The following is a 109979-nucleotide window of genomic DNA, read 5'->3' on the forward strand; positions in this document are numbered from 1 at the left end:
GCTGGGATTAAAGGCGTGCGCCACCACCACCCAGCCTGAGACCAAATTCTCTTAAGTCTTTGTCCTCAATAATGACTGAATGCTGGGGTCAGTGTTGATGCATGCCTTTAATCCCAGCTCTCTGTCAGTTCGAGGCCAGCCTGGTCTACAGAGTGAGTTCCAGGACAGCCAGGGCTCCACAAAGAAACCCTGTCTTAAAAACCAACAATATAATAATAATGGCGGCTGTGAGTGGGGCCAGGACAAGCAGTGAAGTTTTCAAATGGATGGTATTGCCCAGGACGGTCTAGTATCTGGCAGGCTGTCCTTGTCACCTAACCTCTATCTCAGACATCCTGTGAAGTCTTGGGGACAGACAGCCCTGGACCTCAATTAAGCTGAAGGCAGGACATGAATTTCTTAATCTCTAATGACTTTAATTTTTTGAAGATTTAATTATTTTGTGTGTCTCTGTGTGAGCTTATTTGTGCTGTGTGCAGGCAGGTGCTGGGGAGGCCAGAGGAGGTGCTGGAGACTCTGGATGGAGTTACAGGTACCTGTGAGATGTGATGCTAGTGCTGGACCGAACCCGTGTCCTCAGCTGGATCAGCAAGTGTACCGGACAGCTGAGCTGTCTTTTGTTGTTGTTTTTCCAGACAGGGTCTCTCTGTGTAGCTCTGGCTGTCCTGGAACTCACTCTGTAGACCAGGCTGGCCTAGAACTCACAGAGGTCCACCTGCCTCTGCCTCTCCAGTGCTGGGATTAAAGGTGTGCGCCACCACCGCCTGGCCAGCTCTCTTTTTCTAAGACCTGGTCTTACTATTATCTCTGACTGCCCTTGGACTTTTAGCAATCCTCCTGCCTCAGCCTCCTGAGTGCTGGGATTACAGGGTGCTACTATTGTGCCCACCTCTAGGGGCTCTCAACCTGTGTCCTTTTATTTTGAGACTGTCTCTGTGACTCCTCAGTTTCGGTGACGGATACCTGCTGCAGTGCCCAGGTTTTGGGTTGTTTTACGGCAGGATCTCATGTAGCCCACACTGTACAGCCAAGACTACGCTTACAGCCAAGGCTAGCTTTGAACTCCTGATTCTCCTGCCTCCACCTCCTAAATTCTGGAATTATAGGCATAAGACACTCGCTTTGTAGACCAGGCTAGCCTCAAACTCACAGAAATCCAACTGCATCTTCCGAGCACCAAAGATTCCCAACCTGAAGGACTTTCTAGTGAAGGTCCAACCCACACCCTCCACCTGGAAGCAGAAACTCAGGCAAAGACCTGCCAAGGTGGGAGTGGGTGAGCGTGGAGAGCAAGAGTCAAAGGTCATTTGGCAGAGGGTTTCCCTGGCAAGCAGAAAGCCCTGAATTAGGTCCCCAGCAGGGCATGGTGGCACACACCTGTAGTCCCAGCATTCAGGGAGTGAAAACCAAATGATTAGAAGTTCAAGGTCAACAGGGTGTGGTGCTGCCTGCTTTTAATCCCAGCGCTCGGAGGGCAGAGGCAGGTAGATCTCTGAGTTCAAGACCAGCCTGGTCTACATTGTAAGTGCCAGGACAGCCATGACTATGTAGAGAGACCTTGTCTCAAAACAAAACAACAAAAAGTTCAAGGTTATTCTTGACTCTATAGTAAGTTGGAGGCCAACCTGGGCTACATGAGACCCTGACTTTGAAGGAGCACCAACCACAGAAGGGGACTGTGGCAGGTTTTTTAACTATTCCACTTTATGTATTATTTGTGTATACGATATGGAAGGGAAAACCTTTGTCAAGACAACTCAGTTTGGGGAGTTGGTTCTTTCCTTCCCCCTTGACACAGGTTCTGGGATCAAACTCCCATCATTGGGCTAATACAGCTGAAACCAGTAACTGCCAGCTAAAAGGGCATGCTGAGTCTGTCTTGTCATCCCAGATTCAGGAGGCTGAGGCAGGAGGTTAATGCAAGTTTGAGGCCAGCCTGGGCTACATAGTAAGTGCCTATAACACACACACAGCCAAGTATACTGGTGCACTCCTCTAACCTCAGAACTTGGAAAGTGGAAGCAGGAGGATTAGAAATTCAAAGCTATCCTCAGCTGCATAGGGAATTCGAGGCCAGCCTGGAGAGGCTGTATCAAAACAACAAAAAACCGTGCAGCTAGAGAGGGCCGAAGACAGGGCAGGAAACGAACGAGACGCATAAGTGGGAAGCCACGGCTGGATGCCTTAGTCCCCGCTCCCTCTCCCGCAGTAGCTGTCACACTCACAGCTAAGGCCACCACGGACTTTTATTTGAGGCTGGGCATGGGGAAGCAGCGTGCGCTCCAGATGCGCTCGGGAGCGCGGGGGGGGGGGGGGGGGGGGGGGCTCCAGCTGGTGGGCGGGGCTCCAGAGAGGCGGGTTCTCATTGGCCAGAAGCCAGAGGACAAAGCCCACTGATTGGACTTCCGGGGGGCGGGGCTCCAGATGCCAACCGCTGGCCGGTGAGCCTGGCGCGGCGCCTACTTCTGTGCCGGGATCATGTCGTCGATGGCCTGGCCCTTTTCCAGCTTCTTCTCCATCTCCACCATAAGCTTCACGCCATCCACCACCAGCTGCACCTGTTCCACCTCGGACGAGCCCAGCCGATCGGCGTTGGAGATGTCGAACACGGCGCCCACGGCAGCCGTGTCCACGCCACCTGCGCGGGAGCGGAGGCCACGGAGGCATGAGCAGGGAGCAGAGGTGCCGGGACGCCCCTGTGCCCCACTGCAAACGCCTCGGGAATTCGCGGTGCACAGGTCACCGGCTCTCAATACTGGGAACCACATGCCTGGATTTTATGGTGAGGTCCTCGCTCGACCATCCAACATGAAATTATAGTACAGGCCGGAGAAATGGCTGAGTAGGTAAAGATGCTTGCTGATAAGACTGACGACATGTGTTCAATTCCCAGGACCCACATGGTGGAAGGAGAGAGCTGAAGCTGTTCTCTGACCTCCGCACAAGTGTGTGAAATGGGACTCTCCTCTCTCACACAGATAAATGAATTTAATTTTTAAAATATGCCGGGCGTGGCAGTACACGCCTTTAATCTCAGCACTGGGGAGGCAGAGGCAGGAGGATCTCTGTGAGTTCAAGATCAGCCTAGTCTACAGAGTGAGTTCTGGGACATAGACTATGACTTGGAGAGTTTGAGGCCAGCCTGGTCTACAAAGCAAGTTTCCGACCAACCACAGCTCCACAGTGACTGTCTCCGTGTGGGGGGTGGGGGACCCGCCGTGGGAGAACATGATGGTTAACAGTGGCTGCCTGTGGTCCAATTGGCCTCACTCCATTTACTGATTGAGAATCAGAGGCGCCACGGAAGGGTCAGGGAGGTATGTAAAATGCACATCAAACAGCTTTGACCCCGGAACTTGCAGGGGTGCCCCTCCCCAGATGCGGCCCATACCTGTGCCGCGCTTTTGCAGACGCAGGCGGGTGAGAATCTCTTCGAATTTGGCATGCTTGCTGAGGTTCGCCAGCTTCACGTGCACGCCTCCGCGCAGCCCGGTGCCCAGGTTGGAGGGGCAGGTGAGCACGTAGCCCAGGTGCTCGTTCCACATGAAGGGGTGACCAGCCTTCTTGAAGATTTCCTCAATCTGGGGGTGGGAGGAAGGGAGCATTGGGGGTTGGGCTCCAAACGCAGCCTGCCCGGGGGTTTCTGAGGGACAGGTGTTAGGATGTAGGTGGGGGTGGGGTTCCCAAGTGGTGGGAGTGGAGAACCAACCCGGAGGAGTTCTGGAGAGAGGCGCAGGGCAAAGATGGGGGTAGGCTTCAGACCCTGGGTGTGGGGATGGGGCTTAGATTGGGCCCTGGGTGGGGGGTGCGGGGCTTCGAAAAAGGGTGAGGTGCGTTCTGAACGGTGGGGCTCAGGCTAGGGCTTAAGAAAGTTGGCAGGATGAGTTAGGGGTGTCTGAGTGTGGGGAAGGGTTGGGGCCTTCTTGGGGAGATGGGTAGGGTGGAATCAGAAAGAGCAGAGCTTGGTCTCTGTGTGTGTGCGCGTGCGTGTGTGCATGCGTGTATGTGTGCATGTGTGTGCGTGCGTGTGTGTATGTGTCTGTGTGTATGTAGCTAAGAGGTGGAGATTGGAAAGTGGGTGGGGAAAAGCCTGTTGATACACGTGGAAGGAGAGGAAGGAGTCTTGGGAACTGGGCATGGTGGTTTGGAAGGGCGAGGCTGGGTCTAGGAAGGGGCGTGACTCTACAAAGTGGGTGTGGCGGTCAGGATGTAGTCCCAGGTCCCCGAGGAGCGGCAGACACCCACCTTCTGCAGGCCCACGCAGAAGCGGCGGAAGACCTCCTTCATGTTGCCCCCCTTCTCCATGGAGATGACGCGGAGGTGGTCCTCCTCGTTCACCCACACCAGGAAGCTTTTGTTATCGTTGTGCCTGAGAAGGGGCAACCCGAGCCCCAGAAGTTAGCAGGAGTTCCATGGCCCCCGGAAAGTAAATGCATTCCTTCATTTACTGTGTCCAACACAGTCCCTTCCTTTGGGCACTGGGGGACATGAATGAGGTGCACCTGGTTCCCAGTCACACGTCTGCAAAACTTCAGTCTTAGCTTGACTCCTCGCCTTCCGGGCACTGACCGGGTATCTTGGCACCCAGAAGGATGAGGCGGGAAGATCTGGTGTATGAGGCCAGGCTGGGCAACAGAGTGAGTGCAAAGCCAGCAGAGGATATGGTGGCAATGTACCTCCTGTGACCACAAGGTCATATCGACAACGTTTATCCGTTCAGATCCTAAGCTTCGCATGCCAGGATTCTGAGATTTCAACATCTTCAGGGTTTTTTTTAATTATTATTAACGTAACAATTTGAATTAGTATCACTTTTTATTCAGAAGGAGGGTGTTGGTGTGTAGCCAGGCTGCCCTTGAATTGGTAATCCTCCTGCCTCAGTCTCTGCAGTGTGATGATTACAGGCATGCATCACCAAGCCTTGTATTATTATTATTATTATTATTATTATTATTATTATTATTATACTTTCATATATGTATTTTGTTGTACAGTGGATTTTTGTAAAGATGGTCTTTTTTGACCAGAATGGTTCCTGCCATCAAGTGATCCTCCTGCCTCAGGCCACTAGAATAGCTGTTGCTACAGATATGTATGGTCATACACCTAGTAACAGAGCTGGGATTTGAACTGAGGGAGTGGTTCAAGTACAAATGTTTTATTCTGTTTTATTTGCCATACTGAGGATTAAATCTGGGCCTATACATGCCAGTCAAGTGCTCTACCACTGAGCCACACCCCAGCCCCTCACTGGGGGATTCTAGGCAGGTGCTCTACCACTGAGCCACACCCCAGCCCCTCACTGGGGGAGTCTAGGCAGGGGCTCTACCACTGAGCCACACCCCCAGCCCCTCACTGGGGGATTCTAGGCAGGGGCTCTACCACTGAGCCACACCCCAGCCCCTCACTGGGGGATTCTAGGCAGGGGCTCTACCACTGAGCCACACCCCCAGCCCCTCACTGGGGGATTCTAGGCAGGGGCTCTACCACTGAGCCACACACCAACCACTCCAACTCTCTTTTCAAATTTTTATTTTGGTTTGGTTTTTCAAGACAGGGTTTCTCTGTGTAGCTCTGGCTGTCCTGGAACTCGCTCTGCAGACCAGGCTGGCCTCGAACTCACAGAGATCCATCTGCCTCTGCCTCCCGAGTGCTGGGATTAAAGGCGTGCGCCACCACTGCTTCTTTTTTTTTTTTTTTTTTTTTTTTTTTTTTTGGTTTTTCGAGGCAGGGTTTCTCTGTGTAGCTTTGCGCCTTTCCTGGAACTCACTTGGTAGCCCAGGCTGGCCTCGAACTCACAGAGATCCGCCTGGCTCTGCCTCCCGAGTGCTGGGGTTAAAGGCATGCGCCACCACCGCCCGGCTTCTTTTCAATTTTTATTTTGAGGCCCAGTCTGGCTTCAAACTCACTGTAGTCTGGCTGGCCCTGAGCTGGGAACCTCCTGCCTAGGCCTCCCCAGTGGCTGGAATGAGAGGCCTATGCCACTAGGCCTGGCTGATGTAAGCTCCTCACTGCGCTTCTTTGGTCCAAGTTTTCTGAACCACGACACCTGACCAGGGCTAGGCAGGGTTGGAAGGCAAGGTCATGGGCTCATTTGATGGAGAAGGGCCGGGGGCTGGAAAGAAGCTGGAGGGGCCAGAAGAGGGACTCACCAGATGCCACGGGCGTCAGGCCAGTCTCGGGCCATGCCTGAGGCCAACAGCAGAGGGGACACAGGCTTGTCAAACAGGAAGTGGTCATCGATGAGCTGCTGCTGTTCTTGCTCTGTCATGCTCTTCAGAGGGTAGTACTTGCCTTTGAATTCGCCTGTCAGGCTGTTAAGAGCTGAGGGGCGGGCCACAGGAGAGCAATCAACATCCTGTCTCGCCTCAGCTGGGGTACCAAGGACCCCACATCGCTGCCCTTGACACCCTGGGCCTGGACGTCAAAGGGGTCTCCAAACCACCTACACGCCACGTCTAAACCCAAAGACATGTCCTGTTCCAAGAATTCATGGACACCCCCTTATGCCCATGTCCCCAAGGACATAAAGCAGACCCTCCCACCCAGTCTACCTGCAAGAGAGTGTGATTCCTAGACCTGGCTTTTATGGTTCTTGTTTCTGAGACTAAGCCTCATCATGTAGCCTAAACTGACCTCAAACTCCCTATGCATGGCTTAATCACAGAGGGCTTAAGAATGGCCACTAAAGGGATGTAAGGCAGAGGCAGGAGGAGCTCTGTGAGTTCGAGGCCAGCCTGATCTACATAGTGAGTTCCAGGACTCTGTAGAGAGACCCTACCTCAGGGGAAAAAAAAAGCCATTGTAGAATTTACACCTTGTGCCAGCTGAGGGCACACACGTGTAATCCTAGCATTTGAGAGGCTGAGGCAGGAGGATCACTAGTTGGAGGCCAGCCAGGGCTACACTGGAAATCTCCGTCTCAATTAAACAAGAGAAAGAGAAATTTACAGTGACTACTATAAACATTTGTTTTGTTTTGTTTTGTTTTGTTTTGCTTTGTTTTTTTGAGACAGGGTTCCTCTATGTAACAGCCCTGGCTGTCCTGGATCTCGCTCGGTAGATCAGGCTGGCCTTGAACTTACAGAGATCCTCCTGCCTCTGCCTCCCAGAGTACTGGGATCAAAGGTGTGTGCCACCACCACCTGGCCTGCCCTGACTTTTTTCTTTCTTTCTTTTCTTTTTGTTTTTGTTGTTGTTGTTGCTTATTTGTTTTTCGAGACAGGGTTTCTCTGTAGCTTTGGAGCCTGTCCTGGATCTCGCTCTGTAGACCAGGCTGGCCTCGAACTCACAGAGATCCGCCTGGCTCTGCCTCCCAAGTGCTGGGATTAAAGGCGTGCACCACCACTGCCCAGCGATTTCTTGTTTTTGAGGCAGAGTCTCACTATGAATCCAAGCTGGCCTTCAATTCACATTGATCCTCCTGCCTCAGTAGGGTGCCAAGCCCAGGCCAACTAACAGGAGCAACCCTCTGTAGGTTCTCCGCCACACTTGCCAGATTCCTGGTTTTGTCGCCTCACCCATTTTGAGAAACCTCAGCTGCAACATGTTTACTGAATTAATGAATCAACAAGTCAATGAGTGAATGAGTGATGCGTGAACAATGAATATGAAGACTCCGGGGTAGCTGAGTGCAGGACTTCCCAGGCCGCCTCAGTGTGAGATGCCCCCAAACCCGGAGCACAGGTAATGCAGCCAGCCTCCTAGTGACAAAGCCAGCTTCAGCGGAACCGGAACCGGAACTGGAACCGGGTGCAGCTGCTGGGGACCTCACCTTCCACGGAGAGCTTCTCCACCGCGCGGCGCTCTCCGCGGGAGCAGTGCGGGGGCAGCGTGTAGCCCTTGATGCTGCGGCCAGTGCGCACGCGGCTGCTCAGCACGTAGTTGGGGTCCAGGTCGTCTCCGCCCTGGGGAGCGATGGGATGTCAGGGAAGGCAGACCTGGCCAGCCCAGGTCTCCCCAAGAACCTCGTGGGTGGGGCTCTCACTCCAGGTGCTCTGTGAGTCCCACTGTAATCCTTCCAGGGTATCCCCCGTCCTCCCGGGTGTTCCCCATGTCCTCCGGGATCTCCCCACTTCCTCCTGGGTCTGCCCTAGATCTTCTAGGGTCTCCCCAGGCCCCCTTGGACCTCCCGTAGACTCTTCCAGGTCCCCAAGTTGGCACTGAGCTCCTTCCTGCGCCCCACCCAGCCTCACTGCCCACCACCCCCACCTACCCTCAGGATGCTGGGGTCCCATTTCCTGGGGGGTGTGCTTATCTCTCCGGCCCTCCCTCTGTCTGTATTTGTCTCCCCACCTCTGTGCCTGCCCCGCTTCTTGGGGGTCACTGACCTTGAGGTTCTCGTGGTTGAGGTCGGTCTTATGCTTGTCCGTGGGTTTGTAGCCGCCATGGCGGTCCTGGATGATGGGGTCAAACAGGTCCTTGAAGACCGTGTAGGACTCCTCATCACCGGCCACACAGCCCACCGTCATGATGAAGGGGTGACCTGAGGGGTGGGGTGAGGTCAGCGCCGGAAGCTTAGGCATGTGACGGATGTAGGTGTCCAATATGGGAAGAAGAGCCATCTCAGGGTCCAGGTAAATGGAACCAAAGATGTTAGTGCTCCTTGGAGTCCCCGAATCATATAGTATCTCAGCCCAAAATGGTGAAAAGCTCAAACAATTCACCTCCACAAAGGATCCAGGTAAGAGGTTTGAATGACCCACTCATGGATGGGAACTGCAGAGCGGTGGGAGAGCACCTGCCTAGAGTCCCCCAGTGAGGGGCTGGGGTGTGGCTCAGTGGTAGAGCCCCTGCCCAGAATCTCCCAGAGAGGAGCTGGAGGTGTGACTCAGTGGTAGAGCCCCTGCTCAGAATCCCCCAGTGAGGGGCTGGTGGTGTGGCTCAGTGGTAGAATAGTTACCTACCACCGGGAGAGGCAGGAGTCTGCCCCGTGGCCTCCAGCCCTCTGGTCTGTCCGTCCCAATATAGGCTCACCTGGGTTGTCCACCCCAGTCTGGATGACATCGTCCAGAGTGAAGCCAGAAGGGGTCTCCTTGTCTCGAAGCTTGTTGTAGAGGTCAGGGGTCAGCACCTTGGCCATGTGGTTGTTGTGCTTGCTGAGGTCAGGGTACTCTTCCTCGGGTTTGTAGTTCAGCTTGAACTTGTTGTGAGTGTTACCGAACGGCATGGTGGTGGCTTGTGGGACCCTGTGCAGGCGGAGGGGATGGTGAGCTCAGACTCAAGGACCCAGCTGCTGGGGGCTTGAGGTCAGTCAGACCGTGGGCTTGAAACGGGAGGAGTCCTCTCTCTGAGAACCCCAGCCTAAGTTGGCCTGATGTGGCCACATTCTGGCTGTGTGACCTTGCTAGGGACCCAGTCTCTCTAGCTGGGAAAGAGGGTGAAACCCTTTGTCCCAAGCCAGAGAAGTATGGTGATAAAAAAAATATTTTAGAATCTGGGGGCTGGGGCTCAGTTGGCAGAGTGCATGCCCAGCGTGAACAGGACCCTGGGTTTGGTTCCCAGCAAAACCGGATATGGAGGCTCATGCTTGTAATCCCAACACTTAGAGGATCAGAAGTTCAAGGTCATCCTCAGCTACATAGAGAGTTGGAGGCCAGCCCCAGCTACATGGGGCTGTCTTAACTCAGACTGAATAGAGGTCTTGGCTGGTCTTGGATGGCCCATGCCTGTAATTCCAAGACCCTGAAGCTGAGGCAGGAGAATTGCAGTGAATTCAAGGCCAGCCTGGCCTACAGAGTGAGACCCTGCCTTTCAATAAATAAAAATACATAAATAAAATGGATAAAAAGAGCAAGGGATCTGGAATCTGATGGCCTGGGTTTGCATCTCAGCTCTTCTTACGACAAGCTGCGTGGCTTTGAGCAACTTGTTTGAGTCTCTGTTTCCTTATCTATAAAGTGGAGACTGTGACAGTGCTCACCTCTTTGGAGGGATTTGAGGACAGGTAAAGCACCTGAGCCAGTGGCTGGCATATGACACACATTATCCTATTCAGTTATTGTTCTGGGGTCTGTGACAGTTTTAATGAGAACAGCTCCCACATGCTCGCGTTTGAATGTTTGGTACCCAGTTGGTGGAACTGTTTGGGAAGGATTGGGAGGTGTGGCCTTGGGGGGGAGGTGTGTCAGTGGGGGTGGCTCTCTTTGCCTCCTGGTTGTGGATAAAGATGTACACTCTCAGCAACTGCTCTCGCACCGTGCCTGCCTGCCTGCCTGCCGCTAAGCTCTCTGCCGTGATGGTCATGGACTCTAACCCTCTGGTACTGTGAGCCCCAAATTAATGCTTTCGTTTTTAAGTTGCCTTGACTGCGGTGTTTTGTCACAGAAATTGAAAGCCAATGCCAACAAGCTGTGAGGCCCCAAGTAGAGATTATATGTGTACCCCTGAGAGAAGGCATAAAGGCTCCGTTGAGATTCCCAATCCAAATCAGTCCAGGTGAGGGCACAGGACAGGTCCAGGACGGATCACCCACCTCTCTGAGTCCCTCTGCCTCTGGGTGTCTACAGGTCCCCTGCTCCAAATCCACATTCCTAAATCACTGCTGTGTGGCCCCAGGCTAGTGACTGAACCTCTCTGACATCTGTATCCTGGGGACCGAGGCTTTCCCATGGGACTGGCAGATCTCTGAGGTGGAGTGACGGCTGGTAGGATCTGGCATCTGGCATGAAACCACAGCTGGGACTCTAGCAGCTACTATTATGTGTTCATTTGTAGGTGGGGTCATGCCTGTGCACGGCTGTGCACGTTCCAACGGTGACTAAAAGGTGACCTCAGGTGCCGTCAACTTTGTCTTTTTGGTTTTGTTTGTTTATTTGCTTTGAGGCAGGGTCTCTCATGGGCCTGGAGCTAGGCTGGCTGACCATCGAGACCCAGAGATCCATCTGTCCCATGTTACCAGCAATGGGATTACAGATATTCTCTGCCACAGCGAGCTTTGTAGCTTTTTTTTTTTTTTTTTTTTTTTGGTTTTTCGAGACAGGGCTTCTCTGTGTGGCCCTGGCTGTCCTGGAACTCACGCTGCAGACCAGGCTGACCTTGAACCCAGAGATCCACCTGCCTCTGCCTCCCTAGTGCTGGGATTAAAGGTGTGCACCGCCACTGCCTGGCTCTGCTCTGTTTGTTTTTTGTTTAGAGTTGTGGATTCTGGCGTTTGAACTAGGTCCTGCTGCTGGAAAAACAAACTGTATGCTGCCGGGGAGCCCTCTGTCCAGACTTATCACTTTTATTGCAGTTGTTATTATTTTATTGCCTTTCTGTTACTAGACCCCTGCAGGTCTGACAACGGGGGACATCCATGCCTCAGATCAGGGCTGGAAGGCAACGGGAAAGGCCGACCAAGTTGAGCGAGGGGGTGGGGCAGGACAGAGACCCAAAGCCCTTGAAGCTGCAGCCTGGTGGCTATTTTTAGATGCTCCCCATCCCCCACCGCACCTGCCCCTCCGCTCGCGCCGGCTCGCCTTGCACTAAGTCAGCATAGAGACAGGTGGGCTGGGGTGGCCAGGACACAGGGCCAGGCCCCGGGGATCAAGGACACCCTGGGCTTCCAGACCAGACTGCTCCCTTCAGAAGGTGTCCCCCCCCCGGGGTGTCATGGACACCCCAGGAGACACTGAGGCCAGAGATAGAAGTCGAGCCCCCTTGGATCCCCCAACACAACCCATCACAGACTCCCTAAGATCACAAGGTAAACTGAGTTATGGAGTCCCACCCTCAAGAGCCCAGAGACAGCCAGACAAAGGGACTCAGGAGAGCCAGGGGACTGTAAGACAGTTCATCACAAGACACTGACAATTTGAGTTTGATCGCCACATGGGGTGGAAGGAGAGACCCTCTGACCTCTGTCACATGGGCATTGTGGCCTGGTCCCCCACCCCACACACAAAATAAACGTCATGATTCTTAAAACTTAACAACCAAAGAGAGAGCGTCAGGGACAATGAGGCCCAAGGTCACAGGGACGAAACACAGACCCACAGGGTGACAGAGGTGACAGGTGTCATGGAGACACCCGCCTCCTTCGCGGATAAATTCTGCTCAGCGCTGGTCCCAGTCCGCCCTGCCTCGCAAGCGGGGACACTTGGCAGCTGCTGAGACCTCAGTGGGGACATGTGTCCCCACAACTTGTGCTGCAGAATTCACAAGCAGAACACTGCAGGGTGAGCGGACCCTTGGGCTCCCCCTCCCCCACCCCCGTGGCTCCCCGCAGGCCCTACCTGGCTGGGCGGCTTGGGAGAGGCTGTCTCTGTCCTGGAGGGAATGCTGACCCGGGGGCAGAGCCCGCAGCCCCTGGGTTATATAGAGGGGCCGTCGGGGTGTGGTTGGCCAGGAGGGGCTGTCCCCAGGGGGGAGCCCCCCGAGGGCAGCTGAGCTTTCAGCTCATTGCCCGGGCACCGTGCCCACCCCCAACCCAGGCGTGCTGTGTGCCCGGCCCCATGGCCTTGTATGGGCTGCCCCAGGGGCTGGCCTGCTCCCTGGTTCCCAGACCAAGTGCTGAGTCGAGCTGGCCGGGGACAGCTGGCCCCCCGCCGGGAACATGGAGCAGTAATACTCTGGAGTGTCCCAGGCACGTAGGAGCCCTGGCCCCCCTGAGCCTGTCGTAGCCTCAGGCCCCACGCAGCTGTGACGGCAACCAGCACCCTCCCCTGGGCCTCACTGCTTGCTGAGAACCAGCAGCTGGGAGAACCATTCCAGTCTGGTTTTGTGTTTTTGAAACAGGGTCTTACTCTGTAGCCAAGGCTAGCCTGGAACCCACTATATAGTCCAGGCTGGCCTCAGACTTGTGACAATCCTCCTGCCTCAGTCTCCCAAGTAGGATCACATGCCTGACTTCACTTTCATATTTATTTATTTTGGCTTTTTTGAGACAGGCTCTTACTATGTGGCTTTGAACTCATGGCAAAGCCCCTCCCTGCCTCAACCTCCCAAGTTGCTGGGATTCCAGCCGTGTGCCATCTTTTGTAGTTATAGGTTCAGAACCCGGGACCTCATGCACGCCAGGCAGGTGCTGTTTCCCGGAGCCACATCTCTATCCTGCAGCACCTGGGGGGGAGTTTTGCAGGGAGAGCCAAGGGCCCCCAGACCCTGGGGAGGTCACAGGCCTGTGGCCACCCAGCTGCAGAGATGGCAATGACCGCGGCCGAAGTTCTAGAACCAGGTGCAGTTTCACCCCAGGAGCCTCGGCACTGGCCGCTCCCAGCATTGTGGAACTGACAAGGAAAGAAGCCACCAGAAAACCTACTCAAGGGGAGGCGAGCCTGGGCCTAGGGCAAGTGGTGGTCACCCTCGGCCTGCCCCCTGCCCTGGATCCACTGGGGACAGGGTTATTTTTAGAGCGAGCTTCTCCGGCGTGTCTATGGAGCCCAAGACCCGGGCACTGGGATGGGGGGGCTCAGGCAGCAGGTGTTGGGGGGGCCACCACGTGTCCGGGTTAATTATAACCAGGCATCTCGGGTGTCCCCAGGCCTTGCCTCCATACATGGGCAGCTTAGACCCCTGGTGGCTGCTCCCATCCCCAGGGAAAGGTAGGCTGGGTGGTCCCAGAGCTGTGCAGGGCAGACTGGAGCAGGACATGGTATGACAGGAGCCTTTTGTACCTCAGCTGTGACCAAGGAGGGGACATATGGAAGTGAGGCCAGCCAGGAGGAAGCTTCCTCCTCTGCCTGGAAGGCACCGGGATTGCAGGGACTTCTTCAGGATTGCCTCAGGCTCCTCTGGATTCCTGCTGGGGTATCTAACTAGGCTTCACTCCACTCTCCCCCATTTCTGCCCAGACTGGCAAGGGGTAGCCTGTTCTAGGGGGCAGAGAAGGGAAGAAATGCTTTTAAAATGTACTTGAGGTTCAGCCTCTGGCCCTGGCACCCCGTGTTCCTTGCCGGCACGGTCAGATGGGCAAAGACCTCCTCCAGGGTCGTAGAAGGTGATGGCCAGAGAACCAACAGGAACTAGGTTTCAAGAGTTCGAGGCCAGCCTGGTCTATAGAGCAAGTTCCAGGACAGCCTGGGCTACAACACAGAGAAACCCTGTCTCAACAAAAACACACCAAACCCCCCAAACAAAAACAAGTTTATTGGATACTTTCTGGGAAAACAAAGGGTGTTCTCTGACCCTTCCTGGCGGGTACAGACAGGTCAATACGCCTTTGAAGGGTAGCAGATCACAGCACTATTTCAGACAGGGTAAATCAAGGCAGGCCTCTGAGGAGGGGATGTGACATCTGATGTGGAGAGAGCCAGCTGCATAGGGAGGGAGCTGAGGGAAGAGCAGGTGCCAAGGTCCTGAGGTAGGAGCATTGAGGGTAGACAGGAACAGACACCGTTGGGGAAGGGACCGCTGGGAATAGTTTCTGCTGTATCCGCATCTGATGGGAGCCACTGAAGGTTATAGGCAGGGAGAGGCGGGCTGCAACCATGCCATGCACTCCGGTTCCTGAGAGACCCCTCATGGGTGAGGGGGAGAGACACCATGGAAGTCGGAGGACAATTCCTGGGAGTCCGTTCCTTCCTTCCATTCTGTGGATTCCAGGAACTGAACTCAGGTTGTTGGGCTTGGCTGCAAGTAAGCGCCCTTACCACCGAGCCATCTTGCCAGCCCCTCGGCATTCTTTTTTGGCTACACGTAGATTTTCTACGCCTTGGGTGGGGGTGGGGGATCCTGTGGTTCTATGTCACTTGTCTTTTGAGATGCATGCCTAATATACGGGAACTCAGTTTCCCAGAATGACTTGCAGTCACGGGCTAATCATGTGACCTGGGATGAGCCAGTCAAAGGTGGGCTCTTCCTGCAAGGAGGTCAACTATGGGGAGGAGGCTAGTGTGGGTGCTGATGCTCTGTTAAGTACTGCTCTGAGTACTTACACAGTAACTCAGTCTCTCACCGGTGAGGCTCAGAGAGGTCAAGCAACCAGCCCAAGGGCAAACAGCTAGGAAGGGGTAGAGCTGCTGATCAGAGGGGCACAGGGCGGCAGAGAGGGTGCAGAGTTTTAGTGAAAATGACGTCCTGGCCTCTCGGCATCCTCAGGCTGTGTCCTCAGGCCCTCGTCCTTCAGGACTGGTCATGTCTGCCCCCTGCCTGTGTCACGCTGCTGCCCCCCTTCTAGGGTGTGAGAGTTAGTGGGTGGAACTGAGATCGGTCAGGAGCCCCAAGTCTTGAGAAGGTTGGGGCCCAGGCTGTCCTGGACCCCACAGAGACCTTCCTGCCTCAGTTTCCAGAGTGATACCACCATAGGCAGAAGCCACCAGGCTGTATTTTGTTCCTTAGCAGTTTTGAGGTCTTACAACCATGTAGCCCAGGCTAGCTTGGAACTCCTAGACACTCGTCCTAGCTCAGTATCCCAGTTGCTGGGATTAGAGGCATGAACGGCCTCCTCGATTGAGGTCTTGGCAAACGTTTTGCCTCAGTTTCTTCATCTTCACGTGGGCCTGGCCAGGGAGCCTACCTCGGGGTATGGATGACTGTGTGGCTTAAGGATGTCTTGAGGCCTTGGCTGTGTGACCTTGAGAAGGCGCTCGACCTCTCTGTGCCTCATCGTCATCGTCTTCACAATGGAGAGTGGACGGCAGTAACTTGCACGGAGGATTTGGTACAGGCCCCACTTGGCGTGTGCAGCCTGCTGGGACCGAGGCCAGCCTAACCACGGTGCCTCCCTGGGTTTGCTCCTAATCTTTATCTCCTGTAATCCTCGGAGGCTGCGTGTGTGCAGATAAGGAACCGGTCACGTGAGGAGAAGGCGGCCAGATTAGGATGTGGACACAGATCTACCCAGCCCAACTCACGGAATCAGGTCTCTCCTTCCACCAGATGGGCCCCAGGGATCGGACTCAGGCTGTCAGGCTTGGCAGCAAGCCCCTTTAGCCACGGAGGCTTCTCACCCACCCCATCCAAAGACCTTTGGAGGAACTGCTTACAACAGATTCCAGAAAGTAGGTTCCCTCTCTGGATCTGGTTCTGTAGACCAGGTACCGGCGGCCAGAGATGGTGTGTGTGTGTGTGTGTGTGTGTGTGTGTGTGTGTGTGTGTGTGTGTGTGTGTGTGTGACACAGCCAGCAAACGACACAGCTGGGGTCTGCATCTGCTTCAGGATGAGCCTGTGGCAGATCCATTGTTAGTGTCCGAAGACCAAAGACCAAAACGAACGACGGGGTGGAGCCCTCTTCAGTCCTGGGCCCTAGAAATAACCAGAAACGTTACAACATGAGTTTGAATTTATGTCCAGGCTTCAATCCACACCCAGGCTCCAAGGAGGTTGCCCTGCGCTGGGGTATTTACAGTTTCAATGTGGCAGATGCCTGTCCCCCGGTGTGACGACCCGGAGTGTGCAAGGGTGAAGACTCTGGGGCCCCCGAGGCTGCGAGCCCCGGGAGCGGGTGTGTGTGTGCGCGTGTGTGTCGCAGAGGACTTGCTGGGGAAGGACACCTCGGCCTGGGCTCCCGAGGATGCGCGCGCCGCGGGCTGCTCCGTGGACCCGCAGCACCCTCTTGCGGCCTCCTTGCGCACTGCAGGGACTTTTCTTGACGGTTCTAACCCGGTTAGATCAACCAGTCACCCTGCAAATATTTCTTGTGCATCTACGTCATGCTGCGATGCAGTCTTGGCCTTGAGAAAAGCAAAAGAAAGACAAGGCACTACTTGTAGAATATTATAGACCCAAGAGCCAACATTAAGGGATTCTTAGATGCTGGGCCCTGAGAAGCACAGTGTGGGGGGCATGGGTCTGCACTCCCAACTCTTCAAGAGATTGAGGCAGGAGGACTGTGAATTTGAGCTCAGCTGAGCTTTATAGGGAGACACTGTCCCCCCAAAGTAAAACAAAGATAACTTAGGATATAGTGGCTGTAATTCCAGCACTAAGGGAACCAAGGCAGGAGGATGGCCGTGACTGTGAGGCCAGACTGGAATACACAGTGAGATCTTGTCTCAAATTTTAATAAAATTAAAAATTTCCGCCGGGCGGTGGTGGCGCACGCCTTTAATCCCAGCACTCGGGAGGCAGAGCCAGGCGGATCTCTGTGAGTTCGAGGCCAGCCTGGTCTCCAAAGCGAGTTCCAGGAAAGGCGCAAAACTACACAGAGAAACCCTGTCTTGAAAAACCAAAAAAAAAAAAAAAAAAAAAAATTAAAAATTTCCAGGCGGTGGTGGCACACGCCTATAATCCCAGCACTCAGGAGGCAGAGGCTGGCGGATCTCTGAGTTCAAGTTCTGGTCTACAGAGTGAGTTCCAGGACAGCCAGGGCTACACAGAGGAACTCTGTCGCCAAAAACCAAGATAAATAAATGAATTTAATATTTTTATTTTTTAAAATATATGAAAAATGGCTGAATGGTGTCTTCCCTAGTGTTCACATGGCTCTGGGTACCACCTCCAGCGATGCACACGCACTACCGTTCATGTGAACCAATTCAATCCTTGAAGCCTTTTTTTTTTTTCTTCGAGACAGGGTTTCCCTGTGTAGCTTTAGAGTCTGTCCTGGAGCTTGCTCTGTAGACCAGGCTGACCTCACAGCGATCCGCCTGCCTCTGCCTCCGGAGTGCTGGAATTAAAGGCGTGCGCCACCACTGCCCCAATCCTTGAAGCCTTTTAGAAAGCTCTTATTTGGGGGCTAGAGAGGGGGCTCAGTGCTTAAGAACGCTGGCAGCTCTTCCAGAGGACCAGGGTTTAATTCCCAGCACCCACATCAGTTGTGAGCAGTCTGTTCCCGGGGATCTGACACCTTCACACCAATGCACATAAAGTAAATTTAAATAAATCATAAAATATCAACTCTTATTGTGTGTATGTCTACACAAAGGCACACGTGTGGGGTGCACATACTCCATACACGCGGAGCTCAGAGAACCAGTTGCGGGAGTCATTTCTCTCTCTGCTCCATGTGGGTCTTGGAGCTGAACACCAGGTTGTCAAGCATGGCAGAGTAAGGGCCTTTGCCAAGTTCTGAGGTTGTAATTATTAAAACAATGTTTTGGGAGATTTTTATCTTCATCGGATGTTTTACCTGCACGTCTGTGCGTCACGTGCATGCTGTGTCTGTGGAGGCCCTGGAAGCGGGTGCTGGATCACCTGGGACTGGAGGTACAGATGGCTTTGAGCCGTCATGTGGGTGCTGGAAATCGAGCCCGGATCCTCCGCAAGAGCAGCCTGTGCTCTTACCTGCTGAGGCATCTCTCCAGTCCTTCATAAAAAATATAAATTACACTTTTACGGATTTATTTCGTATGCACGCATGTGGAAATCAGAGGATAACTTGTGGGAATCGGTCTCCTTCCACCCTGTGGGTCCCAGAGATCGAACTCAGGCCCTCAGGCTTGGTGGCAAGCGCCTTTGCCGCCTGAGCCCGCTCGCGGACCCGAAAGAAAGTTTTGGGAAGTTCTCAGACTGCGGGTTTCTCCGTGTGCGGCGGCCGGGGGCGTGGCCTGCGCACCTGCGTGGGCGTGGCCTGGCCCCGCCCCCGCCCTCCCGAGGAGCCGCCGGGACCGGCTGCGGCGCAGCAGGAGCCGCGGTGTTTCCGCGCAGCGAGGCGGTGCGGACAGGCAGCCGCCAGGTGGGTACGGGGGGGATCGGCGGCGACGGCTGCGGGGTCCCCGAGGGGGCCGCGGGCCTGGCGTCGGGGACGAGCCTGGGGGTCCCCGCGGGCCGCGCCCCGCCCTAGCCGGCTAGGAAAACATCTGTGGGCGGGGCGGGGCCTTGTGACGCGGAGTCGGGTGCGGGGTCTCCGCGGCCGCGGGAGGGGCTGGCCGGGCTGTCAGAGGGTCACCGGCTGCAGCCTAGGAGTGCCAGACACGCATGGTAAGGGACCCTCCGCGGCGTGTGCAAAAGAGAGGGTGTCAGGCAGGGCGCACTGGGGAAACTGAGGCAGGAGGCGCAGAGTTGGAGGCCAGCCTGGGCTACGTAGTGAGACTCTTTCTCAAGCGAGAGCGACAAGGAGGACAGATTGTGGGTACCCGTGTCAAAGAGAGAAAGAAAAAGACAAGGAAAGAAGGCCAGCGAGATGGCTCAGTGGGTCAAGGTGCTTGCTGCCAAGCCTGACTTTTTAAGTTTGATCCCCAGGATCCACAAGGTGGAGGAGAGAACTGACTTCCTCAAAGTTGCGGGTTGAACTCTGACCTTCCGTGCACGTCCGCACACAATGAATATATAAAGGAAAAGACCAGGCATCATGATGCTCGCCTTTAATCCCAACACTCGGGGGACAAACAGGTGCATCTCTGAGCTTGAGGCCAGCCTGGTCTACAGAGCGAGTTCCAGGGCAGCCAGGGCCACACAGAGAAACCCTGAATGTCCATACACATATATAATTTTTGTTGTTTTTCGGGACAGGGTTTCTCTGTGTATCACTGCCTGTCCTGGATCTCGCTCTGTAGACCAGGCTGGCCTCGAACTCCCAGAGATCCACCTGCCTCTGTCTCCCAAGTGCAAGCGGGGATTAAAGGCGTGCGCCACCACCACCTGCCCAGTTTATATATAATTTTTTAATAAGGAAGAGAGTCAGACTGTGGGTACAAGTGTAAAAGGGAGATGAGCTACCATGTCACCCTATAATGGGGACAGACTGAGTGAATGTGGGTGACCCTGATTGTGTGTGTGTGTTAGGTGTGGGCTGGACACACTACTTAGCATGTGTGCAGGGAGATGCCGGGTCTATGGTCAGCTCTGTACTTGTGGCTGATGGATGTGTGTGGCCATGTGTGTCAGGGAGTGGAATCTCTTACGGGCTTGGATCTAGGTGTTGTGCAGCGGTGGGGATGGAGTGTGTGGAATTGTGTCGGTTACATGGGTGATATGTGATGGTCATTGACTGGCTGTTGACACTCTGGTTGTGTGTCCCTGGTATGGAGGGGTGTGTGTGTGTGTGTGTGCATGCTGCATGCCTGCTGTATGGACTGGCAGCAGTGTGCAGCTCACTTGTGTGTGTGTGCATGGGGGGTCGGAATGGCTGAGATGTTCCTGTGTGGGGTGATGGCATGGAAGGCTGGCTGTGCCATGCTGTGCCATGGTTATCATTGGGCCGGCTCTGCACTTGTGCTGAGGCTCTGTCTGTGGGGCTCCTGGGAGTGCCGGGGACAGCCTGAGTGACAGATGGCTGTGGCTAAGCCGTGGCTGTCCCTGTGGTTGCTGATGTGGGTATCTGGCTGTGGTGTGGGGGCGGCTGCATCTGGGGCTTTGGACTCAGTTGGATTGGAGATTGTGCTATGGGGTGGGAAGGTGACATTGGACATGCTGGGGGCCATAGAGACTGACTACTCATGTGGCTTGTGAGGTTGCGCCTACCTGGGTTCTACACACACCCTGCACTTTGTGTGTTTGTTTTGTTCTTTTGAGGCAGGGTTTCTTTGTGTAGCCTTGGCTATCCTAGAGCTAGCTCCATAGACCAGGCTGGCCTTGAACCCACAGAATTGGGATTTTGACTTAAAATGCTTGAAAAACGGCACTCACCAAGTAGAAACTGTATTTCAGAGTTCGTAGTTTGGTCTCTTTCTGGGCAAGAATCCTGCAACATGACCCGCTTGTGAATCTGGGATGTAGAAAAGGCTGTTTTAGGTGGAAGCCCCAAGGTCATCAGAGGAAACTGGGGCGGGGACGCACTGTGCATCAGAGGATTATCTCTTTTAAAATTATATATATTAATCCAGGTGGTGGTGGTGCACAACTTTACTCCCAGCACTCGGGAGGCAGATCTCGGCGAGTTCGAGGCCAGCCTGGTCTACAGAGTGAGATCCAGGACAGCAGGGATTGGGGCATACCTGTCATCTTAGCAGTTGTGGTGTGAACCGAAAAAAAAAGGGGAGGGGGGAACTAGGCAGAGGCAGGCGGATCTCTGTGAGCTCGAGGCCAGCCTGGGCCAGAGAGTGAGTTCCAGGAAAGGCACAAAGCTACACAGAGAAACCCTGTCTAGGCTACATAGTGATTTAAAAAAAAAAAAAAAAAAGATTTGCCGGGGCGGTGGTGGTGCACACCTTTAATCCCAGCACTCGGGAGGCAGAGCCAGGAGGATCTCTGTGAGTTCGAGGCCAGCCTGGGCTACCAAGTGAGTTCCAGGACAGGCGCAAAGCTACACAGAGAAACCCTGTCTCGAAAAACCAAAAAAAAAAAAAAAAAAGATTTATTTATTATATGTACAGTCTTCTGGCATGTATGCATGCCACCAAATCTCATTATAGATGGTTGTGAGCCACCATGTCGTTGCTGGGAATAGAATTCAGGACTTCTGAATTAAGAGGGATAAGCCAGTGCTCTAACCCTCTGAGCTACCTCTCCAGCCCCTGCATAGTGATTTTGAGGCCAGTTTGAGCTGCATGAGACCCTGTGTAAAAACAGAGCCCGGCCGGGCGGTGGTGGCGCACGCCTTTAATCCCAGCACTCGGGAGGCAGAGGCAGGCGGATCTCTGTGAGTTCGAGGCCAGCCTGGGCTACCAAGTGAGTTCCAGGAAAGGCACAAAGCTACACAGAGAAACCTTGTCTTGAAAAACCAAAAAAAAAAAAAAAAAAAAAAAAAAAAAAAACAAACCAAAAAAACAGAGCCCTGGAACGGTGCTGTCTGCCTGTAGCCAGCACTTGAGAGCTGGAGGCAGGAAGCTTTAGCCATGGATGGCTTTGAACTCCTGATCTGCCTCTGGAGAGCTCAGATCTCAGTCTGCAACACATGCCCATGCCTCAACGTTTTTTTTGTTTTTGTTTTTTTTTTTCCTTTTTGTACAAGGGATGGAGCCCAGGGCCTTGGCCATGCTTGGCCACCCCTTACCAGCATTCACCTTTTCTCTTAAGATTTATTTTATGTACATGAGTGTTTGTCTGCAGGCATGTATGTGGACCATGTGTGTGCAATGCCCAGAAGAGGACGAGATCCTCTGGAACTGGAGGTGTGGTTGGGAGCCACCATATGGTCCTCTGTAAGAGCAACAAAGGCTCCTAACCACTGGGCCATCTCTCCAGCCCCTAGATTTTCTTTTTAAAAGCAGAGTTCATAGCTTACTCAACCATGATCCTCCTGCCTCAGGCTCCAGTGCCAGCATTACAGGTATATGCTACCCCACCGGGCTCTGAGCTGTGTTTTGAAAAGGAGAAAGTGCAGTGCGTTTTGTGTTTCTAAGATGAGAAATAAGTACATCGTGCTGTCTTTTCTGTTGTTGTTTCTTTTATTGTGTTGTGTTTCTAATGAGGTAGTACACGTATGCGTGTTTGTTTAGAGAGGGTGCGGGGGTGTGTGAAACAAGGGAGTTGCAGTGTGTTGAGCCGTGTCTGAGATGGGATTCTGTCTGCCATCGTCTTCAAGAAGGGCCTGGGCTGGGGCACGGTTGATAAGAGTGCCTACCTAGCATGCCCACCCTGGGTGTGCATGGCATGTCCAGGACCCGGGTTCATCCCCAGGACCCCATACACGGAGTGTGGTGATGCGTGTTGTTTAAGGCCATCCTCAACCATATAGCAAGGTCAAGGCCAGTCTGGAGACGGAAGACCCAACTTCAAAAAAGTTTATAAAAGGCTAGGTGTGGTGGCACATCCCTCTAATCGTCTCACTCTGGAGGCAGAGACAGGTGGATTGCTGTGAGTTCTAGACTAGCCTGGGCTACGTAGTGAGACCCTGTCTGAAAAAGAGTAAATAAAAAGGGATGGAGAGAGAGTTGTATGTGTGTTTCCCGAGGCGTGCTTGAGTAGTGTGTGTCTACGAGATTCACCGTCTATGCCTCTGACTCTGTTACGCACGTGTATAAACACACAAAACCCTATGTGGGGGACCCTCACCCCTTACCAGCTTCGGATGTTCACACGTATCACACGGCCACTGCCCTCCGTGAGCCATGGCTGTCCTTAGGTGTGTCTCATCAAAACCCTAGACTGTTGGAGCTTGGCTGCGGTGGTCGGGACCCCTGGTCCCGGTCCCTCCAGGTCTTGCCAAGAGGAGCCAACTTTCAGTCCCTCTCAGACATTCCCCACCCCACCCCGCCTCCAGGCCCTATGCTCTACTTCTCTGCTTTCAGGGTTCCATCCCTCACCCCCCCCCCCCAGTGGCCTGACTGGTTCCTGACAAAAACACCCTAAGAATGAGCTCACCGGGAGCCTGCCGCCTCCACACGCCCCGCCTCCCAGCCTGGCAGAGGTGGCGCCTCCGGTCCCAGGGCGCTTAGCAGGCTGGGAGCTCTGAGCTAGGGTGTCTGGGGACCTGGGTGGGGGGGCCGGCCAGGTGAGCCGAGTGCAGCGGGGTGGAGGGGGCCCTGGAGCCAGCTGTTTGTCCTCGTAGCTAACTCCGCACAGTTTAGAGTGGCCCTCGGGGTAGAGCCCTGGGTTTTACAAAGGTAGAGGAGCACGCTCCCGGAGGAAGGCTGCCTGGGATGGACCGGGCTCGGGCAGGGAGCGAGCCAGGATGGGTGGGCAGGGGGATGGCTGGACCGAAGAGAAGCTGTGAGTCCCAGAGGGTGACTCCCTCAACCTCACTGCCCCCCAGGAACAGCCATGTCTGTGCAGGTGGCAGCCCCGGGAAGCACAGGGCTGGGCCCAGAGCGCCTGAACCCCGAGGAGCTGGTGCGGCAGACCCGACAGGTGGTCCAGGGGCTGGAGGCCCTGCGGGCTGAGCACTACAGTCTCGCTGGGCACCTGGCGGAGGCCCTGGCCGGGCCGGGTCCCGTGGCTGGAGCGGAGCTGCTGGAAGAGAAGCAACAGGTGGTGAGCCACTCGCTGGAGGCCATCGAGCTGGGGCTGGGCGAGGCCCAGGTATGTGGGACCAGGAGGGGCGTGGGCCTGAGCGGGAGAAAGCCCAGGGATGCGGGGCGTGTGTGTGTGTGTGTGTGTGTGTGTGTGTGTGTGTGTGTGTGCGTGTGTGTGCGTGTGTGTGTGTGTGTGTGCGTGCGTGTGTGTGTGTGTGTGTGTGTGTGTGTGATCAGGCCTGGTGGGGGAGACCCAGGAAAAGGACCAGGGATGCAGGATGTGTGTGTGTGTGTGTGTGTGTGTGTGTGTGTGCGTGCGTGTGTGTGTGTGTGTGTGTGTGTGATCAGGCCTGGTGGGGGAGACCCAGGAAAAGGACCAGAGATGCAGGATGTGTGTGTGTGTGTGTGTGTGTGTGTGTGTGTGTGTGTGAGATCAGGCCTGGTGGGGGAGACCCAGGAGAAGGACCAGGGATGCGGTGTGTGTGTGTGTGTGTGTGTGTGTGTGTGTGTGTGTGTGAGATCAGGCCTGGTGGGGGAGACCCAGGAAAAGGACCAGGGATGCAGGATGTGTGTGTGTGTGTGTGTGTGTGTGTGTATGTGTGTGTGTGTGTGTGTGTGATCAGGCCTGGTGGGGGCGGCCCAGGAGAAGGACCAGGGATGAGGGGTGTGTGTGTGTGTGTGTGTGTGTGTGTGTGTGTGTGTGTGTGATCAGGCCTGGTGGGGGAGGCCCGGGGATGAGGGGATCATAATACAGGGGAGGAGGTGTAGGTAGTAGGAGGTCTGAAGGAACCAGGCCTGGAAGGAGGGACTGCAGGGCAGAGAGATTCCCTAGGAAGCATCAGGGATGAGATTTTATGTGTGCCAGATGTGGTCCTCCTATAGAACTCGGTCCTGGAGGGAGTTTGGGGTTTTCATTATGAATGGACCCCTGGGTTTTGCTCATGGTAGGCAGGGGCTCTACCACTGAGCCACACCCCAGCCCCTCACTGGGGGATTCTAGGCAGGGCCTTTACTACTGAGCCACACCCCTGTTACTTACAGGTGGATTTTAGGCAGGTGCTGGGTTAAACAGATGGAATAGTAACTAACCGTATGCATATTTTGGGTGAAATCAGGGGTTGCTGGAAAACTCTTTTTATCAGAGCCACACTGTGGGTTACCTTCAGAGTCTGGGGGAACCTGTGTAGACTGGGTGTATCTGGCCTGATGTAAAGCCTGGGCTGGGGCTGGGCTGTCCTCCTCATGGTCCCGATGCCTCCCAGGTGCTGCTGGCCCTGTCCGCACATGTGGGTGTGCTAGAGGCCGAGAAGCAGAGGCTGCGGGCGCAGGCGCGGAGGCTAGCCCAAGAGAACACGTGGCTTCGAGAGGAGCTGGAGGAGACACAGAGGCGACTGCGGGCCAGTGAGGAGGCTGTGGCCCAGCTGGAGGAGGAGAAGAGCCACCTCGAGTTCCTGGGTCAGCTGCGGCAGTATGATCCACCCGAGGAGAGCCAGGTACCGGCGGCAGGATGAGGAGGGGGTACACAGTCCTTCACAGAGCCCCCGATACCCTCAGGCCTTCCTAGTACCCCATAACCCTCCAAGCACCTGTGGGATCCCCAAAGCCCCCTCAATGCTCCCTCAAGCTCCTGGGTCTTCTTCCCCAGCCCACTGAAACCTCTCAGGCTGACCCACAGCTCTTCAAACTCAGAGCTAGTGTAGCCGAGGCTGGAGGATTCTGTGAGTTTGAGGTCAGCCTGGGCTACATAATGAGATGCTTATAAACAAAACCAGTCCTGAAGCCTGGCATGGTGGCCCATGCCTTTTAATCCCAGCACTCTGGAGTCAGAGGCAGGCGCATCTCTGTGAGTTCAAGGCCAGCCTGGGCTACAGAGTGAGCGAGCCCCTGCCCTAGATGACAGAGAGCTACCCAGGGAGGCCTGAATTAGCTTCAGGGCACTGACACTTGCCTTTCCGGGAATTACTCTTTCCTGTTCCCCACAGAGGCCCGAGTCCCCCCCTCGCCGAGACAGCCTGGCTTCTCTGTTCCCCAGTGAAGAGGAGGAAAGGAAAGGTGGGTGTGTGGGAGCCCTGGGCATGGTATCAGAGGGTAGTCACACAAGACTACAGGCTAAGCCTGGGGCGGGAGGCTTGACCGGAGGCACGCCAAGGCCTCTGAGCAGGGCACAGGGCACGGGGAGGGGAGGGCAGGGTCCGGAAGATGAAGCAGGTGGCCCTGGTTAGCAGGGAGGTTAGAAGCTGGAAGTTAGGCAGCCTGTGACCAAGGCAGGCTCGGTTCTGGCACATCCCACTGGCCGGTTAGATTCCTACAATCCCCGTGTCCAACAACAGCACAAGGCCCTAGTGCCAGAGGTGGCTGTGGGGTGTAGGCTGTGGGGTGCAGGCTGTGGGGTGCAGGCTGTGGGGTGCAGGCTGTGGGGTGCAGGCTGCGGAACTCCACACCACCTCCCCCAGGTCCCGAGGCAGCTGGAGCTGCAGCAGCACAACAGGGTGGTTATGAGATCCCAGCTCGCCTGCGGACCCTGCACAACCTGGTGATCCAGTACGCCGGCCAGGGCCGCTACGAGGTAGCGGTGCCCCTATGTCGCCAGGCCTTGGAGGACCTGGAGCGGAGTTCGGGCCACTGCCATCCTGACGTGGCCACTATGCTTAACATCCTGGCACTGGTATACAGGTGAGGGTTGTGGCTGATTGGAGGGGCCCCGTCTGTGGTAGTGGGGTACCCTGGCGATCCTCTGGCCAGATAAGGCACCTGGGTGGGAACAGAATGGGAGCAAGGGACAACGGAAGGAACAGAGATCTGGGGAGGTGGTGAGACCCAGAGCATGGGGCACCAGGGTGGGCAAGGGACAGGAGACCCGATGCTTGACAGATTTGCCTGTGTGGGAAGACAAGGGGTCCCCTGAAAGATACCAGTCATTCCTGGCTAGTCCAGCCTGTGACCCCGACTTAAACCAGCCTTCTATCCCTTCTCTGCAGGGACCAGAACAAGTACAAGGAGGCCACGGACCTTCTTCACGACGCCCTACAAATCCGGGAGCAGACACTGGGTCCTGAACATCCTGCAGTGAGCAGCCATGCATGCCGGGAGGGCGGGCTTGGGGGATGTTTCGTGGCCTTCTTCCTCTGCCCACTCTCCCCCTGCAGGTGGCTGCTACCCTCAACAACCTGGCTGTCCTCTATGGGAAACGTGGCCGTTACCGGGAGGCAGAGCCCCTATGCCAACGTGCCCTGGAGATCCGTGAGAAGGTGCTGCACCCACCCTTTGCCTTGTCTGGTACCACGAGCCATAATCCTGGTGTACCTTGCGTTTGGTGGCAGGTCCTCCCACTTGAGCCGGGAGCGCCCAATCTCATGATCCACCACCCTGATGAGTTTACAGTGCAATCCTGACTTTGACCTCCTGACCCACTTCATACCCCTAAGCTGATGACCTCTGGCCTTGCTGATTCCCACCCGCCATGTTAAATTCCACTTTGTTACTACATTCCCAACCTGCGACCCTGATGTGACTGTGGCATCTCATGGGCCACCCTATGTGACAGATGGTTTGTGTGCACCCCAGGTCCTGGGTGCCGACCACCCTGATGTGGCCAAGCAGCTCAACAACCTGGCCTTGCTCTGCCAGAACCAGGGCAAGTTCCAGGATGTGGAACGGCACTATGCGCGGGCCCTGAGCATCTACGAGGCCCTGGGGGGGCCACATGACACCAACGTAGCCAAGACCAAGAACAACCTGGTGAGGCACGGGTGGGTCCTGTCCTGGGGCACTGTGGGTAGGGGGACCTCAGGCCCCTGCAGTCCTTCAGTACAGAAAACCAGGAGCAAGCTCCAGTTTACAGTAGCATGTCAGGCTTTATTGTCACAGCAAGTGCCCCTGACATTTGAGGCACTGAGGTAGGAGTCCGGGGTACAAGGTGGAGCTCGGGCAGGGCAGGGGCTCGGGCAGCCTGGTTTTCTGGGATGGTGGGTCTGCACTGTAGTCAGCTAAGGCAGGATGCTGGGGCAGGCGGGCGGGTCTGAGAAGTTCCCAGGCCTAAGCAAGATGCCCACGCCCTGCCCCTGCCCTCCCCGCAGGCCTCGGCCTACCTGAAACAGAACAAGTACCAGCAGGCAGAGGAGTTGTACAAGGAGATCCTCAGCCAGGAGGCTCTGCCCGCCCCACTTGGTGAGCCCACCCCTCCTTCCTCCTGCCCCCCTGTGTGTGGCGTCCGTCAGCCCACCTCCGTGTCCCCTCTGTTCCACAGGAGCCCCCCACGCAGGCACAGCGGGTGACGCACAGCAGCAGGTAAGCAGGCTCCACCTGGGGTCCCCGTAGGGCCCGGCCTGGGTGGGCCCTACTGTGTCCCCACAGGTCCCTGTGCCCTCCCCAGGTCCTGCGTAGGAGCAGCTCCTTCTCCAAGTTCCGGGAGTCCATCCGGAGGGGCAGTGAGAAGCTGGTCTCCCGCCTCCGAGGGGAGGGCACGGCAGGGGCTGCCGGGTGAGTGCTGGGCGAGGTCAGCAGCCTGTCAGCCTTCCTGGTGCCTCCCTCCATGACGGCAGTCAGAGCGGGGCAGGCTGCAGCCCTGCCTCACTCCCTCCCGTCCTCCTCTGAAGGATGAAAAGGGCCGTGTCACTCAGCATGCTCAACATGGACGGTCCAAGGGCTGCCAGGACGCAGGTGAGGGGCCAGTGCGGAGCAGGGAGCTGCTGGCGGGCTCAGCAACACGGGGAAGGTGGGCCTTCCTCCTGGGGACTCAAGATGGGGGTGAGTGGGCGGGTAGGAGATGGCATGGCCCCAGTGTCAACTGGGGAAGGACTCCAACCACTCCTGTGCCTGCCCCCAGCTCTCAACGCGGCACCTGAGCGAGGCCCCCCGGACCCTCAGCGCCAGCACCCAGGACTTGAGCCCGCGCTAAGTGGACTGGCTGCAGTGGCCGCCGCTGCTCAGGATCGGGGAAGGGGGGTGGGTGGCTATCGGGCACCCTGCCTGGGTGGCACCTGTGGATCGGGATCCTGCCGTCCCCTCCCTGCAATTAAAGGCTGTACACTGGACTGGGTGTTCGCCTGAGGGTCCGGGGACCTTCCAGCACCCCCTGGGGAGCCCCAGGTGTCACCGCAGTCCTGTGTTCAGAGCTGCTGTGCGATCTGCTCGATGCGCTGTAGCGTCTCCTCCGACTGCAGCTGCTCCAGACTGAGCAGTGACAGGCCCAGCTGATCTTCCTGGGGGGCGGGGTAAAGGCAGGGTGTCACATTGACCCTGAGTGTCCGGAGACTGGAGTGCATGGCCAAACTAGGGGAAGGGCGCCAGGGCTGTCTCTTCAGTGCCCCCGGGCTGTCCACTCTCCCTTACTTCCTGGACTTGGGGACCCTGGGTGACTAGGAAAAGTGTGCGCCGGGAAGGAGGGAGAAGGGGCGGGGCCAAGGGCTTACCTGGTGGAAGGGCTGTGCCATCTGCCGCAGGAAGTACTTGGCAACCTGCACACCCTCGTCCACCGTCAGGTTGAGGTTGGAGTCCGTCAGGTGCTCCTGGATCCATCGAGGCAGCTTGCCACGCTTGTCGGCCCGAGCGAACCGCTGTGAGGAGGGAGGGGAGCACAGCAAACCCCAGGTTGGAAGCCAGGCTGCCCACCACCCCTCCCTGTGAGGAGGTGGGACTGGCTGGGGGGGCCCCCGAGGCCCTGAACCCCACCTTGTCGGCGAAGACCATGAGCCCATAGTCTGTCTTGCCCCTGATGGCACGGCCCACACACTGGGCTGCATGGCGCATAGCGTCAAAGGTGAGAAAGTCATTCTCACGGATCTGGAACTGGTCCCGCAGGTACTCTAGCCGGGCCTGGGGGTGAGGGAGGATCTAAGGTAGAGGAGAGCCAGCCCTTCCCTTACAGCCCCCCCTCCCGACACCACTGCTTCCCCACTCACCTTGAGAATCCGGCTCTGGGTGTAGACATAGGGGACGCCAAACATGATCACAGCCCGCCCGTAGTGGTGCACTGGGGCAGGACAGCAGGGTTACATTCTGGGCCGGTGCCAGGGTGTGTGCTTAGGGTTGCCCCAGGGTACGGAAAGAAGACGGGGTCCCTCTGCATGCCCATGGTCCCCAAGGGAGCAGCCACAGTAGGGTGGGTGGGCCTCTGGGCTAATAGCCAGGTCCACTCACCAAAGTCAATCCCTTCTGACACTTTGCCCCGAGCCACTGAGAGCAGAATGGCCCCCCGGCCGTTCTCGCATGCCTAGGGAGATGGAAGCAGGCAGGCACTCCTCAGCCCTTTCCCGCTCTGCTGGCAGCTGGCATCCCCTGCCTGTCCCAGGCACCCACCTCTTGGTACTTCTCCAGGGCCACACTGGTCTCCGCCCCGTCCTGGGTCTCAATGAAGAGCAGCTTGTTCCTCTGGATGTTCTCAAGGATGCCCTGGGGATGACAGGGGTTCGGACAATGGGCCACACAGGCCCAACACTCCTGTTTCAGCCCCACTGCTGTGACCTCCCATGGAGGTCCTTCTCTGGACCCCAGCTGTCCAGTCTCTTTGGCGGTCCAAAGTGGGAAGCTGATCACCACCCAGGAAGGTGGGCATGGGGCCCAAAGGGGCCAGTGCAGGTGGAGGGCCTGACTGTAATCCAGGCAGGACCAACCAGGGGTTATCCTGAGTTCAAACCTGTCACTGCAATGATAAGGAACTGAGACACAAGTCAGGCCACCCACCGGGACAAGACAAGGGGCCCAGAGGCACCAGCCAGGGTTACTTGGGCAGCTCAGTGAGCAGAGATCTTTACAATGGACACCTCACCGAGTTCAGAAGATGAGTCCCATGTGCCTCATAGACACAGCCAAGACCCTGCCGGCCCAAGCCCTCAGGCCGGCAGATCTCCTTTTTTTTCAGTACTAGGGATCAACTGTGACAACGGCCTGTACGTGTTACACACATGCTCTACCACTTAACTAAACCTACAGCCCCTCACTGGGGAAGTCCACACTAGGTACCTGTCTGAGCCACACCCAGTCTTCGGTGCCTGTTTGAACCTAGGCCTGAGAGCTGGGCTCACTGCAGTCACAAGACTGAAGGGCACCAGAACCCCCACGGCCTCATCCACACATACGAGAGCTCCTGGAGCGGGAGTTCTGGTCCGGCCTAACTCCCGGAACCTGATGTTCACAGCACCGCCCCTGCCCCCTCCCCTCCCGGCACCAGGCCTACTTGCTGGGGAGCAGCGCAGCCCATGCAGAGGGGGGTCCCCTCTGGTGGAGGGAGGCACTGAGGAGCCTGCAGGCTGCTGGTGGGGGTGGGGCAGGGTGCTATTGGCGCCACTGTCCTGTCCTGTGATGCGTGCGACCAGTGGAAACATGGGGCGTGGAGCCCCAACAGGAAGAGCAGAGAAGAGGGGCGTACCTGCTCATACCAGGAGGCCACAGTGCTTTCCATGTACTGGTAGCTGGTGAAGAAGGCCACAATACCGTCGGGGACCACAGCAGACATCTCCAGCAGGAGGTTGCCATAGTTGCGGATTACAGCTAGGGAGAGGGGGTTAGAGACTGGATCCCCCCCTGGCACCCACTGAGGCTCCTTACCCTTACCCATACCGACACCAATTCACCCTCCCAAGCCCATCAGAGGGCTGCCCGCCCCCCCAGGTTCATCGTGGCCACATGACACGTCATAGCACAAGAAACACGCAGAAGTGGCTGTGTCTCTCCAGACGACACTCAGAAGCCAGCGCCCCGTGTCCCAAGGGCCCTGTGCTTTGTACTGAGGCTCAGTGATATGCCTGGTGGCAAGCTCCCAGAGTGAAGAGACCCAGGGCAGTCCAACCTGCAGTGGCCCGCTGAGGGTGGGAGGGAGGCCCGTGTTAGCCACAGAGGCAGGGGGCCTGTTATGGCGCAGGCCCTCACCCACCTGAGACCCACCCCAAGCAGGCCCACAGGTGACTCACCAATGTCTTCCCTGGTCTCAAATTTGGAGCTGATGGCCACCTGGTCATTACCACGGCCAATGATCTGGAAGAGTCGGCGTGAAGGTAGTGTGACACACTTTATAGCTGAACGCCCCCTTTTTGAGATGGTGTCTCATGTAGCCCAGGCTGGCCTTTCGACGAGGAGCCTCACTGAGGCTATCCATCCTCGCAAGCCCATGAGAAGGCTGTTCCCCAACTTCTGAAGTTCTGTGTAGCCAAGGTGTTCCTGAACAACTCCTGGTCCTTCTGCCCACATCCCAAGATCACAGGCCTGCCTCACCATACCGGGCATGCACTGCCGGGCACGGAACCCAAGGCCTGCTGTGTGCTAGGTAAGCACCGGACCAGATAAGGCCCGAGCTCAGGAAAGCCTTGTGTGGACAGCCCTAGGCCTATGCTTAGGCAAATGCCTGGTGCTCAGCCATGAGCCACCAGCCGCCAGTCACATAACGACAAGCCCCAGGGAAGGGACCACTGTGCTCCTAAGCAAGGCTACACTCCAGCCTTAGGTAGTACAGGTCACCTGCAGCACACACCTATTAGCAACCCTCCCCGGTCCACCATGCCAGTCTCCAGCTCTAAGAACAACCGTCTAACGCCTGCTGGTGAGAGTGGAGGCCTGCACCTGCACACAGGCCCAGCCTCTGGCACCCACCAGCCTCTACAAAGTTCCTGCTCCACAAGCACAAAGTCAGGCTATAAAGCCTGCATAAGGTTTAAAGTGTTTCTGATTTTCGTGCCAGGCACCATCCCCAGCCACAGTTAGCTGCCTGTGGCTGTGGGGTGAACATGGTCAGGAACCTGCTGGGCTCTAAACTCCAAAGCAGAGCCAGGGGCTGAGAGGACACAGCTCTGCCCAAAGCTTCAGAAGGAGGCTCACTGCCCAAGCCACGGCTGGGTGACAAATGGCAACCCACCCTGACCAAGATGGCGGCCGAGCAGCAGCCCTGCCCTGCACCGGTACACACTCTGCGTGGTGTCCCTAAGCACGACGCCCTCCCATGCAGGCGTCATCTGGTGGCTTGCTGCACCCACCAGGCCTGAGCCTCAGCTGAGCGGCTGGCTGCCCACACAGAAGCCAGGAGGCGGGGGGCCCACCTGTCTCACCCACTCACCATTGGGCAGAGGCAGACTCGGGCTAGCGTCATGGTGAAGGTTGCCATTGTGACAGGGTGGAAGTCCAGGATCTTGGGGTAGATGTCCAGTGGGGACAGTGTCTGCAACAGAGACAGCAAGGAAGCCTTCAGCAGGACGGGGCAGGGACCGGGACCCCCATGGAGCGACAGCACAGTGTCCTCACCCCAGAGGTGATGATGACAGACTGGAAGCGTTCAAACACAGGCTTGATGGCCAGGGAGGCGTCCATACAGCTGTAGGACAACACAGAGGTCACACAGGGCAGGGCGGGGTCAAGGCCGTCCCACCCACACAGCATTGCCATCTCACCTGAAATGCAGGATGGGGTTGGCGATGGTGGGGGTCCTGTCATCAAAGGGCTCGATGATAATGGTGAAGCCTGGTGGAGGAGGCAGCTGGTGAGTCTCATGGTCACAACATGGCCCGTGTGTCACCCCAGACGCTCACCATCCAAGTGAGACCCAGGCACCAGGGTGCACAACCGCCCCAACCTGCCCTCTTCTCTGCAGGGCTAGTGCATGACTGGACTGTGCGAATGCTCAGGACTTCACTGCATGGTCCTGCAGGGGGGCCAGGCCTGCCCTTCCCCAGGCAGCTGCCCACACGCAGCCGGGGAGATGCTGTGGCACCTCACGTTGGCTGGTGTCTCCACTCCTCCCATAACCCACAAGTGTGCCCATGGACTGTGCACAGCCACTCCTGCTCCCGGATGCGGTGCCAGCTCCACCCCAGGGCCCCCCGGGAGGCTGGGGCACCTGATCCCCGCAGCATGGCCACACTTCCAGTATCACCTTCTAGGGGGCTAGGAGCAAAGATCATTCCAGAAAGGCTGTGACTCCTGTGTGTGTGTGTGTGTGTGTGTGACTGGGGTGGGGGGTGAGGCTGCCTTAGATCCTGCTGTTTCCACAGGGCCAGGTGTGCGTGTGTGTGTGTGTGTGTGTGTGTGTGTGTGTGCGTGTGTGTGTATGTGTATGTGTGTGTGTGTGTGTGCGTGTGTGTGTGTGTGACTGGGGTGGGGGGTGAGGCTGCCTTAGATCCCGTTGTTTCCGGCCCGGCCTGGCTCATTTGTTGACTGAACAAATACATTCACAGATTGTTTCACTTGGCAAGAAACGATCAGGTCCTGTGCTCAGCCTTGTGCCGAGGACTCAGCAGTGACCAACACAGCCTTGGTCCCATCCACAAGGGCTCCCCTTGCACTGGGGGAAGACAACTATCCAGAGTCCCAGAGACCCAGCTGGGACAGAGGACGGGGCAGGCCCAGCACGGAGTGGGGGTGCTTTCTGAGAGCAGCAGGGGATGGGGGCGCAGGGAGGGAGGTTCAGGCCAGAATGTGATGGACGGTAGGTGGGGAGCGAGAACAAGGAAGGCCAACGGGCTGGGCAAGGGCTGACCGCAGAAGGAAGCAGGCAGCTGCCAGTAGCCCTGGGGTGGGGCTGGCGGTGGCGGCGGGGTATCCTCCTGCCGGCGGGGTATCCTCCTGCCGAGGCTGAGCCACTGCAGGGTGCCAGCTGACCTGGTTTCCTGACTACGGTAGTAATCCCCAGGGATAAGCTTAGAAACTCAGTGTAAAGCTTGCGGGGGGGTGGGGGGGTGGGGTGGGGGGGTGGGTGGGGGAGCACAGACCAAGCAAAAGCCTCCAGAATGTCTCCCTCTGCATCAGCCTACATCCCTCTCCCTCAAGGCCTTCATGCCCAGCACCATGCTCCTACACCCTGGCCTCTTCCTCCCAAGGCTCTCCCCAGCCCCCTTTCCTGTCCCCACAGTCTATGGCCCTCTCTCTCCCTGCTAGACGAACCGTGAAAGCAATAATCTCACTAAGTACATCCCTCGCTCAGAACCTGCCATGGCTCCCCAGTGCCCTCAGTCACACACGAGGACTCCTCACCCAGCCCAGGGTGAGCAGACCCCATAGCATCCCTCGGGTCAGTGTCACCCCACTGCCCACTCCATTCTCCGCTCTGCAGCCACATGGAACCTCTGGACACATGAATCTGAACAGGGGGCTCGCTTACTCAGGAACACTGTACAGCTCCCAGGGTCCTCGAAATAGCTCAGACTCCCAGAGTCTTGCATGCCCAAACCTCCTGCTAATACCCCGCCCGACTTGGCTGGGCCCCCAAGTCCTGCTGTCAGGCCCCAGTGGAGGCAAGAGAGCTTACCCTTGGCGTAAGTGCTGACGAGAGTGGCGAAGTTAGCGAGGAGCGTGAGCGGGGAGAAGTCGGCCAGGTCAGCAATCTCCAAGGTATGCAGCAGGGAGCGGAGCCGCTCAGCACAGAACCTGAGAAGCCATGGGGGTCGGGAGAGGGAAGCAACAATGGACTCTTGGCCACGTGTTTCCCTGGGTACCTGGCCATGTCTGTGGTCAGCCTGTCCCCACACTGTGCAAGACACCCAGAGGTACCACTCCAGGATGGTACGAGCCCTACCACACGGCACACAGACTCACCGCCTGTATGTAAACTCTTGTGACACAAGACCCATGGCCAACAGTCACCTGCCTCTGCCCTGCCACACTCCCCCTAAGCCAGTGTCATAGACCCCAGTGCTCAAAGAAGAGCAGCCGCAGACAGTTTCCCAGGTTCACGGAGGCTGTGTCACCTGCACGCCCCCTACACACACACACACACACACACACACACACACACACACACACACACACACGGCTGAGGAAGCACATGTAGTCCCGCAGCACTCGCAGCCAACCGACCTCAGGGTCCCATGGGCTCCCCCACATCCAGCTCTGACCTGACCCCCTTATCACCAGCGACAGTCTGGACCTGTGGTCCCACTGCGGGCCGCACCTGAGGGGTTTGCGTTGGATGCACACACGTTGGGCCAGGCCGCTCAGGAAGGCGGGTGGACTCTCCTGCACCACATGCTGCACACGCAGCCGCCACTTGACGTACTCCAGCAGTCGCCGCAGGAAGCCCAGGAAGTGCTCAGCAGTGCGGATGGAGCCTGGTACAGCCTCTGCAGGGAGACCGAGTCAGCCGGGACAGGAAGGGCTATGAGGGGCGGAGGTGGGTGGGACGTGGCTCACCCTGCAGTATTTCGTCGGGCAGCACAGGGTTGGCCAGGTGGGCATCTGTCTCCCGCGCTGCACTGGCCTCCCGCAGCCCCTCCACCAGACGCCGGTACTCATCCCGCAGCCGCTGCTCATCCGTCTCCTTGATCCTGACGGGGACACGGGATAGGAGCTGGAATGGAGCAGGTATCCAGGGCCACTGAGGCCGACCCAGCACAGGGAGCAGAGTGGGCACCTGAGCACGGTCTTCTGCAGGGTGTCTAAGTTGCTCTGGCAGCGGTCCAGAGTCCTGCGGGTGAGGTTGACACTCATGGAGTCAATGCAGACATTGTCTAGGGAGGAAAGTGGAGAGAGCTGGGCTCAGCCGGGCTTCGGGGGGAGCGGGGGCAGAGGGCTGTCTGCACACCCTGGCACCCTCCTCACCGATGTTGTGGGCTTCATCGAAGACCACCACAGCCTTGCGGGCCAGCTCTTTGGACACCAGGTCCGCGATCTTGGGGTCCAGGAGGTAGTGGTAGCTGTAAACCACCACGTTGGCATGCAGGATCTGGGCACACAGAGGGAAAGGTTGTCCGGGGCCCTGCTAACCCTGCCACACCACTCCATAAATGTGACACAAAGACAGACACAGCAGATGGACGGAAAGACAGACAGGATCGGCCCTCAGTGGGGACCACAGACAGACAGGACATAAATAGAGGTCACAGGCTGGAGACAGACGGCCTAGACACCAGGTCAACAAAGATGCAGGCAGACAGACGGGCTGACAGACGGGTGGGCACAGTGGCTCATGCCTACAACCCCCACAGCTGGGAACCTGAGGTAAGGTTATTCCAAGTTTGAGGCCAGCCTGGGCTACAAATGAGATCCTGCCTCAGGAGAAAACAAAACAACTCTTCACCGAGTAGCGGGCCAGGAAGTAGGGGCACCAGCCCTGCCGCTGCCCCAGGGCCTTCAGGTCGTCCAGGTTGTAGATGCCCGCAGCGAGGGGCACCTGGCGTCCATGGGTGTCAAACTCCTGGGGCAAGGGCAGAGGATGGCAGGGTCAGGGAGAGCTGCTGTCCAGAGCGTCTCTGCCCTCCCCGGCCCGGGCCCTTCCCTGCACCTCATAGAAGCGGCAGTGAGGCAGGCTGGCATCCTGCTGGAACTGTGCCCGCACGTACGAGGCTGTGAGGCTGTGGCACTTGCCATCCACGTCCTTCCCAAAGCGCAGTGGTGTCACCTGAGGGTTCAGGGGACAGCTTACAACAGAGACCGCAGACAGTGCATGCCAACAGGGATGTCAGAGTGGGAGCACAGCTAAGACTCAAAACTGTCACTAGAGCTGGGCATGGCAGCGTGTGCCTGTAATCCCAGTTACTCAGGCAGCTGAAGCAGGACTGCACACCCAGGCCAGTCTGGGCAACTTACCAAGGGCCTACCTCACAATAAAATGTGGAAAGGAGCTGGGGGTATGTCTCAAGGGTAGGCAGAGTGCTTGCTAGCACACACAAAGCCCTAGGGGCAATCCATATCATAGTAAAACCAAATAAACAGAGGACCAGCTGGATGGCTCAGTGCCCGATAATCTGAGTGCACTCCCTGGGATCCACACAGCAGAAGAGAACAGACTCCCACAAGTTGTCTTTTCACCCATACATATGCACTGGGACACACGCCCCTACTTCCCAGCATGCACCCACATGCACACGCACACACGCAAGCACACACAAATAATTTATACACACAAATAATATATAAATGTTTAAAAAATAAAAACCTAAGCTCTCTAAAAACAAAGCCAGACAGGTCTGGAGAGATGGCTCAGTGTCCTGATGAATTCAGGTCCTGAGTTCAATTCCCAGCAACCACATGGTGGCTCACAACCATCTACAGTGGGATCTGATGCCATCTTCTAGCATAAAGGTGTACATGCAGATAGAGCACTCATACATAATATAAATAAATAAATCTTAAAAAAAAAAAAAAAAAATTGCCGGGCAGTGGTGGCTGCCTTTAATCCCAGCACTTGGGAGGCAGAGCCAGGCAGATCTCTGAGTTCGAGGCCAGACTGGTCTACAGAGCGAGATCCAGGACAGGCACCAAAACTACAGAGAAACCCTGTCTCAAAAAACTTAAAAAAAAAAAAAATCAAGCCGGACAGTGGTGACACACGCCTTTAATCCCAGCACTCAGGAGGCAGAGGCAGGGGGATCTGAGTTTGGGGCCTGTAGCTCAAGTTTTCCTGTGTCCCGCCCGGTCCTGCAGCCACTCAGACCCGAGCAAACACACAGAGGCATGTGTTATTTTCAAACTATATGGCTGAATGGCTCATTGCTAGCTAGCTCTTACATCTTAAATTAACCCACTTCTACAAATCTATACTTTCCCACGTGGCTTGTGGCTTACTGGTACTTTACATCCTGCTTCTCCTGGTGGAGCAGCATCTTCTCAGCTCTGTCTTTCTCCTTCCTCTCTCTCTCTCTCTCTAGTTGGAATGTCCTGCCTGACCTTACTCTGCCTCACCATTGGCCCAACAGCTTTATTTATCAACCAATCAGAGCAACACACATTCACAGCATACAGAATGACGTTCCACAGCAAGGGCCAGCCTGGTCTACAGAGTGAGTCTACAAGTGAGAGCCCACGAAAGACAGAGAAACCCTGTCTTCACTGAATAGCCCTTGGCTCGGCTGTGTTTTGGGTTCTGGATGTCTGTGGGCTTTGGAATACCTGCATACATATAATGGATACCATCAGCTAGGACCCAAGGCTGCCATAAAGTTAACTTACGTTTCATGTATACAAAGATCCCAATACTCCGAGTAAGCTACCATTTAGACTTTGACCTACCCCACAAGGTCAAATGTGAAATCTGAGGCACCACCCTAGCACTCAGGTAGTTTCTGATCTTGGATGAGCCAGGATCTAACAACTGAAAAAGGAGTTTCATTGGCGGTCACTTCGTACTGGCCAAGGCTTTTCTCTGGGCCTTTAGTGGGTAGCCCAAGGCTGGGGAGGCCGGGTCTCACCTCGGGATGAATGCACAGGTTCTTTCTCGAGCTCAGAGCCAGTCCCAAGAACGGCAGCTTCTCGCTCTCCTGCTGCTCATAGAAGCTGAGCAGCTTGCGAAGCTCTTCTATGACCTGCTTAGACGATGGGAACATTGGGTGGGGACCTCACGACAAGCATAAGCTCCTGCCCACAGACCAGTGAAGGCAGCAACTGGGGACCACCGAGGCCAGGGGAGGGGACAGAGGGCAGGGTCCATCTGCACTGCCCACCTTCTCAATCTCTGGCACTGTCCGTGAGCAGTAGATAAGTTTGGTCACCTCCAGTGGAAAAGCCTGTGGGTGACAATCAGCTCAGCCCCATCCAGCCCCTCCCCGCTTCCCAGTCCAGGCACTCAGGACGGTCACTCACCCTCTGGTAGGCCACGATCAGGGCCAGCAGAGACACTGTCTTCCCGGTGCCTGAGGGCATCTCCAGGACTCCATGACCCTGAAAGTTGGGCACACACAGGCTCTCAGAACCTCAGGGACATAAACTCTGGGGACCCTCGCTGATACGCCACTATCTGGGAACACAACACACACAATGGTGGAACTGCCATCAAGGCCCCCAGAACAACTGGCTTCATTTCCGATTCTCCTTTTTGCTGGAGTTTTTTTTATTTTTCATTCTTAATTTTAGCCCCAAGGATATTGCTATGCAGCCTTGGCTAGTCTAGTACTTGCTATGTACCTCCAGCTGGCTTCGAACTCTTGGCAATCCTCCTGCCTCCATCTCCTGAGTACTAGGGTTACAGGCTGAGCCCTATTTCTGTGTCCTTGCTGAGCAGCAGAAGGAAAGAACCTTTACCTCTCTGCATCACATCTGGGTCACAGCATCCTTGCTTCTATGTGGCTCTATAACCTTACTTGAAGCAAGATTGTGAGGGCTGCCGGGTAGTGATAGTGCACGCCTTTAATCCCAGCACTCAGGAGCAGAGGCAGGTGGATCTCTGAGTTCGAGACCAGCCTGGTTTACAGAGTGAGCTCCAGGACAGCCAGGGATACACAGAGAAACTGTGTCTTGAAAAGAACGAAACAAAACAAAAAGATTGAAAGGACCAATAGAATTGTGGGCTGTTGAGACGGCTCAGCAGGTAAAGGCACTGTGGCCATGCCTGATGCCCGAGTTCAATCCCCAGGACCTACATGGAAGAACCAACTGCCTCTCAGAAGTTGTCCTCTGACCTCCACATGCACACACATGTATACACACACTCTAAATAAATATAGTTAAATTTTTTTTAAAGTTCATGTTCAGGGCTGTCAAGGTGGCTAAGCATGTAAAAGTGGTCGCCACCAAGCCTAACAGCCTGAGTCTGAACCCCAGAACCCACATAAAAATGGAGACAACCAAGTCTACACAGCTGTCCTCTGACCTCCACAACTGAACTCCTTCCCTCCACTACTGTGACTGTAAACACGCCAAATAGCCTCTGCGTGTCAACACCAGTCAGCTCATCAAAGGCTCTCACCCAAGCTACCCAGGAACCCAAGGCAGGAGGATTGCTAAGATCAGTGTCAGCCTGGGTAATTTAGTGACGTCCTATCTCACACAAAAAGGAAAGAGGGCTGGGATGTAGCTCGAGGTGCAGGTACTTTGCCCAGCATGTTAGTTGAATTCCTAGCACGCACACACACAAAACAAACTCCCCCGCGCCACCAAAAAAGTCAGCCTGAGTTGGAAACTGCTGCCTTTCATGTGTGGACTGGCACAGTCCTCACTACAACCTAGAAAGGCTGTCACTAACTCGATCTTAAAGAACATTAATTTGTGTGTGTGTGTGTGTGTGTGTGTGTGTGTGTATGTGTATGTATGCTATGTGCATACAGTGCCTGCAGAATCAGGAAGAGATCCCCTGGAGCTGAAGTCACAGCTCATTGTGAGTGGCAGATATGGGCACTGGGAATCGAACTGGGGTCCTTTGGAAGGGCAGTAAGCCTTCTTAACCACTGAGCCACCTCTCCAGAGTCTCCTTTTTAGGCAGAGTCTCATATACCCCAGGATGATCACCAACACATTACTGTTTTCTTCCTCTTCTTCAAGGCAGGAGGGTTGTTAAATTCAGTGTCCCCTGGACTGTGGAGTGAGTTTGGACAGGTTAGTGAGTTCCTATCGCATTACAGAAGGTAAAGAGAGGGCTGTGATGTAGCTGGAGGCACAGGAACTTACCTAGCACACTGGTTTAACTCTTTCTATGGAACAGGCTCTCTCTATGTGTAGCCCAGGCTGTCCTGAAACTCCATATGTAGCCCAGGCTGTAGACAAAGTCACAGGGCTCCTCCTGCCTCTGCCTCTGCCTCTGGAGTACTGTAATTCAAGGCATGCCCCACCGTGACTGGCTCCCAACACACTATGGTACCAGAGAATGAATTTTGATCCTCCTGCCTCCACGTTCTGAGTTACAGGCGTGAATCACCAGGCTTACGTGCGGGAAATGAAACCAGGGCCTGGTACACGCACCAACCAAACTACAACTCTAATGCGCCTCCCTAGAGAAGCACAGCCACCATTTACGGGGTGGAAACTGTGGCAAGAGCTTGACTGATGTGCCCAAGAGTGCACAGCGAGAAGCCCATGGATCCTGGTTTCCAAGCCAGGCTGACAAAAAAAAAAAAGGTCTCAATGTCCCTAAGACTGGGAAGACTCAGCCTTGATTCTATTATCAAACCTGTTATTACTATTATCAGGCGTGCGTGCGTGCGTGCGTGCGTGTGTGTGTGTGATGTATGTTTGTGTGTGTGTGTGTGTGATGTATGTTTGTGGGTACATATGCCAAGGTCAAAGGTCAACTAACTTTGTGGAGGTGGTTTTCTCCTTACACTTTTACATGGGTTCCTGGTAATCAACTCCATGATTATACAGCAAACACTGCACCTACTAGGTCATCTTGCCGGCCTCCTACTACTATATTTTTAAAGGTCCTACTATATAGCCCTGGCTAGCCTGGAACTCACCCTGACCGACTGCAAACTCCCAGTGATTCTCCTGCCTCAGCCTCCCCAGGGGTAGGGTTACAGGCATGCATCATCTCACGCGGGGCTAATTCTGTGTTGGGATTCGAGTATGCTAGGTAAACATTCTACCAACTGAGATAGCTACAACCCTCCCTCCCCAAATTATCTAGATATTTTTTGGAAACAGAGTCTCCGTAGACATATCCCTAGCTGGCCTGGAACTCACTATGAAAGTCAGGCTGGCCTTCAAACTCGGATCAATCTTTCCCCAGCCTCCCTGCTGCTGGAATCATAGACATATTTGCCATATTCATTTTATGCGGTGCCGGGGACGAAACCAGCTAGGCAAGCACCCTACCAACTGAGCTCCATTCCCAGCTCTATTGTTTATTTTTGTTGTTGTTGAGACAGGGTCTCACTAGGTAGCCCAGGCTGGCCTCAAAACTCGCAGCGATGCTCCAGCCTGGGCTTCACCGGTGCTGGGATTGCAGGATTGGGGCTAACGTGCCCGGCCCCGGACCAGGACGTTAGCCGGAGGGAGCCATGGGCGTGCAGGGAGAGCAGCCGCCCGCGGCCCCGCCACCCACCTTGGCGTCCAGAGTGCGCTTCAGCTCCAGCATGTAGGAGAACTGCTCCGGGTAGATGTAGTCGTACGGGAAGTAGACCAGCAGCCCGTCCACGTTGAGCCTGGCGGCGGCGGCGAAGCGTCAGTGCCCGGTGCTCTCGGGCCGCCCCGGCTTCCATGCCGCCCGCCCGCCCCCGCGGCATCTCCCCGCCACGGACCCCGAAGCCACCCGGGCCGGTCTCCGCAGCCTCTCCACGCCGCGCCCCGGCCCCGGCGACGCCCACCGGCCGCCCCATCTCCCACCGCAGCGCGGACCGCTCTCCCCGGACCCCCCTCTCACTTCATGGCGGCTCGCTGGGGCGTCCACTCCACCGCCTCCTGAATATTCAACGAGGGGGGCGTGGGCCTCGAGCCCCGCCTTCCCCGCGACGCCATTGGCCGAGCCTGCCCGTCACCTCGCCAATCGGAAGGTTGGCGCGTGCGCACGGAGGCGAGAGGGCGGGCTCCGGAGAGAGGCGGTGCCCGAGGCATCGCTGAGGACCGCCGAGGACTGCGAACAGAATGTGGAAGGAAGAGAGCCGAGAGAATCGATCCGGCTCATGCACGTTAGCTCTTCCTGGTTCGGTCCTGATTGTCCAAGCAGTGAACGGAATTTAGGGGAGAAACAGAGAAATTGGAGGCCTTGAGGAGCCCTTCAGTTACACTGGTTTACTTGTACCCGACAAAAACGGATTTATTAAAATACTGGTGTCCAGACTTAACACAAGAAACCTAAAAACAGGCCGGGCGGTGGTGGCGCACGCCTTTAATCCCAGCACTCGGGAGGCAGAGCCAGGCGGATCTCTGTGAGTTCGAGGCCAGCCTGAGCTACCAAGTGAGTTCCAGGAGAGGCACAAAGCTACACAGAGAAACCCTGTCTCGAAAAACCAAAAAAAAAAAAAAAAAAAAAAAAAAGAAACCTAAAATCAGCTTCTCCCGTTTATTTGAGCCCCTACTCTAGCCTGACTCTATTACGCGTTTTAAAAAAATTCATTAAGGGGCTGGAGGGACCACTCAGCGGTTAAGAGAACTTTCTGATCTTGGAGAGGACTCCCAAGATCGGGTGGGTTCGCAGCCTCCCACATCAGGCAACTTACAATCGCCTGTAATGTTAGCTCCAAGAGATCCCGTACCCTGTGCACTCAGGTGCACAGACACACTCTGGAGGCAGAGGCAGAAAAATCATCCTTGGCTACTATAAATCTCCTATAGGCTAGTCGAGGCTATATGACATTGTCTCAAGAGAGAAAAAAACCAGCAGCCACCAACAATAAATACATACATAAAAAAAGCACTTTACCAACTGACCTATCTCCCTCAGTGCCTCCTTTTAATCACGTCTATTGATTGATTGATTGATTGGTTTTTCGAGACAGGGTTTCTCTGTGTAGCTTTGTGCCTTTCCTGGAACTCACTAGGTAGCCCAGGCTGGCCTCGAACTCACAGAGATCCACCTACCTCTGCCTCCCGAGTGCTGGGATTAAAGGCGTGTGCCACCACCGCCATGGCTGAAATTTCACACAGTTCTTTTTTTTTTCTTTTTTAAAATCTTTTTTTCTTCATTTTTATTTATTTATTTATTTTTCTATTATCAGCTTGATACAGTATAAATTCTTATCCTAATAGTGAAATGTTTCATTGAGGCTTGCCCAGTAATTGAGTAAAACCAAAACTTATTATAAGCCACAGTCATCCTAGGGTCCCCCCTGCTATGTAGCCTCCCTGGTTCTGTGGGTTGCAGTCTGATTGTTCTTTGCTTTATATCTAGTAGCCACTTATGAGTGAGTACATACCATGTTTGTCTTTCTGAGTCTGGGTTACCTCACTCAGGATGATATTTTCTAGTCCATCCATTTGCCTAGAAACTTCATGCTGTCATTGTTTTTCTCTGCTGAGTAGTACTCCATTGTGTATATGTACATATTTTCTTAATCCATTCTTCAGTTGAGGGGCATCTAGGTTGTTTCCAGGTTCTGGCTATTACAAATAGTGCTGCTATGAACATAGTTGAGCATGTGTCTTTGTGGTATGACTGAGCATTCCTTGGGTATATGCCCAAGAGTGGTATGGCTGGGTCTTGTGGTAGATCGTTTCCCAATTTTCTGAGAAACCACCATACTGATTTCCACAGTAGTTGTACAAGTTTGCATTCCCACCAACAGTGGAGGAGTGTTCCCTTTGCTCCGGATCCTCTCCAACATGGACTGTCATTAGTGTTTTTGTTCATAGCCATTCTGACAGGTGTAAGGTGGTATCTCAGAGTCATTTTGATTTGCAGTTCTCTGATGACTGAGGATGTTGAGCATTTCCTTAAATGTCTTTCAATCATTTGACATTCTTCTGTTGAGAATTCTCTGTTAAGCTCTGTAGTCCATTTTTTAATTGGATTGTTCAGTATTTTGATGTATAGTTTCTTGAGTTCTTTATATACTTTGGAAATCAGCCCTCTGTCAGATGTGGGGTTGGTGAAGGTCTTTTCCCATTCTGTAGGCTGCCTTTTTTTGTCTTATTGACCGTGTCTTTTGCCCTACAAAAGCTTCTCAGTTTCAAGAGGTCCCATTTATTAATTGTTGTGCTCAGTGTCTGTGCTGCTGGTGTTATATTTAGGAAGAGATCTCCTGTGCCAATGCATTCAAGAGTACTTCCTACTTTCTCTTCTATCAAGTTCAGTGTAACTGGATTTATGTTGAGGTATTTGATCCACTTGGACTTGAGTTTTGTGCATGGTTACAGATATGGATCTATTTGTAATCTTTTACATATTGACATCCAGTTATGCCAGCACCGTTTGTTGAAGATACTTTCTTTTTTCCATTGTATAGTTTTGGCTTCTTTGTCAAAAATCAGGTGTTCATATGTGCATGGATTAATATCAGGGTCTTCAATTCGATTCCATTAGTCTGTATGTTGGTTTTTACGCCAGTACCAAGCTGTTTTTATTACTATAGCTCTATAGTAGAGCTTGAGGTCAGGGATGGTGATGCCTCCAGAGGTTGCTTTATTATACAGAATTCTTTTAGCTATCCTGGGTCTTTTTTTTTTTTCCATATGAAGTTGAGTATTGCTCTTTCCAAGTCTGTGAAGAATTGTGTTGGGATTTTGATGGTGATTGCATTGAATCTGTAGATTGCTTTTGGTAGGATTGCCATTTTTACTATGTTAATCCTACCTATCCATGAGCATGGGAGATCCTTCCATTTTCTAATATCTTCTTCAATTTCTTTCTTTAGAGACCTAAAGTTCTTATCAAACAGGTCTATCACTTGTTTAGTTAATGTTATCCTAAGGTATTTTATATTATTTGTGGCTACTGTAAAGGGTGATGTTTCTCTGACTTCTTTCTCAGCCCTTTTATCATTTGTATATAGGAGTGCTACTGATTTTTTTTGAGTTAATCTTGTATCCTGCCACCTTACTAAAGGAATTTATCTGTAGGAGTTCCCTGGTAGAATTTTTGGGGTCACTTATGTACACTATCATATCATCGGCAAATAGTGAAAGTTTGACTTCTTGTTTTCCAATTTGTATCCCCTTGATCTCCTTTTGATGTGTTATTGTTCTAGCTAGAACTTCAAGTACTATATTGAATAAATATGGGGAAAGTGGACAGCCTTGTCTTGTTCCTGATTTTAGTGGAATCGCTTTGAGTTTCTCTCAGTTTAATTTGATGTTGGCTGTTGGCTTGCTGTAAATTGCCTTTATTATGTTTAGGTATGTTCCTTCTATTTCTGATCTCTCTAGAACCTTTATCATGAAGGGGTGTTGGATTTTGTCAAAGGCTTTTTCAGCATCTAATGAGATGATCGTGTGTTTTTTCTTTCAGTTTGTTTATATGGTGGATTACATTGACAGATTTTCGTATGTTGAACCATCCTTGCATCCCTGGGATGAAACCTACTTGGTCATGGTGGATAATTTTTTTGATGTGTTCTTGGATTCGGTTTGCCAATATTTTGTTGAGTATCTTTGCATCAGTGTTCATGAGGGAGATTGGTCTGTAACTCTCTTTCATTGTTTTTCTCTTTCATACTTTTTCCCACAGTTCTTGATCATGTGTCAAACCACCTAGCAGGACAGAGGCGAACCCAGCCAGACGCTAATGGGTCAGTGATGGGCAGGACCTCACCTTGCCTATGTCCAGCTGCTTAGTTACATGTACCTCTCTCTCTCTCTCTCTCTCTCTTTTTTTTTTTTTTTTTTTGAGACAGGGTTTCCCTGTGTAGCTTTGTGCCTTTCCTGGAACTCGCTTGGTAGTCCAGGCTGGCCTCGAACTCACAGAGATCTAGCTGTCTCTGCCTCCCGAGTGCTGGGATTAAAGGCATGTGCCACCATTGCCCGACCCTCTTGCTCTCTTAACTTAAACCCCATGTCAGGACCCTGAAGATGGACTTGGGGGAGGTGGCACCAGATCTTTTTATTTTCCTTTATATCCCTTTAAAAAATTTTGACTCCCTGTACCTTTTTCTTTCTTTCTTTCTTTTTATCATTATATTTTTTTTATTTTATAATTTAATTTAATTTTACATATCAGCCACGGATTCCTGTCCTCCCTCCTTCCGCCCCCCTACGCCCCTGTACCTTTTTCATTTGTTCTACTTCCTAATGATTAAAATGTCTTTCTTTGCTTTATTGCTAAATAATTAAATAAATAGAAGCTGGACGTGGTGGGGCACATCGGTCACCCCAAGCTCCAACAGGGTCTGAGGCAGGAGCATTACAGGTTTAAAGGTAGCCTAGACCACACAATAAAATCCTGTCTCAAATCTTTTAAAAAGCTGGACATGAGCAGGGAGGTGTTTGCATACTCCTTTAATCCCAGCACTCAGGAGGCAGAGGCAGGCGGATCCCTGTGAGTTCAAGGTCAGCCTGGTCTACAGAGCGAGTTCCAGGACAGCCAGGGCCACACAGAGAAACCTGTCTTGAAAAACAAAAAACGGGGGCTGGAGAGATGGCTCAGTGGTTAAGAGCGCTGGCTGCTCTTCCAGAGGTCCTGAGTTCAATTCCCAGCAACCACATGGTGGCTCACAACCATCTGTGATGAGATCTGGTGCCCTCTTCTGGTGTTCAGGTACATGCAAGCAAGCAGAACACTGTGTATAGATAATAAATAAATAAATCTTTAAAAAAAAAAAAAGAAAAGAAAGAAAAAGAAAAACAAAAAACCAAACCAAACAAAAAGCTGGGTATGGTAGCTCTCATCTTTAGTGCCAATACTTGAAAGGAAGAAGCAGGCTCAAGGCTAGCCTGAGCTACATAGCGAGATCCGGGCCAGTGAGAGCTATAGAGTGAGACAGTGTCTCAAAAAACGAAGAGTAAAATAAAAACATTGGACTTAGGTGTGACCGACACTGTGAGCAGTACCTTGTCTAGGTTTGTGTCAGGCTGACAAAACTAGTCAGCACGGACAGAATTCCTGGCGTCGGACAGAATCAAAGCGATGCTCGTTTCTGTGCAAACTACCTTTATTCACAAAGGAAGCGGTTCCCTGTGTCGTTAGAAACATTAAGCCACACAGGTGTGAAGGCACTTGGTTGGTTGGGGGGGGTGGGCAGACATCCTACTGAGGAGCCCTGCACCTCACCCAGGCCCCAAGGCTGCGGGGAGGAATGGGGGCTGCTGGGAGGAATCGGGGAGGAAAGGACTCCGAGAGAAATGAAGGGGTGGGTCACCCTCCCGGGCTCAGCTGTAACAATACGTGGCTTGCTGGCAGTAGGAGGCTCTTTGAACCAGATCTGATTTGGCAAGTGTGTGTATGGGGTCTCCCGCCCACAAAGGTCCTCAGCCCCACCTCACCCCAATGCCTGAGACGGCTTCCTGATCGTAAGTCTGGGGCTGCCCTCCTCGAGCTTCTGGAAGAACAGAGAACTTGTGTGCAGGCTGCAGCCCCCTGGAGATTAGGGCGCAGGTAGACGCAGCAGCAGACGGATCGGGACGGTCCGGGTGGAAGGCAGGCTGGCTTGCACTTTTCTCCTTGACAACTGTCCTTCATTCCTGCTAGATTTTGCTCCTCTGAGACTTCACCCTAGGGAAGAGCTGAGGGGAGGGGACCGTCAGACACCAGCCCTGTGTCTCCCACCCCCAGGAAGAGAGGCTGCCATCTAAACCACCAGCCACACCCCTGGCAAGGAGCAGGAAGACGTGGGGGAACCTGGACGCGGCTGCCATCCACTTTCCTGAGAGAAAGGGAAACCCTTGACCCGTACCACGGCACACCCAATAATGGATTCTTCTAGACTCCTTCCCTTCACCACTGTAATAATGAATTCTGTGTGTATGTGTGTGTGTAGATGTGACAGAGACAGTGGAGGTGGGGGAGGCCCATTTGTAGCTCAGGCTGACCTTAAACTTACTATGTAGCCCAGACTGGCCTTGAACTCTTAGCAATTCCCATGCCTCAGCCTCCAAAGTACTGGGATAACAGGAAACGATATCACCTTGCTCCTTCTCTTTCCCCAGAGCAGCCTGGCCAAAGCCACTCATAGCGGGCTCCCACCGGGTCCCCTCTGGACTCACCCCAAAGTAGTTGCGTGGCACATAGCCCTCCTGGCCATGCAGTGCCGCCCACCACCAGTCCGTCTCCTCTGGCCCGTCCCTCCGGAGCACCGTGACCGACTCGCCCTCCCGGAAGGACAGCTCATCCCCAAACTCGGCGCTGTAGTCCCAGAGCGCATACACGACGCCACTGTGCATCAGCCCCATGCTCTGCTCCACGTCTGGAAACGTAGGAAGAACACGGCGGTCAGGCCAGGGCCCAGGAACAGAGCCACGCAGAGGACAGCATGGCCCCTGCTAGCAGGGATGAGCCACGGGGAAAGCTGTCTGTGCCTCTGCCTGTGGGTGGGAGTGAGGGGCTCTGACATTTGAGGACTCTTGGTGTGTCAGAACGGGCAACCGACCCTCACTCAGAGCCAACAGCTGGTGTTGTCTCTCTCTCTTTTTTTTTTTTGGTTAAGATTTGCTTATTTATGCATTTTATGTAGATGGGTGTTTTGTCTGCATGTACATCTGCACACCAGAAGAGGGCACCAGATGCCACGGAAGTACAGAGATAAACGGTTGTGAGCTGCCACGGCAGTGCGGGGAACTGAACTCAACACTCTCAACTGCTGAGTGATCTCTCCAGGCCCTCACCTCCCTCTTTAAAATAGGCAGGGTCAAATGTAGCCCAGGCTGGCCTCAAACTAGGCAGACAGCCAAGGACGACCCTGAACGTTTGGTCTTTCTGGCTCCTCCTCTCAAGCTGCAGTATTACAGGTGTGGCCCACCACAGCAGTACCAGGGACAGAACCCAGAACCTCAATCATGCCAGACAAGCACTCTGCCAGCTGAGCCACACCCACCCACCCCTTTAAATGTATTTACTTTTTTATTTTATGTGCGTTGGTATTTTGCCGGCAGGTACGTCTGTACAGGAGTGTCATATGGAGTTGTAGAGGGTTGCCATCCACACCCCACCCCCTTTTTGAGACAGGTGCCTTCTAGAACTCCAGCTGGTCTCCGACTACAATCCTCCAGCCTTAGGAATGGGTCTGCATGCCTGGCCCCCATCCCCACCCCATACAATGTTAAATACTTCTGCTCCTTGACCCCTAATGCCAACCTATGACACCATCAGAGATGACGCACAAGCCTCTGGTGCGGTCTATCTTGACCGTCCCACTCACGCAATTCAGCCTGGTCGCTGGAGATCCCTGATGTGAACACAGCCGTATCTACAAGTGTCCCAGCCTCTAAATGACTTCAAAGCAGTCTGGTCATGGTGCCATACTGCCCTTCCTTAGACCAGGCTAGCCTGCAGCTCACAGAGCTCTACCTGCCTCTGCCTCCCTAGCGCTGGGATTACAAGTGTGCGCCGCTACAGCAGCTGGATGGTATATTTGGCATCTTGACGGCTCGCCCGTCAGGTGGAATGCAGGTGAGCTGTACAGCCTGCAGCTCCCAAGTCCCCGCCCATCAACGTGCATCTGCCAAGAGGGTCGCCCAGCGCCCACCCTCCACCCCCACCTCAGGCACAGCCTCGCACCTGCCAGGTAGGTGGCACAGTCCGCGTAGCCCTCTCGGTAAGGGTCGCACTTTTCGATGGCAGTAGCACCGTCACTGAGCGTGGTGGCAAAGATGGCTGCGCCATGCTGCACCAGTGCGGTACAGATGGCAGTGTCATTACATGACGCCGCACAATGCAGGGGTGTCCTGGCGGCAGAGGGGTGAGTGAGAGGGAGGTCCCAGCCGGCAGCGCCAGCCTACCGCAAGTGCCCAAGTGCGCGTGCCAAGGCTCCTCCCACCTCCCAGCAGGGGCGCGTGGAGGACTCACCAGCCGTGGCTGTCAGGGGAGTTGACATTGGCGCCCGCAGCGATGAGGAAGTCCACGATGGGGTAGTTGGCGCCGCAGATGGCATTGTGCAGAGCGGTGATGCCCTCCTCGTTGGGCTGGCTTGGGTCATTCATCTGGGAACAGGGAGAAGACGACTCAGCACCGCCCAAAGTCACCTCGTGCTCTCCTTATACTATCACCTGGGGTGGGGATGGGGGGAACACCTCACCTCCTTCACCGCCTGCTGCACCACGTCCAGCTCCCCAGTCAGCGCTGCGTCCAACAGCAGCACCAGTGGGTTGAGGCGCGCACGCCGGGCCTTGCGCGGGGAGCCCACTTTGCGCAGTACCGAGCGCATTTCCTGCAGGACAGGGCGGGGCTTCAGTGAGACTTGCCCACCCACATCTCAGTGGGAAAAACAGACCCAAGGCATACACCGGGTCAGGAGGATTCACACCTAGGCAGGGAGGCGTGAAGGTAGGGAGGGCTGGCCATGCCCTTGTACATTGTACATTGGTCCTTTACAACTGCGAGGTCAGCCTATGACTTTGGAATCTGGAAGCCTGAGATCTTAGAGCAAGCTAGGAAGGCATGGAGTAGGTGGTCTACAGCAATTACTTCTGTAAGACAGGCATGGTAGTGTGGTTGAGGCAGTGAGTTAAAGGACAGCTTAGAGCCAGGTGGTGGTGACACACACCTTTAATCCCAGCACTCGCCAGGCAGAGGAAGGAGGTTCTCTGTGAGTTTGAGGCCAGCCTGGTTTACAGAAAGAGTTCCAGGACAGCCAGGGCTACACAGAGAAACCCTATCTTGAAAAACGAAGAAGAAGAGGAAGATCTTCAAGGACAATGTAGGCTATATACTGAAACCCTTTTTAAAACAAAACAAAACGAAACAAAAAAAAAAAATCCACAAAACCACTGATTGTTAATTTTGATTGACAACATCTCAAATTCCAACACTCAGGAGGCAGAGGCAGGCAGATCTCTGTGAGTTCAAGGCCAGCCTGGTCTACATAGTAAGTTCCAGGACAGCCAGGGCTGTTACACAGAGAAAACTTGTCTCGAAAAACCAAAAAATAGCCAGGTGTTGGTAGCGCATGCCTTTAATCCCAGCACTTGGGAGGCAGAGGCAGGTGGATCTCTGTGAGTTCGAGGACAGCCTGGGCTACAGAGTGAGTTCCAGGAAAGGCGCAAAGCTACACAGAGAAACCCTGTCTCAAAACAAAACAAAACAAAACAAAAAAACATTAAAAAAAAACCCACAAAAAATAGATTAAAAAAAATAACACATGTAGAATCACCATGGAAAGAAATCTCTGGCTAGGTCTGCAAAGGGGTGTCTAGATTGGGTTACTTAAGGTGGGCCCACCTGGATTGGTGCCACCATTCTATGGGCCAGGGTCCTAGACTGAATAAGGAGAATAGAGCCAAAACCACCAGCATGTATCTGTCTGCTTCTTGACTGCGGAGACAAGGTAACCAGCTGCCTTCTGTCCCTGCTGCTATCCTTTCCCTGCCACAATGGACTGTACCCTCAAACTGAGCCAAAAATATCTTTCCTGGACTTGCTATTGCTAATAATATTATACACACAATGGCAACAAACAAAAAAACAGCACCAATGAATTTCTGGGTCAGTGTTAACAATGGGAGGGTCACAGTTATGTCCCAGGAAGCAGTCAATCCTCACGGCAAACCGATCAGTTGGCCACTGCTATTCTCACCCCCATTTCATAGACACAGAGTGGCTAAGTGCCTGGCCCTAGGATGTACAGCTGAATAAGTGGCATGCGGACAGATGGAAAACTCTGCAGTTGGTACACACAAACCTTGATGACCAAAGTCTTGAGGACCAGAGACTCTTACTTCACCAGGAAACAGAGCAGAAGCACCCAGAAAAAGTAGGTACCATAGACTGTCCGGTTTCCAGGTCTCAGATAAACCCATGGTCACACTGAAAACTCACATCAATCACAGGTATAAAATTGAGATTCATGAAAGAATGCTGGGGGTAAGACATAGGCAAATGAAGCCAAGGTGCCAGGTCACCCCTCCATCCATCCAGTCTCTCCCTTTTTCCCTGAGCCCAGCCCTAACCACACAAAAGACTACATTTCCCAGGCTCCATTGCAGCATGGTGGCTGCCATCTTGGGTCATGAAGTCAGGCTAATCTCAATGGATGTGGTGTAGCCAGGGGATAACGTGTGAGTGCAACACTAGGTTTCATTTAAACCACTATATGGTGAAGACTTTTTTGTTAAAGTAACTGTATCAGAGATGAGCACACACCATAGTCTCCTCCAGTGACTTACCATGCTCTGAGGCTGCTCTGGAAGACTGCTCTGGGGTGGGGCTGGGGGTGGGATGGGAGCTGGTGGGGCGGGAGCAGGGGGCCCTGCCCTGGCCTCGGATCCCTCTGTGATTGTGGACAGCTCTGGCTCAGGCCCGCCAGGCCCTGGGCCACCATGCCGATGGAAAAGTCTATTGATGATCAGCTGGTATTGCTTCTTGTGGGTGGGGGGCAGGGCCACAGCAGGGCTCTGCTCCATGGAGCCTCTGCGCTTGAGGGGCCGAGGAATCTCTGCCAGCACTCGGGCCACCTCCTCCAGCTCAGGCACCGTCTGTGCCTCGGGCGGCAAGGCTGGCTGTAGCCTGGTGGGGCTGAGGGGCCGAGTGACGGTGCCTTCTTCTGTGTCCCCGGCCTCCAGCACGGGAGCCAGTAACCCCTCCAGCTCTGGCTCTGGCTCCAGCTCGGCAGGGGGTTTGAGGAGGCCTGCAAAGAACAAGAGCCCCATCAGAGGAAGAGTAACCAGGAGTTTCCCAAGATCTGTAACTTCCAGGATGTAACCAGCTCCTGCGTGGTGTGACCTCTCTAGACTACACTTTGCCTGGGCTGTACATAATATAATGTTATGGGATCCCCTATTTATTGAGCATCTATATGCCAGATTTATTTATTTATGGTGCTGAGCACTGAACCCAGGGCAGATGATAGACATTCTAAGCACTGAACTACCACCTCGGCCCTACATACCCATCACCCTTCTACATTGTGGAGATCAGTGATCATCTCCATTTTACAGAAAGGAATCTGAGGCTCAGAGAGGGAAAGTCACTTGCCCCAAGTCACACAGCTGGAATCTGCACTCCCACCACCAACAATAAACTTGGTTTTCTAGGATCCTAAGAATTTCACTCCCTAACATCTTATGCAGAAAATTCCAAAGCAGAAGCCTAGTGTCCTAGGGTCTCTTCTCTCTGTTTTACATCCCCTCCCTCCACAGTGGCGCTTCAGAAGCAGGTGAAAACATTAAACTGGTCTTTATCCACCATCCCAATGTCTGGCACAAACCTACAAGGTAAACACTGTGATGCTCTTTTCACAGGGCAACCTGCTCTTACTATGCACTGGGCCTTATTTCCAAGACTTGATATGGCTTTAGTACCATGTCCCAAAAGACAGGGCTTTCTCAGGATTCAGCTTTTACACTCAGGAAGAACACAAGGTTCAGAGAGGTTATTAAAGTACATGCCCCGAGCTTCCCAGCATGGGACTTGGCTCAACCACCATGTAACCCTGGCTCCTGTGTGCATTCCTAGGTTTATCTGGCCCGGCTCTGTGCAGGCACAGTGTCTGGACTCAGGCTTGGCTGTCCTGGCTGCCCAGCTGCTCTGGTCCCCATCATTTGTGCTGGGACCCCTTCAGCTGACTCACCTTCATTCACGGGAGGCCAAGTCTGTGGAGGTGCCGGAGTCTGAGGCTGGGCCTGGGACTGGGGGGGCATCTGAGGTTGGGGCTGGGGGGGTGGCTGAGGGGGTGGCTGGGGAGGTAGCTTGGGTGGGGGTGCTCGGGAGAAGATGGGGGATCCCGGGAGCACAGCCCTGCTGGCTCCATGCTCCCAGAAAGCATTCTGGAGCTTAAAGATCATGCTGAGGGGTATGGGGCGCTGGCGCAGTGTGTTGCGGGGCTGGGGGCTGGAGGGGGGCATGGGGATGCGGCTGACGGGCTGCCAGCTGCGGGGCAAAGTGCCTGAGGGGCCTGCTGAGCCCACAGAGCGGCGGTAACTGCCTATGTCAGAACGCCTGTCGGTGGCCAGAGGGGACACTTTGTAATTGCGTGGCAATGTGGCGCTGGTGATGTTGTCCTGCAGTGGGGAGAGAAAGGGAAGAGGAAGGAACTTAGGTTCAGGGCAAGAGGATGAGGGAAAGGCAAGAACATGTCTATGATGGCCCACACCAGTGGTCCCAGGCTGGGGCAGGAGGACTGCCTTGACTGTAAGACCAGTGTGGACTATAGAAAACACACACACACACACACACACACACACACACACACACACACACGAGGAAGAGCATCCATGCTTGGAGGCTACCACTCAGAAGGCTGAGGTAGGATTCAAATCAGTTTATTGAAAACTAAGCAGAAGTTTGTGGATATGGCTAGCTTAGTAGTAGAGCCCCTGCCTAGAATCCCCCAGTGAGGGGCTGGGGATGTGGCTCAGTGGTAGAGCCCCTGCCTAGAATCCCCTAGTGAGGGGCTGGGGGTGTGGCTCAGTGGTAGAGCACCTGCCTAGAATACCCTAGTGAGGGGCTAGGGGTGTGGCTCAGTGGTAGAGCACCTGCCTAAAATCCCCCAGTGAGGGGCTGGGGGTGTGGCTTAGTGCTATCCACTCACTTAGAATGAACTAGGCCCTAGATTCAATCCTCAGCCTCCCACCATAAAGAGCATAAGAACACACACACACACACACACACACACACACACACACACACACACACACACACACACACACACACACGGACCCTCCACCTTCACACCTGTGCTGCCCACCTGCCCCTCACCTTGCCACTGCCCCCAAGCCCATCCAGGCTGCTCTCTCTCCAGGGTAAGAGCTGCAGGCCCGGCGAGGCAGGCCGTGTAAAGACATCCAGCCCTGCAAGACACACATCGTTAGGATGGACTTCAGACCCCTGTCCTCCAGGTCACCCCATACTCTGTCACTCACGTTCATAGCTCGCTGTCTGTGAAGGCTTTTTCTCATAAGCCACGTCTAAGTCAGACTCGTTCCAGGCTTTCGGGGGCCTCCGGCGCAGCGTCAGGTCGTCTGGGGGGAACGGGTGCGTGAGTGAGGGTGTAAGCATAGACTGGACCGGGCCAACCTCCCTAAGACTGGGTCCCTGTACCTTGTGCGCGAAGCGGCGGGGCGAAGGCACTGCCACCCGCGCCCAGCAGGGGGCTCCCGAACGCAGCCGGCGCGTCATAGCCTGCAGCGGGTGGACGTGGGGAAGGTCCCCGTTCTGGGAAGAAGGCTTGGGGCCCCTCGGCTAGAGGGCTGCCCCGGGGGGACCCTGAGCGGCCCAGGTAGTCGAAGGGCGTCGGAGGGCCCGGCTGGCGCAGTGAGCCAGTCACCGGCCGCGGGGACGGCGCCCGGCCATGGGGACTGCCCGCCCCGTCAAAGGCGCGGGGTCTGGGCGATGGCGCGCGCTCCAGGCTGCTGTAGGCATCGGGCTGCAGGTAGATGGGGGTGCGTGGGGAGGACGGCCGGCCCTTGGGGGACAGAGGGCTGTAGGGGTGCAGGGATGGGGCACTCTCCGAGCGTCCAAAACGGGCCTCTGTGCCATCGGTGGACGTCTTCTGGGGGGACCCTCTGCTACCAAAATGCTCCAGGATGGGGCTGGTGCTGTACCGGGACATCTGTGGGGAAGTCGGGCATGGAAGAGTCAGAGGAGACGATAGGGGGCCAGTGGGGGAGATCAGCGTAGGTGATGGAAAGTCAATGCAGAGACTCAGATTGGGCCTGCTGACTTCGAACACGAGGTACGGAGTGTGGGCAAAGCCTGGGCGCGAGGGGGGTCTAGCTTGTTACTGGCTCTTTTCTATGACTTAAGAAAAGGCCTTTTGCTTCAGTCACTTTTTTCCCCACGTTAATCCCAGCACTTGGGAAGCAGAGGCAGCGGATCTCTGTGAGTTTGAGGCTAGCCTGGTCTACAGCATGAGTCCCAGGACAGTCTGGATTGTACTCAGAGAAACCGTGTCTGTGTGTGTGTGTGTGTGTGTGTGTGTGTGTGTGTGTGTGTGTGTGTGTTTGTGTGTGTGTCGGGGGTGAGGTGGGGTGGGGAGTGGGCAGGCTCACACCTTTAATTCCAGCATTCACAGGTGGGTCTCTGTGAGTTCCAGGCTAGCTAGGGCTACATACTGAGACTCTGTCTTTTTGTTTGTTTTTTTTTTCCCTCGAGACAGGGTTTCTCTGTGTAGCTTTGCGCCTTTCCTGGCTGGATCTCGCTCAGTAGACCAGGCTGGCCTCGAACTCAGAGATTCGCCTGGCTCTGCCTCTCGAGTGCTGGGATTAAAGGCATGCGCCACCACTGCCCGGCGAGACTCTGTCGTAAAAAATAATAAATAATGCTGGGCGGTGGTGGCGCACGCCTTTAATCCCAGCATTCGAGAGGTAGAGCCAGGCGGATCTCTGTGAGTTCAAGGCCAGCCTGGTCTGCAGAGCGAGATCCAGGACAGGCACCAAAACTACACAGAGAAACCCTGTCTTGAAAAAAAAAAAAACCCAAAACAAACAAACAAATTATTTTTGAGACAGGGTCTCTCACGAAGCTCAGGCTAGCCTGAAGGTCTCCATGTAGCTGAGGGTGGCCGTGAATTCCTTATCTTCCTGCCTCGGCCTCTCCAGTATAACAGGTGTGTGCTGCAAGCCTTGATTTTATACAGTATGGGAGACGGAACCCTGACCTTCATTCATGCTAGGCAAACATACTACCAATTTAGCCAGCCTCCTTGAACTCACTACGAAGCAGAGAGGCTGGCACTGAATTGATCCTTCTGCCTTAGTTTCCCTAGTGCAGGGATTATCAGCCTGCTCTCCATGCCTCTCTTCTAGATGGCCTTGCATACCTCACAACCTGAACACCCTTAGAAATTCAAGCCTTCCCTGGGGCATGGAGAGAAGCTGGCTTTGGGGGTCACCAAGCTCACCCTAGGGGGAACTCCAGCCTGCGGGCCAGGAGGCGCTGGCGAGTCTGACCACAGGGACTCTAACTGCTTGGTCAGTTCGTCCACTTTGGCGGCCGCGGTGTCCAACTCCATCTGTTTCAGATCCATGTGCTTCATGGCCAGCGCTGGGTGGGTGGGAGCGGAGGTCAGGACCGCGCCCCCTCCGCCCCGCCCCGCCCCTTGCCGGGCCCCGCCCATCCGCCCCTGCCCCCAGCTCACACTGGAAGTTCAGATCCAGAAGATCCCTCGCATTCTGGAATGCTTCGCTGTCCATGGTGCCGGCCGGAGCAGGGTGCCTGCCTGGATGGAGAACTTGCTGAGACCCTTCAGGCTACGCCCCTCCAGGCCCCACCCTCAGGGAAGCCGGGAGGCTCAACAGCCATTAAGTCTCCAAAATACCAATTCCTTCAAAACTCTGTCCACGTCCATAAGCTACATAGAAGTCCGAAGCCATTCTAGAAAAGTTTGGGATAGCCAGGCGGTGGTGGTGTAAGCCTTTAATCCCAGCACTCAGGAGGCAGAGGCAGGCGGATCTCTGTGAGTTTTAGGCTAGTCTGGTCTACAGAGTGAGTTCCAGGACAGCCAGAACTGTTCCACAGAGAAACCCTGTCTTGGAAAACAGAAAACCAAAACCAAACAAAAAGTTTGGGACAAAGAATCTTTCTATCACCTATCATGTGATATTGAACTGAGGCTGAAATAATTGTTACTTTAATGAATGTTTACTAGGGATCAGGAGACACCACCAGATGTTTTGTTGTTGATTTTTGTTTTGTTGTGTTTATTGCTGTAATGAGGATTAAAGACAGTGCCACATACATGCTAGGCAGGGGCTCTACCACTGAGCCACATCCCCAGCCATCATTTTACTTTTCATGTTGACACAGGGTCTTTTTAAGTATTCAGGGTGGCCTGGAAAACTTTATGTAGCCTAAAACTACATAGGCTTCAAACTCACAATCTTTGGCTTGCCTTGGCCTCCGGGACTTTTGGACTACAGGCCTGTCCCTGCACAATAAGTTTGTTGTTGTTTGGCTTTTGTTTTGTTCATTTTTAGATTATTTATTTTATGTGTAGGAGTGTCTACACGTCTGCACGCTTGGAGTCCATGGAGATCAGAAGAGGGTGTCAGATCCCCTAGAAATATAGTCATAAATAGTTGTGAACCACCATATGGGTGCTGGGAACTGAACCTGGGTCCTCTGCAATAGCAACAAGTGCTCTTAACTTCTGAGCCATCTCTCCGACCTGTTTTTGCTGTTGTTTGGAACAGGATCTCACGTAGCCCAGGCTGGTCTAAAGCTTGTATGTAATTTAGGTTGATCTCAAACTTCTGATCCTCCTGCCTCTACACCTTGAGTGCTGAGATTATAGGCCTGGAGCACCAGGTGGATTGTGTGGTACTGGGAATGGACCCAGGGCTTCATGCACATTACGTATGCACGTTACCAACTGAGCCACATCCATAGCTCCCACTCCACCTCTAAACAATAGTTATGAGCCAGGCATGTGTCATTCACCTGTAATGTTAGCTCTCAGGAGGCAGTTGTAAAGGATTTCTAGCTCCAGACCAGCCTGGGCTACAGAATACATTCAGTCTAGCCTGGGCTACAGAGTGAGCCCTGCCTTAAAAAAAAAAAAAAACCCAACCAATTCTACTAGCATGCTAGTAGAAAGGCTACATAAGTGAGAAGCTAACCTGGGTTAAAGGCTTTGGGAGAGCTGGCTCAGTTGGTGCAGGCCTTTCTGTATAGGCATGAAGAACTGAGGTCAGCCCTTAGCACCCCGGTAAAACTCTGAGAGAACAGGTGCATGCTGGGAGTGCAGGTGCATGCTGGGAGTGCAGGTGCATGCTGGGAATGCCAGCTACAGGAAGCAGAGACAGGCAGTGGCTGCTTAGCTACTCTTGCCAAATCTATTCAGAAAGGAACCCTGTCTCAAAAATTAAGGTGGGGGATGGAGAGATGGCTCAGAGGTCAAGAGGTTGGATTCCGAGCACCCACACAGCAGCTTACAACCATCTGTAACTCCAGTTGCAGAGGATCCAACACCTTCTTCTGGCCTCCATGGGCATCAGGCACACACATGGTGCACAGACATGCACGCATGCAAAACACTCATACACATAAAACAAAACAAATAAATCTAGAAAAACAACCACACATAAGGCGGAGGATATGTGATATTGACCCCGGGCTTCTATGTGCAAGGACACACCAACACATGATACATAGCAACACACTCCACACACAGAAGCACTACACACTACCACATCACACACAGAGAGAGACACACACACACCCCACCCACAGAAACACTACACACGCATCACACAGAGAGACACACACACCCCACCCACAGGAGCACACACACACACTCCACACACAGAAACACTACACACGCATCACAGAGAGACACACACACCCCACCCACAGGAGCACACATACATATTCCAGACACAGCAGCATACACACACAAAACCTTCTTGCTAAGAAGCAAGAAAATACACCTCAGACAGCTTGGCACCAAGGCCACGTCTGTGGTGCACCCCTTCATCCCAGCACTTGGGGGGTGCAGGCAAGAGGATCATGAGTTAAGACTCAGCCTCGGCTACTCAGCAAGTTGGAGGTTAGCCTAGAAAATACGAGACCCTGTCTCCAAAAGCAAAAAGAAAGAAGAAGAAATAAAAGGTAAGAGAAGAAAGAACCCTGGGGTAGGATTGTTCAGCAGCTCTGGGCACTTCCTACTGTTTCAAGGAGCCTGAGTTCAGTTCCCAGCACTGATATGGAGCGGCCCACAGCTTCCTGGAACTCCAGCGCCAAGGAATCCAACATCCTCTCCAGCCTCAGAGAGCACCAGCATTCATGTGCACATACCAACATACATACGCATACTTAAAAATGAAATAAATCAGCCGGGCGGTGGCAGTGCGTGCCTTTAATTCCAGCACTCGGGAGGCAGAGGCAGGTGGATCTCTGAGTTGGAGGCCAGCCTGGTCTATAGAGAGAGTTCCAAGACAGCCAGGGGTGGGGACATCACTGCTTCCTCTCTGCCACTGTCTACAAGAGGCCCTGTTCACACTGACCCATTGTTAAGAGCAGGAACAGGGAGGGGGCTGGCCAGGGCCAGAGAGGCAGCTGTGGTCACCAGCGAGCAGGAGGAAGCTAGGCCGCCGGGAACCGGTTACACCAGCCATCTTTATCCCCATGACGGCCGCCTCGCCCGCCAGCTCTGTCACCTTTTAGCTTTGGCGGTAAAGGTGTAGGCCGTGGGGCCAGCTGGGACATGTTGACACCAGCCTCTGCCTGGGAAGCCACAAGGAACAGAACCTGTTGGGGCTGGTGGCTCATCTGAGCATGCGTGACCTTGAGTTCTCTCCACTCCTAGGGCTGGAGACTCCCTGACTCCTGAGATCCCCACAAGCAGGAGGATTTAAACTAAGTATTCCGAAAGGCCCTTCTGATCTCAAAGAGGGCTCCACTCTGAAACTTGATGTTGTATTTGGTCTCACTGTGTAGCCCAGACTGTCGAGGAACCTTACTAATGGTTCCTCCTGCCTCTCTGTGGCTGGAGCTGCAGACAGCATCACCCCACCCAGTAAGGACTCTGAGATGGGGAGCTCTACAAAGGGGGACCTGAAAGCTTAAGTGTCTACTGAGAGAAATTTATGAACTGGAAAAGGGGATCTAGCTCAATGGTAGAGCCCCTGCCTAGAATCCCCCAGTGAGGGGCTGGGGGTGTGGCTCAGTGGTAGAGCCCCTGCCTAGAATCCCCCAGTGAGGGGCTGGGGGTGTGGCTCAGTGGTAGAGCCCCTGCCTAGAATCCCCGCCTCCCCCATGAGGGGCTGTGGGCGTGGCTCAATAGTGGAGCTCTGACTATCATTAGTGAGGTCCCAAGTTCAATCCCTAGTAGAAAACTTAGGATCCAAGTCCAAGATTCTATCTCTTGAACATTCTAGAATTCTGTGATTTGTTTTGCCCACAATTTCTAGTTTTCCTGCTGCTCTCTGTCTGTCCCAGAATTGCACTCTCCTGGAGTCCACCACAAGCCAGAAACCAGAGATGGAGAGGTGAACTCTGGAAGGCCCCGAGAAGAGTGCCTCAGTTGCTTAACTTGTAAAACAAAGATAAATGGGTTACCTCACTGGACCAGTGCAAAGATCTATCTAGACAGAAGACGCAAGAGGAATCAGGCCTCGGAAAGTAGACAGTACAGTCAGGCCTGGCCGCACACACCTGTAATCCCAGCTTACTTAGGAGGCCGAGGAAGAGTTCAAGGTCTGTCTGGGCAGCAGAGTACATCGAAGGGGCCAGCCTGGGCAACCCTATCTCAAAATCAAAGTTTAAATAAAGGGCTGGGCATGGTGGCACACGCCGGTAACGCCAGCTTTCAAAGGCAGAGGTCTGAAGATAGCCAGGCTTGTTTACATCTCATGGTCAGGCCAACCAGAGCAGAAACGACCCGGTCTCCAGGCTGGAGCGGGGGCTCCGCCGTTGAGAGTGTATGGAGGGCCAGAGTTCCAGTTCCCAGCTGCGTATACCAGCTCCAGCTGCAGCCTCGACCTCCGTAGGCACCGGCACTCATGTGTGCACAGAGGGCTGAGACACGGCTCAGCAATACGTGCCTGTTCTTCCAGAGGACAGGAATTCAGTTCCCAGTATCCGACAGGAAGAGGATCCTTTGGCAAATGCACCATTATCAACTGGCTAGGACCCTCATTTCTGGTTCTGAGAGCAAAGGGGTTCCCAGCGGTGTTGTGGGTGGCAGGAACACTTCGACCGCCAGGGGGCGCGCGTCCCCCGCGGGCCCAGTGGCTGAGCTCAGGCCCGGGGAATGCGAGGCGGGCCCGGGCAGGTGCACAGCTCCCCGGGGCCAGGGAGCGGGGCGAGCCAGGGGAAGCAGAGCCTCTGTTCCCAGGCTCCTGTCCCTGCCCTCCACCCTCAGGTCTTCTTCCTTGGGCTCCTCTCCAATTCTAGCTCCCCCTTCAACAGGCTCCCATCTCTGCTCCACCCTTGGGTCTCAAGACCTTGCCCGGCCTCCTCTGCACCCCAGCCAGGCTCTCAGAGTTGAAGGATCTTATTGGGCTTCCTGAAGAAGTCAGTGGGATCCAGGTCAGGGATTGGAATGGGTTGGGAACACCCAAAGTGTAATCCTCCACTCTAGCCGGGTCAGACTTGATGTTTGCCTCTGTGGAATGGGCTAGGGACTTCCCCTAGCTAACCCTCGGCCTTGAGCTAGTTATTGTGACATCTTCTTTCTCCCTCGGTTTCCTCATGTGTACTCTGTGTGTGCGTGCGTGCGTGTGTGTGTGTGTGTGTGTGTGTGTGTGTGTGTTTGGGGGGATTAATGCCTTCACCCAGAGGAGGTGTGAGCGTCGGAGGACCTAAATTACACAGTGTTTACAACAGTGCAAGGACCGAATGTCTCGCATCCTGGACTGTTATTCTACCAGCCTTCCTCCATGGTTCTCTAGGGTAACACAGATGAGCACTCAGGACGCTGAGGCACGAGGATCTCTAGTTCAAAGCCACCCAGGGCTACATAAGCGACACTGTCTCCAACAAACAAGAGCTGAACTTCAGCTCCCAGCAACAGAGTGGCTTATGGAGCTCGCACATGGCTTGGGTTCAGTCTCTGAGGCCAGGGGGAATCAATCGCACACGGGCAGGCTCAGAGCCAGGGACGAAAACCCAGGCGCTGTAGATTCTTCCAGAGACTCTTCTGTGAGGGATCTTGGTTGGTTGGTTTGTTTACATAACCCTGGCTTGTCTGGATCTATGTAGACCAGGCTGACCTGGAATTCAGAGATCTGCTTTCCCTGCCTCCCTAGTGCTAGGATTAAAAGTACCACCACGCCCCACAGTGGTTCTGGTTTTTTTGTTTTGTTTTGTTTTGTTTTTTGTTTCTCAGTGTACTCTGAGCTGTTCTGGAACTCACTCTGTAGACCAGGCTAGCCTCGAACCCAGAGATAAGCCTGCCTCTGCCTCCCTAGTGCTGGGATTGAAAGGCATGTGTCACCCCTACCCAGCATCCATGGTATACTTAAACTTCCAATCCTCCCGCCTCCACCTCCCAGTGCTGGAAATACTGGCATGTAACATGATAGTCTGGTTTATTCAGTTCTGGGGACCAAACCCTGAGGATTCCTGACTGCTGGACAAGCAGTCTACCTTCCGAGCCCACATGCCAATAACCCCTTCTTTCTGTGATTCTAAGAGCCCTGGGCTCTGTTGCCAGTGGTCCCAACTGCCTGAGCTTTTGGACCACAGAACCCTAAACTTCCCACCGGCAACAGTGATTTCCCCAGGAATGCAGGCAGGACTACGGCAGGGTGAGAACCCTGGAAGATTCCAGACAGAAACTGGCAAGATCCCAGGGTGTGGGTGGTGTGTGTTTGCCAGCCTCAGTTTCCCCAATGCTAGGGAGGAGTCCTCCCCGGGGTCAACAAACTGCCCTGAAAGGTGGAACTCGCTGTTCCTACCTTTGGGCGCTTGCCAAACGCTTCTGTGGCCGGGGAGATCCATCCTGACCTGAACCCGGCAGGACTGTGTGACTATTATTGTTTCATTTCAGGCTGTCAGCGGGTGTCCTGCCAGGCATTAACCCTCCCTCTTCAGATCCTTGTCCCCCGCTGGGCTTCTCAACACACACACACACACACACACACACACACACACACACACACACACACACACCACGTAAGGGCCCAGAGGTGGAGAGACAGAGGGAATTGCCTGCCTGCTCCTGCCCTCTCCCAAGCTCAAGGACAGACAGACACCTCCAGAATTAGCCTCCATCCCTCCCTTATCTCCCACAATACCTTAGGTCAGACAGATGGAAGTGGAGGTGACATTTCTCACCTCTGGGTCAGAGGGAGGAACCCCACCCCGGGAGGAAGAAGGCTAATTAGAAAAATCTGGTGGGAGTGAAGGAATTCTTTCCACAGACAGCTGTCAAGGAGGGAAGGAGATCTCAAACTCAGCTGCCTGTATGGCCCACTAGCCTCGGTTTACCCTTTCGTTCTGTGTAAATGCAGCAGACGCGGTCACACAAGCCTCCCGGATCCAGCCCCTGGTCCTGTTATTCTAGCCTGGGCTCTACAATGACCTCAGCAAACCCCAGTTATTTCCCACCCCAATGGGGCAACAAGAGGTCCGACCCCGTCTCCGCTAGGGGGCGCCTTGGGTCGATGTGCCTCCTCTGGTTAGGCAGGTCTGACGCCCCGGTTAATGACATGTTGGGGATTCGCTCAGCGGCACACAAGAGGTTGAAGAGCTGCCCCGGTTTCTCATCCCCTGCCCCCACCCCAAAACCAGAAAGCGGGGTGTAGCGCCGGGACATAGCCTCTGAGGGACCCACGTTCCCCCCTGCTCCGTGCTTGTCCCACTCTTTTCAAAAACCAGAATCCACTACCCCAGTGCCACTATTTGACGCAAAGACCTGGTGGCTCGGTGCTGGAGGCAGCTGGAGGGCGCCCGGGCGCCCAACCCTTCTCGAACGTCCTAACCTCCCACATCTACCCACAAGTCAGAGACCGGAGACCCCCAACATCCCCCCGAGACACTTCCAAGAGTCCCCCAATTAAAGTATTCAAGAATTCCAGCTCCAATGGCTCCCCAGGACTAAAGGCTCCGAGTACTCCTCAGATCTCAGGAGTCCGAGACCCCATCCATATGCCCAGTGAAGCCGGCACCCCAGTTGCCTCTTTCCAGGGACCCAGGCGTGAGCGCCCCACATTTTGCCCCGGGACTTAAGGTCCGAGGTCCCACCAAGTGCTCCCAGGGACGCGGTGTCAGTTTCTAGGGTGGCAGACCCCAGGTGGGGTGGAACTCACGCGTCCGGGGCAGATCCTGGCACCGGGGGGCTTTTCCTCGGGCTCCGGCTCCGGCTCCAGCGGCGGGGAGCGGAGGACGGGGCGGGGCAGTCGCCGGGGAACAGGTTAGACGACGTGACTCTGACTGGAGGGAGGCGTGTCCCGCAGGGGAGGGAGAGCTGCGGTCGCCTCGAGCACCTTGGGATTTGTAGTCCCGGAGAGGCGGGGCGCAGCCTGGGACATTCCCTTTTGGAGTCAGGCGCGATCCATTTCACAGACAGCAAGAGCGAGGACAAGAAGATCGAGGGCGCCCTGGACAGTGAAATGCACAGGAGTCCAGACCCCCACTTCACTGCGGGTGCAGGGGAAGAACTCCTGAGCCCGACCCCACTCTCCAGGCTCAGTTTCCCAGGCGGGGAGAAATTCACACGACCCAATACTATGGCGAGAAAAGGACCCGAGCCCCGGCTTACTTGTCTACATAAAATAAAAATAAAAGTAAGGGGCCTTTAATTTTAGCACTCGGGAGTTAAGAGTCAGGGGCATCTCTGCGAGTTAGAGGCCACCCTGGGCTACACAGGAAGACCATGTCTCAAAAACAAAACAAAACAGCACAAAAACCCGCGTTGGCACTTGACTGGCGTGCCTAGCAACAGGCTGGACTACAATCCCCAGCAGCAATCCTGAGCCCAGTCCCCCTCCAGCCACCCTCGGGTCCTCTGGGAATTGGAGTCCTGGAGCCCTCAAAGGGCGAGCCCCAGAGGCTCTACCCCACGCGCGCGGGGGACACACAGTCTGGGGATCCCTGGCCGAAGGAACCCTTCCCTGTCTCCTTGGCCCCCTCTGAGTTCTCGAAAGCCGCAGGAGAAGGGGGAGCATCCCAGTTCTGGAGGAGTCTCCGAAATCTCCGCAGAGGGGGCGGGACGCGACGCTGACACACCGGCCAGGAATGCAGTCGGGTCACCCTGTCTCGCCGCCGTCCCGCGGCTCCGCCCGCCGCCCCACGCGCTGCAGTACTGCTGGGAAGGGGCGTGGGCGCGTCCCCCAAACCCCGCGTCCACGTGCAGCTGTTTACTTGGGCCGCGGAGCAAGGAGGGGTCGGCCGGCTGCACCTCTGCCTCCCTCGGAGCGGTGGGGAATACTTCCCGCTCAGGACCCTGAGTCCACACCTACGAGTCTCACACGACCCACTAACCCTCACTCCGTTTGGAGCCAAGCTCCGGCCGGGCTCTGGGGTCCGAGACTCCTCCCCTGACCCCGAGGACTCCTCCCCCTCGGTTTCCCGCTTACCCCAGAAACTCCAGAAACTCCGCCTCCCGTTGGTACTTTAAATGCTCCGATGGCCCGCACTCCTCTATTTTCCGACCTCGTCCACTCAGGCCTTCCGCTCTCGCCGTGTCAGGGACGTCCCAAAACACACTCTCGCTTTGAAAGCACAGCCCTGCCGACCAGAATTCTCACCTGGCTCTTACAGGAGTGTCTGCACAGTCGGCCTGCTGTCTCTTTAAGAGCCGTGGCCTGGCTGGGTCACTGCCCCTTTAAGACTGTGTTGGAAGAAACCACGTGAGCAAAATTGGGGGAGGAGGCGGGTCCTCCGAGATCCGACCCGGCTTGCTTTCCCCACAAGGAGTGACTTGATTTCCCCCGGTAGTGGATTGTTGGGAATTCAGCCATTCCTCCGCTGTGTGCCGTTCAAAAGTGGAGATGGGCTCGGTTCCGTAAATAGAGTGACAGGGGCCGAGCCACGCCCCCACTCTCCCACGCGACTTGGACGCTTCCGGTGTGACTCCACCTCCCGGGTCCACGTGGTGGGCAGCGATCGGCGCAGGTCCTGCGTGGGCTCCTCCCGAGTGGGGATGGCGGGTACCCCGGCCTCCGGTGAGTGGAGCGGGAGCCGGTGCAGGGGAAGGGTGCCCGGGAGGATCCGGGTACAAAAGGGACTGGGGGGGGGGCTCCCGGAGGGAGGGGACGCCCCGGGAGGCACCTGGAGAGGTCGCAGTGTCAAAAGGACCCCGTTTCTCCTCGCAGGTGCCGCTCCGTTCTCCTGCCCCCCCAACTTTACGGCGGTTTCTCCAAACGCGGATTCCCCTCGTTTCTCCTTGGAGGCTTTGACACTTCCAGATACAGAACTGTGGCTTATCCGAGCCCCTGCAGACTTCGCCCCACAGTGGTGAGTGGTCGTTCCCAGGACACCTCGTGGGAGTACCCCCCACCACACACACACACCCCCTAGAGGCTGAACCCACCCCAGACCGTGAACGTACAACTTAAGACAGCAAATCTGAGCAACGCGGAAGTGATACTTTGTGTTAGCCTCAGTCTGTAGCCCACTCCCACAGGCCGGCCACTTCAGATCCCTGCCGGTCTGAGGCCTTGGTTCTTGAGTACTGGGTCTACAAGTGGGTGTTATATACTCTTTTGTTTTGGAGAATCGGGTTTTTGTTTTGTTTTGTTTTTCGAAATAGGGTTTCTCTGTGTAGCTTCAGAGCCTGTTCTGGAACTCGCTCTGCAGACCAGGCTGACCTTGAACTCACTGAGATCGCCTGCCTCTGCCTCTCAGTGCTGAGATTAAAGGCGTGCACCACCACAGCCCAGCTTGTTTTGGAGAATCTTATGTCCCATGCAGTAATTAAACTTCGGATCCTCCTGCCTCCACCTCCCAAGTACAGCCACCGTTTTATGCAGTGTGGTGATCAAATCCAGGGCCTGTCCATGCTAGACACACACACACACACTCCACGTCTGAGCCTCATCCCGTATGCCTGCTCACCTTAAATATTACTTAGCCAGTAATGGGGGGCAGTAGGCTGAGGCAGGAAAATGGTAGGCTTCAAGGCCATCGTGAGTACACAGATTCTGTCTCAAGAAACAGCCAGGAGTCCAGCAGTGGTGGTGCACGCCTTTAACCAGCACTCAGGAGGCAGAGGCTGGTGGATCTCTTGAGTTTGAGGACGGTCTTGAGCCTGGTCTACAGAGTGAGTTCCAGGACAGCTCAGACTACACAGAGAAACCCTGTCTTGAAAAACCAAAAAATAAAAAAGAAAGCCGGGAGTGGTGGCACATGTCTATTCGAAGTCCCTGGGAGGTGGTGCAGGCTGGTTAGGAGTACTAGACATCACACACACCCCACACAATCAGGGCTCCAAGGCTGAGCTGTACCCTAGCCCAGAAGAGCTGCGTGGGGCCCCAGGCTCCCGCTTTGCAAAGGATCTAGCCCTATCCTTTCTCTCCTCAGCCTCAATGGACGGCTTGTGCCTCTCTCTGGCTCGAAGACTGTTAAGGGCAAACTGGATGGCCACAGGTACCGATACCGGGTCCTGACCAGCAGCCCCCAGGCGGGAGAAGCCACCTTGCTGGCATCCTCAACGGAGGCAGGTTGTAGACTCACCTGCGCCCCAGCCCCCCATGGAAGCTTAAGGATCATGGAGGGTCCTCAGAAATATCTCATCTCTCGGGTCCCTCTGCAGCCCATTCCCACGAGCCTGCCACCTCAGATCCCTGCCGGCCTCCGGCCTCGGTTCTCTGCCTTTGGAGGCAGCCCTCCGGTCACGGGGCCTGGGTCGGTCCTGGCTCTGAGGTCACCCACTTCAGGGAAGAGGAAAAAGAAGAGAAAGGTCGCAGAGGCCTCGGCCATTCAGGAGGCAGTGAACGGGCATGGGGCCACGCAGGTGGACACAGCCTGGGGTGGCTTAGAAATGGGTACGGGGAAGAAGAAGAAAATGAAGCATCAGGTGGGTGACGTAGAGATGATGGAGGCCGAGGTGATGGAGCCCGTGGCAGAGATGGCAGAGCCTCTGGGACTGCCAATCCCATCTGCCACCAGCAGCAAGAAGAGGAAGAGCAAGTCCAAGGGGGCAGAGACATTCCAGCCGGAACCTGTGGCGGAAACACAGCCTGCTGATGGGACCGTCCTGTCCCCCACCAAGAAGAGGAAGAGGCAGAAGGAGGCCGAGGGGATGGAGGCAGCGGAGGGCACCATGGCTGCCTCTCAGCCACAGGGCGCTGTGGAACCCCAGGGGGAAGCCATCCCACTGTCTCCCACAAAGAAGAGGAGAAAAGAAAAGAGGCAGAATTTGGTGATGGAGCCAGAGATGGGGCTCCCTGGAGTGATCATAGAGCCTGAACTTTCAGAACAGGGGCTTCAGGCTGAGGCAGCGCCTGTGTCCCCCAAGAAGAAAAAAAAGAAGAAGGAAAAGTGGCGGGGTGAGGCACTGGCCTTGGGGGCAGAGGTGACAGAGGCTGCCCTTCCGGCTGACTTTGAGCCGCAGGTGGCTCCAGCACCCAGCAAGGAGAAAGAGAAAGGAGAGGAGGCGATAGAGCCCCCGTCAGAGATGACTGACCCAAGAGAATCCGAGGAACCTGAGGCCGGAGCAGCTCAGGGATCCACAAAGAAGAAGAAAAAGAAGAAAAAGGATCAGGAAAGTGGGGTGTAAGGCACCACTCCCCACTGAGATGTCTCCCACAGGACAGGAAATAAAGCCGAAGAGCCCCAATAACACCCTGGGGGGCTGAGGAACTAGCAGGACTGAGGAGGGCTGTCAGGAATGGGCTGCAGGGAAGAGAGGAGCCCTTCCCCTCACACAAACACGCCAGTACATCCAGCAGGAGCCTGGGCCTGGAAAACGCTTTATTGTGACTCTGGAGCCTCGGTGGCAGTGGGTCATCGGGGCACTTTGAGGAAGGGTTCGTGTAGGACGTCAAAGAGCCTGCGGGCCTAAGGGCAGGGAGAGAAAAGGGCTTGTCATTAAAGAGGCTGTTTGCTTACTTTTCTTAGAGTGCATTGTGGCTCTTTTTCTCCTAGGTTGGAGCTTTGCAGGTCTGGGTTCTACTTGAGACTAGCCAGGAGGCTGGCTTCTCCCACCCTTTGGGCCTCAGTTTCCCCATGTGTGAGAGGGGCAGATGCAAATGGACCATTTAGAACCGTAAAACTAGTCCATTGTGGTGGCCGCATCTGGACTCCCAGCACTCTGGAGGCAGACACAGGTGGATCTCTGAGTTCCAGGACAGCCTGGGCTACGCAGAGCAACCCTGTCCCGAATAAATGAATAGAATAAGGCAGGAGGGCGGTACACACCCTGTAATCTCAACACTTGGGAGGCTGAGTCCGGAAGATCAGAAGTACAAGGCCAACCTCAGCTACATATTAAGCTACATAAGAAAGTCTCAAAAAATCAAGTAAAAGAAACAAACAAACAAAGCCTTATTTGTATTTGAAACGCGGTGTCGAGAACCCTGGGCTGGCCCAGCTAGCTGTCTAGCCAAGGATGACTTTGAACTTCAGATCCTTCTGTCTTATCCAAGTGGCCACCATGCTTAGTTTAGGCAGTGCTGGGGATCAGTCAGGGCTTTGTGCATGCTCAGCTACATTCTCAGCCCCCCAGAAAAACTTTAACAGAGCCTTTTAAACCAAGCATGGTGGCTCATGTCTGTGATGTCAGCAGGAGAAGCCGGGGGAGCTGAGTTCAGGCCCAGCCTGGTCTACAGTGAGACCCAGGCCAGCTAGAGCTCTATATTAAGACCCTGTCTAAAAACAAGTCACTTAATACAGTGGTTCTCACCTTCCTAACACTGAGACCTTCAATACGGTTCCTCATGTTGTGCTGACCCCCAGCCATAAGACTGTTTTCGTTGCTACTTAATAACTAACTGTGCTACTGTTATGAATCACAATGTAAACATGTGTTTTCTGATGGTCAGGTGACCCCTGTCATTTGACCCCCAAAGGGGTCACGACCCGCAGGTTGAGAACCACTGATTTAACAGAATTTCAAGGTTCATTGATTTGGGGCTCATCCCCCCTCCAACCCCTGTATCCTCCCCCAGAGTTCTCACCTTCTGGGGGCCCAGACCTGGGCACAAGGCTAGATCCTCCCGTGACGCAGTGAAGAGCTGTTCGAGGGACTGAAATGTGGAATCGAGGGGTCAGGGGCAGTGTGCTCCTCACCCTAGCCTGTCCCTGCTGCAGGGGCCCCAGGATGTCCCCGGGGAGGTGTGGGACCGTGGGGAGGTAAGGAGGGGACGCCCGGGGGCCTCTTACTCCAAATGTAGCCAGGAGGGTCTGGCTGTCGGTCTTGTTGACTGACTTCACGGTGGTCAGACACTCGGTGGCCTGGAAGGGAAAGAGACGGTCTTTCCTTGGGACCTGGGTGTCAGGACAGCCTATGAGTAGTGCTTAGGAGGCAGGTGCAGGAGGATTCCCGAAAGATTGAGGCCAGCCTGGTCCACGGCCATTTTCAGGCCTGATGGGCCTAGGGAGATACTGACTCGAGAAGCCAAAGGAGGCTGGAGAGATGGCTCGGCGACTAAGAGCACACCCTACCCTTCCAGAGGACCCGAGTTCAGTTCCAAGCACCCACCCTGGGTGACTCACTTTTTGAGACAAGGTCTCCAGATGTATCCCTCCCTGACTGGCCTACAATTAGGTTGACCAAGCTGGCCTGAACTCCGGAGATCCACCTGCTTCTGCCTCTCGTGCTGGGATTAAAGGCGTGGTCTGGACTGCTGGCGTTTAACATGGCTGGGCAGGCAGGGGGCAGGTGACACCAGCTTCTCGTCAGGTAAGTCTCTTCTCCCTCTGCTTCCCTCGGGATAAGGGGAGCACCTCCCCCAGGGTTATACTCGACTGTGGAGCCAGTGTAGGAAGAGTGGGTGCAGCTGTGGATGCAGCCCCTTGCTGCTAGTGGGCCCTGTGGCTGGACCACTTCCCAGGAGCACACCCAGAAAGGCATAAATGCAGAATCCCTCATAAGTGCTGAAAGTTATCGATTTGTTTACAAAATAACACCCAAGTGGCCACTGGGTGCTGTTGCAGTCACAGCAGGGTCAGGATGGTTCCAGCCTGGCACTCTTGGCTACCAGGCAGAGAGGATGAAGGAGGGCTTCCTGGAGGAGGCAGCATCAGAGCTGGCATGGGAAACAGATTCTAGCAGAGGGAATGGGATGGGAGATGCTGAGGGCAGCCTAGGAGTCAGAGCTAAGGGGGACAAGGTCTGGTTTGTACTTGGAAGACCCATCGAGCTGGCAGGAAAGAGTGAGGAAGGGCTGGACAGGGAAGGAGGCTGTCCATGTGGATGGACTTGCTTTGAAAGGGTCAGGAGGCGCAGAAGAACAAGGGAGGCGGTCTCACCCGGGACAGGAAGTTCTGCTCCAGCTTCTCCATGAGGAGGTCAGCGGGTTTCTGCTCATAAGCCTTGTAGGTCTCCAGGTACCGCCCTGCCTCCTCCGCACTGGGTACAGGACACAGGTCAGCTGGGCTGGGGGCTGTCGTTCGGGAGTCTCCATCATAGGACTACTAACAATTCCAAAAACTAGGCCAGTCCCAGCCCCAACTCCTGTCCTCAGCAGTGACCCCTACAGGGTAGGTTCTCACACACTTCTTAGTCATGCTGGGGATGGAGCTCAGGATACAGTAGAGCTACACACTCTACCACTGAGCCACACCCCAGCCCCTCACTGGGAGATTCTAGGCAGGGGCTCTACCACTGAGCCGCACCCCAACCCCTCACTGGGGGATTCTAGGCAGGGGCTCTACCACTGAGCCACACCTCAGCCCCTCACTGGGGGATTCTAGGCAGGGGCTCTACCACTGAGCCACACCCCCAGCCCCTCACTGGGGGATTCTAGGCAGGGGCTCCACCACTGAGCCACACCCCCAGCCCCTCACTGGGGGATTCTAGGCAGGGGCTCTACCACTGAGCCACATTCCGATCTCCCTTTTTCTTGCATTCTCTCTACCACCACAGGGTCTCACTATGTATCCCTACCTGGCCTTGAACGGATGATCCTCCTGCCTCAGTCTACTGAGTGCTAGGATTACAGATGTCCACTACCACACCCAGCCTAAGACTTTCTTTCTGAGACAGGGTCTCATGTATCCCAGGCTGGCTTTGAACAGCTTACTTAACTAAAGATTGCACTGCCCTTCTGATCTTCCTGTCTCCACCCCCTGGAGTGCTGGAATTACAGATGTGAGCCTCTATGCCAGGTTTACACAGTGTAGCGACAGAGCCCGGGGATTCTTGCATGCTGGGAAGCACAAACACAAACACTGAAGTGTCTCTTTCTAAGTTGAAAGCTATTCATTCACCAGGGTTTAATTTTACTTACGGTGTGGGGAAGGGGTGTCTTGTTTTTTTTCTTCCCCAAATGGACTATCTATGTGTGGTTTTGTTGGTGAGCCAATTAAATGACCGCTAGAGATCTACACCAGGTATGGTAGCACACACTCAATCCCAGCACGCAGGAGGCTGAGGCAGGCAGACCACTGTGTTCTAGGATAGCCTTGGCTATGAAGACTTTGGGAAACAGAACAAACACTAGATACAAAATTCCTTCAGTCATCTGGTCTAAGCTGGACACGTCTGGCCTCTGTCACCTGCCTTGGTGCTTATAACTACAAAAAAAAAAAAAAAAACTTGCCGGGCAGTGGTGGTACACCTTTAATCCCAGTACTTGAGAAGCAGAGGCAGGTGGATCTCTGTGAGTTCGAGGCCAGCCTGGTCTACAGAGCGAGTTCCAGGACAGCCAGGACTGTTACACAGAGAAACCCTCTCTCAAAAAACAAAACAAAAAACTAGAGAAGACCCCATCTTACACACTGAGAATGTTGAGGCAGTGCCTACACCAGGCACCCATGGAGCTGCGAGACCCCAAGTCTCATTAGCCCAGGCTGGCCTTGAACTCTTGACCCGCCTGCCTTGGCCTCCCCACAACTGTGATTGTGCCACCATGCCTGGCTTAGGATCCACCTCACAGGCTGGACAGGCGGGTGCTGTGGGTGGGGTAGGAGGGGTCTGTGTCTTACCTCCAGGCCAGGACCAGGGTACAGTCCGCTAAGATGCACATCTTAGCCAGCTCCTTCAGGGCCTGCTGAGGATCTTTCTGGAAGAGAGGAAAGGCAGAAGTAGAGACCTGGGAGACCGCAGGGGTTCACAGTGTGAGAACCCAACAGCTGAGCGGGGAAGACGGCACAGCCAGGAAAGCCACAACGGCCTGGCATGGACCAAAAACCTGGGGATGGTGGTACGCTAATCTCAATGCTGTGGTGCCCCAGGTCCCAGTGAGGAACCCTGCCTCAATCCACCAATCAATCAATCAATCAATCACAGTGGATGTGCAGGACTTCATGGGCATCTCCACCCTCGGGGGCTGAAGGTACCAGTCTTCAGACCCGACCACCTGAGTCCCATCCCCGAGATCCACAAGAGAGGAGAGAACCACCCCCCAAAAGTTGTGTGTCCACACGTACGCACACACAAACAAATAAATAAATGTAAAAAATATTTCTCAAGTACTTTAAAACAATATCCAATAAAGACGCTTAGATGTGTCGGGCGGTGGAGGTGCACGCCTTTAATCCCAGCACTCAGGAGGCAGAGGCAGGCGGATCTCTGTGAGTTCGAGGCCAGCCTGGTCTACAGAGTGAGATCCAGGACAGGCACCAAAACTACACAGAGAAACTCTGTCTCGAAAAACCAAAAAAAAAAAAAAAAAAAAAGAAGCAGCTTAGATGTGAGTGTGGGGAGCCAAGTGGAGGTCACGTCTCACAGGCCCTCACTCACCGTGAAAGGGAGGAGAACATGGTGGTGGTGGGGGCCTAGGGAGCTAAGAAGAGTTTTGAGCAAGAGGAGGCCCACAGGAGATCCAGGCATGGGGACCCATCCAGTTGCTATTATGAAAGGAGGGTTAGGACTGAAGGCCAGAGAGGTGAGCACACTGGGCTCAGGCTTTTAATGCTAGCACTTAGGAGGCTGGGACAGGAGGTTGCCGTGAGTTCTAGGCCAGCCTGTGTTGTGAGACTTTGTCTTAAAGAAAAAAAACATGAGCTGGGCGGTGGTGGCGCACACCTTTAATTCCAGCACTCAGGAGGCAGAGGCAGGCGGATCTCTGTGAGTTCGAGGCCAGCCTGGGCTACAGAGTGAGTTCCAGGAAAGGCACCAAACCTATGCAAAGAAACCCTGTCTCGAAAAAACAAAAAACAAAACAAAACCAAAATAGGGCTGGAGGGATGGTTCAGCGGTTGAGAACACCGGCTGCTCTCCCGGAGGACCCAGGTTCAATTCCCAGCACCCGCATGGCAGCTCACAGACATGTAACTCCAGTTGCAGGGGACCTGACACCCTCACACAGACACACATACAGACAAAACACCAATGCACATAAAAGAAAAATAAATAATCTTTAAAAAATAAATAAATAAATAAATAAATAAATAAATAAATAAATAAAGGATGGTGGCCAGGTCTGCAAGCAGGGAGAAGCTGTGGATCTGACGTGACAGACGAAGAACAAGATCTAAGAGATACTTAGGGAAGTCATGGAGTGGTGAAGAGGCATGGCCCAAGCTTTTACTCTTATGATGCTGTGGAACAAACCTAGTGCACGCTAAGCAGGGGCTCTACCACTGAGCCACACCCCAGCCCCTCACTGGGGGATTCTAGGCAGGGGCTCTACCACTGAGCCACACCCCAGCCCCTCACTGGGGGATTCTAGGCAGGGGCTCTACCACTGAGCCACACCCCAGCCCCTCACTGGGGGATTCTAGGCAGGGGCTCTACCACTGAGCCACACCCCAGCCCCTCACTGGGGGATTCTAGGCAGGGGCTCTACCACTGAGCCACACCCCCAGCCCCTCACTGGGGGATTCTAGGCAGGGGCTCTACCACTGAACCACACTCCATCCCCTCACTGGGGGGCTCTAGGCAGGGATCTCCTGTTGAGCTAGGAATCCTACCTTTAATTCTATTTGAGTTAGAGCCCCTCTCTGTAGCCCAGGCTGGCTCAGGAACTCATAATTGTGCCTGAGCCTCCCAGGGCTGAGATCAGGGATGTGCCACCACCTCTGGCTCTAACAACTTTCCTCCCCACCCCGTAGCCCATGCAGGCTTTCCTGTGGCAATTTCAGATGAAATCCATTGTTAAGGTTTTAGGTGTTTTGTCTTAAAAGGGATTCGGCAGCCCATGCGTTAACTCCATGCTGCAGCTGCATGGAAAGAGGACGGCCAGCCGCGACAGCCCTGCTTACCACATCCACTTGGACCAGCAGCACACGCAGGGCAAAGGTCTTCCCCAGGCTCTGCAGCCGTTCATGGATGTAGTCTGGATGGAGGTTGTGGTAGCGGAGGCTGGTGGAGACAGGGAAGGGGACAGGTTGAGGGTCTCCTTGTCCCCGAGGCCCCAGAATCCTTTGCACCTCCTTGGCATGCAGAGGCTGGGACCCTTGGCACAGCAAGTGGGACAGTGTGGCCAGGGCCAGGGAAGTCAACCCACAAGACCGACTTCAAGGAGGGGTCATGGCAGGGAAGGGCAGCCTGGCTGGAGTATTCTGGGAGGATGGACACTCGGCTTCTTCCTTCAAGTCAGGACCCCGCCCTTCTCCTTCCAACCCAGGAATATAGACCCCAGGTCTCCTACCTCAGATACAGAAGTCCTACCTCCCTTCTTCAGACCCAGGGTCCAGCCCCAGCCCTCCTCCCTCACAACCTGGGGTCCAGCCCCAGCTACTCTCGCTCTGGACAGTTATAGGCCACAACCCCTTCTTCAACACAGAGCCATGCACATGCCCAGAGCCCACAACACTGATTCACAATTGTCCCACAGAACGGCTCAAAATGCAAAAACTATGGGACAGGACTCGAACCTTCAAAGCACCCCGGAGCTCACCTGAGGAAAAGGGCACAGGTGCTCTGGCCCAGCACATAGTCAGGAACCACCTCGCTGAATTCCCAGGGCACGTTGCGCACGAACTTCAACACAGGGTTGCCCCTCTGCCAAGGGAGACAGGCAGAAGCCACTTACGGGGTGGCCCTTGAACTAAGATGAAGGCTAGCCCCTGTCCCACCTCTTCCCACCCTAAGGCCTGGAATCTGAATGTTAGCTCTCTGCTTCCCCACCACAGCCTCCCCGACACACACACACACACACACACACACACACACACACACACACGCACACACACACACACACACGCACACACGCACACACGCACACACGCACACACACCCTCTGTCCCAGCATTAATCAGTCCTGCTATCTGCTGGATGCCAGGCCTCACTGCAACCTCAGCAACATCCACACTTGCCCCTCCTAGGGAGCGCCCTGCTTCCAGAACCCCAGGCCTGTCCTGCACCTCTCCTCCCCCTCCTCTGGTGGAATTTGCACCCTGTCAACACCCCTTCTGTGCCACCACAGCACCTCCCTGACCGAGGCCACCATCATACCACCTCGTGGCCACCCTGCAAATGATAACCAGAGGCATCAGCTAAGCCCCTTCATGGCTCCCCCGGGCCCCCAGAGAAGGCAGGCCATTGAACATGTCCTCTCCAGCTTCCCTCCTGTGCTGCCCTGACAGTGTCCTCAACAGCCCAGGACTGACACTGTTCGGGCAAGCCAAGCTCCAATCCTCACCGGGGATACAGCAGTGGCCCTGCTCCTGTGGTCAGCTGGACTCTGCCCCCTGGTTGCAGGTCTGGCTCTCCTGAAGCCAGTGTGGGTGGGACAAAGACAGCCTTTGGCTCTGCTACATGTACCTTGACCCCAGTTCTTAAGACTTGTGGAACTTCCTGAGACAGACAGCATCTGTCATGGACTTCCTAAGCCCTGTGGGTTCCTGAGGGACGGGAAACACCTTGTGTTGTCCCGGGTGACTCATAACGCTCCTGTTTGGCCCACAACAGATACTGGTACACAGAGGACCCAAGCTCACGATTCAGGATTGGGACTGTCTGCCCTCCCCCACCTCCACCAAAGGAGGAGCTCAAGCCTGAGGGTTCACCAATACCTAGGGATGGCACCAATGCCAGCCTATGACGTAATCTACCACAACCCAAAAGGACCAAGTTCAAGAGCTTCCCTGTAGCTGGGTGCATGGGAGGTCCCAGAGGGCGGGAGTGTGGAGGAGAGTGTGGAGGCTGCGGGCTATGTCCCTCCTATGCCATGACACCCCAGGCATTAAATGCATGGACAGATGAATGAATGAACATACAAAGGAATGAATGAATGAATGCATGAGGTAATTCATTTAAGCTACCACAGAAATCAAAATCCTTCATTATACAGCCGGGCGGTGGTGGCGCACGCCTTTAATCCCAGCACTCAGGAGACAGAGGCAGGTGGATCCCTGTGAGTTCAAGGCCAGCCTGGTCTACAGAGTGGGTTCCAGGACAGCCTGGGGTACATAGTGAGAACCTTTCTCTAAATAAATAAATCATTATGGGGCTCACTGGTAAAGTGTAAACATCAGTAAAACGCAGCCCTGAGTGGGGATCCCCAGCACCCACATCAACAGCTACTCCTCTGCCTGGGCAGCAGTTCATTGCGTGTTCTCCCTACAGGTTCTGACTCAGTAACAACCCTGGGGACAGGAGCAGAGTGACAGCCCTGGCAGGAAGGGCCGGGGCACTGCCAGCCCACGAGCCATCGCTGAATACATGCACGGTGGGGTATCTATATAAAGAATGGATGAACGCATGAATGAAGGAATGAATGATGGGATGTATATATCAATGAATGAATACAGGAAGGGATTAACAAATGAATGAAGTGATGAATGAAGGAATGAACAAACTACTTCTGAGAACAAAGTGTGTGAACCTCGGACCTCCTTCCACTGATCCCAACACTAATCCCTGTAACAGGGTTTCCCACCAGAAACCCCCGGCGCTCCATCTCCCCGCTCACCTGCCGGGGGCTCACAAGGATGCTACTGGATTTCGCTCCTGTTTTCAGGGTCTGGCTGGGGTTCTCTCCCTTCACAGGTTCAGAGCCTGTGGGCCCTGTGGCCCCAGCCCCTCCTGGAGGCTGGGCAATGGCATACTCAGCATATGACTGAGGGGCCGCCTGGGCTGAGGTTGCCGTGGTGGGGTTCCGTGAAGATCTGAATAAGGGCTTGGCCTGTAGAGAGAAAGGAAGGATGGGGGTTGTGAAGGAACACTAGAACCCTCGACCTCCTCAGACCCTCATCCTTCTTCCCGATGCTTTCCAGGGCTAAGAACTCAGAACAGCAGCTGGGGTTCTGGCTCAGTTGGTACAGTACGAGTCTAAGCATGCACAAAGCTCTGCGTGAGCCAGGCAGAGTAATGTACACATGTCATTCCAGCCTTTGGGAGGCAGAGGCAGGAGGATCAGAAGTTGAAGTCATACTCACTTACATAGTAAGTCTAAGGCCAGCCTGGGCTACCTGAGACCCTGCCTAATAGAAAAATAAAACCGAGCAGTGATGCCTAGATCTGTGCATCCCTGCCTCGGGAAGCAGAGCTGTGTGAACTGCCCCATCCCCCAACCCCAGACCTTTGCAGAGGCTTTCCCCTCCACACTGGTCTTCCAGTGGCTCCTCAGGCTCCCCCCTCAGGCCTTTGCAGAGGCTTCCCCTCCACTCAATAGTCCTCACCTCTCCTCACGGCCAGATCCTTCAATTTACCAAAAGACATCAGAAATGAAGTTCTGCCAGAATTTTTTTTTTTTTTTTTAAATAAGGTTTCTCTGTGTAGCCCTGACTGGCTTTGTAGCCCAGGCTGGCCTTAAACTCAGAGATCTGCCTGTCTCTGCCTCCCAAGTGCTGAGATCAAACATGTGCACGGCCAAACCTGGCCTGTTTTGCTTTGTTTTTGAATCAGGGTCATACACTTATGGCTCAGGCTAGCCTGGAACTTGTGCTGGTCCTCCTGCCTCAGTCTCCCCAATGCTGTAATTACAGGAACTTACTACCATGTCTGACTCAGATTTATTTCTTTTTTCTTAAGATTGACTTATTTTTATTTGTGTATGTATCTTTTTGTTTGTTTGTTTTGTTTTGTTTTTTGAGACAGGGTTTCTCTTGTGTAGCTTTGGAGTCTTTCCTAGAACTCACACTCTGTAGCCCAGGCTGGCCTCGAACTCACAGAGATCCACCTGCCTCTGTCTCCCGAGTGCTGGGATTAAAGGCGTGCGTCACCACCGCCGCCCTTTATGTATGTATCTTTATATGTATGCCGTATATGTGCAGGTGTGGGTGCCCGGAGAAGCCAGGAGAGGATGTCAGATCCCTGAAGCTGGACTTACAGGCAGTTGTAAACTGCCTGACATGGTGCGTGAACGAAACTTAGGTCTCCTGGAAGAGCAGAAAATCCCATGTTTGTTGTTGTTGTTGTTTGTAAAGATAGCAGCAAGTGCCCGTAATGGGTGAGTCATCTCACCAGCTTCCATATTTCCTTTGAAATTGGTTTGTTTTGTTTTTGAGACAGGGTTTCTCTGTGTAGCCCTGGCTGTCCTGGGACTCACTCTGTAGACCAGGCTGGTCTTGAACTCACAGAGATCCACCTGTTTATGCCTCCTCTGCTGAGATTAAAGGCATGTGCCAACATCGCCTGGCTTCTTTTTTAAATTTGTAGGTTTATAAGCCGGGCGGTGGTGGCACACGCCTTTAATCCCAGCACTCGGGAGGCAGAGGCAGGTGGATCTCTGTGAGTTTCGAGGCCAGCCTGGGCTACCAAGTGAGTCCCAGGAAAGGCGCAAAGCTACACAGAGAAACCCTGTCTCGAAAAACCAAAAAAAAAAAAAAAAAAAAAAAATTGTAGGTTTATTTTTATTTTATTTGTATTGAGTGTTTTGCCTTCATGGATATACATGCACCATGTACATTCCTGGTGCCTTCAGCATTCAGGAGAGGGTGTTGGATCCCCTAGAACTGGAGTTATAGATGGTTGTAAGCTGCCATGTAGGTGCTGGAAACTGAACCTGCATCCTCTGCAAGAGCAGCCAGTGCATTTAACTACTGAGCCACCTCTCCAGGACCCTGATTTCCCTTTCTTAAAGTACAAAAGTTCAATTCTTAAACATCAGCTCTGGGGCCCGGGACATGGCTCAGCGGACAGCAGCACCTGACCACCTAAGCTTGATGCCTGAGAGCTACATGGTAGGAGGAAAGAACTGACTCCCAAAAGCTGTAGCCTGACCTCCATGTGAGTGCCATGGCAAGCATACCCTGACACACAGAGACATAAATAAATGGAAACACAAAATAACGAAAAGTGTGAGATCCAAATTCATATCTTGAAAATCCAAAAAAAAAAAAAAAAAGAAAAAAGAAAAGAAAAGAAAGAAAATCCAGAATACTGGTCATACACAACACCCAGCAGAGATTACTGTGTTGATTATACCTGTAATGCCCTAGCATGTGGGAGATGGAGGCAGGAGTATTGTTGCAAGATCTAGGTCAGCCAGGCCCACCATAGCAATGCTCTGAAAGAAAGAAAGAAAGAAAGAAAGAAAGAAAGAAAGAAAGAAAGAAAGAAAGGAAGGAAGGGAAGGAAGGAAGGGAGAAAGGCTGGCAAGATGGCTGGATGGGTAAAGGCGCTTGCCACCAAACTTCATGACCTCTGTTCAACCCCCAGGACCCAAACAGTATGAGGAAAAAACCAACTCCCATAAGTTATCTATTTCACCTTCACAGGAGCCCCACAGCACACACCTTCACTTATGCACACACCATAAAGAAATGTTTTAGGGGCTGGAGAAATGGCTTGGCAGCTCAGATCACTGGCTGCCCTTCAAGAGGATCTGGGTTCCATTCCCAGCTCTAATATGGCAGCTCAAAATACTTCTCTCTCCAGTTCCAGGGCATCCAATGCCCCTCTCGGGCCTCTGCAGGTACATGCATGTAGTACTCAGACATATTGCAGGCAAAACAACTACACACATATAAAATAAAATAATGAATATTTTTTAAAAACCAGGATGGGCCGGGCAGTGGTGGCGCACGCCTTTAATCCCAGCACTTGGGAGGCAGAGCAGGCGGATCTCAGTGAGTTCAAGGCCAGCCTGAGCTATAGAGTAAGTTCCGGGAAAGATGCCAAAGCTACACCGAGAAACCCTGTCTCGAAAAACCAAAAACCAAACAAAAAAACCAGGATGGCCCATTACTGTAATCCCAGCACTTGGGAGGAATGGATGGGAGGAACAGGGTTCAAGGCCAACCTCAACTACATATCAATTTCAAGGATAGCCTAGGAAACATGTGACCCAACCTCAAAGACCAAAACTAAACAAACAAAACCACCACTGGCCAGCCTACAGCTTGTGATTTAGCCCTCTCTTTACCACCCTGCCACCCCATTTTACAGACGGGGAAACAGAGGCTTGTAGAAAACAGCAGGCTATTTTTCCAAAGCAACTCAAACCTCAAAGTTCGCTAAACTCACACCGTGATCCCAGAGCTCCCTTACTGTCCCCTTCACTCCCAACAGCCCCCAAGTCCTTGTCCTTACCCCTGCGGGAGGGATCTCGTCTTCCTCCAGTGGGATAACAAACTTCTTCCTGGTGGGCGGCCCTGAGGGCTGCGGCAGACTTCCCTCGTCCTTCCCAGGGTCCATCTGGGGCCTGAGAGGCGTGGCGACATCGACGTTAGCACTTCCATCTCCCAGAGGTGGCCCCCCAAAAGGTTGCACGGTTCCAGAAGCCTTAGGTTCCAGAAGCCCGCCCCGTGAGCCCGCCCCGTGAGCCCGCCCCTTTCAGCCTTCCCACTTCGGATTGGTCCATGGGCCTTGCAGCCCCGCCCACTGGCCTCTTACCCCGCCTCACACTCGCTCAGGGACAGTTGGCCCCGCCCCCAGAGGCACACCTGGAGGTGCTCGCCCCGCCCAGTCCCGGCCTTGTCTCAGCCTCGGCAACGATTGGCCTCTTCTTCTATCAATCATCAACCCGCGACCCCCACCTCTCCGCCTCCCCTCTCTGCCCTACCTCCGGATCCAAGCGCTGTCAAACTCACCCGGTCTTTCCCGAGGCCTACAGGAAAATACCACGAAGGGAATAGAGGCGACACACCGCCAACGCGGCCAGCGCGACCCCTGGCTGGCCTCACTTCCGGCCTCTCTGGCCCGCCGCTCGTCTCGCTGCTCCCTAGGAGAGTAGAGGGGAGAGGCGCTGTCTTCGCGCTGCTCTCTATGGTCCTGGAGGACCGTGGGAGGTTTAGGGCGGGTAGAGGCGTGGAGCTTGGTACCTAGGAGTCTTGGGAGCCAAGTGGTCCTGTTACAAGGCCCTGTTGAGCGCTTCCTGTGTTCCCAGATCCCAGACAGGGCTCAGTGGAGAAATCAAACGAGAGGGGGGGGGGGGAGGGGAAGGAAAAAAGAGAGAGAGAGGAGGGAGGCGAGATGTCCACGTGGGTCGGCTTGGTTTGAACCCAGCCCACGGACCCTGACTCACTCAATCTAAGCCATTCCCCACCTGCATGCTGAACAGCGGCTGCTAGTGACAGCTGTGGCTCCCCCAAGGGCTCACAGTCCAGTGGGACCGTCAGACGTGTTCCCACCCAAACAGGGACAACCTAGGGTGGGCAGGGCCGGCATGGGAGAGTCCAGAGGACATTGAGACCCGGTTAGGGAGAGCACCTGACCCAGCCTGGGTGTGGGAACGGGCCTCCTGAAGGAAGGGACATCTGAGACCTGGGGCCCGGTGGATGACTTAGTATTACTCATTTCCTGAAAGGAGAATTTCACCCTGTTCCGACTTGTAGTTCTCTGATTGCTAAGGAAATAGGGCATCGTTTTGTGAGTTTAATGGTCTTACATGTTTTGTGTTCTTGCTCATTTCCTTTGCCCATTTTTTAAAAAAGATTGGCTCATATCCTTTGCCCATTTTTTTCAAAATGAGCAATTCAATTCAACGGTTTTTAAAATTAAAAAGGGGGAGGCAAAGGAGATGAGCATCTTTTTATTACTGCCTGTTTATTGGAGGGATGCTTGGGTGTCGAGTCTGTTAGTCACTTCCATAGACTGCAAATGTTTCCTCCTGGTTCATACTTTGGGAATTCTCCGGTTTTGCATGTATTTACCAACGTGTCATCCACATTCTTTTGGTCTTGGTTCTTTGAGGGAGAACATACCCTAAGGTTATAATATGTAATCTGCTATGTATGTATTTTAACGTTTTCCTTGTTATGGGGTATGGTGTGTGTGTGTGTGTGTGTGTGTGTGTGTGTGTGTGTGTGTACAAGCACATGCCTACACTGGGCATTCTAGGCAGGGGCTCTACCACTGAGCCTCGTCCCCACACCCTTGGAAATATGATACATATTAACAGTTAATAGCTGAGCATGGTGGCTCACACCTTTAATCCCAAGCACTCAGGAGGCAGAGGCAGGAGGATCTCTGTGAGTTCGAGGCCAGCCTGGTCTACAGAATGAGTTCCAGGACAGCCAGGGCTACACAGAGAAACCCTGTCTCAAGAGGGGAAGAAAAAAAAAGTTAGTAGTAAGTAGCCCTTGACCCTACTAGTACAGGAAAAGAAAAGGGCTAAGGGGCCACTGAACCGGAGCGCCCTTCACAAGCCTGGCCTCCAGAGGGCGCGCCTGAACCGTGTGTTGCGTGAAGGAGCCGCAGAAACCCAACTTTCGCAACGCGGGTCTCCCCTGTACTCCTTGGTTTCTCTACCCGGAGTCATTTGCTGAGATTGAAAGGATGCAGTAAGACAGCGGGGTGTGGTGGCAACCACCAGCATACCTTCAAACCCAGCCCTGAGGAAACTGAGGCAGGAGGAATGCCGTAAGTTCCAAACTAGCTTGTGCTACATAGTGACTTTCAGTCCAGATGTGCCACAAAGCAAGACCCTGAACAACAACTACACCAACAAACCCTGCCGTATTGGCGCACGCCTTCAATCCCAGCACTCGGGAGGCAGAGGCAGGCGGATCTCTGTGAATGTGCAAGGCCAGTCTGGTCTACAGAGTGAGTTCCAGATCAGCCAGGGATACATAAAAGGACCAGGGACTGGAGAAATAGCTCAGCGGTTAAGAGCACTGACTCCTCTCTCTTCCAGAGCATCCACAGGGTGGCTCACAACCATCTCAAACTCACACTCCAGGGGACCTCCACAGGCACCACCAGGCACACAAAACACTCATGCACATAAAACAAAATAGAATTCCATGCCATTTAAAAAAATAAAGTACCAGGACACGTGTCTCTGAGTCCAAACGAAAAGTCAGAGAGCGTGTCTGAGTTGTCAAGCCAAGTGGACTCCCAACTCAGTTTCTCCCACGGAGGGGAGGGTGGAGGGAATCCCGAGCCTTGAGCCTGCAGCTCTCGGCTCTGCCGCCAGGGGTCGCCGGCGCCCCGCTAGAGGATTCCCCGGCGGGTTGGGCTGGACCACGCGGAATGCTCAGGACCCAGCGAGGAGGCGATGCGCATCCCTACAGCAGCCAACCTGCGTCCCGGCCGCCCACGGCTGTGACTTGGAGTCGTTTGCATTAGTCAAGGGCGGGAAAAGTTGCTCCTAGTTCTTCATCATCCCGAAGTTTGCTTTCTGTGTTCAGTTTCTGCACCGAGCCCTGCATGCCCAGATCCAGAACCTCCCACTCCTGGGGCTTTGAGTTCAAAGGATCCCACTTTCCTCACTCAGCATCCCGGTCCAGATCTCCTCCTGAGCTTCCACCTCTTGTATCAACTTGGGGGTCTCCTCTGGACTACAGAAGGGGTGGAGAATTGGGGGCTTGGACCAAAAAGTAACTGGACAGCTGGAGACCCTCAAAGGTTCCGCCCTCGGCGGTGGGGAGGTGAGGGTGGGGGGCGCGCGGTGACCAGGCCGGCGTCCCCACCCGCCTCTAAACTTAGCCGTGGTGACGGCGATCGCGGCGGGCTGGGGACGCAGGGGGCCTGAGCAGAGAGGGGGGCGGCTCGCCTAGGCTGTGAGAACCTCTATTTATAGCGCCCGGAGCCCGAAATAGCGTGGAGCAGAGAGGCCGGGATGACGCGGGAGCCGCCCGGGGCTGACTCACCCGGCCCGGAGTGGAGGCCCCGGGATGGGGGACAGTGGAATATGCCGGACCCGACCCCACCGCGCCTTCATGGACACCTCTTCTACTGGGCCATCCCAGTGTGTCCCCTGGGACAGGTGGATGGATAGCAGATACACGGCAAAAGATGTCTGTAGCTTGGGACACTGCAGTTGGATTAGGGGTAGGACTTCCACCAAAGGAATCGGACGAGGTATGCACACCCGCTTCTCACCAGGAAGAGAGTACTGAAATGTTTTAGAGAGGGAGGCACGGACTCATTGACCACAGCCAGCCATCATTCCATAACATGTCTCCTGTACTCCCCCACCCCTCACCCAGTCCCTCCTGTTCCCTCTGCCTGAAATGCTTGTCCCTGCTTCCAAAGACGTGAGAACTCATCCACTTACTTCATAGCGCTGTCCCCCTGTGACCTACTGGCCTGGGATAAATGAGTGGTACCCAGGGTAGCCAAGACAGAGCTAAATATAGATTCGATTTAGCTGATTAGCAAGGATTAAAAAGTGTTTGGCAAGAAGAGAAAATGTATCCAACAGCAGCTTGCTTTCTGTTCTGGAAGCAGGTGCTACGGGCAGGTATGGCCTGGGAGCCTCGTTAGAGCCCCAGGAAGGGCACACTGCAGTGATGCTTATTGGGGGAAGCTCAGCTAGGCTGACAGTGCCACACTGTGCCGCCTACACCTGGGCAACCTGGGCAACCTGGTCCTGAGGTGATGCCGGCCCCAGCATCAGGGCCTTAGGGAGCCCAAGAGAGGTGTGATGACCCTTCAGGGGCCCCCTGGCCTTTCAGGACATCGAAATGACTGCTGTAACCACATGTGGACACTTGGCAGATTTTATTGTATTTTCCCCCGAGGTTAATGGAGCCTGCAGGGAATCACAGAAGACCAGACAGGGAAGTAAATGTGAGGGAGAGGGCTGATGTCTCACTGAAGCCCAACCAGATGGCAACTTGTAACAATTTAACAATGCTAAAATGCATGTGGAGGCCCAAACCCAGATGTCAGCCCTCCAGGGGCTGAAGCCAGGGGATGAAAGGTTAGAGGCCAGCTGGGCTACTCAGCAAGGCTTTGTCTTAATAAAGTAAAATAATGGCGGTAGACTAGTTCTGTTGGTAGGGCATTTGCCTAGCATCGACGACGTCCTGGGTTCCATCCCCCATCACTGCATAAACCTTGCATGCTGGTTCAGACCTGTTATCCCAGCACACAAGAGGTGGAAGCTGAAAGATCAAGAGCCCAAGGTCACCTGGGGTCTGGGGCTACTCAGAGAGTTGGAAGCCAGCCTGAGCGACATGAAACCGTCTCAAAAACAGACAGGTAAATAAGGAAACAAGTAAAGAGTACTATGACCTTGGTTAGATCTATAGCATGTTAAAAACATCAAAAACAGGGGCTAGAGAGATGGCTCCGTGGTTAAGAGTGCTGACTGCTCTTCCAGAGGACCCAGGTTCAGTTCTCAGCACCCACAAGGCAGTTCACAACTATCTGTAACTCCAGTTCCAGGGGACCCAACACCAATGCACATAAAACACAAAAATGAATTAATTAAAACATCAGAAACAGCCGGACGGTGGTGGCTCACGCCTTTAACCCCAGCACTCAGGAGGCAGAGCCAGGCGGATCTCTGTGAGTTCAAGGCCAGCCTAGTCTCCAAAGCGAGTTCCAGGAAAGGCTCAAAGCTACACAGAGAAACCCTGTCTCGAAAAACAACAAACAAACAAACAAACAAACAAAAACAAAACAAAACAAAAAACATCAGAAACAGTGACACCTTCTTACTAACTTCTGAAGAATATTTAATTAATTAGAATTTAATTAATAAAAATTAAATACTCTGAAGAATATTAAACTGTACAACACAGGTTAACATGAAATTTGTTTACCATTATGATGTTAATGAGATTACACGTTCCTTGAATTAACCACTTTTTTTCTTTATCTAGTTGAGACCAAGTCTCTCTGTGTAGCCCAAGCCAGCCTGGAACTCACTATATAACTCAGGTTAGCCTTGAACTCACAGAGATCCGCCTCTCTCTGCTGCCCAAGTGCTGGGATTAAAGGTGTGTGCTGCGCACCATCACACCTGGCTCGATTTCTTTCTTTCTTTTTTTAATTCTTTTTCTTTCGTGTGTGTGTGTGTGTGTGTGTGTGTGTGTGTGTGTGTGTGCAAATGATACAGGGATGGAGGTCAGAGAACAAGTTTGTGGAGTCAGTTCTCACCCTCCATCTCTACACGGGTTCCAAGGGTAGAACCCAGGTTGCCTGGCTCGCATGGCGAACATCTTTGCCACTGGGACATTTCGCTAGTCCAGCTTCTCCTCTCTCCCTCCCTCTCTCGCCCTCTCTCTCTTTCTCTTTCTCTCCCTCTCTCTCTCCCCCCTTTTCTCTCCCCAGTGTCTAACATAAACCAGTCTAGCCTCAAACTTACTATGCAGCTGAAGATGATTATCAACTCCTGATCCTCCTGCCTTCACTTCCCCAATGCTGGGAAGATATAATTCAACCACCAAATCTGGTTGTGCAATGCTGGGGACAGGGACGGGACCCAGGGCTTTGCGCATGCTCACCACATCTGGTTCTGCAGTGCTGGGGACTGGCACTGGGATGAGACCCAGGGCTTTGCGCATGCTCACCACATCTGGTTCTGCAGTGCTGGGGACGGGGACGGGGACTGGGACGGGACCCAGGGCTTTGAGCATGCTCACATCTGGTTGTGCAGTGCTGGGGATGGGGACTGGGATGAGACCCAGGGCTTTGCGCATGCTCACCACATCTGGTTCTGCAATGCTGGGGACGGGGACTGGGATGAGACCCAGGGCTTTGCGCATGCTCACCACATCTGGCTCTGCAATGCTGGGGACGGGGACTGGGATGAGACCCAGGGCTTTGCGCATGCTCACCACATCTGGTTGTGCAGTGCTGGGGATGGGGACAGGGATAGGACCCAGGGCTTCTCACATGCTAGGCGAGCACTCTGTCCACTGGCCCTCATCCCAGCCTGGGACTTCTGATTTTGTAGATAAATAAACTAAGGCTCAGAGGGTTTTAAGGTCACAGCTGGGCAGCTCCAGGGCTGGTCTTAGTAGAGCACTGTGGTCTTCTGTCAGTCGTAACATTAGGCCACAGCTTCTGACATGCTTGTCACACGTGGAGGCCGTTGACCAAAATGTGGCTGTTTTGTTGTTTTATAATAATTATTATTACTTATGTTTGCGATTTCTCTTACATTTATTTGGAAGGGGAACATGTGCACACTATTCATACGGAGGTCAAAGAACAACATTCAGGAATGAACGTTTTTCTCTTTCCTCCACCGTGTGGTCCTGGAGATCGAAGCCAGGTCATCAGGCTTGGTAGCAAGTGTCCTCACCCACCGAGCAGTCTTGCTGGCCTAGTGACTTTTTTGTATTTAATTTAAATTTATTCATTCATTCATTAGGGATGGGGTCTCTTTGTACCTCAGGCTGGTCTTCACTCTTGGTCCTCCTGCCTCACAGCCTGGCTGGGATGACCGCCATGGGACATCAAGTATGGCTGTGTTTTGTTTTGCAGCAGGGCCTCCCTATATAGGCCAGGCTAGCCCAGGAAAAAAACCAAACCCTCTCCCAAAAAATTTCAGCAACACACCTGCCTCAGTTTCCCAAGAGATGAGGTTATAAGTGGGAGCCACCATACTTGGCTAGAGTGTTGGGGTTTCTTTTATTTTTTAATAATATTTGCTATGTATATAGTATTCTTTCTGCATGCCTGCACTCCAGAAGAGGGCGCCAGATCTCATTACAGATGGCTGTGAGCCACCATGTGGGTGCAGGGAATTGAACTCAGGACCTCTGGAAGAGCAGTCAGTGCTCTTAACCTCTGAGCCATCTCTGCAGCCCAGAGTGTTGGGGTTTCTTGACAATTTACTTGTTCTTCGGAGGGAGTGGGGCACATGCATGCCGCAGCACACACGAGGGTCAGAAGAGGACTTCATGGGGTCATTCTCTCCCATGTTTACAAGGGTTCCTGGGATCCAGCTCCGGTTGTCAGGCTTGAGGCAAGCACCTTTCCCTGCCCAGTCATCTCGCCGCCAGAGTCTGAGGTTTTAATTTGCTTTGCTTCCCCTCCACACACACCCACCCCTGCCCAAAACAGGGGCTGGCTGTGTAGATCAAGTTAGGCAGGAACGGGGGCAATCAACCATCTCTCAAGCTCCTGAGAACTGGGTACAGCTTAATTTTTATTAAGTCACATTAACAAATGTGATATGTTGAGAATGTTATAAAAACTAACAATGCTGAGACTGCCAGGCGGTAGTGGCGCACGCCTTTAATCCCAGCACTCGGGAGGCAGAGGCAGGCGGATCTTTGTGAGTTTGAGGCCAGCCTGGTCTACAGAGCGAGATCCAGGAAAGGAGCAAAGCTACACAGAGAAACCCTGTCTCGAAAAACCAAAAAACCAACCAAAAAAAAAAAAAACAACAACAACAACAACAACAAAAAAAAAACAATGCTGAGACCCCAGGAGGTATAGCTGAGTGGTAGAGCCCCTGCCTAGAATCCCCCAGTGAGGGGCTGGGGTGTGGCTCAGTGGTAGAGCCCCTGCCTAGAATCCCCCAGTGAGGGGCTGGGGTGTGGCTCAGTGGTAGAGCCCCTGCCTAGACTCCCCCAGTGAGGGGCTGGGGTGTGGCTCAGTGGTAGAGCCCCTGCCTAGACTCCCCCGATGTTGGTTATTCCTGATGCTCCTTATATGCTTGCTCAGTGTGACTTGGTACTCATTGGGGATTCAGCAGTAGAGGAGGCTTTGAGAAAACTCAAAGAAGGAATCACACCGAAGAACAAGGATCACAACCTCTCTAGCAAACTAATCAAATCACCAGCGAGGGGCTGGGGGCGTGGCTCAATGCCTATCTTGCTGAAAGCTCTGAGTTCCACCCCAAACACCATAACAAAGAAAGAAAGAAAGAAGGAAAGAAAGAAAGAAAGAAAGGAAGAAAGAAAGAAAGGAAGGAAGAAAAAAATTTAAAAAACCCCAGAACTAGGGAGCCAGAGGCCAGCAGCTCTCTGTGAGTTCAAGAGCAGTCTGGTTGACTTACCCAGACCCTGTCTCAAAAGGAAGTAAGTGACTAGTGAAACTGAAACCCAGGGGAGCAGTGCACACCCGTGGTCCTATCACTCTGGAGGAGGAAGAAACAGGAAGCTCAGTTATTCAAGGCCATCCCTCCAACGGCTGGCAAGTTCAAAGCCACCCTTGACCACATCAAAATAAATGAAACCAATGAATAAAGGAATTGATGGAACGGTTGGGGAGAGTAGACCAGGCAGGCCTTGTTGCGAGCCATGGCAGGTAACAGAGACAGTCTGAAACCTCCGGCTTCCCCCATCACATCCCCCTGGAGGGAGACAGAGGAGGGCGCGGCGGTGGCGGCAGCGGCAGACTGTGGAAGAGTATGTGAGCTTCCGTCTCAGGTTTGCTCAGCTTCGGCTTGGTTCCCTCCTGAGCCGGGGAGCTCATGACCTCCCGGCTTGTAGGCACCTCTCCGGAGCAGCAGAGGTGGCTGATTTTTAAAGTGGCAGCCGCCTGTCACCCAGCACCCGTCGGTGCCAAACTGTGGGCTGAATGGAATGCCTCCGCTGCAAATGTTCACCCCAACCCTAGAAGGGAAGGTACTGTTTGTTCTCACACATTTAACACGGGAGGAAACCTGTCCGCCTCCCCCTGCTCCCGGCCACATGGGCGGGCGCTGATGCTCAGGCTGCCTTCTGTTAGCATCGTCGGGAAAGGCTCCCGTTCCAAACCTCAGCTCACAGGGGTTAGGTTGAGTCTATCTCTTTTCAGGAGAATTCGCCCCATCCAGGCCCAGCCCAGTCCTCTGGCCACATGTGACCCTGTTGGGGGCCAATGAATGGTGGCTGAGGCAGGAGGCTTGGATCCTAGGCGCCCGCTTGGAGAGCATAGTGAACTCTTTGCTAAAATAACATTAACGATGAAATAAGGGTTGAGGAATGTGGCTCAGTGGATAGAGTCCTTGCCTAGCAACCGTGAAGACCTGGGTTCAATCTCCAGCACTAATTGGTACAAACCGGTTCTGCCATCACTTGGGAGATGGAAGCGGGAGGATTAGAAGTTCACAGTCATCGTTAAGAATACTGGCGGTGGACTGGTGGTGGTGGGCGGTGGTGGGCGGTGGTGGTGCACGCCTTTAGTCCCAGCACTCGGGAGGCAGAAGCAGGCAGATCTCTGTGAGTTTCAGGCCAGCCTGTTCTACAGAGTGAGATCCAGGACAGTCCGAGTAAGGTTACACAGAGACTACCTGTCTGGGAAATAAACAAGCAAACAAAAAGAACATATATTTGAATCTTTGGTTTCTAGTTAGTGGAACTGTTTGAGAAGAATTAGGAGGCGTGGCTTTGTTGGAGGAGGTGTGTCCCTGGGGTGGTCTTTGTTGGAGGAGGTGTCCCTGGGGTGGGCTTTGTTGGAGGAGGTGTGTCCCTGGGGTGGGCTTTGTTGGAGGAGGTGTTATCACTGGGGTGGGCTTTGTTGGAGGAGGTGTTATCACTGGGGTGGGCTTTGTTGGAGGAGGTGTGTCCCTGGGGTGGGCTTTGTTGGAGGAGGTGTGTCACTGGGGTGGGCTTTGTTGGAGGAGGTGTGTCACTGGGGTGGGCTTTGTTGGAGGAGGTGTTATCACTGGGGTGGGCTTTGTTGGAGGAGGTGTGTCCCTGGGGTGGGCTTTGTTGGAGGAGGTGTGTCACTGGGGTGGGCTTTGTTGGAGGAGGTGTGTCCCTGGGGTGGGCTTTGTTGGAGGAGGTGTGTCCCTGGGGTGGGCTTTGTTGGAGGAGGTGTTATCACTGGGGTGGGCTTTGTTGGAGGAGGTGTTATCACTGGGGTGGGCTTTGTTGGAGGAGGTGTGTCTCTGGGGTGGGCTTTGTTGGAGGAGGTGTGTCCCTGGGGTGGGCTTTGTTGGAGGAGGTGTTATCACTGGGGTGGATTTGAGGTTCAAAGGCCCAAGGCAAGCCTGGCTTGCTCTCTACCTACAACTCTCTGGATCAGATGTGAGCTCTTAGCTTCTGCTCCAATGCCATGCCTGTCTGCCACCACACTCCCTGGCATGATGGTCATGGGCTCTCACCCTCTGAAGCTGTAAGCAAGCCCCCAATTAAAGGCTTCCTTCTACATGTTGCCTTGGTTATGGTGTTTCAACACAGGGACAGAGCAGTAACTAAGACAGATCCCCAGCACTGACGTGGCGGCTCAAAACAATCCAATACTCGCCAGGTGGTGGTGGTGCATGCCTTTAATCCCAGCACTCGGGAGGCAGATACAGGTGGGTCTCTGTGAGTTTGAGGCCAGCCTGGGCTACAGAGTGAGTTCCAGGACAGCCAGGCTACACAGAGAAACCCTGTCTCAAAAAAAAAAAGAGAGAGAGAGAGAGAGAGAGAGAGAGAGAGGGAGAGGGAAAGGAAAAGGAGGAGCAACTCCACAAAGCTGTCCCCTGACCACCACACACATGTGACACCTGTACCTCCTCATCATGCACAAGAACATGCAATAATAAATAAATGAATAAGTAAGTAATATGGAGAGCCTGCCTTGGGGGAATCACAGAGAAATATGGAAATGTAGACACAGCTTCATGGCATCAAGCTGTGATTGAAGTGATATTCACTTGTTTCTCTTTTTCTCCCTCCCCCACACACTCTCTGTTTTTTACTTATTTGGTAAGCCAATACATTTTCCTAGTCCAGTGTGTTGTGTAGCCAAGGCTGAGAAATTCCTGATGAATCCCCTGCTTCTCTCCAAGGCCTCCCAGAACTAGCCCTGTACTCGACTACTCTGAGTCCTGGGGACAGCATCATGATATTCTCAGCATTAGAGCTGGGACCTGGTGAGGCCCAGGCTGTGTGATCCTCCATACATGTCTGGGTGCTTGCCCACTCCCTCACAAGGCAGGCTGTCTGTGGGGACCGGGGGTATCACCTCCATGTCCACAGACACAGACTTAAGCCAGACCCTGGCCTGGAGCTTCTCCTTGTGGTCCTGGCTGGCTGATGGGCGCCTCTTAGCAGCTCTTACCATGCATTGTGGATGATGTACCGGGTGGGTTCTTTCCATCTCCGGTACCATAAACAGCATGAAGTTCAATGCTGCATTCCCAGGGGCAAGCCTGGCACATAGAAGAGCCGTAAAAACGTATGTCGAGGGTTCAGCAGGTGAAGGTGCTTGTCACCAAGTCTGAACATGGAGTTCAATCCTGGGGACCTACTCCACAAAGCTGCCCTCTGACCTCCACATGACCTCCATAGCCCACAAGGCCTTGCATAATAATAAACAAACAGGTTTGGGGTCTTGTTTTTGGTGGTCCTCTCTCTCTCTCTCTCTCTCTCTCTCTCTCTCTCCGTGTGTGTGTGTGTGTGTGTGTGTGTGTGTGTGTGTGTGTGTGTGTGTTGAAAAATGGTCTCATTACAAAGCTTTGGCTGGCCTGGAACTCAATATGTAGACCAGGCTAGCCTTTCTTAGAGATATCTGCCTGCCTCTCTTCCTGAGAAGACCCCGGGGGGTGGTGGTGGTGGTTTCTGGGACTAAAGGTGTGCACCGCCCTGCTTGGCAAATAAATAAGCTTTTTAAAAGTGTATGATGGGATCATCGAGATGGCTCAGTGTTGGTAAAGGTGCTCTTGGAACCCATGTAAAGGCACACACACACACACACACACACACACACACACACACTAAAAAAAGTAAAAGCCACTTTTGATGGCATAAGCCATCCCAGTACTTGGAGGTCAGAGGCAGGCAAATCTCTTGGAGTTCAAGGCCAGCTTGGTCTACACAGGGAGTTCCAGGCCAGCTAAGCCTGCATAGTGAGACCCTATCTCAAAGGGAGGGAGAGGGAGACAGGGAGAGAGACAGAGACAGAGAGACAGGCAGAGGAGGGGGAGGGAGAGACAGAGAAAGGGATAACGAGGGAGGGAGGGGTCAAGGAGGCCAAGACAGGTAGATCTCTGTGAGTTCAAGGCTAGCCTGGTATAACCTAGCTCAAAGAGGGGGGGGGGGGATGGGAGACAGACAGACAGACAGAGCCAGAAACAGACACACACACACACACACACACACACACACACACACACACACACACACACACACGCGGGGGTGCGGGGGGGAGCGGCCCTGAGAGGCAGAGAGAGACAGAGAAATACAGACAGGCAGGCAGACAGAAAGAAAGACAAGCTGAATCTGCAGGATGCTACCTTGCAGTTAGCCCCTTGGCCACATTGCAAGCACCCCGCCCCGGAGGTGGTGGGGTGGGGGGTCCCGCATGCCTCGCTTTGCTCCTTCCGAGATGCCCGAGCGTGGAGGGCCCCCTCCTAGCCGCGCTCGAGGCTCCTGGAAGGTTCTGCGGACGGTGACTCAGGCGCGTCCCCGGCTCCCCGGGCGCGCACGGCCTCGGCCACCCGCGCGCGCGGCGGCTCCATTTTTACCCGAACGCCGCTAAAAATAGTCCCCGCGCTGCGAGCGGAGCCCGAAATAGCGGCCGCCTGATAAGGCAGCGACGACTCAGCGCTTCCGGGGAGCGGAAGGCAGCCGGGAGGCGGCCCCGCGGTCACCCCGGCCAGCCCAGCCCGGATCTGCTCCCCCCGCGGCCGGGGCCTGAATCTGTCCGTCCGACCTCTGCATCTGTCCGTCCATCCCAGCCCCGTGGCCGCCGCGGGTCCCGAGAGGCAGCCGGGCTGAACGCAGAGAGAGGAGGGTCTGACATCCTTCTGTGTTGGGGTGGGTCTCCTGAGATGCCGGAGCTGGGACTCACCCTGGGCCTGACTCAGGTCCCTATTTATGTTTGTTTGTTTGTTTTTGAGTCAAGGTCTGGCTGTCCTGCAACTCGCTTTGTAGACCAGGCTAGCCTCGAACTCAGATCCACCTGGCTCTGTCTCTGGGTTTAAAGCCGTGTGCCAACACTGCCCGGCTTGTGTCATTTTTAAAAATATTTGTTTATTTTTTAGACAGGGTCTCAAATATGTAGCCCTGACTGGCCTGGAACTTGCTCTGTAGAACTGAGATTCCATCTGCCTCTGCCTCCGGAATGCTGGGATTAAAGCGTAGCATGCCTGGTTATTTCTTTCTTTCTGTATTGGTTTTAAAATATCTTAAATTAAAAAAAAAAAAAATATCTTAAATATGCACTTACTTATTAATTGTGTATGTACACCTGTGGAGGCCAGAGGTCAAGGTCGTATCTTCTTCCTCGATGTCTTTCCACACTGTCCACACCGCTGCCTGACCACAGAGCCCCAGGAACCCTCTGTCTCCGCCTCTGGGACTAACTCCGTGTGCAGCCACACCCTGCTGTGTACAAGGGTGCTTCGGCTTGGGCTCAGGTACTCATGATCAAGCCTTTGACCAACTGAGCCATCTCCCAGCCTCCCCACTCCCCACTTTTTTGGGGAGCATCTTGCTCTGTAGTCCTAGCTGGCTCAGTACTTGCCAGCTTACTTTCTATTTTTTAAAGGACGTATTTATTATTTTTATATGTGTGTGCGTGACTGATTGAGTTTAATGCGCAACACATGCAATGTGGTGTCCTCCGGAGCAATGGGGTGCCCTCCGGAGGCCAGAGGATGGCGTCATATCCCCTAGAATTGGAGTTACAAGTGTTTGTGAGCCACCATGTGGATGCTAGGGACCAAATCTGGGTCCTCTGAAAGAGTCATAATCGCTGAGCCATCTCCCCAGCCCTGCATTTCTATTTTATTTACTTTTTTCTTGGATGGATTGAAGAAGCTCTTGAAGAAGCTCTTGTTTTGCAGCCCAGGCTAGGCTTAAACTCTCTATCCTCCTGCCTCAACCTCCTCTGTGCTAGCATTACAAATGTGAATCACACCACACCTTATTTTCTTTACTATTTTTTTCTGTGTGTGTGTGTGTGTATGTGTGCGCATGAGTGCCAGAGGTGGTCCATTGTCATGCCTCAGCCTTATTTATTTAGATTTTATGTGGATGGGTGTTTTCCCTGCCTATATGCTGACACCCAAGTGTTCAGTGCCTTTGGAGGTCAGAGAAGGGTGTGAAACCCTCTGCAACTGGATGTGAGCCGTTATGTGGGGACTGGAATTGAACCCGGGTCCTCCGGAACAGCAGCCGATGCTCTTAACCACTGAGCCATCCCTGCCAGGCTTTTACTTTTGAGACTGGGCCTCTCAGTATCCTGAAACCTGCCACTAGGCTGGCCAGGGAGCTCCAGGGATCTGCCTGTACAAGCACACACCACCAAGCCCGGCTTTGTTTGTTTGTTTTTAAAGCGGGTTAACTCAGGTCCTCCCTCCTGCAAGGCAAGCACTTTACCAACTGAGTTCCTCCAGGTCCTTATTTACTATCTTGACTGACGTCATATTTATACATATTCATGAGGTACTATATCTTTTTTTTTTAAAAACTTCACTTGTATTGGACAATGATCAGCATAGACTAATTAGCATATCAACCATTTTTAACTTTTATCTTTTTTTTCTTTACTATTACAGGGTCTTCCATAGCCCAGGATGGCCTTAAACTGGTTTTGTAGCCTAGGATGACCTTGAACTTCCCTCTGGGCCCCTCAAACCCGGCCTGTCATTTCTCAATACTAACTCTTGTAGGTCTCAGTCAGTAGGATCTACCCAGCCCTCACCGTGCCTGGCCTGGGGTTAAGTCTATCACTGTGTGACCTTGCTGGAGCCCCATGCCAAGAGGGACTGGGTACTACTGCTAAGTCCCTCCCTTAGGAGGTGTGGAGTGTGCCAGTAATCTCAGTCCTAAGGAAGCTGAGGCAGGAGTTCTCAACCAGCCTGAGATATATTCCTACGAGACCTTATCTCGAAAGAAAAGAGGGGCCTGCAGCCTTGGAGAGGCACAGGGATGCTGCCTCTTAACGGGATGAAAGGTTTTCAAAACTTCGAGTTGAGGGCTAGAGAGATGGCTCAGAGGTTAAGAGCACTGGCTGTTCTTTCAGAGGTCCTGAGTTCAATCCCCAGCACCCACATGGTGGCTCACAGCCATCTGTAATGAGATCTGGTGCCCTCTTCCACTGAACAAGAATATATGCAGACAGAACATTATATACATAATACATAAATAAATCTTTTTAAAAAGCTATTAAAAAACTTCAAGTAGAAGCTAGGGGTAATGGCACTCACCTGTCACCCCAGAGGCAGGAGGACTCAAACACATTGAAGACCAGAAGGCTGAGGGGGGTGGGGTGAAGCTCTGTGGAGACGTGAGTATGGAGTTTTCTGAACAGGCTCGAAGCCCTGACTTCAATCCCCAGAACATGTTTTAAAATGCCAGACATGTGTGCTGGAAAGATGGCTCAGCAGTTAGGAGCACTGGCTGCTCTTGCAGAGGACCTGGGTTCGATTCCCAGCACCCACACGGTGGTTCACAACCATCTGTAACGCCAGTTCCAGCAGACCTGACGCCCCCATCTAACCTCTGTGGACACAGATCATGCACATGGTGTACATACAAATGTACAGGCAAAACACTCACACATAAAAATGAATAAATCTTTAAAAAGTAAGATTAAATAAAAAGCCAGGCATGGGGGAATGGAGAGAGCCTTGCAGAGGACCAGGGTTGAGTTCCCAGTACCCACATAGCAGTTGACAACTGTCATTCCTTTTTCAGGGATCTGATGCCCTCTTCTGGCCTTTTTAGGTACTACACACACACACACACACACACACACACACACACACACACACACACACACACACGAGGTATACATACAGGCATGCACAACATTCATATGCATAACACACACAATAAGAAATAAATAAATAAAAATATTTTAAACCCATCTTCTAATCCTATCACTATAGCAGCAGAAACAGGTGGGCCTCTGGAGCTGGGGGTCCAGCCGGCCTTGTTTGTTTGTGAGAGACGCCGTCTCAAAAAACAAGGTAGATTGGCACCTGAGGAATGATGCCAGATGTTGTGCTCTGGTTTCTGCATTCATGTACACGTGTGTGTGTGTGTGTGTGTGTGCACATGGAAATGCATGTGCACCCTTATGTACACACTTGAGCACACACACACGTACACACACACACACACACACACACATGCACACACACGGGAAGTGGATATGATCAGAAAGAGTAAGCTTCAATTAGGGCACAAAGGAAGGCCACTAGAGGATCTTCCACATCCTTCTGGTGGGGAGCTTTGATGGAAGCAACCCCTCCTTGGGAGGCTGAGATGTCACCGCGAGTCTCCCCTTCCTGTGTCCCTGAGGCACCCGGAAGTGTTTAAAGCCAGAGAACGAGGCTCCTAAATGACATCAGAGGGACACACTATGGTGCCAGCACAGCCAGCTCTATGACGTCAGAGTGATTCGCAACTGCGGGCATAAGCTAGTCATGCCCTGGGGTTGAGATGAGGAAGTCCAGGAACTCAGCAGCTGAGAGATGCGTGGTCTGTCCTCAGCCCCAGGGAACGGTCTCTCAGAGGGCTGGTGGAAGGTCTGCCGGTGGAAGCAGGGTCTGAGGAACCAGCCCAGACTTGGAGGAGGTCTACCTGGAGTCAGTGACGATAGGACAGAGTTAGCCAAGGGTTTCTGGGTTCCCGGACCCCGATTTTGGTGACTGCTGGATAGCTCTCACTGTATGCAGTAACTGGAACAGATCAGGCACTCAATATATTTGTTGTTGTTTCGAGACGAGGGTGGGATGGGGGCTGAGCTCACTCTCTGGCCCAGGCTGGCCTTGAACTCCTGACAATCTTCCTGCATCAGCTTTCAGAGAGCTGGGATTACAAGGCAAGGCTCTCTCTTACCAGGCTCTCAACCAGCGCTCTGTGGGAACCAGTTTATGATCTGGGACTGACTCAGTTTACCCTCCCGGCTGATGGCCTCAGCCATGAGAACGAGTACCTCCCACAGGGACATCACGAAGCCTGGGGTCCACCTGGGCCTGGGATCAGGACCTGGATTCTCCACTGGGAGGTGCCTGAACAAGAAAAAGCGATTCCCGCCTGGCGGTGCCCCGCCCACAGTGACGTAATGAGCATCGGCGGGGATCCCGACCCAAGCCCTTCCTTGGGGATGAGGGAGGAGACTAACCCGGATCGGTGGCCCGGCAAGGTTACATAACCGGTCCTCGTGTCCCTTGGGACGCTGCCGGACGTCCTGGCCGGGCTGGGGACAATGGACGGGGAGGGGCTGTGCCTCCTGGCGCCTGAAAGTGGCCAGCACCCCCTTTCTGATTCACCCGAATTTCCGGCTCTTTGTGACCTTCCCAGGGAGGGTTCTGGTGTCCCTCAAATTTCACTTGCGGTCCTATACCCAACAATTCAGCTCCGCAAACACCCTGCGAATATCTGTCCTCTACACCATCGCACCCCAGTCCCTACCCTTACAACTACCTCTTGTAGTTCCAGATCTCCCTAAATTTCTAGACCCCACACTTCTTTTTGGTCCAGCCGTCCTCTTTCAGCACCCCGATACTGCCCTGACCTCCCAGTTGCCCTTTCCCGAGATTGCCCAGTATCTCTGAATTTTCTCCAAACTCCTCCTGTCTTCCCTCCAACTGACCCCTAGAAGAAATCTTTCTAACCTCCTATTCCCAGATTCCGACTGTCTCCTTGAAACGAACCCCATGTTCTTATCTTGCCCCTCCCCCAATCTGATCTCCCATCTCTCCTCTCTCAAGTCACCCACCGGGTGCCAGCCCGGCCCGAGGTGGCCCCTGCAACCCTCCCGACGTGCTCCCACGCCGAGTCCGGGTTCCCAGGCAGGTACTCGGGTTGGTGGCCCAGAGACCCAGTTTGCAGCTGCAAAACATTGGTCTCCAAGGCAACAAACCCCGCCCCGGGGCGGCTCCTGTGGGAACCCGGCAGCCAGGGCCAGGGGAGGGCGCTTGCAGAGAGGCTGGGCTGGGACCTGAGCCCAGAGCGCAGGGAACAGGGGTCATCCCGCACTGCCCCCCATCCCCCCAGTCCTGGCTCAGGCACAGGCCGGGACACCGGGACACAACAAGGCCAAACAAATCTCGAGACCCTGGAGCAAAAAACAAAAAACAAAACAAAACAATAAAAAACCCTTCAGAGACACGGAGACTTCAGCCACTGGGAATTGTCAGGGATGCAAAGATAAGGAAAAGAGCAATGACCAGCCCCAGAAATAGACACCGAGATAGTGCGATTAAACACAGGCAGCCCCAAGACACGCAGGGACGCCTCCGATATCGGGATAATCTATTTCTTCGCTCGCCAGGGCCTTGAGTCCTGGTTCTGGGACTTCCCCTCTCCTGATCTCAGTTTCACATCTGTAAACGCGGGGACCTTCATACGCAGGCCTTAGGCAACCGCACTGTAGTGACGATCAAGGGACTCCCGAGACCTGAAGATGGTAGCACCGATCACCCCACACACCATGCCTAACCGAGTCATGCAGCGTCTGTTGAACATGGACTACAGGCCGGCCCGTGCGCTAGGTCAGGCCGGCCCGTGCGCACCTAGCTGTGGGCACGACAAAGATGATGGTGCTCCCGGTGATGATGAGCAGGGAAGGGGCTAGCCAACAAATTAATAGGTAATAAATAAAGCCGGGCGGCGGCGGCGGCGCACGCCTTTAATCCCAGCGCTCGCTCGTGAGGCAGAGGCAGGTGGATCTCTGTGAGTTCGAAGCCAGCCCCGTCCACAGAGTGAGTTCTAGGATAGCCAGGGCTACACAGAGAAACCTGTCTCAGAAATAATAGATAGATAGATAGATAGATAGATAGATAGATAGATAGATAGATAGATAGATAGACAGATAAAAATAAACATAGTCGAGCAGACTAAATTATAGGAAAGATTATAAAGTAATGAGGGATGTCAAGAAGGTTGGGGTTTGTAACTGTCAGTGAGGTGAACAAGAAAGGCCAGGGAGATGGCTCAGAGGGAGAAGGTTCCTGCTGCCAAGGCTGACGATCTGAGTTTGGTCCCCCGACCCACAAAGTGACAGGAGAGAATTGACTCCTGCAAGTTATCCTCTGATCTCCACACTAGAGCTGTGGAGCACACACAGAAACATGTAAAATAAAAAAAAAAATTTTAAAATGTGAGGACTGGAGAGATGGCTCAGCGGTTAAGAGCACTGACTGTTCTTCCAGAGGTCCTGAGTTCAATTCCCAGCAACCACTTGGTGGCTCACAACCATCTGTAATGAGATCTGGTGCCCTCTTCTGACCTGCGGTCATACATGCTGTATACATAATAAATAAATAAATCTAAAAAAATTTTTTTAAATGTAATCAAAAGTACTTTTTAAAGGAAGGCCTAAGTAAGAAGGTAATGAATGTTTCAGTAAAAATGGGATTTGTCAGGGGTGGGGCCTGTAGACATCTGGACAGAGTTTGTACGATTCAGAGGAAATGCAGGTGTATAGCGGTAAGGGGCTTAGCTCAAAAATAGAGCCCTTGCCTAGAATCCCCCAGTGAGGGGCTGGGGTGTGGCTCAGTGGTGGAGTCCCTGCCTAGAATCCCCCAGTGAGGGGCTGGGTTTGTGGCTCAGTGGTAGAGCCCCAGCCTAGAGTCCTGCAGTGAGGGGCTGGGGTGTGGCTTCTGTGGTGTTTGGAAAGCCCTAAAATGGTCTAGGGGAGCCTAGCAAGTGCAGAGAGCTTGCAGGAATAGGGAGGAGGTCAGCATAGCAGAGGGAACTAGAGGAAGGAGTGACAGACAGGACAGGCCTGTTCTGCAGGCCATGGTGAAGCTTTGACTTTTACCTAGTACAGAACACTGAGAAAGTTTTGGGCTAAGTGCTACAGGTGACCAGAATGGTGGCACGTATTTATAACCCAGCACTAGGAAGGCAGAGCAGAAGAATGAAGAGTTTAAAGTCATCTTCGGCAACACAAAGAGTTCAAGGCCACCCTGGGCTACAGGAGACCCTGTCCCAAACAAACAAAGAACTACATGGTCTGGTTGTGGGTTTTAATGGGACCCAGCTGGCTATGTGTGTACAGGCGACGGCAGGGTGGAGGCAAAGAGACCAGCCAGGGAGAGCAAAGGTCCACACAGCGATTATATCATCTTGGACCAGGTGGTAACAGAGATCAGCATCCCCGGGTTGTCAGGCATGGTGGTCAGCATCTGTGACTCCAGCACTTGGGAGGCAGAGGGAAGAGTGCCACACGGGGTGACATGGCGAAGACCCCGTCGAACACTGACAGAAAGAAAGAAAGAAAGAAAGAAAGAAAGAAAGAAAGAAAGAAAGAAAGAAAGAAAGAAAAGACTCTGAAGGCGTCTGAACTTTGAGCTGCAGAATTTGCTGATGGCCACATTCCTGGCAAGTTCTCAGCGGAGAGCAGCAGTCATCATTATGTCAGATGGTGTTCATCCGGTCCCCACGGGCGTCATTATTGGAGCCTGTGAGGTGGCTTAGTGGGTAAAGGCACCTGTTGGGCAGGCCTGGTGACCTGGGTTCGATTCTGGGGACCACATAAAGGTGGAGGGACAAAAGAGATTATACAAATGTGCCCTCTGGTCTCCACATTTGCTATGACAGGAAATTCCCCAAATACACTTCCTGCACCTGTGCACACAATCACATGCACACACACATCACATGCGCACACACATCACATGCGCACACACATCACATGCGCACACAATCACATGCACACACATCACATGCACACACACATCACATGCACACACACACATCACATGCGCACACACATCACATAATGCGCACACACATCACATGCGCACACACATCGCATGCACACACACATCGCATGCGCACACACATCGCATGCGCACACACATCGCATGCACACACACATCACATGCGCACACACATCACATGCACACACACATCACATGTGCACCCAATCACATGCACACACACATCACATGCACACACACATCACATGCACACACACATCACATGCACACACACACATCACATGCGCACACACATCACATGCGCACACACATCACATGCGCGCACACATCACATGCACACATGCATAAACACATACACTAATACTCCACTTTAAAAAAAACCATTTTTAAAAGGGAGGGGGTCTGGGGAGATGGCTCAATGATTAACAACACTGGCTGCTCTTTCAGAGGACCTGAGTTCAGTTCCCAGCACACATTATGACAGCCGACAACCACCAGCTCCAGGGTATCTGATGCTCTCTTCTGGCTCCTTAGGTACCTGCATGCACACAGCACACACACACACACACACACACACACACACACACAAACACACACACAAAATAAAATAAAATAAAATAAAATAAAAATAAATCTTAGGGGCTGGAGAGATGGCTCAGCAGTTCAGAGCATTGGCTGTGCATGCAGAGGACCTGGGTTGGATCTCCAGGACCCACAGGGTGGCTTAAAACCATCTCCAGCCGGGCGGTGGTGGCGCACGCCTTTAATCCCAGCACTCGGGAGGCAGAGGCAGGTGGATCTTTGTGAGTTCAAGGCCAGCCTGGTCTACAGAGCGAGATCCAGGAAAAGGCGCAAAGCTACACAGAGAAACCCTGTCTCAAAAAAAAAAAAAAAAAAAAAAAAAAAACATCTCCAGCTACAATTCCAGGGGTCCCTATGTTCCCTTCTGGCCTCCGAAGGCACCAGGCACCTGGCATGTATGTGGTGCACAGACAGACATACATGCAGGCAAAACATCCATGAACAGAGAAAGCTGAAAACGCAAATCTTTCAAAGGAATGCTATATGCAGAAATTAAGGTTCCCCAAACGTCATGCACCTCACACAGGCTCCCCCAAGCTCAGGCACCGAGACATAACAAACGCTGTCGGCGCCCAGATCTACAGCCGGTGCTGTACCCTCCATGTGGGCTGTCCAGAGCTCTGGGCCAGGTTCTCATGATAACCACACCCAGCAGGGCGTTGTCGGGGCCCAGCAGGGAGAATGCTGCCTGACTGGTGCTGGGGTTGTCAGACCATCACCTGTGCCAACTTGGGCCACTTGCTTACAGGCAGGCTGGCACATGCCAAGGGGAGGACCCACAGCCTTCCACAATCAATCAAGGTCCTAAACTAGGCACACCCCACACTTCCTGCAGCAACCTGCTAAACTTAGTCACACGTGTGTATACAGAGACGTGGCCCTGGGCTCTTGGAGATGCATTTTCTGATGGCGTGAAAACAAAAGTTGTGTACCTGTCACTTCTGTTTGTCTGTGCTAGGGATGGAATCGAGAGCTTTCTATGGGTTAAGAAAGCGCTCAAAGCCTAAGCCACACCCCTAGCCCCTCACTGGGGGATTCTAGGCAGGGGCTCTACCACTAAGCCACACCCCCAGCCCCTCACTGGGGGATTCTAGGCAGGGGCTCCACCACTGAGCCGCACCCCCAGCCCTTCACTGGGGGAGTCTAGGCAGGGGCCCTACCACTGAGCTACATTCCCAATTCTCATTTTTATTTTGAAACACATGTTTGGCCTAGTCACTGAGGTTGGTCTTGAATTCACTGTAAAGCCCAGGCAGGCCTCAAACTTCTAATCCTCCTGCCTCAGCCTCCCGGGATGACAGGCTTGCACCTCCTCACCTAGCTGCAGTGGAATGAACTATTGCTTACACCCACATGTCTTTGTGGAACCTATCCTACTATTGTGGCATCAGGACTTGGCTTTTGGACAAGTATCACACACACACACACACACACACACACACACACACACACAAAACATAAATGAACTTTAAAAGTAAGCCCGTGACTGAGAAAGGCAGAGAGATGATTAGTGATACAGAAGGCCTCCCCAGGAGGGGTGCATGCTCTTCCAACAGTGTGCATACACATGGCCCATGCTTGCTAGACACAGCCATTGCCACGGGTTGGCGATCTCAGGGGACCGGGTTCTCTTCTCCAGGCCGCCGATGTAGGATGTACGAAAGACATCGTTTACATAACCTGCCCTGCATGCAGAACCCGAGCATTTACATAACATAGCGCGGTGAGTCATGACACAGACATGGGACAGTGACCTGACAGGCCCAAGGAGGGGAAGCCCCACTCAGGACCGTTACCCGGAAGTGACTCTGTGACACAGAGACATCATAGGTTTCATAGAGAAGCGAGTAGGGTCAGAGAGGGCAAGACACTTGCTTGGGGGTCACACAGTCAGGATTTAATATTAATAGGGCAAGGATTTCAGCCCCATCTGCCAGTCAGCGGAACAAAATAAAAACATCACTAATAGGGGCTGGAGAGATGGTTCAGTGGTTATGAGCAGCTGTTGCTCTTGCAGATGACCTGGGTTCGATTCCCAACACCCAGTTACAGGCTCACAACCACCTGTAACTCCCAGGCACTCAGGTGGTGCAAATTCATATACATAAAATTAGTAAACCAAGAAATATTTTTTTAAAAAATCACTAATATGCAACACTCCTGGATATTTCCTATGCCATACTGCATGAAGTACAGTTCGTTCTAATTCTCCACTTATTGCATATTTTTATTAATGTTGTGTGTGGGGTGAATATGCATGCTATGGCCTGTGTGTAGAGGTCAGAGAACAACCTACAGGAGTCGGTTCTCTCTTTTCACCTGTAGGTCCCGGGGATCGAACTCAGGCTGTCAGGCTTAGCGGCAAGCGCCTCTGCCCACTGAACCATCTCCTTCACTCATTCACTTATCATAAAATCAGTGAGGTAGGGACAGAACCCAGGTTATTTTTGTATTAAGATTTATTTGTTTATTATGTAGGGTAGGAGGTGCAGGTGCCAGGGTGCGTGTAGAGGTCAGAGGACAACTTGCGGGGAGTTGATTCTCTCCTTCCACCATGTAGGTCCCAGGGATTGAAGTCATTTCCACAGGCTTGGCGGCAAGCGCCTCCGCCCACTGGCCATCTAGGCTGCCCATGGTACTCACTACCCACGACACACCTTAGAGAATTTAGAGAGGTCACAGGTCTCGCGGTGAGAGATGTTACCAACCCCACCCCCAGGAAGGAAAGGGACTCACAGGTCAAAGTCACAGAGCGGGTACTGGAATCCAGTTTTTTGTTGTTCTTTTCCTCACCGCCACGTACACGCCTTGCGCACCTGCTGCGAGCGAACCTGCCCACAGATGCCATCAACAAGCACCAAGATCTCAAATACTTGGGTTGAAGTATCTACAGCTGCGGCCCGGTGTTCGCTTTCCGCTTCGAGAGCGCGCGAGCTCCTAACCCAGCCTCCAGACCCACTGACTGTCCCCGTGGTCTGGAAAGAACTGTTTTTCTCGGCCTGCGGCTCCCGGGGTCTCCTCGCGGGACCCAGGACCGGCGCCGGCCCCTTTAAGACTGGAACAGCCGTCCGGCGTTGCCCTAGCAGCGCCGCGGCGGTTGCCTAGCAATGTCAACAAACCGCGGCGCCGCCGGCGACTCTGCGCGCCCTCCCCCCCCCCCCCGCCCGCGCAGACGCGGTGACGCGGCGGCCTGTGGCACGCCGTTGCCTAGCGACGGGAAGGTTGTTTGTCCCCGGCCAGGCAGCACGACCGCGCGCCGCAACCAGGGCTGGCCGGGGCAGACGGGCCCCGACCCGGGGATGGCAGCGAGGGGACATCTGGGTCCCTAAATTACCGCCGTCTGCGCCCCCTCCTCCCCGGAGTGCCCGTCTGTCCAGAGCCTCCCGCGCAGTTGACTGTCTCCTTCCTCCAAACCATAACACACAAAAACAAGCGAGGTGGCTCTTCTCAGACTTGTCACTGTGACCTCAGACTCCAGGTTTCCGGGTGCAGTGCTGGGGCAGGGGGATCCCCCCCACCGGGGAGACGGTTGCTCCGTGTGCACGACCTGTACACACGCACACACCCAGGGCCACACACAGCCCGGACCTCTCCTCCCTCCCTCCCCCGTGGGTTTCTTGCCTACCTGTCTCCTCCACCGCCTCTGTCACCAGTCTGAAGCATCCCGGCTCTGTCGGAGAAACCATCCACGAACTGGGAGGGTCTACCCACTGGCCCAGCACACCTCCTCCCGGGGCCCCCCATGCCGCCCGCCGCTTCATGTGACCAGGGCTGGGCCGAATCTCTGAGCAAAGAGAGGCAGGGTGGAGTGAGTTCTGGGGACAGTGCCCAGCTGTGTGATAGACAGCAGGTTCCCGGGGACCACTGTTGTGTGTGTGAGAGAAAGCCATGTTTTTCTAGGTGAGTGGCGTGTGTGTGTGTGTGTGTGTGTGTGTGTGTGTGTGTGTCGGGGGAAGTGTTTGTAGCCCAGTTGATCGTGTAGGTGTAGGTGTGTGTGTGTGTGTGTGTGTGTGTGTGTGTGTGTGGTGTCTCCCCAGGTGATCTGTGAAGCCGAGAATGTGCAAGTGTCTGTGGGTGGCTTCACCTCCAGTGGTGTTTACAACTGTGTGTGTTCAGACAATCCATTCAGAGATCCCCTGGGGTTGTAGCTCATAGAGAGGCTTGCTTAGAGCTGCTTGCTTAGCATGCACGAGGCCGTGGGTTCAAATCCCAGTACTGAGAATTCCCTCTGCGCATTGAACGCAATTTGTTTTCTTTTTTGGCTGGATCTCATCTTGTGCAGACTACTTCAAACAATATATAGCTGAGGAAACCCTCAGACTCCAGTTCTCTGCCTCCACCTTCTGAGTGCTGATTACAGACATGTACCCCTGTGCCCAGCTTACACTGTACCAGGGACCACACCCAGGGCTTCATACCTGCGGGGCAAGCACTCTACCAATGGAAACACACGCCTAGTCCCTTGTCTTTGTCTTTTTTTTTTTTTTAAGACAAGGTCTTCTTATATAGTCCAGGCTGCCTTTAAATTCCTAATCCCCCTGCCTTGGTCTCCCAAATGCTAGAATGATAAGCCTGTACCAAGATAGTGCCCTACACACAGTAATTGCTTTGACCTGAGTGTCTGCAAAAGTGTCACAAGTTCTGGGGGTCTGTCTGCTGTAAGCTTGTCTCCAGAGCTTTGATGGACTAGAAACACACCAACTGTCACACCCACAACGGGGTCAGTGCCCATGGTCTTGGACTGTGTGACCCCTCTCCCCGCTCCTAGCAGCAGGAGCATCGGTCTCTATGCTCTGTCTCTGCCGTTTGTTAAGTGGGGTGATATGGCCAAGGGATTTGCCTCATGCCTATAATCCCAGCTCCCAGCACCCACGCCGAGGCAGGAGGGCCAACATAAATCATAATGAATTCCAGCCTAGAATGAGACCCTGTTTCAATGTTCTCCCTAGAGAAGGGGGTGCGATGGTACCCACTCATGAGACTCGCCAGCCATAAACAACTTGATACGGAAAATGTTTACAAAGTGCTTGGCACAGCCAGGTGTGGCGGCACACATCTGGATCCCAGTACTTGGAGAGCAAAGCCAGGAAGATTAGGGGAAGTTCCAGGCCAGACAGGCCTACATATTGAGACCTTGTCTCAAAACACTCACACACACACACACACACACACACACACACACACACACACACAATGTCTGTAAGGCCCCATTTCAAACACCTCTGGAAGATCATGTTTCAGGGAGGGCAGGTGAATGGTAGCGTTTGGGGAATAAGCGTAGAAACTGGAGTCCCTCAGTGGGACCAAGATGTAGAAAAGGTGGAGGAAGGGGGCCTGAGCGATCCGCCTCCTCTGGCCGAGCGCCATGGCTTGCTCCAAATGACTGTAGAGGGTGGAGGATTCATGAAAACCAGACTTGTTGAGGAACTCTTGGGGAGTGACTGACAGAAGCCAGTCTGCTGGTTGGTAGGCTTAGAAATAAGGCCCACAAATACAGGGCCTGCACAATGGACAGGCTAGTCCTAAACTTGTAGCCTCCTGCCTCAACCTCCCAACACTTCCAGGTCTGT

The 109979-nt window shown here is 53.9% G+C and overlaps 6 protein-coding genes across 9 annotated transcripts; 2 read left to right on the top strand and 4 right to left on the bottom strand.

Moving 5' to 3' along the window:
- Positions 1-2421: 2421 nt before the first annotated feature.
- Positions 2422-12404, bottom strand: Ckm (creatine kinase, M-type). Its single transcript, XM_059253539.1, has 8 exons — positions 12216-12404; positions 8977-9188; positions 8331-8485; positions 7775-7907; positions 6153-6324; positions 4246-4369; positions 3392-3581; positions 2422-2638 (listed from the first exon to the last, which is right to left on the bottom strand). Exons 2-8 carry the CDS (start codon positions 9167-9169, stop codon positions 2460-2462), a joined length of 1146 nt encoding a protein of 381 aa, XP_059109522.1. The 5' UTR covers positions 9170-9188; positions 12216-12404; the 3' UTR covers positions 2422-2459.
- Positions 12405-18450: 6046 nt separating this feature from the next.
- On the top strand, positions 18451-28745 carry Klc3 (kinesin light chain 3). Of its 3 annotated transcripts, XM_059280718.1 has the most exons (13): positions 18685-18781; positions 23436-23701; positions 24897-25127; positions 25617-25686; positions 26088-26307; positions 26613-26700; positions 26781-26882; positions 27199-27372; positions 27711-27801; positions 27881-27921; positions 28007-28113; positions 28230-28293; positions 28460-28745. In XM_059280718.1, the coding sequence occupies exons 2-13, from the start codon at positions 23444-23446 to the stop codon at positions 28529-28531; spliced, it is 1518 nt and encodes a 505-aa protein (XP_059136701.1). In that variant the 5' UTR covers positions 18685-18781; positions 23436-23443; the 3' UTR covers positions 28532-28745. The 3 variants fall into 3 exon arrangements, with proteins under 3 accessions (XP_059136695.1, XP_059136701.1, XP_059136687.1); XM_059280712.1 differs by lacking the exon at positions 18685-18781 and adding an exon at positions 18451-18536 and having other exon boundaries at positions 28230-28745; XM_059280704.1 differs by having other exon boundaries at positions 28230-28745.
- On the bottom strand, positions 27573-42728 carry Ercc2 (ERCC excision repair 2, TFIIH core complex helicase subunit). Its single transcript, XM_059280692.1, has 23 exons — positions 42620-42728; positions 42302-42401; positions 39130-39207; positions 38991-39053; positions 38739-38852; positions 36833-36949; positions 36629-36745; positions 36151-36274; positions 35963-36059; positions 35743-35876; positions 35504-35672; positions 34862-34980; positions 33009-33078; positions 32863-32932; positions 32678-32779; positions 31542-31605; positions 31001-31122; positions 29932-30024; positions 29773-29845; positions 29535-29605; positions 29305-29448; positions 29046-29189; positions 27573-28835 (listed from the first exon to the last, which is right to left on the bottom strand). Exons 1-23 carry the CDS (start codon positions 42712-42714, stop codon positions 28743-28745), a joined length of 2373 nt encoding a protein of 790 aa, XP_059136675.1. The 5' UTR covers positions 42715-42728; the 3' UTR covers positions 27573-28742.
- A 5214-nt stretch (positions 42729-47942) lies between these two features.
- Positions 47943-65748, bottom strand: Ppp1r13l (protein phosphatase 1 regulatory subunit 13 like). The gene is made up of 13 exons (XM_059280727.1): positions 65470-65748; positions 57855-57935; positions 57618-57760; positions 55817-56327; positions 55639-55737; positions 55475-55566; positions 54348-54777; positions 52945-53405; positions 50859-50990; positions 50630-50763; positions 50342-50508; positions 48832-49031; positions 47943-48351 (listed from the first exon to the last, which is right to left on the bottom strand). Exons 2-13 carry the CDS (start codon positions 57907-57909, stop codon positions 48313-48315), a joined length of 2463 nt encoding a protein of 820 aa, XP_059136710.1. The 5' UTR covers positions 57910-57935; positions 65470-65748; the 3' UTR covers positions 47943-48312.
- Positions 65749-67233: 1485 nt separating this feature from the next.
- On the top strand, positions 67234-69958 carry Polr1g (RNA polymerase I subunit G). Its single transcript, XM_059253540.1, has 3 exons — positions 67234-67326; positions 67477-67618; positions 68684-69958. Exons 1-3 carry the CDS (start codon positions 67305-67307, stop codon positions 69879-69881), a joined length of 1362 nt encoding a protein of 453 aa, XP_059109523.1. The 5' UTR covers positions 67234-67304; the 3' UTR covers positions 69882-69958.
- An 87-nt stretch (positions 69959-70045) lies between these two features.
- Positions 70046-83308, bottom strand: Ercc1 (ERCC excision repair 1, endonuclease non-catalytic subunit). Of its 2 annotated transcripts, none has more exons than XM_059253541.1 (10): positions 83189-83308; positions 82689-82800; positions 79126-79338; positions 77110-77213; positions 76472-76571; positions 74252-74328; positions 72575-72674; positions 71486-71557; positions 71281-71349; positions 70046-70162 (listed from the first exon to the last, which is right to left on the bottom strand). In XM_059253541.1, exons 2-10 carry the CDS (start codon positions 82791-82793, stop codon positions 70109-70111), a joined length of 894 nt encoding a protein of 297 aa, XP_059109524.1. In that variant the 5' UTR covers positions 82794-82800; positions 83189-83308; the 3' UTR covers positions 70046-70108. The 2 variants fall into 2 exon arrangements, with proteins under 2 accessions (XP_059109524.1, XP_059109525.1); XM_059253542.1 differs by having other exon boundaries at positions 83161-83279.
- Between the last annotated feature and the right edge of the window lie 26671 nt (positions 83309-109979).

This window comes from Peromyscus eremicus, chromosome 1 (assembly GCF_949786415.1).
Source record: "Peromyscus eremicus chromosome 1, PerEre_H2_v1, whole genome shotgun sequence".
Lineage (NCBI taxonomy): Eukaryota > Metazoa > Chordata > Mammalia > Rodentia > Cricetidae > Peromyscus > Peromyscus eremicus.

What these genes read in the sequence shown, in the direction of transcription:
- Ckm (XM_059253539.1), bottom strand. Translation starts at nt 9,169, where the DNA reads ATGCCGTTCGGTAACACTCACAACAAGTTCAAGCTGAACTACAAACCC. An exon ending in GACTGGGGTGGACAACCCAG is followed by an intron (nt 8,486 to 8,976) that starts GTGAGCCTATAT and finishes CCCACCCCTCAG; the next exon opens with GTCACCCCTTCATCATGACG. An exon ending in TCAACCACGAGAACCTCAAG is followed by an intron (nt 7,908 to 8,330) that starts GTCAGTGACCCC and finishes ATCGCTCCCCAG; the next exon opens with GGCGGAGACGACCTGGACCC.
- Klc3 (XM_059280712.1), top strand. Translation starts at nt 23,444, where the DNA reads ATGTCTGTGCAGGTGGCAGCCCCGGGAAGCACAGGGCTGGGCCCAGAG. An exon ending in ATCCACCCGAGGAGAGCCAG is followed by an intron (nt 25,128 to 25,616) that starts GTACCGGCGGCA and finishes TGTTCCCCACAG; the next exon opens with AGGCCCGAGTCCCCCCCTCG. An exon ending in CGGGTGACGCACAGCAGCAG is followed by an intron (nt 27,922 to 28,006) that starts GTAAGCAGGCTC and finishes TGCCCTCCCCAG; the next exon opens with GTCCTGCGTAGGAGCAGCTC.
- Ercc2 (XM_059280692.1), bottom strand. Translation starts at nt 42,714, where the DNA reads ATGGCGTCGCGGGGAAGGCGGGGCTCGAGGCCCACGCCCCCCTCGTTG. An exon ending in ACCTGTGCATTCATCCCGAG is followed by an intron (nt 36,950 to 38,738) that starts GTGAGACCCGGC and finishes CTGAACCCTCAG; the next exon opens with GTGACACCACTGCGCTTTGG. An exon ending in TCATGGTCTTCGCCGACAAG is followed by an intron (nt 29,190 to 29,304) that starts GTGGGGTTCAGG and finishes CCCTCCTCACAG; the next exon opens with CGGTTCGCTCGGGCCGACAA.
- Ppp1r13l (XM_059280727.1), bottom strand. Translation starts at nt 57,909, where the DNA reads ATGGACAGCGAAGCATTCCAGAATGCGAGGGATCTTCTGGATCTGAAC. An exon ending in TCTGGATCTGAACTTCCAGT is followed by an intron (nt 57,761 to 57,854) that starts GTGAGCTGGGGG and finishes CCACCCACCCAG; the next exon opens with CGCTGGCCATGAAGCACATG. An exon ending in TGCCACGCAACTACTTTGGG is followed by an intron (nt 48,352 to 48,831) that starts GTGAGTCCAGAG and finishes CCCTCCCCTCAG; the next exon opens with CTCTTCCCTAGGGTGAAGTC.
- Polr1g (XM_059253540.1), top strand. Translation starts at nt 67,305, where the DNA reads ATGGCGGGTACCCCGGCCTCCG. An exon ending in GGCGGGTACCCCGGCCTCCG is followed by an intron (nt 67,327 to 67,476) that starts GTGAGTGGAGCG and finishes TTCTCCTCGCAG; the next exon opens with GTGCCGCTCCGTTCTCCTGC. An exon ending in GCAGACTTCGCCCCACAGTG is followed by an intron (nt 67,619 to 68,683) that starts GTGAGTGGTCGT and finishes TTCTCTCCTCAG; the next exon opens with CCTCAATGGACGGCTTGTGC.
- Ercc1 (XM_059253541.1), bottom strand. Translation starts at nt 82,793, where the DNA reads ATGGACCCTGGGAAGGACGAGGGAAGTCTGCCGCAGCCCTCAGGGCCG. An exon ending in TGCTGGTCCAAGTGGATGTG is followed by an intron (nt 74,329 to 76,471) that starts GTAAGCAGGGCT and finishes CCTCTCTTCCAG; the next exon opens with AAAGATCCTCAGCAGGCCCT. An exon ending in AGCAGAACTTCCTGTCCCGG is followed by an intron (nt 71,558 to 72,574) that starts GTGAGACCGCCT and finishes TTTCCCTTCCAG; the next exon opens with GCCACCGAGTGTCTGACCAC.